The sequence below is a fragment of the Alligator mississippiensis genome, chromosome 1, assembly GCF_030867095.1.
Source record: "Alligator mississippiensis isolate rAllMis1 chromosome 1, rAllMis1, whole genome shotgun sequence".
Lineage (NCBI taxonomy): Eukaryota > Metazoa > Chordata > Crocodylia > Alligatoridae > Alligator > Alligator mississippiensis.
Genome location: NC_081824.1, coordinates 239,022,669 through 239,166,847, shown reverse-complemented (window position 1 = coordinate 239,166,847; position 144,179 = coordinate 239,022,669). Strand labels below are relative to the sequence as shown.

At 48.2% G+C, this 144,179-nt stretch overlaps 1 protein-coding gene across 8 annotated transcripts; it reads left to right on the top strand.

Moving 5' to 3' along the window:
• Nucleotides 1-74,396: 74,396 nt before the first annotated feature.
• On the top strand, nucleotides 74,397-138,735 carry HAO2 (hydroxyacid oxidase 2). Of its 8 annotated transcripts, XM_059720327.1 has the most exons (9): nucleotides 74,400-74,511; nucleotides 76,428-76,608; nucleotides 77,183-77,334; nucleotides 78,061-78,212; nucleotides 81,392-81,675; nucleotides 83,956-84,171; nucleotides 85,001-85,159; nucleotides 94,113-94,182; nucleotides 127,217-127,649. In XM_059720327.1, exons 3-9 carry the CDS (start codon nucleotides 77,204-77,206, stop codon nucleotides 127,396-127,398), a joined length of 1,194 nt encoding a protein of 397 aa, XP_059576310.1. In that variant the 5' UTR covers nucleotides 74,400-74,511; nucleotides 76,428-76,608; nucleotides 77,183-77,203; the 3' UTR covers nucleotides 127,399-127,649. The 8 variants fall into 8 exon arrangements, with proteins under 8 accessions (XP_019335643.1, XP_059576310.1, XP_019335642.1 ...); XM_019480098.2 differs by lacking the exon at nucleotides 76,428-76,608 and having other exon boundaries at nucleotides 74,397-74,511; nucleotides 81,392-81,630; XM_019480097.2 differs by lacking the exon at nucleotides 76,428-76,608 and having other exon boundaries at nucleotides 74,401-74,511.
• Nucleotides 138,736-144,179: the final 5,444 nt, after the last annotated feature.

Sequence of the window (144,179 nt, the reverse complement as noted above, 5' to 3'; positions counted from 1 at the left end):
TAAAGTCATATTGGATTTAGGTAAATATGGTACGTGGAAATCTGTTCAGCACAGGAATTGGGTACAGTTCTCTGAATCCTAGAGTATTTCTGTGCTATTCCCAGACCTTTGCAATGTAGAGCAGCCTCTGGTATGATCCCAAAGGAACCATACACCGGCTGGGGCTAGCTGGAATGTTGGGTACGCTGACCATGTTGGACTTTGTCTGTCACAAAGGGGCAAGTTGAGCTTCCATGCTCTGAGGCTATTCTCAATTGGTCAGAACCTGGCAGCTGCTCTGGCAGGGATGGGATAGAGAAGCCAGTCTGCAACTTGGAAAGCTGCTTTGCTCATTGCACCCTGATTCTCCTCCCTGTCCCTTTCTCTGGCAGAAGGAAGAGATTCCTGATAATCTTTAAAGGGAGTGTATACATATGCCTCCTATACTCTGGACTCCAAAGAAAATGGGAGATCCTGGGGTGACAGTGTGGGGGTTGAGCTACAGTCAGGGCCACACAGGTTCTCCATGTCATCAAAGGTGTATATCTCAAGTGCAGTCTGGCCTAGTTTGGCCCTGATAGGGGCCCTTTGCCAGCTGTTGTTCCTTCACATAGGATGAGACAGTCCTTGACCTGAGGCAATTACAGTATATATAGACAAAGGATGAGAAAAAGAAGTATTGTCATCTCTCAAGAGCTGGAGAACTGAAGCATGGAAGAATTAAAACCAATTTGGTTTAGTATCCATTAATTTTTGAGGATCCAAACTGGGACACCCAGAGGTTGGTTTTTCTGCGTAATTAGCCTTTTTGAACAAACTTGCTATGTTCTCAGGCCAGCTCCTATTGACTTCAGCTGCTAGAGTTTAAAACCTCTGCAAATTGATCCCAGGGACTCAGGCTGTGCCTCCAGAAAAAAAAGAGAAATTTGTATTTTAAACGGGCTATCCTACCATGATCCTAACTTCACCTTCTTTTTAGTATGGAAGCAAGGTAACACTTTTAATGTGGTTTGACCTGGCTGAGATGTATCCTAGTTTAGGAGGCAGCCATCTACACTTGGATCAAGATGAGTTAGCTCATGTGTACTAACCAAAAGGAATAGTTCAGAAAATGAAACTCCACCACAAGAAGCCATGTTAATTAGGGCTGTGCAAAGCTTCAGTAGCTGATTTGATTCAGAGGAGGTTCAGCCCGATTCAGCGGCCAAAACTCTGAATCCAAATCAAATCAGGAGACCCATTAAAAGGTCTGAATCAATTCAATGAATTGATTCAGAAGGCTTGCAGCAAACAGAAACTGAGAAGTGGGAGGCGGGTGGGGTGATCTTTCATATATGGAAAAGTATGAGAAGGGGGGAAAGATTGCTCTGATATTGACATCTGTAGCTGGCCAGTGACTGTGATCTTTCTCTGAGTTCCCTTCTAATCACAGTGCTCTAGGTGAGGGATGTAGAAACAACATATAAAGCTATGTCTGAAGTGATCTGTGCCTTTTGTGAGATGTGTCTGTCTTGGAGCAGCAGTGTCTGAAAGGCTCTGGCTTGCTATCTAGTCTCTTGCTAGTTAGTCTCTCTTCTTGTAAGTTGCATCCAATCCTTTCCTGCTTACCCTTGCCTACAATCCCTATTGTTATACCTGTTAGGGTGACAGTATTTGGATCTTGGGGAGCATTGAATTTGCAGCTGAATACAAGGCAAAACTGCTAACCACAAGGCAGAATGATATATTAAAAGTAATATTGCAAGATACTTAGGCAAGTATTTTTTCTAATCATAGTATTTTTGTAAGATATATAGCCCACTGTGTAAAAGCAACAGGATGCAAACCACTGGCTATCATTAAGAGATAGAGCTGATTTTGCTTATGAATGCTTATGCTAAGTAACCATCTTAACTGTGTCAACCATTTTCAAGTGAGTCTTTGTGAGTCTGTGTGCTGTGAATGAGGTGAAGTCTTAGGAATGTGGAAGATGATACAATTTGGGACTGAAAAAACAGACTGGAATGTGAAAGACAACATGTAACTGGTAACAGAATCTGAAATAAACATATGCGAAAAGTTGAATGGTGATGGGTGAAGAGGCCTCCAGAAGCTTCCAAGTTTTGGTCGAAGTCCGCCCAGTGACCGAAGAAGTGGGGTCAGGGTCTTAGACATGCGCTTATAGAAAAAAGACATGTAAATAAGTGAAATGCACAGGTAATTCTATGCTAATGAAACAAACAGTAAACAGAGGTGGAGCTTAAAATGGGATGAACTAAGGGTAGAACAAAGGAGGGACAAAGGTGGAGTAAATGTTAATGAGCACGAACCAAGGTGTATAAATGTAGAAAGAACTACAGGGCAGCTCCCTGGTTTGTTGGAGCTTTGCTGGAAGCTGTCTCCATTTTGAATAAAGCTGTTGCTAGCAATGTGTGCTGGTGTTTGCTCTCTGAGCAACTGGATTATTGTCTCTCTAGTCATTGGGCGCCGCATGGAGTTGAGCTCTAACAATCCCTATCCATTCCTTTCAACATATTCTTTCCCCAAAATCCTCTTATTTATTCTTGTTAGTCTGTCTTGATTCTTTCCCCCCACAAAAAGAAATCAGTGTTTTCCCTGACAGTGTGTCATCACTGTGCAGGAAAGCACAACATATATTACACACACACACAGTTTGCAGCACACCAAACATTATAAAGTGTGCTGGAAAGGCAGGTGCCAGGTGTTCTGGCAGGGGAGGGAAGGGGGGCAGAGGGAGAGCTGCAAGTTCCCCCCACCCCAAATATACACGCACTCTCTTTCCTGGCAGCCATGAGTCTTCTGCTGCTAGTGCGAGCAAGGAGGTGGTAGCAGTGCCTGCACCTGCATTACCACCACTAACACCACTAACCAGCAGCAGCATGACATTGTCCACCCCAGTTTCAGTCCCCAGCATAAGCCTTCCAGTGTCAGAGAAGGAGCTGGATCTGGAAGCAGAGGAGCTGAGGTCCATAGAAAAGGAAATTTGGGGGAAGGAGGCAGAATCTGAGTTTGTGCTCCACACCCCTCAAGGTTCCCCTAGAGGCAGGTCTCCTTCTCTGGAAAGCACTTCAGAGGACGTTGTGGGGGCAGGTGGCTCAGGTCCCCCTGTTGTTCTGCTTCTGCCTGGTGAGGAGGGAAATAAGGCAGGATCCCCACCTTCAATCCAGAAGTGGGTGGGTAGCATAGTGTGGGATCATTTTGAAGTGGCAGATGATCCCAGGTATGCTACCTCTGAGCACCACCAAAGGCAGATCAGCAGGAGCAAGGGCATGAAACACTGCCACCACAGTGATGCTGCTGCATTTCAGGAGGCAGCACCCCCTTGCCCTTTTTCATCTTCAGCCTGGCACCAGTGGGAGCATGCCCAAAAAGAAGTCCCCTTCTCACTCCAAAGCCCCCATCCCCAAGAAGCAGAGGCAGGTCACCCTGGAACAGTGGGGGAAAGGTGGAGACAAAGCAGGGCACATTCCAAAGGTGAGTGAGGTCACCCAGAGCATTGGAGAGATGCTTCCTCTGGATGGTCAGCCCTTCTTCTTTGTTGCACATCCAGGGTTTATGGCCCCATCCTACCAAGTGCCTGCATGCACCACCTTTAGCAAGACAGTGGTGCTCTCCCTGTATGACGCATGCAGGGAGTACTTGAGGGAGGAGCTGTGCAAGGCAGTCCGCAGGTAGCCTTGCACTTCACCTCAGACATCTGGAGCAGCCAGGGTGGAGATCATGCCTACCTCTCCCTCACAGGTCACTGGTGCAATCAGTCAGGGCATCAGTGTGCTCTCCTTCAAGCAGAGGTAATGGATGAGACCCATACGGCAACAGAAATCTTGGGGGCCATGAACTGCATAGTTCAGGGATGGGCAAGCTCCCTCACGGGTTCATGATCACCAACAACAGGGCCAATATGGTCAAGGCAATGTGTGATGCCAACTTTGTTGGCATCCGCTGTGTGGCACACAAGTTCCACTTCGTAGTCAGGGGCACCTTGGAGGGGGACAGGGCTCCCTGTGACAGTGCCATCACTACCAGCCAGCTCATTTTGAAATTCAGGAAGGTGGTGGGCTACTTCCACTGGAGCATCAAGGGGGGCAAGATGCTGCAGGACAAACAGGAGGAGCTGAGTGTGATGGCCAGAACCGGAAGGGTTAATGAGCAACTTATAGCAAAAAGAAATCTGCTTTTTGAAGATATTTGAAACAGCACTTATGAGACTGTTTCCTGTAGATGTTTCCGGCCTGTTTGAAATATATATAGCTGTTGTACTGATCATGGAATAAGCATGTGTCTTAAAGAGCAGAACTAAAAAGTTAAACTGCAAACCTAGTTGATTTAATAATATTTGCTTAGAGTTAGTAAAATTAATGAACCTAATCACAAGGTATAATTAACATAGTGGGTTGAACTTGGGTAGGGACATGTTAATCTCAGACCCCAAAGTGATGTGGTATGATTTGCTTATTGGGTAAACCCAAGCTTGGGCAGTAACTTATTGTAATGATTTCTAACACCTTTTAACCCCATAGGATAACAGCTATAGAATAAGATTGCAAGTGACTATGTAGCCAACAGATTAGCATAGACAGGATATAAAAGAACACGCATGTTAAGTGACCCACAGGAAGGACGGAACAGAAGGGTCATTGCTGTTCCATTCCTCCAGATCTCTCTTACTCCCTGTATGAGCGAAGACCAGATCCTGACTGAGACCTTCCCCCGGTTCTCCCTCTGACAGCGTGGATTGAGGATGCCTGACTTCACTGAATCAACTTGACGTGTACCTGATGGACTATCAATAAGTTGCTAGCCAAGTGGGAACTCTTGGTTGATTTGTCTGTGTGTTTTTATGATCACTGTCAATTTTAACTTATGTTGTTTATTTATTAGCTTAACCTTTTTACTAACTGTCATATATGCACACTATATCTTTTGTTGCTCTAAGTTAAATTAATTCTTTTTTTATAAGTGAAACTTGTCATTGATTTCCTCCCAACATCACCTCCTCGATTCCGAACCAAAAAGCCCAGTGGCTAATAAAGATGTAGTGCTCAGTCAGTCTGCAACTAAATTGATATACTCACAGTGCCCAGCTGGCCTGTGACAGCTGAGCATCCTGCAGCACAAAATCATGCAGAATGTGGAGACTTGGTGGAACTCCACATACCTGATGCTGGAAAGTCTAATCAAGCAACAGAAGGCCATCCACAAGATGGTCTTGGTCAGGGAAATTGGGATCAGTGGTCCCCTTAACAAAATGAAGTGGGATACCATCTCTCAGATCTTGGTGGTCCTCAAGCCATCCCTCAAGTAGTAGTCTGGCGATGCCCTCCTCAGTGCTGGTGATGCCCTCAGCACTGGCAATGCCCTCATTAGCCAAGTGATCCCTGTAGTGAAGGAGCTTGAGAATGAAATGAAGAAGTTCCAGGGGATCGATGTTCCTGGCTGGGGCAAGCCGCTGTCACCAGAGGTGCAGGCACTGGTGAAGAAGCTGAAGGATGGCATCAAAAAATGGCTGGATCCATTGTGGTCCAGTACAGTCCACATGCTGGTGGGCATGTGCTACCTGAGGGTGAAGGGGAGTTTCTGCAGCAAAACCCTCAATCACTGGATGGAGGTCCTGTGAACAGAGTCAGGGAGGCAGAAGGGTGGAGGTGGGGGGGACATGGAAGAGGGGGATACACTTTCCCATGCCAGCACTCTGACCATGAGACAATCTCCCTCACCACAGCCACTGCCAATGTGGACCAAGAGCATGGCTTCAATATTGGGGTCCAGAGGCACCAGACCCCACTATCAGGCAAGTAGCACAGAGGCTTCGGTGGCTACCTATCTCACTAAGGACATGAAGCCGCTGCATCATGACCCCTTGGCCTATTGGGCAACCCACAGCCAGGTGTAGTAGGATCTGGCCATGGTTGCCAGGGAACACCTGTCCTGTCCACTGACAAGTGTTCCAAACAAGAGGGTGTTTAGCATTGCTGGTGATGCTGTGAAACCCCACCACACCTCCTTGGATCCTCCTTGAAACTTGGCAGGCTTCATGTCCTCATAAGGGGCTACCTTTCCTGCTGTTTTCATCTGAATCTGCAAAAAATGACAAAGTTATAGGTGTTTTAGCAATTCCCCATTATTGTCTATGGCTAAATCTCTGAATCGGTACCAAATCTCCAAATCCCAATTGGCCGAATCGAATCAGGACAGTGATTCGAATCACTGAATCAAATCACTGTCCTTCTGAATTGACTGGATCTGAATCCAAAGTGAATACTTGCTGCTTCACACAGGCTAATGTTAATATATGGATATTCAGGATGGGTCTGGCTTTCACAGTAGCAGCACCAACTTCTCCACTTGAGATGATGGAGTATCTGGGAGCAGCAGCAGCTATACTCTTTTATGTGGACCAGCCACATGGGCTGGATGAGACGCACTGTTTTGGGGGAAGAGAGAGGCCTGGGAGTGGTTTAGTGTTTAAAGGCAACAGAGCTAAGTGCATATCTTTGACAGTCTTCAGAGCCCACAACTTCCCTCATAAATGTATGTGGATACCTTTAAAAGTGCTATGTATAAATTGTTACATTAGCCCAGGGATTGCAGGAGAGAACTGCAGACAGGGTACTGCTGTCTGTATAAACACATTTTATCGTTCTATAAGTTTAACTCCATGGTATTTTGAGAACAACACATGGTACCAGGAGGGGGTGCAAAGAAAGACAGAAAAATGGAGCATCTCAGAATTCCGGAGGAGTTAAAGATGTCTAGCAATACAATGTGCTGGCCCCAGCCTTCAGATCCCCCTGGCTGCAAATCCAGGAGGAGCTAGGCAGAGTCAGTTTGCCCCAAGTGGCAAACTGCCACCAAAGTGCATGTTCAGGCACGTGTGCTGAAGCAAAAATCTCTGGCACAAATTTGTGCCGCTCCTTTTTTGAGCTGCTGCAAGCGCATGTGCCTGCAACTGTAGATGCACCCAAAGGTAATATAGTAAAAATCCAGTTTGTAACAGTCCCAGGAAAGCTAGTGCCAATTATTAGGTTGTGAACATGTAAAACCATAGGTTTGATTAAGAGAATGGGCACCTTTGATGGACTACAAAGCAAGATCATAGAAGAAGAGTTTTATGATGTGTTTCAAGGCATAGGGAAACTGTCAAATGAGTACAAGATAGAATTAAAAGAACCAAATACTCCCACCATACATGCTTGTACTAAGGGAGAAATTGAAAAAGGAATTAAATACATTAATTAACATGGGCATAATAGAAAAAGCAGAGAAATCAATTGCTTGGGTTCATTCACTGGTTATAATAGGGGGAAAAAAAGATGGATCCTTGACATTGTGTCTGGATCCTAAGCAAATGAACAGGTACATCAAAAGGGATCATTTTCCCATTCCCACCAGGGAAGAGGTTTTTAGCAACATGAGCATATGACACAATGAAAAATAACAGAATTCCAGACTCAGACATACTACATGTTAATCTCCTTAAAACAGTGATACCTGTCATGGATAAAATTTGGGCACGAATTGCAGAAGCTACTGCTCAGGACACCACATTACAAAAAGTGCTAACAGCTATTTGTGCTGGTTGGCCTGGAAGGCAGCTACCTAGCCCCTACTTTCAGTTCAAGGAACAGCTGTCAGTACTGGATGGCATTTTGTTCAAAGGCTCACAACTTGTTCCAGCAGTACTAAAGAAAAACATCTTAAAGAGAATACATGAGGGGCATCTAGGCATTGAAAAATGCAAAAGGAGAACAAGGGGTGCTTTATATTGGCTGAACATAAATAATGACATTGTACAAGCCTTTACAGCATCTTCTACGTGCCTAAAGTACAGATCAGTGCAAAGACAAAAGCCTATCATGGTCATGGCAGAGCCCATAGTTTTGTGGTATCAAGTGGGCATTGACTTATTCATGCATGTGGGAAAAAATATGTAGTAGTGCTGGATTATTATTCTCACTATCCTGAAATTGCATTGCTCGAAAGCACAACAGCAAGCTATGTCATAACCAGGGATCTGGGTTTTCTGTTTCCCATTGGAAAATGGAGAATTTGCAGTTTTGCAATGAGAGTTCTAGCCTGCAAGGGCCTGGGATGGAGCAGGAGAAGTGTGGTCAGGCAGGGGACTCCATGTAGACATATATGCACATGGCCACCAGGCAGGCTGGAGAGCAGCTCCCCCAATTAAGTAGGGGTGGGGGATTGAGGCCCCAATAGGGAGGGAGGGAGCTGGGCAGGGCTGGAGCTTGGGCTGCTGCCCAGCTAGGCAGTGCCTGGGGCATTAGGCCTCCACTATGTGCACCCCTAGAGGGTCAGGGGGGACCTGTGCCCCCCAGATCTGTGCACAGTGTGGGGGCAGACTGCCTGCTGTGGGTTTAGGTGGGGGGGGGGAGCTCCTCCCCACCAATGAGTGCACTCCCAAAGGGACAGAGGAGACCCGTGCCCCCCAGATCTGTGCATGGGGTGTGGGCATGGGTGTAGGCTGCCCACTTCAGGCTTGGGCTCCCACCCTGCTGCCCTCCCCCAGGACCTCTGCAGCCTGGTAAGTACAACCTGGCATTGCAGAGAACAGAAGGACCATGCAGGAAAGCTTCTTGCCACTGAGAGTTCTGCGCTGCCCTGGTGAGGTGTCTGCTGTACACAATCCCACGCTGCCACTCCTGCAGCAGCTGCAGACTTAGGGGACACGTCGCCAGGACAGCGTGGAGCCAGGACAGTGGCAAGCAGCTTTCCTGCGCACCCCCACTGTTCTTCGCAGTGCCAGGGCGCACACACTGGGCTGCAGAGGCCCCAGGACAGGGCAGCAGGGTAGAAGCCCACAGTGGGCAGCATGCAGCTCTCACCCTGTGAACAGATCTGGGGTGCACAGGTCCTCCCTGTGCCCCAGGAGTGCATGCAGCATTGGGGAGCTGCTCCCCCCCCCCCCCAACACCCTAGCCCACAGCAAGCAGGCAGCAGGCGGGGAACTGGGATCTGTTTCACTGCAGCAGCCCCTTCCTCCTGCCAGGGGCAGGGGGCTGCAGACCCAGGTCCCTGGCCCTATAGCCCTGGCAGCTGGGGGGGCCCTCCAGCAGGGCTGGGGGAGCAGGAACTGTGAGTGGGAGGCAAGGGGCACCAGCAGGGCTGGGGGTTGTGGGAGGGGGGAGTGAGGAGAACAAGCAGGGCCAGGGGGCTGTGGGGAGGGTCCTTTCATTTTAATTACAGATTTGGGGGACTTTATCAGAGAATTTGCATATTTTTATCAGAAAATTTGCAATTTTTTATCAGGGAAAACTAGGATCCCAGGTTATAACTCACATCAAATCAATTTTTGCTAAACATGGGATTCCACAAATTGTGAGAACAGAGAACAGACTTTAATTGAATTGAACTGTCTTGATTCTAAAGAGTTTGCAAACAAATATGGATTCTGTCACAACACGTCAAGTCCTAAATACCCACAATCCAATGGTTTGGAAAATGGAGTATAAATATAGTGAAGAAATTGTTGAAAAATCTACAGATTCACACACCAATGTTTACCTGTCACTCTTAAATTACAGGGCAATACCCATTAAACATGGACTGTCCCCAGCAGAAATGCTGCTTAACAGGAAATCCAAACCACGCTGCCAAATCTTGTGGATGATGCTCATCAGAATGAAAAGCAAGACATGAAAACATTTTAAAAAATTGACAAACTCAAACAAAAATGGTACTATATTGGGGTTCCAGGTAGTTATCACAACTACACAACAAAGATATGATGCTTATTTCTGATGGATGAATGTGGAAATAAAAAGCACTACTTTCCCATCAAGTTGCTCCCAGGTCCTATAAAATAGTTGCACTGGAAGGACAGATATTAAGAAGGCACAGATGACACTTTCAGCTCATAAAGGGAAGAAAAGAAGCAGCATCACAGGATTCAGCAAACTAACATCTAAGCAACAAGAAACTACAGAGGAGATTGGAAATGACACAGAAGTAGAGACATCTGAACAAGAAAACCAAACAAGAACTGAACCAATTAGGATTGAAAATACAGAGAAACTGAGATCACTTACAGCTAAGAAGCCAACACAAAGAATAATCGAGACCTGTTAAAATGTGTTTTAACTATGGGTTGAACTAAACTGCCAATGTTAGTATTATATGAGGATATGTTACATGGGTGACTGGGGTCTCCTGAGTTTGGGGGAGCACCTGCAGAAGCCACCGGTGGCGTTGGTGGCAGGGGTGGACCTGGCAAGCTCCCACCAACATCTGTGGCAGGGGCAGAGCTGATGAACTCCTGCAGATGCTGCCAGCAACATCCACAGCAGGGGTGGAGCTGGCAAGCATCCACAGACACCGGCGGAGTCAGTGACGGGAACGGCCCTGTCAGGGGGCATGTGCCCCCCACAGGCCTCCCTTACCAATCGCCTATGATATGTTACATGTAAAGGGGGAAGATGTGTGGATACCTGTACGAGTGTTATGTATAAGTTGTTATATTGACCTTGGAATTGCAAGGGGGAATGCAGAACTGCAGGCAGGGTACTGCTGTCTGTATAAACAAGCTTTATCATAAGTTAACTCCTTGGTCTTTTCAGAATAACACAAAATGGTCCCCATCTCCCCTTGCTCTTAGACCCCCTCTACTGCTATCACCTCAGTCTGCTCAAGCCCTTCCTCCCTCAGTATGTGTTTATGCACCCAGTGAAAGGGCAGTGTAGAGACCAGGACAAGCTGGGTAGATGGGGAAGAGGCAACAGGTACCAAGTCAACTTAAAATAAGGTAACTGAAGTCAACTTAAATTAAGCCAGGTTAGAGTATATGTACACACCCATTGCTCTGCACAGGAATCAGTTTGCTTTCTTTTCCTCCTCCTATTCACTTCTTAAAAATTAGTAACTGGAAGCTATGAGAGCACAGGAAAGATGGTCTCTGTGCTCTCTATTCTGGCAGAACCTCAGCCCTGCCATGCTCCTGCAGCCCCAGACTGAAGCATGCTCAGTACAGAAGGAATCTTCAGAGAAATTAAGAGCTGGATTTAACAAGAAGTTATACTGAGTATGTGCAAACTGTGATTTTCAAGTAGTTTGCAACTTTGTTTGACATGGATGGATTTACATAGACAGAAAAAACACCTGCCATATCCCCAGAGCTAACCCCCTGCTAAATGTCAAGATCTGACATCAACTATAGTGCTCTGTGAGCTTCTCAGGAAAACAGCTGTAAGAAAGTTTCAACATGTCACCATGCTTTCTCCTAACCTCATTCTTGGAAATTGCTGACCCATTTTTGCTGATACTTGCACCAAAAATTCAACTCTAAATGTAGACTCCACATGGAAATTTTCAGCCTGAATAATTATAATATGACAAAATTAAAAGCAACTGAAGACTGGATCTTAAAATCAGAAGTGTCAGGCATCCTCAAATACAAGATTTGCTCCAATCTTCACCTATAATAAAAAGGGTGGATATTTAAATATTTAATTTTGGGAGCACTTTTCTTCCTGCATTAATGACAAGGGTGGGGGGGAAAGCTTATTTCTGCAAAACACAGGGCATAAGCCCAAGAAACACATCTGATAAGCAGAATCACTGCTGACTTGCATCGTTGTGCCATCTGGTTTACATTGCTTAGAATTATGCATGCCTTAGCTCTGAGGCAGCCTCTCCAGCAAAACTTTCCAAAGTCCCAAACCTAACCTGCCACTAGCAGATGCTACATTGAGATGACAACCTGAGCCTCAGTTATCTGCCAGCTATAAAATCAGACAAATAGAGCCAACTGAAGCAATCAACATTGGGATCACTGTAGAAATGCACAATTTTATACAGAAAGCTTTTGCTTAGACTCATTTGTCTCTAATTGTGAGTTCACATGAAAATAATCAGCTACAAATCACCACCTGGCAAAAATAATGTAAAAAAACAGGCATGAGCCTAGACAGCTCTACAGTCTATCTGAAATGCTTTTATTTCCCTCACCATCTTAAAAACAGGGTAAACACTACTTAGCATAGACAAGGCACTTGGGGATGTCATAAGAAGCAAAAATAATGAGGAAGTGTACAATACTCAGCCACCTATTGGATAGAATTCAAAATAAAGGGAGACTCTACTTGAAAATCCAAAATATATCAGCTCCAGCTTTTTTAATTGGTTGGTAATGGTAAGAGCTGAGCACTTTCAACCCTATGGTTTTTCATTTACTCACCATGTGCCAGGTGGGAATTATGTGAAAGGGCCCTAATGATGTCAGTTGAAGCACATATTGCCCTAGTTTAGGTTTAAGAAAGTTGTACTGTCACACTGTGTTCTAGTCATCAGTAAGAAGAGAAAGCATAGTACGAAGCTTTCTAAACATATTAGCAGACACTGGTGTGACACCAGCCTCTTCACTTTAAGCCCATGATAGTGTCTGGCAGAGCCTCAAGCACACATTTTTTCTGCAAATACTAGGGTGAGCTGGCATTTGTGATGCAAAGCTGACATCTAGTGGCGGGAAAGCAAACACAGGTGATCCCCTAACTTTCACAAGTGCACTCTGTTGCAGTGGTGTAACTCTATAGTTGAGTAGTCCTAAGTATGGATCTTCAGCTTCCTCCCTTGCTTTTTAAAGCAGGCTCTTCACAATGTATACTCCATATGCTGCCAGTCCAATGCCTTGAGGGTGTTTGGGGCTAGATGTCTTCTGATAAAAATCATACACTTGAGCAAAATCTTAAAATTCCCTGTTCTTGAATTGTGCTCCATTGTCAGGAATTATAGTTCTTGGAATGCCATGAAAATTTTCTTACTCATCACTGCAAGAATCACAACCTGTGTACCCTTCATGAGTACTCCTGAAATCACTGAGTGTTCATTTTTAAATTTAATAGGGCTGTGAGAAACGGCATCATTCCATTTTGACTTCCATTTCAAAATTTCAACAGAACGGTGTTTCATTTCAAGTTTTGTTTTGTTTTGAACCCCCTGTTCCATTTTGTTTCATCAAAACTGTTTTGTTGTTTTCACGTTGTTTTGACATTTCACCCATAGGCTATAATGGGGAAGCACAAAACTGCCTATAACTTTCTCATTTCTTGCCTGATTTGGATTAAACTGGCAGGGGTGGTAGCTCCTTCTGAGGCCATGAAGCCTGCCACATTTCAAGGAGATAAGTGCAGGGGGTTCTGGGAAACTGAACTTCAAGCTGCTGACAAGAAAAACTTGTGACATGTGTGACTTTGTGTTTGTGTTAAGGCACGCCGTCACTGGCACTGGGGCCTCTACACGACACAGTAGTGTGTCCCAATGAGGTCTCCTCCTCCCCTACAGCCTTATCTCAGTCCACCACTTTAAATGGCAATAGCTAATAACTTAGTAAGCAGCACAGTGGCACCAGCAGCATCTCAGGCAGCCAGACTGTCACAGACTAGAGTCTTCTTTTCCTTTCCTGCAGGAGCTTCTTCTCCAGCAACTGCCAGAGAACTCTCCCCAGCCCTGGGACTTAGATGTGTCCAGGGCCCTGCATCCTTCCAGTCAGGTGCTAGGGGTATTGGTCTAAGGACATGGCACTGGCAGACAACGTCCTTTCCTTTGGCTCAATCTAATCTAGTATGTTTTAGCAGACCAACTGAATGATAGTTACAGAAATATATCTTAGCAAGCTTTTGGTTTGAAAAACCCTTTGTCAGGCTGAGGGAGCACCTGCAGTTGGTCTGTGTGTTTGTTGTTCCTGGATGGAAGGAATAGTAAAGAAGTCAAATGCTGGCATGCAATGCAGGCAAGAAAGCCAGTGAAAATGGAAATGGAGGTGTTAGGGGGTGAGGGACAGGCTGGGGTGGGGGGCAAGGAGGGGGATGTAGCAGCGCAGGTAAAAGTGCAGAGGTGCCTGGGGAGTCAGATGTCCAGCAGGTCGCAGTGTGTATAGAATTCCACTTTCTATATTAAGTCCATGAGTTTCTGTACCTACTAGCTAGGAGGCTGAAGAAGAGCAGTTCATAGGCTTGGCTCTGAAAAGTGGTTTGTACATTCAAACAAGCACCTAACCTCATCACTAGAACTGAAGCCAACTTCCTAAAGCTCAAAATACAAAACCTGCCAACTATCTCCAGTACCCCCACAAACTGCATACCAGAATCTATCAAAGACAAGAATACCCAACTATCTGTCGGGATACCTCTTTCACAAAAAAAACACTCTGTATCCAGCCTCTTAGGCCTGATCCTGAAAGGGAATTTACACACTGCTTTTCACAGCTGGGCCTATGAATTTCACTTCATCAGCCTCCTAGGTACAGAAACTCATGGACACAATATAGATTAGACAGTGGAATTCTGGCACACTGCAACCTGCCAGACATCTGATTCTCCTAGTACCTCTGTACTTTTACCTGTGATGCTACATCCCCCTCACCCTCACCCCAGTGTGTCCCTCACCCCCTGCTAAAGAGGCGGTAGTCATGGGGGACCTAAACTACCCGGACATCTGCTGGGAGACGCAGACAGCAAGGTCCCATCTCTCACGCAGGTTTCTAACCTGTGTACAGGACCTCCACCTGACACAGGAGGTGCATGGTCCCACTAGGGGGAATGCCATACTGGATCTGGTATTGGCAACAGGGGATGACATGATAGGGGACCTCCAGATCGGTAGCCATGTGGGAGACAGTGATCATTTAATAATAGAATTCAACATGAGACGTCGAGTGGGTAAGGCAACTAGTAGGGTGAAAGTGCTAGACTTTAGGAAAGCTGATCTCAATGCACTCAGGCGATTAGTCAAGGATGCACTGCAGAGTAGGAGTTTTGAAGGGATGGGAGCCCAAGAAGGGTGGCTGTGCCTTAAGGAAACGATCCTTCGGGCACAAAGCAAGACAATCCCTGAGCGAGGCAAAAGAGGGAAAGGGGCCAGGAGGCTTCCATGGCTGACCAGAGAAATCCAGGGCAGCCTAAGGGCCAAAAGGGGAGCACATAAAAAGTGGAAACAGGGTGAGATCACTAAAGATGAATATACCTCCTCTGCTCGTGCTTGTAGGGAGGCATTTAGACGGGCCAAAGCTACCATGGAGCTGAGGATGGCAACCCAAGTGAAGGACAACAAGAAATTGTTTTTTAGATATATTGGGAGTAAAAGGAAGGCCCAGGGAGGAATAGGACCCCTGCTAAGTGGGCAGAAACAATTGGTGACAGACAGGGGGGACAAGGCTGAACTCCTCAACGAGTTCTTTGCCTCAGTGTTCCTAAGTGAGGGGCACGACAAGTCTCTCACTGGGGTTGTAGAGAGGCAGCAGCAAGGTGCCAGACTTCCATACGTAGATCCTGAGATGGTGCAGAGTCACTTGGAAGAACTGGATGCCTTTAAGTCGGCAGGCCCGGATGGGCTCCATCCGAGGGTGCTGAAGGCACTGGCCGACATCATTGCAGAGCCACTGGCGGGAATATTCGAACGCTCGTGGCGCACGGGCCAAGTCCCAGAGGACTGGAAAAGGGCTAACGTGGTCCCCATTTTCAAAAAGGGGAGGAAGGAGGACCCGGGCAACTATAGGCCAGTCAGTCTCACCTCCATCCTTGGCAAAGTCTTTGAAAAAATTATCAAGGCTCACATTTGTGAGAGCCCGGCAGGGCAAATTATGCTGAGGGGAAACCAGCACAGGTCTGTGGCGGGCAGATCATGCCTGACCAATCTAGTCTCTTTCTATGACCAGGTTACGAAATGCCTGGACACAGGAGGAGGGGTGGATGTTGTATACTTAGACTTCAGGAAGGCCTTCGTTACGGTATCCCACCCCATACTGGTGAACAAGTTAAGAGGCTGTGATGTAGATGACTACACAGTCCGGTGGGTGGCGAATTGGCTAGAGGGTCGCACCCAGAGAGTCGTGGTGCATGGGTCGGTCTCAACCTGGAAGGGTGTGGGCAGTGGGGTCCCGCAGGGCTCGGTCCTTAGACCGATACTCTTTAATGTCTTCATCAGTGACTTGGACGAGGGAGTGAAATGTACTCTGTCCAAGTTTGCAGATGACACAAAGCTATGGGGAGAAGTGGACACGCCGGAGGGCAGGGAACAGCTGCAGGCAGACCTGGATAGGTTGGACAAGTGGGCAGAAAACAACAGAATGCAATTCAACAAGGAGAAATGCAAAGTGCTGCACCTAGGGAGGAAAAATGTCCAGCACACCTACAGCCTAGGGAATGACCTGCTGGGTGGCACAGAGGTGGAAAGGGATCTTGGAGTCCTAGTGGACTCCAAGATGAACATGAGCCGGCAGTGTGACGAAGCCATCAGAAAAGCCAATGGCACTTTATCATGCATCAGCAGATGCATGACGAATAGGTCCAAGGAGGTGATACTTCCCCTCTATAGGGCGCTGGTCAGACCGCAGTTGGAGTACTGCGTGCAATTCTGGGCGCCACACTTCAAGAAGGATGCGGATAACCTGAAGAGGGTCCAGAGAAGGGCAACTCGTAGGGTCAACGGCCTGCAGACCAAGCCTTATGAGGAGAGACTAGAGAAACTGGACCTTTTCAGCCTCCGCAAGAGAAGGTTGAGAGGCGACCTTGTGGCTGCCTTTAAGTTGATCATGGGGGCACAGAAGGGAATTGGTGAGGATTTATTCACCAAGGCGCCCCCGGGGGTTACAAGAAATAATGGCCACAAGCTAGCAGAGAGCAGATTTAGATTGGACATTACAAAGAACTTCTTCACAGTTCGAGTGGCCAAGGTCTAGAATGGGCTCCCAAGGGAGGTGGTGCTCTCCCCTACCCTGGGGGTCTTTAAGAGAAGGTTAGATGAGTATCTAGCTGGGGTCATCTAGACCCAGCACTCTTTCCTGCCTATGCAGGGGGTCGGACTCGATGATCTATTGAGGTCCCTTCCGACCCTAACATCTATGAATCTATGAATCTATGAATCCTTTCCATTTTCACTGACTGGCTTTCTTGCCTGCATTGCATGCCAGCCTCTGGCTTCTTTACTATTCCTTCCATCCAGGACCAGCAGAAACACCAACTGCAGGTGCTTCCTCAGCCTGACAAAGGGTTTTTCATTTCAAAAGCTGGCATCCCAGGCAGGTAAGCTGAGCTCACCTGGAGCCTCACAACTCCACTGCAACCAGCAAGCCTCAGGCCTGTCAAAGACATTACGGGTCTGGGCTTTCCAGAGATAGGACTGTGAGGGTGTGCACAGTAGCTGGAAGTTATGGCACCTCCTTCCTGCCTTTCACCAGGGGGAACCTGGGTCCTGGCATTTCCTGGGGCTGCCACACTGCCAGCAATCCCACCAGGCCTCCCCAACCCTGCAGAGTACAATTTTTGTGGTCATGGCCAGGACCTGGGGCCTTCTCCTTCCCCATAGCCTCAGTCCATACCTCCAAGTTTGTCCTGGCACAGGAGCTTAGCAGGGACATTTCATAGATTTCATAGATTTCATAGACATTAGGGCTGGAAGGGACCTCGGAAGATCATCGAGTCCAGCCCCCCGCCCAAAGGGCAGGAAGTCAGCTGGGGTCATAGGATCCCAGCAAGATAAGCATCCAGTTTCATCTTGAAGGTGTTCAACGAAGGCGCTTGAACGACCTCCGGTGGCAGGCTGTTCCAGACCTTGGGGGCTCGGACAGTAAAGAAATTCTTCCTTATGTCCAGCCTGAAACGATCTTGTAGTAGTTTGTGACCATTTGACCTTGTCATCCCTTAGGGCGCTCTGGTGAACAAACGTTCCCCCAGATACTGGTGGTCACCCCTGATAAACTTGTAGGTGGCCATCAGATCACCCCTGAGCCTGCGCTTTTCCAGGCTAAAGAGCCCCAGGGCTCTCAGCCTGTCATCGTAGGGTCTGCTTCCCTGTCCTCTGATCATGCGCGTGGCTCTTCTCTGGACTCTCTCAAGCTTCTCCACATCCTTTTTGAATTGTGGAGCCCAAAACTGGACGCAGTACTCCAGCTGCGGCCTCACTAAGGCCGAGTACAAGGGGAGAATGACGTCCCGGGATTTGCTTGAGAAGCATCTATGGATGCAAGCCAGCGTTTTGCTCACTTTACTAGCCGCAGCATCGCACTGCAGGCTCATGTTCATCTTGTGGTCAATGATGACCCCCAAGTCTTTCTTCCATAGTGCTAGCCAACATAGCACTGCCAAGCCTATAAGGATGCTGCGGGTTTTTCTTCCCAAGGTGGAGAACCTTGCATTTATCGGCATTGAACACCATCAGATTCTCGTCCGCCCACTTGCTGAGCCTGTCCAGGTCAGCCTGGATCATCCGCCTGTCTTCTGGTGTGGATGTTTTGCCCCAAAGTTTAGTGTCATCTGCGTACTTGGCCAGTCCGCTTCTGACTCCAGTGTCCACATCATTAATGAAGATGTTGAACAGTATGGGTCCAAGGACAGAGCCCTGGGGGACGCCACTGGTCACAGGACACCACGATGAGTGACTTCCATCAATTACTACCCTCTGGGTCCGACCCCGGAGCCAATTTTCCAGCCAGTGGATCGTGGAGGACCCAAGGCCACAATTGGCCAGTTTCTCCAAGAGACGATCATGGGACACCAGATCGAAGGCTTTTTTGAAGTCAAGATATATGACATCAATCTCCTCTCCCTTGTCCAGGTGATAGGTCACCTGGTTGTAGAAGGAAATGAGATTGGTCAAGCAAGACCTACCCGCAACAAACCCGTGGTGGCTATCCCTTAAGATGTTGGCGTCGGCCAGTCCATTAAGGATGGCCTCCTTAATAAACTTTTCTAAGATCTTCCCCGGGATAGAAGTCAGGCTGATGGGCCTATAGTTAGCCGGATCCACTTTCCTCCCTTTCTTGAAGATAGGCACCACATTGGCCTTCTTCCAGTCTTCGGGCACTACACCAGAGCGCCAAGAGTTTTCAAAGATCCGTGCTAGAGGCTGGGCTATGATGCTCGCCAGCTCCTTGAGTACCCTGGGGTGAAGATTGTCAGGGCCGGCTGACTTGAAGGTATCCAGCTTCTCAAGATGTTCCTTCACGAAGTCACCATTAATGGAGGGCAGGGGATCACCCTCACCCGGACTTCCCGGCCCTGTAGCGGGCATGGGCGTCCCATGGGGCTGATGAAAGACTGACGCAAAGTACCTATTTAATACGTTGGCTTTTTCCTGGGTGTTAGTTGTCAGTTGCCCCATCTGGTTCAGCAGGGGTCCAATGTTGCCTCTGCTTTTCCTCCGGCTCCCCACATATCTGAAAAAGGACTTTTTATTGTCCTTGATGCTCAAAGCTAGCTGGAGTTCAGTTGCAGCTTTGGCTTTCCTGGTCAGCTCCCTACAGGACCGGACCAGTGCAGAATAATCCTCCTTGGAGGTGACTCCCATCCTCCATCCTTTGTAGGCCTTTCTTTTTAGCCTCAGGAGGTCTGCTAGGTCCCTGGAGAGCCAGGGGGGCTGCTGTGCCCTCTTGCTGCCTTTCCTCCAAGATGGAATAGACTTAGTTTGTGCATTGAGGATCGCTCCCTTGAGGAGCAACCACTCTTCTTGAACTCCCCTCTCCCTGTGGTCACAGTCCCTTAGGGCCTCACTGACAAGCCTCCTGAGCTTGTCAAAGTCGGCTTTCCTGAAGTCAAGGACTTGTGTGTTGCTGACTGACTTGCCAGCTTTTCAGCAGAAGGTGAAGGTGATCAGCTCGTGGTCGCTGTCACCCAGCTTCCCATCGATCACTAGGTCGCTGTTCTTCTCCTCCTGACTAGTGATGCAGTGAGTGCCCCCTCCAGCTCTGAGATCAGGGCATTAACTGGCTTTTTAAAAAGGAAAAAAGGAAATAGGTGCAGATGGAGTGAGGAGGGTGGCATTCAATCCATCTGCATCTAGAGCTTGGGGAACCCCACCAGCAGGAGGCTTACCTTCAGGAACACCAGCTTGATGGTGGAGTTTGGGTCTTCTGGACAAGCCACAGCCTGATGGTGGGGTCTGGGACCTCTGGACCCCACCATAGAAACCATGCCCTTGGGGCACATTGGCAACACCTGTGATGGAGGAGGAGTCTGCCTGGTGGATGGTGTGCTAGCATGAGACAGTGGATCTCCCTCTTGCATGTCCCCCTACCACCACTGTTCTTGCCTCCCTGACCCTCTTCACCAACACCTCCATCCACTGGCTTTGGCTGCTGCATACACTACCCTTCCCCCTCGGGTCACACATGGCAGCCAGCATGTGGACCATACTGGAATGCAAGGGATCAAGCCATTTCCTGATGCCCTGATTTCCTGATGCCCTCCTTCAGTCACCTCCCCAGTGCCTGCACGTCTGGTGACAGTGGCTTGCCCCAGCCAGGAACATTGATCCCCTGGAAGCTCTCCATTTGGCTTTGAAGTTCCCTCACTACAGGGATCACCTGGATAAGGAGGGCATCACCAGTACTGAGGGTCTCAGTGGCCTCAAGGAAGGGCTTGAGGACCACCAAGATCTGGGAGATGGTATCCCACTCAGCTCTGTTAAGGAGGCTGCTGCTCCCAATATCCCCGAGCTGGGCCATCTCATTGAAATAAATCAATAAATATAATAATAAAATAAAACCATCTAGAAGAAAGCAAAAGGCATTCTGGAATCCCTCTTGCTAGGCTAGGCTAGCAAATAGAAAATCATTCAGATCTGTGATGGTAGTAGCCTTCATTGTCTGATGCTCCTGTGCTGCTAGAAGATAGCTCAGTAACTAGCAGACCCACAAGGCAGAAAGCAGGGCAGTTCAAACAATGCTGCCTTTTTATGCTGTTTTTCCATCCCTGCCCCAGAGCACTGGGATTGGAAGGGACCTCAGGGAAGGACCACAGCCTCAGGGAAGGATCACAGTCACTGGCCAGCACACAGTCAATATGAGAGCAGTCCTTCCCCTGCTTCCCTCCTCTTCCCCCTCCCTCTCTTTACTTTCTGTTTCCCTGAAGGCAAGCCCAGCTTGAGCTTCAAAACTGAAAACATTTCAAAACGTTTGAAATATTTTGACTGCCCTCATTTCGTTTTGAGGCTGTTTTGAAGCCCTTTGTTTTGTTTGATTTCTCTGTTTCAAGCTCGAAATGAGTTGAAACAGTGTCAAAATGAAACAACTGGTGAAATTTTGTACGGTCCTAATATTTAACAATATGCAGGTAAGAAATGGTGATTTTTCTTTCTCCTTTACTTATTTATCATATCACTGCTCACAATATTTCATTTTGGCTTCTTACATCACCAATTCATCCCAAATACCTGGAGATACATTGCATGATGCTTTAATCATGTTCACATGTATGGTTGCAGTTTTTTTCTATATCATCAGGCTGTAGACTGACATCCAGCATGCTCTTGAAAAGTGTCTGCCATCACTAAGTGGCATTCCACAGGGCATTCCTGACACTAGATGCGAGCTGGTTGAAGCTGATCAGCAGGCTCCCCTGCTGTTTGGCAAGGTGCCCTTATAGCGCCACTTTTCTGCTCAGCCAGCTGACTCCAGTCACCACTTTGCAAACCCACTTAACCATGTTCCATATCTCCTTAGCATAGATGCAGAACTAGAGGAGGTGGTTGATCATCTTGGTGGCTCCATAGAAAGTAGTTCTCAGGCAGCTAGGTCTCCCTGGCTGCCCCTCTCTATGCCTCTGAGCCCTCACTGGTAGGGCTCGGTGGGCTATCAACCAGTTCAGGTTCTTATGATCTTTGTGCAGGTCTTTGTGGCAGATGTGCTCCCACACAAACTGGCAAGCATCACCCAGGAGCTGGGCCATGGGCAACATGATGTCCCTCAGCCTCACCATCTCCTGGGTCTTCTTGTGATTGCTCATGGTCATGGGGCCTATACTCTGCAGGCCATACAAACTGCAGAACTTATTCAGGATCTTATAGAAACATGGTGAGCCCATGATCCAGTCTGTGGTTTGTCAGGATGAATGACCCCCAGTGTCTCACCAGGCAGGTGGTTTTGGATTCCATGACCATCACCAGCTTGCAGATTTTGCCTATGTACTTGGCCCACAGAAAAAGGAGGATGTCCGGCATGCCCCTGCCCCTGGCCCTCTTGTCCTTGTATAAGATCTTCCTGGTGACCTTTTCCCACCTGGAGCCCCAGAGGAAAACACACATGGCCCTCTAGATCTTCTGGTGACATGCTCAGAAGGGAGGAAGACCAGCGCTGTGTACAAAAGCACCAGTAATAACACCACCTTCACAAGTTCGACGCACCCCGCCATGGAAAGGGAGCGCATGTGCCATAGTCCCAGTCTCTGCTTTACCTTTGCCTGTCTTCTCCCACACTGGCCTGCCACTCAGCTTGGGGTAAAAAACTATCCCAAGGATCCTGACTCCCTCATGGGGGACAGAGACCCCCATGGACTCCAAGTCTCTGAGCTCACCCACAGCAAGGCATGTGCTCTTGCTCACATTGAGCTTGGCCTCTACCTGCATGTGCCACAGGGCTCTCTCTGCCGACCACTTGTCCCAGCACAAGATGCTCAAGTCATCCATGTAGGCCAGGACCTTGGCCTTTTGGTTACTGCAACCCAGGATGTGGACACCGTGGATCCCTGGGTCCTGCCTCAGGCACTGGGCCAGGGGCTCAATGGCACAGATGAACAGTGTTGGGGAAAACTTGTCCCCGGGTTCATTAGGCAGAGGCTCAGATGAACAACAACATAAGTTTAAAGACTTGATTTATTAAAGAATGCATTCTGAACAGACAACTGCCCCGAGAGGAAACTGTCTGTTGTTCTACTTCACGCGCAGCTTGATTATATAGCAATTATGATATAGGAAGTATGACATCATATGCATAGTAACAGATACATCAATCTATTTAATAGCCACACTCTTTCTATACTAGTATCCTGTTTTTACTAAACTAGAATTGTTCCAGTTTGTGCTTAGCCTAGCAGTTTGGGGTCATGCCCTTTGACTTCCTCATAGCTTAAGCTGTGTACGTGACCTGCTCGCTTACACATAATGGCGATTGACTCCGTTCTGTTCCCCTTCAACAGTATCAGGGAGACTGGGCAGGCCTGCTCGACCCCTGACTCTACTGTGATCTGGGTGCTCAGGAAGCTGTTGATCTGCACTTTGCTACTCACATTCACGTAGATGGTCCTGATCCAGTTGACAAAGGTCAGGGGTACTCCCATCTGCTCCAGCATCTGGAACAAGTACCAGTGGGACACCTGTTGTAGGCCTTCTCCAGGTCCAAATTGAATCTAGCATCCCGGCAGCCCACACAACTGGTCCTCATGAATGATTGCACCTAGAATGAATTTGAATCACTCGGCCAAGACTTTGGCCAGCAGCTTGTAATCAAAGTTCAGGAGGGCGATCAGCCACCAGTTCTTCAACTTCTCCTTCAGACCCTCTTTGTACAGGAGGGTCACAAGGCCCCAATTCATCCCCGCACTGAGCTGGCCCTCATGCAGATGCTCTTGGAAGAGCTCCAGCAGGTCTGGACCCACCAGGTCCCAGAAAGTCAAATAAAACCCCTTGGGAGGGCCATCTGACCAAAGAGTCTTACCATTCTTGAAACTCCAGAGGATCCTCTCGAGCTCCTTCGGCATCAAGCCACTGCTCATCCTCCCTGAGGGTCTAGATGAGGCTTCAGGCACAGCTGCATGGCCTCTTGGTCCACTGGCTTCTCGGCATAGATCTCCCAGTAGAAGGCGGCCGCTGTGGCCAGCATGTCATCCTTCGTCTGGTGCTCCACTCCCCCTCTGTCTCTCAGGCATGTCATAGCTTCCTCCTTGCTCTTCTTCAGCCTGGAGCAGTAAGCAGACCACCCTTCCCCCTCCTCCACCCAGGGGGCCCTGGCCTAGAAGATATTTTTCCTGGCCTCCTCCCAGTATCAGGCACCGAGTTGAGCCTTCACATCTAACATGGCCTCCCTCACATCATAGCTGGCCACTGCCTGCCTGTGCAGGTCCTGTAACTTACGGGTCAGGCACTCATGCCACCTCTGGTGAAAGAGGGCTCACAGCTTGCCTCCTCACTAGAAAAAGCCCCTGGTCCTCTCACGCTGGCTCACCACTCAGTCTGGTTCTGGTACAGGACCCAGAGGGTCTTCCAGCCTGCATGTGCTCTGTGTAGCTGTGCCTAGTCCACTCATCTTCCAGGAGGCTGGTGTTCAGCTTCTACACTCCTCTGCCTCTTTCCAGCTATCCCCCCTGCTCAGCCTAGGATGGTGAGGAGGCAGTATTCTGAGAAACACACGGGTATACAGTGGGCTTTCTCCACCTTCCACCCCATGGGAAGGAAGACAAAGTCAGTTCTGGATTTGGTGCTGCCCACAGGGTCCACTCGGGTGAAGTGTCCCCTGGGTTCCTGAGTGCCTTTGCCTGTGTCCACCAGGCCATTATCACAGACAAGTTGCTTCAGCTGCCTGGAGGATCTGTCTGTGCCCATCCCACTGATTCTACTAACCCTGTCCTCCTCACTGATGACACAGTTGAAGTCCCCTGCAAGCATCACTGGGCGGCTGGTGGGCATTGTGATGGCCACTCTTTCCAGGAATGGGTCCCTGGTCTCTCTATTGGCTGCTGCATACACTGCCAGAAGTTCAAAAACAGTTCCTTGTGTCTCTAGGGTGGCTTGTAGCAGCCTGCCTGCAACAATCTCTCTGTGCTGCAGGGGACTCATGGTGTCTCCTTTCAGCAGGATTATGACATAGCAGTTTTAATGTTCCCTGAACCAGAGAACATGGCCAGGCCATGCTGCCAGCATTTGGAGAGCAAAGTCCTGCTTTTCTGGCTGGAAAGTCCACATTCCTGCAGGCAGATGATATCTGCCTCTATCTGTTCCAGGGTTTGCAGCACCTGGTCCCACTTGCCTCATTCTGCCAGGCTTCTGACATTCATAGATGCAATTTTAATGCTTTCCAAGGTGCTGGCTGCTTGCAGGGAACAGGTAGGGGGTGTGGTAGCTTGTACTTTCAGTTTCCAATTCCCTGATCCAGTCTCCATCCTGGTCCACTTGGGGTCAGAGGCCAGGCTCTTCACCAATTTCTTTACACTGTGTGGACTTCCTCTCCCTGGGGGATGCTTTTTTGGGGGGGGCGGCTAGCCCTCATTCACCCTTGTAGTTTCATAGTTTCATAGTTGGTAGAGCTGGAAGGAACTTGAGCAGATCATCAAATCCAACCGCCTGCCGTAAGCAGGAAAGAATCCTGGGGTCAAAAGACCCCGGCTAGGTAATTATCTAGCCTCCTTTTGAATACCCCCAGGGTAGAAGTGAGCACCACTTCCCTTGGAAGTTGGTTCCAGATCCTAACTGCCCTGACTGTAAAGTAGTGCCTCCTGATATCTAGCTTGAATCTACTCTCAGTCAGCTTATGGCTGTTATTCCTCATTACTCCCAATAGTGCTTAGGGGAACAGGGACTCTCCCATAGCCTGCTGGTCCCCCTTGACCAGTTTATAGATGGCTACCAGATCCCCTCTCAGTCTTCTCTTCTGGAGGCTGAACAGGTTCAGGTCCTGTAGCCTCCGCTCATAGGGCCTGTCTTGCTGCCCCCTGATCATATGAGTGGCCCTCCTCTGGACCCTCTCGAAGCTGTCCACATCCCTCCTGAAGTGCGGCACCCAGAACTGGACACAGTACTCCAACTGTGGCCTGACCAGTGCTGTGTAGAGGGGGAGGATCACCTCCTTGGCCCTGCTTGAAATGCATCTGTGGATGCATGACAAGGTGCAGTTAGCCTTCCTGACCACGTCCCCACATTGGCGGCCCTTGTTCATCTTGGAATCAATAATGACTCCAAAATCCTTTTCTGCCTCCATGCTGACTAGAAGGGAGTTCCCCAGCCTATAGGTATGCTGCTGGTTCTTCCTTCCCAGGTGCAGTACCTTGCACTTGTCAGTATCGAAACCCATCCTTTTCTCATCCACCCACCCCTGTAACCTGTCTAGATCTAGTTGCAGCCTGTCCCTCTCCTCTAGCATGCCCACTTCTCCCCACATCTTAGTGTCATCTGTGAATTTGAACAAGGTGCTTTTCACCCCCTTGTCCAAGTCACTGATGTTGAACAGTGTGGGCCTGAGGACCGAGCCCTGGGGGACCTCACTGCCCACATCCCTCCAGGTCAAAAAAGACTTGTCCATCACCGCTTTCTGGGTGCAGCCCTCCAGCCAATTTGCAACCCATCTGACTGTGTAGGCATCAACGCCACAGTCACCTAATTTTTTGATGAGAATGGGGTGAGAGACAGTGTCGAAGGCCTTCCTAAAGTCCAGAAAAACTACGTCCACTGTGACACCTGCATCCAAGGATTTTGTGACCTGGTCGTAGAAGGCCACCAGGTTGGTCTGACAGGACCTGCCTTGAATGAACCCATGTTGGTTGCCCTTAAGCATGATCTCCCCTGCTGGTACCTCTCAGATATGCTCCTGGATAATTTTCTCAAAGAGCTTCCCCAGGACTGAGGTAAAACTAATGGGTCTGTAGTTTCGTGGGTACTCCTTCCTCCCTTTCTTGAAAAAGGGGACCACATTGGCCCTTTTCCAGTCCTCTGGCACCTCGCCAGAGCACCATGAGTGCTCATAAAGCTGTGCCAGGGGTCCCACAATGACCTCTGCTAATTCCCTCAGCACTCTGGGGTGGAGATCGCCAGGACCTGCTGATTTGAACACATCTAGTCCCACCAGAAGTTCCCTGACTATGTCCTCACTGACCCTAGACCTGGCAGTGCCTCCCCTGGGTCTGTCAGGGATCCCGGTGGGGGGGATGCTCCAGTCTCTGCTCAAAAAGATGGAGGCAAAGAAATTGTTAAAGGGATTAGCTTTGTCATCTGGTGTGATCACCAGATTTCCTAGCGTATCCTGTAGAGGCCCTATGTTACCCGGTACGTTCTTTTTAACCCCCTATATATTTAAAAAAGGACTTCTTGTTATCCTTGATCTGGGTCACTAGTCCCAGTTCCATCTCCGCCTTCGCCTTCCTAACAGCCCCCTACAGTCTTGAGCAATGGAGGTATTATCTGGTTTATCAGTGGCACATTTATAGCACTGAACTCCTCTGCTCAGAGGGAGCATTCCTCTCCATCTCCAGGGTTCCTTCTTTTTCTCCTGGGCTCTTTCTATCTCCCTTGGGATTGACCTCCAGTCCTGGAAGGTCCCACAGTCACCTCCATTGCACTCTCTTCCTCGCTCCCCCCTCCATTTCCTGGCTCCTCTGCTGGGGCTAGGGCTGGGGATGGGATGCAGTTCTTGCTTAGCTGCTCCAGCAGTTTCACAGATTTCACAGACATTAGGGCTGGAAGGGACCTCGGAAGATCATCGAGTCCAGCCCCCTGCCCCAGGGGCAGGAAGTCAGCTGGGGTCACAGGATCCCAGCAAGATAAACATCCAATTTTTTCTTGAAGGCGTTCAGAGTAGGTGCTTGAACCACGTCAGATGGCAGGCTATTCCATCTGACCTTGGGGGCTCGGACAATAAAGAAATTCTTCCTTATGTCCATCCTGAAACAGTCTTGCAGGAGTTTATAACCATTTAACCTTGTCATTCCTTGGGGGGCTCTGGTGAACAATCATTCCCCCAGATCCCAGTGAACACCCCTGATAAACTTATAGGTGGCCATCAGATCGCCCCTGAGCCTGTGCTTTTCCAGGCTGAAGAATCCCATAACTCTCAGCCTATTGTGATAAGGTCTGTTTTCCTGACCTCTGGTCATGCATGTGGCTCTTCTCTGGACTCTCTCAAGCTTCTCCACATCCTTTTTGAATTGTGGAGCCCAAAACTGGATGCAGTACTCCAGCTGCGGCCTCATCAAGGCTGAGTACAATGGGAGAATGATGTCCTGGGATTTGCTTGAGAAGCATCTATGTATGCAAGCCAGTGTTTTGCTTGCTTTACTAGCCAAAGCATCACATTGAAGGCTCATGTTCATCTTGTGGTCAATCATGACCCCCAAATCCCTTTCATCCATAGTTCTAGCCAGCGTAGCACTGCCAAGCCTATAAGGATGATGCAGGTTTTTCCTCCCAAGGTGGAGAACCTTGCATTTTTCGGTGATAAACACCATCAGGTTCTCATCCACCCATTTCCTGAGCCTGTCGAGGTCAGCCTGGATCACCCTCATGTCCTCAGGTGTGGATGCTTTTCCCCAAAGTTTGGTATCATCAGCGAACTTGGCCAGTCCGCTTCTGACTCCAGTATTCACATCATTAATGAAGATGTTAAACAAAGTTTGCAAGTCTCTTTCAGTGCTTGGTCAATGGGGCTGGGGTCTGGCTCTGGGGTGCCCTCTTCCCCTTCTCCCTCCTGACTCTGGACCTTCAGCTCCATTTTGATTTTGCTTTCTGTGCCTGCTGTGTCCAAGCCTCCAAAACTGGGGCCATGGGTGGCACCTCATCTTCCTCTGCTTCTCTGGCTGCATAAGCTTGTGTCCCTGGAAATCTCCTGAAGAGATGCCCCTCATTCCTGCACAGTGCTTCACCTCGGTTTAGCTTTGGAATCCCTGCCCAGCCTGGTTGCAGACTGCACAGTGCTCCATTTTACAGTCCTTTCTGAGATGGCCTTCCTCTCTGCATCAGCGTCAGAGTTTGGGCTGCCCCCAGTAGATCTGTCCCTTGTGGCATCCCATGGTCAGGGTGGCTGGCAGATGGATCATGGCTCCTGCCTTGTCTGGGTCTTGTTTCAGAATGACTCCTGTAAACCATGCCCCAGTCCAAATATCTTCACCCTCCTTTTCCTTCTCTACAGCCCCCACAGATTCCCAGTTCCTGCTGAGCCAGAATCTCAAATTCTGCTTCTCCACCTCTGTTGTGCAGAGCTGAATTCTCACCCGCTTTTGTCTCCCAAGCCTCTTCTGAGCAGTCTGGAGTCCAAAACTGATATCACTCTCCCTGCCGCTGTGGCACAGGAGAAGACAGCATGGATTCTCTGCTTTGTTAAGAACAGACACCCATCTGATAAGAATAGATTGAATTTTATTAAATGTTATGAGTCATGAACTAAAAAGATGACAAAACCAGATGATGATGGTGGTGGCTTGGGAGATTTCCTCCAGCCAGAGGGTTTGCCATGGGGTGGTCATCCTCTGCTGAGGGGTGAGCCTGGCACCTGGAGATCCCGGCTCACTCAGGAGATGGGGGTTGCCAGTGGCTCCAGTTCTCCAGTGGTTCAGAGTCACTGGGTGGCTCTAGGGGTCTGGGGGGGAGGCTGTCTGGTTGGGGTGTTGTGCCCAGTTGGGGGTTCCTGGGCAGAGACCTGCATGGTGGTGTCACTGGGGTGGGTTTATCTGCCAACAGGTCCCTGGAGGTCTGGTCAGGTGGGGTTACTTATGCAGTGGCCAGTCTCATGGACCTTCACACCACAGCCTGGTTCCTACCTCACCTGATGGCCAACCTCACCAATCTGCCAAGTCTACTCTCAGCTCCTTGGCCCTTGCATCCCTTCTGGGGGTTCTTAGGAGCTTCCAGGCCTCAAACACTGTGCTGCAGAGGCCATCAACTTGGCGTTGCTCATCCACCGTCCTGGGAAGACCCTCCACAACCTATAGTCAGTGGTCTGCCCTAGCTGGGGGTCTCCTGGCATGCCTCGAGCATTCTTGTCAGTGGAATAGGGCGTCATTGGGACCTGAGGGTATTTTGTCCACATTCCATCCTCCAAGCACAGACCTAGGGGTAAGACCCCTGGTCTTCCACTACTGGCCCGAGTTGGGGTGTTCATATTTTTGGGTCCAGCAAACCGTAAGACCCCTTGGCTACTCACCTGAGCAACGCAGTCATTTGCAGAACCAGTGCTCTTTTGGACATAGTGGCAGCACCGTCTTCCCTAGCCCGGCAGGACTGACAAGAACTCATGCTGCACCGGTGGGAAAAAAAAGTCATTTCTCTTTCTAGGTCTAGCGTTCTGAGAGTCTGCTGGACTATGTTGGTGCCAGTCCTGGAATCACTGCAATACCAGGCCAGGCACAATTAAAAAAGAAGTGGTTCTCTGTCTTTCCAGCTATTAAACTAATAAGAAAAGATTGAATTTTATTAGTAGATGTTAAGAATCATGAACCAAAAAGATGACAAAGCCAGAAAGGAAATACAGAGTGCACGAGCAAGGGACTAACGTAAGAGGGATTGGGTGAGGGGGAACACAACTAAGTTACAGGAAATACAATGTTAGCCAGGTGGGAGGGTGGGCCTGGGGGAAGGGGAAGGAGGGGAGGGAGGTCGCAATGCTGAGAGAAAAAGGAGATAGATGCACACAAACCCATACAATGGTCCTGAATGGTGGAGAGGGTAGGTTGAAGAAAGTTCCTCAGTTTATAGAGTCTTGTAACAGGGGTCCTCTTCGGGGGAAGTGGAGTAATCTGTCGGTGAAGATTCTTCTTGGAGTTCATCAGGTGCACAGGAGGGTTCAGGTGTTCCCCTCTGGGTCTGGTCCAGCAGTGGTCAGTCTGGCAGGGTCGGTGTGCTGGCAGTGGCCAGTGATGTGCTCGACATAGACATCATGGGACCAGCGGATGGTGTCAGACACCATGAGCCAGTGCATCAGCTTGGTGTAGTGGCGGGAGATGTGGCAGGTACACAAGATGCTCTCGTTGCTGGGGTCCCAGGCTCTGAGCATTCCCATGATCGACTGTTATGTTATAGCCATGGCCCCGCAGGATGTCAGCCAGTAGGACATATTTCTCACGCTTGTGAGCCCGGATGTTGGTGAAGGTTTGATGCTGGTTCCCGAAGGGGAAGGTGATGTCCATGATCATGATGTTCTTTGCCTCCTCATTCATGATGATGATATCGGGGCACATCTGGCTCTCGCAGCCCGGGATAGTGAGGTTCCTGGAGATCTCCCCTGATACAGCTAAGGTGGATGGCCTTCACCAGGCAGTACTGGACAGCATTGTGGCAGAGCTGCCAGGCTCTTGCATGTGGCCTGAAGCTGCACAACATGTTGGGGAGGGTCTCTGCTGCATAGTTGCACTGTCAGCACCTCTTGTCACGGTGGCCGAAGTGAAAGACCCCATTCAGAGGCAGGCAGATGAGGCAGGCGTGGTGGATGAACTGCCAGTCTGCAAAGTGCATGAAGCTCCCACTGGGCATGAAGTGGTTGCTGAAGTCCCACTTCAAGGTGATGTTGAAGACCTTGCTCTGATTAGGTTTGGCCCTCAGGTCACCAGCATACTTGTTATGGATGTTGTCCTTCAGGAACTGCTCCAGGAAGGTCCTCATGCATGGCATCACAGTGACGCAGTCAGCATGCGGGGCTGGTTGCAGACAGACTCCCAGCTCCCGGTGCTTATCAGTCCAGGTCCAGGTGCAGCCAATGTGCTTCCAGAGGCAGCACATGGCATTGCGAGCTTGGCTTCACAATGAGGCAAAGTCCCTGCTGTCTCTGCCAAACTCGCCCTCCAGTGAGCTGCTGAGGAAGGTGGCTAAGTCATGTCTGGTAGGTTGCCTCACAATCCTCTTGTGGGCAGTCTCCTCGAGGGCAACTTACCGTTGGGTCCAGGCAGGTCAGGAGGCAGAAGGCATGGGTGACCACCACAATGTTGCAGAGGTCTCCCATGTGGGGGACATTGGTGCCTCCCTGCTAGGAGGGGACATGCAGGATCTCATTGCTGGCCCTCAGCAGCAGGTGCAGCCACTTCTTCAGCAGCCACTGAATCTTAGCATCTGCCTTCTTGAGAGGGGTCTTTGGGACCCCTGAGCCTCTCTGCATGAACACGATGCAGGGGATAAGGAAGGTGTTCACCGTGTCTATCTTCTGCCAGGGGGCCAGCAGAGATAAGTCTAGCTTGTGATGAGTCTCAGCATCCTGCACGATTCTGTTGATGGTCTCCTCTAGTGTCTGCCTAGCCCAGTAGCCAGCGGGCATCCTGAAGTGGCAATAGGCCTCGCCATCACACAGGTGCCTCATCATCTGGCCCTGGATCATGAGGGTGGAGTCCAGGATGTGGGTCTTCATCAATGTGCAGGGAGGAACACTTGGCAACATTGAAGGAGGGCCACCCGCATGATCCGGGGACTGCAGGGCACACCCTACAACGAGAGGTTATGGGACCTGAACCTGTTCAGCCTTCACAAGAGAAGGCTGAAGGGGGACCTGGTGACCATCTATAAACTCACTAGGGGGGACCAGAAGGGTTTTGGGGAGGCCTTGTTTCCCCTAGCGCCGCCCGGGATAACAAGAATAACGGCCACAAGTTGTTGGAGAGTAGGTTTAGACTGGACATCCGTAAGAACTACTTCACAATTAGGGCGGCTAGGATCTGGAACCAACTTCCAAGGGAAGTGGTGCTGGCTCCTACCCTGGGGGTCTTTAAGAAGCGGCTTGATGCCCACCTGGCTGGGGTCATTTGAGCCCAGTTTTCTTCCTGCCCAGGCAGGGGGTTGGACCTGAAGATCTACAAGGTCCCTTCTGACCCTACTTCTATGATTCTATGATTCTATGAAGCACAGGCCCATCCACCTGGCTGCCTCGGAGGTCACGCCCAACATCTGCTGCAGCTGGGTGGTATCATTGGCAAGGAGGATGAGGTCTTTGGCATAGGCCAGGACTCTCAACTTCTGCCTGTAGAGAATGAGCCTGCCAGGGCTGCCTGTCACAGCCCGAAGGAGTGGCTCCATGGCCAAGGTGAAGATGATGGGGCTGAGGAGGCAGCTCTGTCTCACCCCTGATCGGATGGGGATCTCACCAGTCTCTCCATTGGTGGCACAGACAGTCTCTGGGCATTGTCCAGGGCCATCTGGAGGGCAAAGTTGTGTTCATAGCAGGCCTCCATTGACATGAAGTCCTTCTGCCTCCAGCTGATGGTCCTGCCAGGCAGCTGGCATACAGCACAGGGTGATGGGCCTCCAGTTGCTCCAGTCAGTCAGGTCTCCCTTCTTGTGGATGAGGACTGTCAGGGCCCTCTTCCAGCTGGTGGGCATGTGCCAGAACTCTGCACCTGTTGAAGAGAAGAGAAAGAACAAGGCAGCCTGGATCATGCTTCTTCAAAAGGCTGTACCTGATGACATCCCTGCCATGGGTGGTGTCCCTGGTTGTCTTGAGGCAGGTCTCCTCCTCCTGTGGCATAAAGGCATCCATGAACCCCTCTGTGGGGAAGGATGGGGGTCAGAGCTTCGATGGTCGCAGGGCATGGGGCGGCAGCTTCTGTGGGGGGGTTGAAGACCCTGCTGAAATAGGCAAACAGAATCTCCTGGGGGACTTGGCAGAAAGCTGAGGGGCCCTCCAGGATCTCTTTCACCACTTTGGGATGGTTGGTGTGATACATCTTCTGGATCTGGGAGGCTGTCGCTGGGTTGTAGCGTTGGCACCAGGGTTGTCTCTGCGGCTGTGGTCTGCGGTTTAGTCATGTCACCGGTCTGTTGTTGCCTCCCCACGGCTGGCCGTGCCAGGTGGCCATCGACAACTCCTCTGTGAGCCAGGTCACTGAGGCCTCAAGGGCCTCAAAAGTGGTGGCCTGGGAGAGCTCCTTCAGCCAGAGGGTTTACCATGGGGTGGGCATCCTCTACTGAGGGATGGGCTCCACACCCGGAGACCCCAGCTCACTCAGGAGATGGGGGGCTCATAGCGGCTCTATTTCTCCAGGCAGCTCTGGGATCCCTAGCAGTTTGGGGGCACTGGGTGGCTCCGGGGGTCCAGTGGGGGCCTGTCCGGTCAGGGTGGCAGACATCACCGGTGTGCCAGGTCTCCTCTCAACTCTGTGGCCCTCGCATCCTTTCTGGTGGTTCTTCAGGAGCTTCAGGGCCTCGAACTTGGTGCCACAGAGGATGCAGTAGAGAGGGGTCATGATGCTGATAGAGAAAAAAGATAGATGCAGACAAACCTGTGCAATGGTCCAAAGCGGTGGAGGGAGTAGCTTGGAGAAAGTTTCTCAGTCTATAGAGAGTCTCATCGCGGGGGTCCTCTTTAGGTGGAGAAGGGTGGTTTGTTGTTGAAGGTTCTTCTCAGAGTCCATCAGGTGCAGAGCGGGGTTCAGGCGGTCCCCTCCAGATCTGGTCTAGTGGCAGTCTGTCTGGTGGAGTCAGCGTATTGGCAGTGGCCCATGATGCACTCTACATAGATATCGCAGGACCAGTGGATCGTGTTGGATGTCATGAGGCAGTGCATCAGCTTGGCGTAGCCGTGGGAGAGGTGGCAGGCACACAGGACATTCTCATTTGCTGGGGTCCTGGACTCTGAGTGTTCCCATGATGAGCGTGTCAACTGTCACATAGCCACGGTCCCTCAGAATGTCAGCCAGTGGGGCATACTTCTCCCACTTGTGAGCCTGGGTGTTGGTGAAGGCTTGGCACCAGTTCTCAAAGGGGATGGTGATGGCCACAATCATAATCTTCTTGGCCTCCTCATTTATGATGACAATCTCAGGGTGCATCTGGCTCTCACAGCCCGAGACAGTCTACTACACTTGATCTGAGCCTTCACTAAACCACACCAGAAGAACAGTTATCCCCAGGAGTGCTTAAGGAAAACTGCTTTCATGGACCCAGATACATGGGACCTTCTGGCTTGCTGTGACTGGCCAACCACAGCTTGTTGCAATGAGAGAGAGAATGAAAGAAAAAGAGAGAGTGTGTGAGCCAATTACAGCAAGCAAGGGGTTCACAGCAAGAGAGATACAGAGAGAGGAAGGGAGAGAGAGAAAGGGATAGAAACCAGCCCCCTCTTTCTCTCTCTCTCTCTCTCTCTCTCTCCATTCCTGAAAACCACTTGGTTGCTGTGATTGGTTCATACACACTCTCTGTCTCTGTGCCACATGTATCTCTTCCACGAGGAGTTCACTGTTTTTTCTCCATCCTCGCCCACCAATTTTCGATAATAGGATTGGAGCTCACTCAGAAATATGTTAACACAGTCTGTTTCTTTGAGTTCCATGGGTCTGTACATCAGGAGGCTCCTGCATTTCCACAAGGCACTCCTCACGGAGAACACAAACTGATCCAAGTGGGTTGTTAGGTGCCCCTGATGTATAGACAGGTGTCCGTACAGTGCCACCTCCCTTGTCATCAGCCTGACTCCCATCACCTCTTCACAAAGTCTGTGTACCCTATTCCACACCCTTTGGTGAAGGGGCAAAGACATAGGAGGTATTCCATGGTCTCTGTTGCACGTTGGCAGTTTCCCCTGGGGCAGCTGGTGCTAGTCTCTTGCCCCTCAAGCTGCCTCCAAGCCTTCACTGGAAGTGCACAGTGATCTATTTGCCAGTTCAAGTCTTTGTGGTTCTCAAAAGCTGGAAGCAAAGAAGTGACAGAGAGACAGAGAGTTAGCATGTCAGGCAATCACAGCAAGCCAAGGGATCATGGTGAGAGAAAAGGTATAGGAGGATAAAGAGAGTGTGTGAGCCAATCACAGCAAGCCAGCAGTTCACAGTGAGCTAGAGAAAAAGAGAGAGAGAGAGAGAGAGAGAGAGAGAGACTGACTCTCTCTCCCTCTCTCTATCAATCTCTCTCTCTGACTCTCTCCCTCACACAGTCCACAACCCTCTTGGTTGCTGTGATGAATCAGCGTTTTCTCTCTATCCCTATCTTTCTCACTCCCTCTCTCTCTTTCTTCCCTTCTCCTTCTGGCTGGCTGTGATTGGCCAATCACAGCTGGTTGCAATCTGAGCGAGAGCAAGAAAGAAAGCCATTCACAGCAAGTCAGTGAGTCATGCCAAGTGAGAGTGAGAGAAATAAAATGGAGAATAGGGAGAGTGTGTGAGCCAATCACAGCATGCCAGAGGGTCAGACAGTGAGACAGAGATAGAGAAAAGGGAAGGGAAGGGAGGATAAAGAGAGTGTGTGAGCCAAACACAGCAAACCAGTGAGTGGGTCACAGTGAGTGAAAGACAGGGATAGGGAGAGAGAAGGGATTAGGGAATGGAGGATAGAGAGCGTGTGAGCCAACCACAGGACAGCAAGCCAGAGGGTCACAGAGAGGGAGAAATAGAGAGAGGGAGAGAGAGAGAAGGTATTCTCTACACAGAACCAACCCACAAGATCATAATAAATTCTAATTTACTGTATGGGATGTGAAGTTACTAATAAAATGAGAAATGCAAACTTTGAGTTATGAAGGGTATTGGTCACCTTAGCGCACACACATGCACTCACTCATTTAAAACCATGTCATTTAAACCCATATAGTATAGTGTATAGTAGCGGCTGTAGTGATTGTCAGAGCACTGGTGTCAGTATATCTACCTAGCCAAGGCCCTGGAACCTGCTGTTGCTGGTCAGCTTCCTCCAAGGTGATGTCTTTTCCAGAAGGGAGTCACCTGCTTGTCCTTCTGTCTTGGTAGGTTAGATGATGGAATAGAGGGAATAGTCAATAGGGCGTGTGCTCGGTTTCAGGAATCAGTTCCTTGGCTTGATTAGCCTAAAATGGTTTGCAGATTAGAGTTTTGTAAAGTTCCTCTGGCTAGGTTTTTGTCAATTAACAGCCAGAGGTTCTTGTGTTGTCTTCAGTTATCTACTGATTCATACATAGTCGCATTCACACAGGGGGACCATCCCAATACAGCAATACAATTCCAGTGATTTCAATTCCAATGTATTCTTGTAATAATAATTTTAGTAATAAAAGGAATGACTTACTTTAAAGTAGAAATACATTTGTTCAAAGTTAAAAGGTATAAAATATAAAATACGGAATGCCAGAGCAAAGATGGGACAGGTGAAATACAGAAACACACTGTGAGAAATATATAATAATGCAATGTGAGGTAGTGAGGATCAAAGGCCACTGGGGACAATAAATGAGTTAGATTAGATACGGTAGACTGATTTAGCATAAACTTCAGCAGATATGGGAAGTTTGCTTTGGGAAATAAGTTTTAATCAAAGGGGAAATGTGTTCACCAGGATATATTTACAGTCATGTTTTCAATGTACCTTGACTTTTCTTGTCTCTTACAGGCTTTGATTTAAACTGGATATGCTAGTTCTTTTGTTTTCTTAGTGACACTAAGCTCAGTTGATAAGTAGATGTAGTTTGTAGGTTTCTCCTACAGAAAGCCACTTCTGCTTTCTGACTTGCTCTGAACCTTGCTCCAATCACGCGAGGAGCATGCTAGGTCTCTGCCAATACTCAGAAGGAAAAAGAAATGCACAGAATGGGGGTGCACACAAGAAGGGACTTCTTGTTACAAAGGGAATAGGGAATGTAGGATAGTGTGTGAGAGCCAATCACAGCAAGCAACACAGAGAGAGAGAAAGAGAGAGAGAGAGAAGGGAATGGAGGATAGATAGAGTGTGTGAGCCAATCACAGCACAGGAAGCCAGAGGGTCACAGCAAGCGAGAGACAGAGAAAGAAAGTGATAGAAACTGACCCTCTCTCTCTCTCTGACTCTCTCCCTCACACTGTCCACAACTCTCTTGGTTGCTTAGATTGATCAGCACTCTCTATTCCTTTCTCTCTCTCACTCCCTCTCTTTCTCTCACTTCCCTTCATCTTGTGGCACAGCTTGTAGCAAGGAAAGAGAGAGAGGAAGAGAAGAGAAGAGAAAATAGGCAAGATTGAGAGTGTGTGATGCAATCACAGCAAGCTACATGGTCATGGTAAGCGACAGGGAGAGAGAAAGAGAGCGAAAGGGGTAGAGTGACTCTCTCAAACCCTTGCTCTTACTCTCTCTGTCCTCATAATCCTTTTAGCTGCTGTGGTTGGTTCACATGCTCTCTCTCTCTCTTGCTCTGTCTCTTGCCTGGACCTTGTTAGCTCTGATTTGACCAGTCACCTAGACATGCTCCAGCTGGAGAGGGAGAGAGGGTGGAGCGTCACCGTCATAAACCTGAACCTGGAAAAGGCCTATGACAGTGTCCCACTGGTTCCTGTTTCAGACACTGGAGAGGATGGGAGTCCCCCTGACCTTCATCAGCTGGATTAGGACCCTCTACACAGACATGAGCAGTGAGGTGCAGGTCAACAGGTTCCTAAGCACCCAGATCACTGTGGAGTCAGGGGTCTGGCAGAGATGCCCCCTCTCCCCAATCCTGTTAGTCTGCACCATCAAACCCCTGACCCAGCACCTGAGCCAGGACCCTGGGATTCATGGAGTCCACATCCTGGGCAGCAGCAACCAAGACTGCAAGCTCCTGGCCTACATGGAAAACTTGAACATCCTGTGCCAAAACAAGTGGTCGGTAGAGACAGCCCTGTGGAACACACAGGTAAATGAGGCAGGGGCCAAGCTCAACGTGAGCAAGAGCACCTGCCTTGCCATGGGCAACCTCAGGAATCTTGAGTCCCTGGGGGTCTCTGTCCCCTGTGAGGGGGTCAAGATTCTCAGGATAGAGTTTGACCCCAAGCTGAGCAGCAGGCCAATGTTTGAGAAGACAAAGGCAAAGGTAAAGCAGAGACTGGGGCTGTGGCACGTGAGCTCCCTTTCCATGGGGGGGCACGTTGCACTTGTGAAGGCCATGTTGTTACCATTGCTCCTGTACACCACACTGGTCTTCCTCCCTTCCAAGCACATCGCCCACAGGATCCAGAGGGTTATGTGCATTTTCTTCTGGGGCTCCAGGTGGGAAAAGGCTCACCAGGAAGTCCTTGTACAAGGACAAGAGGGCCAGAGGCACGGGCATGCCAGACATCCTCCTTTTCCTGTGGGCCAAGTATGTGAGCCAGATATGCAAGCTGGCAATGGGCACAGAATCCAAAACTTCCTGCCTGGTGAGATATTTCGCAAGGCACATCTCCCTTTCCATTAGCTCCCCTATCATTCCCTCCCTATCTTCCTCCCTCACCCTTGCTACCAACCCTTCCAGCTTTTCCTACTCCACCCCTTTCCTTTCAAATAGCCCCTCATAATATCTTGTCACTTTCTTTAGCACTCCCCTTGAGTCCTCCACCCATTCTGTCCCCCTTCCTTCCATATCCCTCTCCTCTCCTGCTACTTCTTTTGGACCTGCAAAGAAAATCACTTCCCCTATTCCTCTCCCTCTTCAACCCATACCTCTTTCACCAAGAACATCTGTTCCTTCATCCTCTCCCTAAACCAATTTTCCACCCCCTCCTTCGCCCTTTCCCATTCCCTTCCCACCTTTCCCCCATCCCAGATGTGCAGTCAACATTTGAACCTCCCTTTGCACCTCCCTTTGCACCTACTCCAATTCCCTCTTCTTCTCCTGCGCCTTCCTCCTCCCCACCACATCAAACCATTCGCTCACTCTGACCTTGATTTCCTCCCACCATTCCCACCTCATTGGTTAATAGTGCTGCAAGGTTTCCCACTGCTTATAAGCCCTTTGGAAGGCTTGGCACTCTTTCTCATCCTCCAGCAAGGAGACACTCATCTTCCACACCTCTCTCCCTGTTTTAACACCCTCCCCTATACCCACCTCCACCCACAACATCTGATGATTGGAAAAACCTACATAGATTATCTGCTTCTTCCTGAGCCCCAATCCCTTCAAAACAAAACAAAATATATCTGTGATTGCCCCCTCCCACTTGGGTCCACCCTTGTAAACACCCCTTCCCCTTCCCAAACATCCTTTAACCCTCATCCTTAATCTACCATCCTAACCATTTCCTGGTGCTATCTAACCCTCTTTGTTGCCCCACACTTCTTTACCTGCTTTCCTCAATAAAGCAATTAAAATCCCCAATCAGTATCTGTGGCTTTCCCCCTCCCATAGACATTCCCAGTTGTTTGAAAAACTTCACCCGCTCAGCACTTTCAGCCAGTGCATATACATTAAACCACCACCTCAATGCCCTCCACCTCTACGGGTGCTTTTTGCATCCTATCTTCAACTAATACCTGCACATCCTTAATTAACACCCCATCCCCCTGCCCCAATAACCCTATCACCAGGACATTATTCCCATTAGTCCCTCCCCACCAGGACAGTCCTTCCCCCAACCTCTTCCCCAGGTGGCTATAATGTGCTTCCCAGGGCAACCCACGCTCTTGTAGCCCCACCACCTGTGTATCCAGCCCCTGTAAAGTTTCCCGCATTCTCTCCCACTTCTACCACCAATGCAGACTCCTCATATTCAGAGAGGTGAATGTAGCTGCCATTACAGCTATTAAAAGATAACCACTCCCCATTGTGTATTATCTGTTCCACTGCTCATTTCCCCCCACCCCACTTTCCACATTCCCATAGCCTTTGCTAAATGTTTTATCACCATTGGGCTCAGGAAGCCTTCCCTGACTTCTCTGCCTCTCCCTTCTTCTTCCCCATGACTACTGTCGTGGAAACACACACAGAGTATTTTTGGGTCAGGTCAGCAGAAGCTTTTATTTAAAAGAAACTACAGCTGTAGGGGGAGTTCCAAAGTGACATGGATTTCCCAAGCACTTGGAAGGGGTCCCCCCCCAAGAGCAAAATCAGGAGGCTTATATACTTTTTAACAGTCGCTTATAACTCACGTGATCATATAGTGAAATTAGCATGAAAAGCGGCTATAATATTACTTCATTATTTCTTTGCTGTAATCAGGATGGGAATTATGAGGGAGGTAAGGTTAGTTCACAAACCTCCTTCTTGCACCTGGAAATCTACTTTGTACATACTTTTTTTTTTTACTTTCAAGGCCGCGGTGAGCAAAGCATTTGCAGAAGAGTTACAAAGAACAAACACTTGCCCTTATCTGTTCTACTGTACAGAGCCAGCAATTCTACACAAAGCGGTTATGTCATCTTATAACTAAAATAATCAAAGTTTAAGGCATATATTTTTTCTGATTCCACAGCCCCCCCCCCCCTTTGAGACTATTTAGTCTCACTTTAGCCTTAAATTTCCATTCTCATGAGCCCCTCTATTTCATCATGCAGCCTTTCATGTTTTCTTTTCATCTGCTCACACTTTTGTAACACCATTATTCTAGACTCTGCTGTGGGTTTTCTTGCCTTGCTAAAGCTTCCCCTGCTGGCTTTTACGCAGCAGAGGATCAGTTGTATTAAGACATAGAACATTATCAGAACTATCAAGACAAACAATATTCCATAAAGGATTTTCTTGTCAAGGGTCCCGAAATCTGGGAGCCAGGAGGTTAGCCAAGACCACATTTCTTTTAGACCCCAGTCAGTATTTTCTGAGGCCACTTGATGTAGGACCCTTAACTGATTTCGGATTTTGCGAATGTTAGTTTCGATTCGCATGTCCTGATTGACATAGACACAACAGGTGGAGTTTACTAAGGCACATACTCCTCCCTGGGATACTAATAGGTAATCTAGGGCTATGCGGTGTTGTATAGTTACTTGTGAGATCTGGGAGATCTCTTTTTGCAGAGCCTGAATTGCATCCACAGTGGCATTTCCCATAGCTTCCATTGTGGCTGAAATGTTAATTATGGCTAGTTCCAATTCTCTTACTCTAAGCCACGGTATGAAGGTTCTCACAAATCGATGGAACCCTGTGTTTCTGGTAGCTAAGGGGTTAACTGCCCTTTTCATGTGATGGTTGAAATTTTTTACTTGTTCCAGATATATTGCACTATGCATTTCGAAACCAGGGATAACACGTCCAAGAGTGCATGCCCCCACCCAATTCCAGGGCAAGATTTTATGAGCCCTGTTTCCGCAGAGCCAGTAAAGGCCTGGGGCAGAAAGGGTACTCAAATCTCGACAGTTGTTGTGCCCTATCCGGCACTTTCGACTGATATGCATCGTATAGGACGGTCCACGTTCAGCTGCTATCCTGCTGGACCGAGATATATTACAAGAAGTAAAATTGGAGTGAATGTAAAATTCCGATCTGTTTGCAATGAGAGCAACATGAGGTTCCTTAGAAAAGTTGTAGACCATGAATCCTGTACAATTGAGAGAGGGTACGTTACCCAACAGGATTCCACTGGTGCTACTAGGGCTATAATCTAGAGTAGTTAGGCAATGAGGGTAGTGTTCTACAGGTGTGGCTTTATTATAAGCTCCGGTGTTGTTGGATCTGTAACAGAAAGGCTCCTCTACTCTTGGGGAAATTATCCAGTTAGCAGGGGCGGCCCTCCATTTTTTAGGAGCGGACCGATGGGCAGCTAACGAGTAGTGTTTAACGAAGCCGCCGTTTATTGTTCCCCATTGCTGGAGGGATATTGGTACTCCGATCATTGGGATTCCTTGGTGTAGGTGTGCTGGGCTGTGACAGCATATCCAGCAGTCACTTTTATTTCCAGCTTGAGCCACCGCATGGGAGATCTGCAAATACAAATTTTTCTCCCACCCCCCTTGGGTGATTCTGAGATACCCAAGTGTGATATATAAGGATATCAGTGCCATTTTTAGATACAGGAGGGACAAAGAATCTTAACAACAAACATAACCAGCACCAGTAAGAAAAAGAACACTACCAGCCAAACCCAGGATGGCAGCCAAAGTTTTTCTTCGTTCTCTGGGCTCAAGTTACCTAAAGGACTGATAATGTCGGCTCTTGGTCTTGATCAAGGTGGTGATCTTCCGAATGGGAGCATTTACTTTCTTCGAGGCCGAAGATGATATCTTCATTCTTCAACTGATGAATCCGGCTGGGCTGAGGTGTTGGGTGCAGGGGAGAGGTTACTAGCACTTGCACCCTGATGCTCCTCACTTGCCTGAGTGAGGTCCTGAGGGTCTTTGTTCTTGGCCTCAGGGAAAGATCTCAACCTTGGTTGGAATATAGCTGCTTCGGGGTTCAATGGAGGTGATACCTTCTTGCAGTGCGAGGCGTGAGTCCACGTTTGGTGACCTTGGCAACGAACAGCAGAATTAGTGGTCAGAAGTACCTGGAAAGGTCCTTTCCATCTGGGTTGAAGTGCGTTTTTCTGTTGATAGACCTTTACGTAGATCCAATCCCCTGGTTCGAGGTTGTGACAGGGAACATCCGGTGGTTGAGGTAAGGCTATTTGGACCTGTGAATGAACAGACCTGGGATACTTCATTAATGCCTTGCAATAATTTAGTACAGTTTCATCAGTTAATTGTAGGTCTGTTTGGTGTGGGGCAACAGGTGGTGTAGCTGGCATCCTCATGGGTCATGCCATGAGTATTTTATAAGGGGTTAGGCCATGTTTTCTGTTAACAGTGTTTCTAATGTGCATAAGAGCAATGGGCAGTGCATCAGGCCATTTGAGGCCTGTTTCAGCACAAATCTTCGAAATGCGTGTTTTTAAATCAGAGTTTTTACGTTCTACAGCACCACTTGACTGTGGATGATAACTACAGTGTAGGTGTTGCTGTATGTTGAGTGCTTGGCAGATGTTTTTTATTATCTGTCCTGTGAAATGGGTGCCACGGTCACTATTGTGAGGGGCAATCCAAATCTAGGGATGAATTCTTTGAGCAATTTTTTTGCTACAGTGATGGAATCAGCACGTACGCATGGGTAGGCTTCCACCCATCCAGAGAACACATCAATAATAACAAGAATGTACTCATAAGAACAGCACTTAGGTAGCTGCACAAAATCAATTTGCAGATTTACAAACGGTCCCCATGGAGGGGGATGGGCTGCGGGTGTTGTTTTTACCCGTTGCCCAATGTTGTGAGCTAAGCAGATGGGACAGGAGCTGTTGTGCCATGGAAGGAAAATTTGGGGCAAACCAATTTCTTTGTACTGTAGCAATCATTCCTCCTTTGCTTGTATGGGCCACAGAGTGGGTTAAACGAGCAAGATGTGGCAAAAGCTCTCTAGGCGCCACCAGGCGGCCGTCCGGGGAGCGCCAGAGAGTCGGGGTGCAGTGAACATCCTGCACGCATCCAGTCATTTATTTCCTTTTTTGGGGCCTGATTTTGAAGAAGGGCCAGACTTGAAAGGCTAGCCAAAGGAGACTGGTCTGCTGAAAAACAAACAAAAACAGAGTTAGGAGCCTGTGGGCCAGAAAGGGCCGCATTTCTGGCAGAACGGTCTGCCAGATCATTTCCTCATGTGACATCATCAAAGGGTTTCTCATGAGCTTTACATTTAACAATAGCAATAGCAAGAGGCAATTGAACAGCTTCTAAGAGCGCTTTTACATAACAACCATGACTGATTTGGGTCCCTGATGAAGTGAGGAACCCTCTTTGTTTCCAGATTTGTCCAAAATCATGAACAACACCAAAAGCATACTTAGAGTTAGTATAAATGGTTGTGGTTTGATTTTTTGCAAGAATGTAAACACGTGTTAAAGCAATGAGTTCAGGAACTTGAGCAGAACGAACTTGGGGTAAAGAATAGGCTTCCAAAACAGCATACTGAGTGCATACTGCATATCCCGCAACTAATTTGCCTGCATCATTTCTAAGACAAGAACCATCAACAAACAAAACAAGGTTAAAGTTCGGGGTAGGAATGTCCTTGAGGTCAGTTTGAGGGGTTAACAATTGAGTTGTGATAGACAGGCAATCATGAGGCTCACCATCAGAGGCAATAGGCAGAAGTCACGCAGGATTCAGAATTGAACAGCGATTTAAGGTTACATTTGCAGCTGACAGTAGAAGTTTCTCATATTTAGTAAGACGGGAATTGGAAATGTGCTGAGTTTTGCCCTTGAGCAGAAGGGCCATCACAGCATGTGGAACTGCAACGGTTAAAGAGTGTCCCAAAACTAAAGAATCTGCCTTTTCAACCAACAAGGCAGCAGCTGCAACTGAACGGAGGCAAGGAGGAAGTCCCGCAGCTACGGGATCAAGGGCAGAGCTGTAATATGCAATTGGGCGATGCTTTTCACCATGCAGCTGAGTGAGTACTCCTAAAGCGATTCCTTCCCGTTCATGACAAAACAAGGTAAAGGGTTTCTTATAATTAGGAAGTCCAAGAGCAGGAGCAAGAGTGAGGGCTTGCTTAAGGGCCACAAATGCTTGTTCGGCTTCAGGAGTCCAAGGGAGGGGTTCCGGGGTGGTATCATGAATGAATGCTTGCAAGGGTTTTGCGAAAGCAGCATAACCCAGGATCCACTGTCTACAATAACCCGTTGCACCTAAGAATCCCCTCATCTGTTTTCTAGTTATAGGTTTGGGAATGTTGAGGATAGCTTCAACTCTACTAGGGGAAAGGTGTCGTTCTCCTGCTGAGATATCATGCCCTAAATAATGTACCTTAGACTTGCAGAGCTGCAATTTAGATTTTGAGGCCTTGTGGCCTTTCTGAGCTAAAGCTGTGAGGAGTATCAAAGTATCTTGCTCACAGGCCTCTAAAGTGGGTGAGGCTAACAATAGATCATCAACGTACTGAACAAGGGTGGACCCCCCCTTTGAACGTAATAGGATCCAAATCTTTTTTTAGGATCTGGGAAAACAGGGTTGGGGACTCTGTATATCCCTGAGGGAGTCTTGTCCAGGTATATTGAAATCCCTGATAAGTAAATGCAAACAGATACTGGCTATCCTTATGAACGGGGATAGAGAAAAAAGCAGAACAAAGATCCACTACTGTGAAATATGTAGCATTTGAAGGGATACAGGAAAGAATAGTGGCAGGGTTAGGGACCACGGGGAAAGCGGGTAACACAGCGGCATTTACAGCTCGAAGATCTTGCACAAAGCGATACGTATCTTTACCAGGTTTTTTGACAGGTAGGATAGGTGTGTTGCAAGGGGAGCGTATTGGGACAATAATCCCTTGCTCAAGGAGTGAGGAAACGACAGGCTTGATCCCTTCCTCAGCTTCCTTTGAGATGGGGTACTGCGGGACACGAGGAAGTGGCTTGGCAGGGTTCAGGATGATACGCACTGGTTCAGCACTCAGCATGTGCCCCACTTCATTCGCATGGGTGGACCACAGCTGTGGAGGTACTCGTGCCAACAGTTCCTCTTGCAAGAAGGAAGTGTCGGGATCAGAGTACTCCTGGGTTAGCAAAGCCACAAGCTCGGTTTCCCTATGTTCCAGTACCTCAAGGTAAACACCATCTGGGCTACAATAAATCACGCATCCCAGTTTACACAGCAAATCCTTACCAAGAAGGTTGACAGGTGCACAGGGGCTAAGAAGAAAGGCATGATTTTCAGATAAAGGGCCAATAGAGATGGAGACAGGTTCAGAGACGGGATGTGGGATAGGTTGTCCGCCTATACCGACAGCATTTACAGTTGCAGGAGAATAAGGTAGAAAAGGAAACTCAGCAGCCTTTAGCGTGGAGCGGGATGCTCCGGTGTCGACAAGACAGGAGACAGGTTTACCAGAAATAAGGCATTCAACAAACGGACCAGATTGGTCAGTAGCAAGCAAAGGAGCAATGATGTCACTGTCCCTCAGGCTGTCCTATTCAACACTGGGAAAATTGACAGGAAGTGGAGGTGGGGGCTGGGGTCTGGGTCCTTGGCCGGGGCGGTTGGGGCATTCTGATTTCCAATGTCCTTCTTGCTTGCAATAATGACATTGGTTCCCATAGCCTGGGTTTTGTGGGCTCAAGGATCTATCTCTTCCCCTGAATCTACCCGGGCCTCCCCTTCCCCGTCCTCGTCCCCTTCCTCTACCTGGACCCTGCAACTGAGAAATCTGTAAGGCCATTAACTTAAACTCGGCACTGTCTTTAGACCGTTCCAATTTGTTATGAAAATTGTTAGCCGCAGCAAGGACTTGGGTCAAATCTTTAGTTTCCCAGCCAATAATTACTGTTTGAATTTTCTCAGCAATTTTAGGGTTAAGTCCCTGGACGAATGCTGCCACTATTGCTTGTTTAGCATTTCCGACTGGGTTATCCATTCCTGAGTATCGTTCAAATGCCTGTTTGAGGCGTTCTAAATAGTTACTGGGGTGTTCATTTTTGTTTTGTTTACAGGTATTTATTTTGGTCCAGTCTGCCTTTTTTGGGCAAATTGTGAGAACTGCCTGAACCAAAGCATTTCTCTTGTCAATAAAGTCTTGGCCAATCCCTGGGTTTTGATCTGGCCAAGTACAGGCAGTGTACAGACGTAGCATAGTTTCCTTGGGCAAAATGGATCGCATGAGCTGATTAATGTCAGCCCATGTTGGATTATAACAATTTATAACGCTCTGCAATTCTTTCTGAAATTTTTCTGGGTCTTCCCTGATTTTTGGGAACTTTTGAGTTAAATTGTAGAGATCACCTGGAGTCCAGGGTGCATGCACGGTTACTATATTTTGTCCATCGGTGCCAATGCCTGGCATTTGTCTTAGGGGGTAAACTTGTGCAGTTCGGGATCTCAGATTGATGGGAGATCTTTCCATGCCTATTCCCATTTTTCTAAATACACCTGTGGCGGGTTGTGACCCAGGAGTAAATTGCCACACTGGTGATGATTGAGTGGCAGATATGGTGGATGAGTCCGGACTATTAAGCTCCGTGGATGGATTTACTGAAGGAGCTTCAGCTAATGGGTCACTAGCCTGGGCTGCAGCCTGATGTTGAACCGGTTGTTGCTGATGTGGGAGTCCCAGGAGAGCAGGGTTCGAACAAAGGTCAAGGATATCCTCTGCTGGCTCCGGTGGTGGGGGCGCCCCGGGCAATGCTGGATACATCGGAGCGGTGGCCAGCGTGTAATTTGGAGGAGCAGCCAATTTCTCCCGAACAGCTTTTAACTGCTGTTTTAATTTTTCTTGAGAGTCTTTTAGGCTCCTAGTTTGAGATTCTGTCCTCCTTTTGGACATTTCATCATACCAATAAAAGAACGCGTCCCACTGGTTTTGTGGTGTTTTGGATCCACGGGACTCTAACGCCCCTCTCAAGTGCACTATTTTATCCTGATCAAATGTTCCTTCCTGTGGAAAATGTTTCACAGGATCATCCCTAGTATACCAGTTCCACTTATCCAGGTACTTGCAAGTCTCGGGAGAATAGTGTGTGTACATAAAGTACGCCGGAGTCCCCTTAGGGGGGACAGGAACCTGTTTAGACTGACTTGTTCCCATTTTCAGTCACACAGGGAGACGTAGGAGAGGCTTATTTAGGATGTCCGGGCCGCTCAGTGCCTTGCCCCGCAGTTTTTCACTGCCCAGACAAAAGGCTTCTGATCCGACACCGGCTCATAAAATGGAAATGGGGAGGGAAACACTAGAGGGATCCTTTCACTCCTGCTTTCGGCAGAAGCTACCAGGACAAGGGGTTTGGAAAAGACAAAATCACTCAGACGCCCTGTCCACTGGGTCACGAGTTTCCAATTGGGTCCCCTTGCTTTCAAAACTGCCCTGTCAGGCAGAATTGGGGCGGCTGAACCCAACCGTAGTCTCAGTCCTGGTCAGTGGCTCATATTTTTAAATACACACACACATTCATTCAATAAGCCCTGTCCACTGGGTCACGAGGTTCCAGTTGGGCCCCCTTGCTTTCAAAACTGCCCTGTCAGGCAGAATTGGGTCGGCTGAGCCCAACCGTAGTCTCAGTCCTGGTCAGTGGCTCATATTTTTAAATACACACACACATGCACATTTATTCAGTCAGCCAGACCTCCTACCCCACACCGCTTTAGTTAATTAACTACAAGCCCGATGTGCTGTTGGATGAAGGTGCCTCAAACAGTTTCTCCCTAAAACGTACGTTATCAGACACAAAATGGGATCCTTTACCAGACAGAAAATTTTAGCCGGCAGTAAGGTTCAGACTGACCTGTTTTAACAAGGTTCAGAACCAGTTACCACGGCCAAGTTGGGAGCCTACAGGCAATCCTCCTCCGAAACCCCAATAGAGATTTTGAATTAGGTCTCTTACCTCTCAAGTTTGGCGCCTCAGGGTTCGGGGGGGGCGTAGCCTGCGGTCCTCCTTCCTCAGCCTGTGTTCTGGATCCGAGTCACGGCACCAGGAATTGTCGTGGAAACACACACAGAGTACTTTTGGGTCAGGTCAGCAGAAGCTTTTATTTAAAAGAAACTACAGCTGTAGGGGGAGTTCCAAAGTGACATGGATTTCCCAAGCACTTGGAAGGGGTCCCCCCCAAGAGCAAAATCAGGAGGCTTATATACTTTTTAACAGTCGCTTACAACTCACGTGATCATATAGTGAAATTAGCATGAAAAGCGGCTATAATATTACTTCATTATTTCTTTGCTGTAATCAGGATGGGAATTATGAGGGAGGTAAGGTTAGTTCACAAACCTCCTTCTTGCACCTGGAAATCTACTTTGTACATACTTTTTTTTTTTACTTTCAAGGCCGCGGTGAGCAAAGCATTTGCAGAAGAGTTACAAAGAACAAACACTTGCCCTTATCTGTTCTACTGTACAGAGCCAGCAATTCTACACAAAGCGGTTATGTCATCTTATAACTAAAATAATCAAAGTTTAAGGCATATATTTTTTCTGATTCCACAGCCCCCCCCCCCCTTTGAGACTATTTAGTCTCACTTTAGCCTTAAATTTCCATTCTCATGAGCCCCTCTATTTCATCATGCAGCCTTTCATGTTTTCTTTTCATCTGCTCACACTTTTGTAACACCATTATTCTAGACTCTGCTGTGGGTTTTCTTGCCTTGCTAAAGCTTCCCCTGCTGGCTTTTACGCAGCAGAGGATCAGTTGTATTAAGACATAGAACATTATCAGAACTATCAAGACAAACAATATTCCATAAAGGATTTTCTTGTCAAGGGTCCCGAAATCTGGGAGCCAGGAGGTTAGCCAAGACCACATTTCTTTTAGACCCCAGTCAGTATTTTCTGAGGCCACTTGATGTAGGACCCTTAACTGATTTCGGATTTTGCGAATGTTAGTTTCGATTCGCATGTCCTGATTGACATAGACACAACAGGTGGAGTTTACTAAGGCACATACTCCTCCCTGGGATACTAATAGGTAATCTAGGGCTATGCGGTGTTGTATAGTTACTTGTGAGATCTGGGAGATCTCTTTTTGCAGAGCCTGAATTGCATCCACAGTGGCATTTCCCATAGCTTCCATTGTGGCTGAAATGTTAATTATGGCTAGTTCCAATTCTCTTACTCTAAGCCACGGTATGAAGGTTCTCACAAATCGATGGAACCCTGTGTTTCTGGTAGCTAAGGGGTTAACTGCCCTTTTCATGTGATGGTTGAAATTTTTTACTTGTTCCAGATATATTGCACTATGCATTTCGAAACCAGGGATAACACGTCCAAGAGTGCATGCCCCCACCCAATTCCAGGGCAAGATTTTATGAGCCCTGTTTCCGCAGAGCCAGTAAAGGCCTGGGGCAGAAAGGGTACTCAAATCTCGACAGTTGTTGTGCCCTATCCGGCACTTTCGACTGATATGCATCGTATAGGACGGTCCACGTTCAGCTGCTATCCTGCTGGACCGAGATATATTACAAGAAGTAAAATTGGAGTGAATGTAAAATTCCGATCTGTTTGCAATGAGAGCAACATGAGGTTCCTTAGAAAAGTTGTAGACCATGAATCCTGTACAATTGAGAGAGGGTACGTTACCCAACAGGATTCCACTGGTGCTACTAGGGCTATAATCTAGAGTAGTTAGGCAATGAGGGTAGTGTTCTACAGGTGTGGCTTTATTATAAGCTCCGGTGTTGTTGGATCTGTAACAGAAAGGCTCCTCTACTCTTGGGGAAATTATCCAGTTAGCAGGGGCGGCCCTCCATTTTTTAGGAGCGGACCGATGGGCAGCTAACGAGTAGTGTTTAACGAAGCCGCCGTTTATTGTTCCCCATTGCTGGAGGGATATTGGTACTCCGATCATTGGGATTCCTTGGTGTAGGTGTGCTGGGCTGTGACAGCATATCCAGCAGTCACTTTTATTTCCAGCTTGAGCCACCGCATGGGAGATCTGCAAATACAAATTTTTCTCCCACCCCCCTTGGGTGATTCTGAGATACCCAAGTGTGATATATAAGGATATCAGTGCCATTTTTAGATACAGGAGGGACAAAGAATCTTAACAACAAACATAACCAGCACCAGTAAGAAAAAGAACACTACCAGCCAAACCCAGGATGGCAGCCAAAGTTTTTCTTCGTTCTCTGGGCTCAAGTTACCTAAAGGACTGATAATGTCGGCTCTTGGTCTTGATCAAGGTGGTGATCTTCCGAATGGGAGCATTTACTTTCTTCGAGGCCGAAGATGATATCTTCATTCTTCAACTGATGAATCCGGCTGGGCTGAGGTGTTGGGTGCAGGGGAGAGGTTACTAGCACTTGCACCCTGATGCTCCTCACTTGCCTGAGTGAGGTCCTGAGGGTCTTTGTTCTTGGCCTCAGGGAAAGATCTCAACCTTGGTTGGAATATAGCTGCTTCGGGGTTCAATGGAGGTGATACCTTCTTGCAGTGCGAGGCGTGAGTCCACGTTTGGTGACCTTGGCAACGAACAGCAGAATTAGTGGTCAGAAGTACCTGGAAAGGTCCTTTCCATCTGGGTTGAAGTGCGTTTTTCTGTTGATAGACCTTTACGTAGATCCAATCCCCTGGTTCGAGGTTGTGACAGGGAACATCCGGTGGTTGAGGTAAGGCTATTTGGACCTGTGAATGAACAGACCTGGGATACTTCATTAATGCCTTGCAATAATTTAGTACAGTTTCATCAGTTAATTGTAGGTCTGTTTGGTGTGGGGCAACAGGTGGTGTAGCTGGCATCCTCATGGGTCATGCCATGAGTATTTTATAAGGGGTTAGGCCATGTTTTCTGTTAACAGTGTTTCTAATGTGCATAAGAGCAATGGGCAGTGCATCAGGCCATTTGAGGCCTGTTTCAGCACAAATCTTCGAAATGCGTGTTTTTAAATCAGAGTTTTTACGTTCTACAGCACCACTTGACTGTGGATGATAACTACAGTGTAGGTGTTGCTGTATGTTGAGTGCTTGGCAGATGTTTTTTATTATCTGTCCTGTGAAATGGGTGCCACGGTCACTATTGTGAGGGGCAATCCAAATCTAGGGATGAATTCTTTGAGCAATTTTTTTGCTACAGTGATGGAATCAGCACGTACGCATGGGTAGGCTTCCACCCATCCAGAGAACACATCAATAATAACAAGAATGTACTCATAAGAACAGCACTTAGGTAGCTGCACAAAATCAATTTGCAGATTTACAAACGGTCCCCATGGAGGGGGATGGGCTGCGGGTGTTGTTTTTACCCGTTGCCCAATGTTGTGAGCTAAGCAGATGGGACAGGAGCTGTTGTGCCATGGAAGGAAAATTTGGGGCAAACCAATTTCTTTGTACTGTAGCAATCATTCCTCCTTTGCTTGTATGGGCCACAGAGTGGGTTAAACGAGCAAGATGTGGCAAAAGCTCTCTAGGCGCCACCAGGCGGCCGTCCGGGGAGCGCCAGAGAGTCGGGGTGCAGTGAACATCCTGCACGCATCCAGTCATTTATTTCCTTTTTTGGGGCCTGATTTTGAAGAAGGGCCAGACTTGAAAGGCTAGCCAAAGGAGACTGGTCTGCTGAAAAACAAACAAAAACAGAGTTAGGAGCCTGTGGGCCAGAAAGGGCCGCATTTCTGGCAGAACGGTCTGCCAGATCATTTCCTCATGTGACATCATCAAAGGGTTTCTCATGAGCTTTACATTTAACAATAGCAATAGCAAGAGGCAATTGAACAGCTTCTAAGAGCGCTTTTACATAACAACCATGACTGATTTGGGTCCCTGATGAAGTGAGGAACCCTCTTTGTTTCCAGATTTGTCCAAAATCATGAACAACACCAAAAGCATACTTAGAGTTAGTATAAATGGTTGTGGTTTGATTTTTTGCAAGAATGTAAACACGTGTTAAAGCAATGAGTTCAGGAACTTGAGCAGAACGAACTTGGGGTAAAGAATAGGCTTCCAAAACAGCATACTGAGTGCATACTGCATATCCCGCAACTAATTTGCCTGCATCATTTCTAAGACAAGAACCATCAACAAACAAAACAAGGTTAAAGTTCGGGGTAGGAATGTCCTTGAGGTCAGTTTGAGGGGTTAACAATTGAGTTGTGATAGACAGGCAATCATGAGGCTCACCATCAGAGGCAATAGGCAGAAGTCACGCAGGATTCAGAATTGAACAGCGATTTAAGGTTACATTTGCAGCTGACAGTAGAAGTTTCTCATATTTAGTAAGACGGGAATTGGAAATGTGCTGAGTTTTGCCCTTGAGCAGAAGGGCCATCACAGCATGTGGAACTGCAACGGTTAAAGAGTGTCCCAAAACTAAAGAATCTGCCTTTTCAACCAACAAGGCAGCAGCTGCAACTGAACGGAGGCAAGGAGGAAGTCCCGCAGCTACGGGATCAAGGGCAGAGCTGTAATATGCAATTGGGCGATGCTTTTCACCATGCAGCTGAGTGAGTACTCCTAAAGCGATTCCTTCCCGTTCATGACAAAACAAGGTAAAGGGTTTCTTATAATTAGGAAGTCCAAGAGCAGGAGCAAGAGTGAGGGCTTGCTTAAGGGCCACAAATGCTTGTTCGGCTTCAGGAGTCCAAGGGAGGGGTTCCGGGGTGGTATCATGAATGAATGCTTGCAAGGGTTTTGCGAAAGCAGCATAACCCAGGATCCACTGTCTACAATAACCCGTTGCACCTAAGAATCCCCTCATCTGTTTTCTAGTTATAGGTTTGGGAATGTTGAGGATAGCTTCAACTCTACTAGGGGAAAGGTGTCGTTCTCCTGCTGAGATATCATGCCCTAAATAATGTACCTTAGACTTGCAGAGCTGCAATTTAGATTTTGAGGCCTTGTGGCCTTTCTGAGCTAAAGCTGTGAGGAGTATCAAAGTATCTTGCTCACAGGCCTCTAAAGTGGGTGAGGCTAACAATAGATCATCAACGTACTGAACAAGGGTGGACCCCCCCTTTGAACGTAATAGGATCCAAATCTTTTTTTAGGATCTGGGAAAACAGGGTTGGGGACTCTGTATATCCCTGAGGGAGTCTTGTCCAGGTATATTGAAATCCCTGATAAGTAAATGCAAACAGATACTGGCTATCCTTATGAACGGGGATAGAGAAAAAAGCAGAACAAAGATCCACTACTGTGAAATATGTAGCATTTGAAGGGATACAGGAAAGAATAGTGGCAGGGTTAGGGACCACGGGGAAAGCGGGTAACACAGCGGCATTTACAGCTCGAAGATCTTGCACAAAGCGATACGTATCTTTACCAGGTTTTTTGACAGGTAGGATAGGTGTGTTGCAAGGGGAGCGTATTGGGACAATAATCCCTTGCTCAAGGAGTGAGGAAACGACAGGCTTGATCCCTTCCTCAGCTTCCTTTGAGATGGGGTACTGCGGGACACGAGGAAGTGGCTTGGCAGGGTTCAGGATGATACGCACTGGTTCAGCACTCAGCATGTGCCCCACTTCATTCGCATGGGTGGACCACAGCTGTGGAGGTACTCGTGCCAACAGTTCCTCTTGCAAGAAGGAAGTGTCGGGATCAGAGTACTCCTGGGTTAGCAAAGCCACAAGCTCGGTTTCCCTATGTTCCAGTACCTCAAGGTAAACACCATCTGGGCTACAATAAATCACGCATCCCAGTTTACACAGCAAATCCTTACCAAGAAGGTTGACAGGTGCACAGGGGCTAAGAAGAAAGGCATGATTTTCAGATAAAGGGCCAATAGAGATGGAGACAGGTTCAGAGACGGGATGTGGGATAGGTTGTCCGCCTATACCGACAGCATTTACAGTTGCAGGAGAATAAGGTAGAAAAGGAAACTCAGCAGCCTTTAGCGTGGAGCGGGATGCTCCGGTGTCGACAAGACAGGAGACAGGTTTACCAGAAATAAGGCATTCAACAAACGGACCAGATTGGTCAGTAGCAAGCAAAGGAGCAATGATGTCACTGTCCCTCAGGCTGTCCTATTCAACACTGGGAAAATTGACAGGAAGTGGAGGTGGGGGCTGGGGTCTGGGTCCTTGGCCGGGGCGGTTGGGGCATTCTGATTTCCAATGTCCTTCTTGCTTGCAATAATGACATTGGTTCCCATAGCCTGGGTTTTGTGGGCTCAAGGATCTATCTCTTCCCCTGAATCTACCCGGGCCTCCCCTTCCCCGTCCTCGTCCCCTTCCTCTACCTGGACCCTGCAACTGAGAAATCTGTAAGGCCATTAACTTAAACTCGGCACTGTCTTTAGACCGTTCCAATTTGTTATGAAAATTGTTAGCCGCAGCAAGGACTTGGGTCAAATCTTTAGTTTCCCAGCCAATAATTACTGTTTGAATTTTCTCAGCAATTTTAGGGTTAAGTCCCTGGACGAATGCTGCCACTATTGCTTGTTTAGCATTTCCGACTGGGTTATCCATTCCTGAGTATCGTTCAAATGCCTGTTTGAGGCGTTCTAAATAGTTACTGGGGTGTTCATTTTTGTTTTGTTTACAGGTATTTATTTTGGTCCAGTCTGCCTTTTTTGGGCAAATTGTGAGAACTGCCTGAACCAAAGCATTTCTCTTGTCAATAAAGTCTTGGCCAATCCCTGGGTTTTGATCTGGCCAAGTACAGGCAGTGTACAGACGTAGCATAGTTTCCTTGGGCAAAATGGATCGCATGAGCTGATTAATGTCAGCCCATGTTGGATTATAACAATTTATAACGCTCTGCAATTCTTTCTGAAATTTTTCTGGGTCTTCCCTGATTTTTGGGAACTTTTGAGTTAAATTGTAGAGATCACCTGGAGTCCAGGGTGCATGCACGGTTACTATATTTTGTCCATCGGTGCCAATGCCTGGCATTTGTCTTAGGGGGTAAACTTGTGCAGTTCGGGATCTCAGATTGATGGGAGATCTTTCCATGCCTATTCCCATTTTTCTAAATACACCTGTGGCGGGTTGTGACCCAGGAGTAAATTGCCACACTGGTGATGATTGAGTGGCAGATATGGTGGATGAGTCCGGACTATTAAGCTCCGTGGATGGATTTACTGAAGGAGCTTCAGCTAATGGGTCACTAGCCTGGGCTGCAGCCTGATGTTGAACCGGTTGTTGCTGATGTGGGAGTCCCAGGAGAGCAGGGTTCGAACAAAGGTCAAGGATATCCTCTGCTGGCTCCGGTGGTGGGGGCGCCCCGGGCAATGCTGGATACATCGGAGCGGTGGCCAGCGTGTAATTTGGAGGAGCAGCCAATTTCTCCCGAACAGCTTTTAACTGCTGTTTTAATTTTTCTTGAGAGTCTTTTAGGCTCCTAGTTTGAGATTCTGTCCTCCTTTTGGACATTTCATCATACCAATAAAAGAACGCGTCCCACTGGTTTTGTGGTGTTTTGGATCCACGGGACTCTAACGCCCCTCTCAAGTGCACTATTTTATCCTGATCAAATGTTCCTTCCTGTGGAAAATGTTTCACAGGATCATCCCTAGTATACCAGTTCCACTTATCCAGGTACTTGCAAGTCTCGGGAGAATAGTGTGTGTACATAAAGTACGCCGGAGTCCCCTTAGGGGGGACAGGAACCTGTTTAGACTGACTTGTTCCCATTTTCAGTCACACAGGGAGACGTAGGAGAGGCTTATTTAGGATGTCCGGGCCGCTCAGTGCCTTGCCCCGCAGTTTTTCACTGCCCAGACAAAAGGCTTCTGATCCGACACCGGCTCATAAAATGGAAATGGGGAGGGAAACACTAGAGGGATCCTTTCACTCCTGCTTTCGGCAGAAGCTACCAGGACAAGGGGTTTGGAAAAGACAAAATCACTCAGACGCCCTGTCCACTGGGTCACGAGTTTCCAATTGGGTCCCCTTGCTTTCAAAACTGCCCTGTCAGGCAGAATTGGGGCGGCTGAACCCAACCGTAGTCTCAGTCCTGGTCAGTGGCTCATATTTTTAAATACACACACACATTCATTCAATAAGCCCTGTCCACTGGGTCACGAGGTTCCAGTTGGGCCCCCTTGCTTTCAAAACTGCCCTGTCAGGCAGAATTGGGTCGGCTGAGCCCAACCGTAGTCTCAGTCCTGGTCAGTGGCTCATATTTTTAAATACACACACACATGCACATTTATTCAGTCAGCCAGACCTCCTACCCCACACCGCTTTAGTTAATTAACTACAAGCCCGATGTGCTGTTGGATGAAGGTGCCTCAAACAGTTTCTCCCTAAAACGTACGTTATCAGACACAAAATGGGATCCTTTACCAGACAGAAAATTTTAGCCGGCAGTAAGGTTCAGACTGACCTGTTTTAACAAGGTTCAGAACCAGTTACCACGGCCAAGTTGGGAGCCTACAGGCAATCCTCCTCCGAAACCCCAATAGAGATTTTGAATTAGGTCTCTTACCTCTCAAGTTTGGCGCCTCAGGGTTCGGGGGGGGCGTAGCCTGCGGTCCTCCTTCCTCAGCCTGTGTTCTGGATCCGAGTCACGGCACCAGGAATTGTCGTGGAAACACACACAGAGTACTTTTGGGTCAGGTCAGCAGAAGCTTTTATTTAAAAGAAACTACAGCTGTAGGGGGAGTTCCAAAGTGACATGGATTTCCCAAGCACTTGGAAGGGGTCCCCCCCAAGAGCAAAATCAGGAGGCTTATATACTTTTTAACAGTCGCTTACAACTCACGTGATCATATAGTGAAATTAGCATGAAAAGCGGCTATAATATTACTTCATTATTTCTTTGCTGTAATCAGGATGGGAATTATGAGGGAGGTGAGGTTAGTTCACAAACCTCCTTCTTGCACCTGGAAATCTACTTTGTACATACTTTTTTTTTTTACCTTCAAGGCCGCAGTGAGCGAAGCATTTGCAGAAGAGTTACAAAGAACAAACACTTGCCCTTATCTGTTCTACTGTACAGAGCCAGCAATTCTACACAAAGCGGTTATGTCATCTTATAACTAAAATAATCAAAGTTTAAGGCATATATTTTTTCTGATTCCACACTACTTTCAGCAATCCCCACCAATTCCCAGCCCCCTATCCTTCCCCTCCTCCCCCCTTCCTTAGGCACTCCTTGCTCTTCACCCGCCAGCCCTGCTTTCTTTTGCTTCAGTTTCCTACTCCCTGTCTTCTTCCGGTTCCTCAACCTGTCTTCTTTCCCCAGCTCACCTGCTGAATCCACTTCCATATGCTGTCCCTGCAATTACATTTCGACTCCCCCCCCCCCCCGCCCTCAACTCCTCGTCTTCAATGCTCTGTGAGTCTTCCTGCAGTTGGTCATCCTCTTTCAACTCAGCTAGCAGCTTCGCTGCCTTGATAAGAGTCCTGCCAGCTTTCCTCCTGTGTGTTTCTTCCACAGTAAAAATGTTCATCTCGGACCTGCTGTCCCCAGTCTTCTCCTCCATCTTGCTGCTCCTTCCTTCCTCTTCTGGTTCCCTAGCCTGGTTTGCATATGAGTTTGGACACTGTCTGCAAACATGTCCTGGCCCCCCTCAAAGATTGCACTGCAATTTCTCCTTACACACCAATGCTTGGTGTCCATTTCCACTGCACCTGTGACAAACTGTGAGGCTGCAAAATGCAGCCAAGTGGCCTTCCAGTCTACATTGACTGCAGTGCTTTGGCTGCCCATGGTAAGTTAAGTATCTACAGTGTGACCCAATAATGACCACCAACAGGAGGTGCCGCGCCCCCCCCCCCCCCACCCCGGGGTTTCTGTGGTCCTTTTCAACCAACACTCTCACCCTCCATGCCCCAGTCCATATTTACCACTGGTCTAAGATGCACTCGATAAATATTACCTGCTACACACATGGTTCAAGCCATCACAAAATGTCCTCCAGTTCAAGCATGTCAGTGTACATCTTGAAATATAAGACCCTTTCTCTTGCCTTCTGGCTCACTTTGAGTCTTAGCCCTCAAAGGTTCTCCCAGTCTGCCACTTCCTTGTATCATTTCCAAAAGGCATCGTACACCTCACAGTGCCAAAAGGTCACATTCCAGTGCTTGAAATTATTGAAAGCCACTACACAGCTAAGGTCTCATGGCTTCACTTGTAGATCTTCAAACAATACTTTCCTCAGCAAGTCTGCCAGGGATAGGGTAGTGGACCCCTTAACACCTTCACTCAAAAGGGTAGCTTTCACCTGCAACATCACCATGAGTCTTGGGTCCGGAACCTTCCGCACCTCCTCCAATCTCTCTCCCCAGCTATGCTCATTCTCCACAGAACGGCCTTGTCTTGTACTGCCCCTTTCTGACTCCTCTGCTGCCTTCTTCTTCTGATCAGCTTCCCCTGGCACTAACTTGCCACACCATCCCACCACTTGTCACTGCCCCTCCTCCTCCACTGCTCCTGCTTTATGATCACCAAGAAATGTCTTCATTGTCAGAACACCCAAAGTGCCAGCTCCATCCAGGCTCGCCATCATTCTCATCTCTCTAGACATCTGTTGCCTCCTCACCGCCATCACCCTGGCTCCCTGAGAACCAACCAAGAAAGAGTCAGGCCACTGCCCAGCTGCTACCTGATTGGGGCCCACAAGAGGCTGATAGCAAACACTGCCCTAGGTAGCCCACTGATATGGTCATGAGGATTCCCCTATCAGATCCACCTTAGCAATTATGATATTTCTGCAGCTAGGTAAGCTGGTTGTAGTGAGAGATAATGACAGAGATGGAGCATGTGAGCCAAACACAGCAAGCCAAAGGGTCATGGCAAGTGACAGACAGAAAGAGGGAAAGGGAGAAAAAGGGAGAAAGACTTTCTCTGTCTCTCTTTCCTCCCTTCCCCCCAACCCAGTGCAACCCTTTTGGTTGCTGTGATAGGCTCACATGCTCTCACTGTGTCCCTCTCTCTCTCTCTCTCTCTCTCTCTCTCTACCCCCCCCCCTTCCCAGAACCCTCTTGGTTGCTGTGATTGGTTCTGTGCTCTCTCTCTATCCCTGTCTCTTTCACTCTCGCTCCCTCTCTCTCTAATTTGCCTTGACCATCTGACTAGCTGTGATTGGCCAATCATATCTGGTTGCAGTGAGAGAGCGTAAGCCTATCACAGCAAACCAGGGGGTCATAGTGAATGAGAGAGAGAGAGAGAGAATGGGATAGGGAGCAACCTTCCCTGGACTCATCTTGGTTGGTGTGATTCTCTCACACCCTCTCTCTGTCCCTTTCTCTCTGTCTCTCTCTCTGTTACTTTTTTTAAATTAAAATATATTTTTATATATAGAGAGTTATATATATATTTATATCCTCTATCATAAACTTCCCATCACACATCTTAAAACCGCATTAAGAAACCCATGATTTTCATTACATAAATGCACCTACTCCTCTGCACCCCCAAGCCCCTGCACACCCACCCTCCACCCTCACCTACCCCAATCGCAGTCCTTTAGTCCAAGCCCTGATTTGGGGTTTACATTCTCAGTTCATTTACTGTCCTTGTCGCTGTCAATGTCGCTGTCACTTCCACTGCTGCTGATCCTGTTGTAGTCCTCACTGTCTCCAGGTCCAGTTGCATCTCTGTCCTCTTTGTTCTCCCTGCCCACTTCCCCTGCCAGGAAGTCTTTGAATCACCTGCGCCAGGTGTCACTTTTCCAGATGAAGCTGGTAGTGTCTTCTCCATCCTCACTGATTGATTTCTGGTGGTAGGACTGAAGTTGCTCAGAAACATTTTAACACAGTCTGAACTGCTCAAAACATGTTGTCTGGGACCCCTGCTGCTCAGTCAGGTGTCCATACATCACCACCTCCTTTGCCATCAACCTTGTTGGCTACAAATGTCCAACTCGGGATCCTTAAAATTCTGGTTTATTAGGCAGATTGAAACACTGTAATGAAGTTAACTCATAAACCTTGGGGCTGGTCCACACACACACACACACACACACATGCTCACATACAGTAGCAAGCTACGAGAGTCCGGTATACCTATCCTACAAGCGCTGGAGTCTGCCGTCGATGACCAGTCGAGGCTTCTTTCAGCGTGGTGTTATCCTCCAGAAGGGGGTTGCCGGCTGGTCCTTCTGGCTGGACAGATCTGGTCGAGTTGGAGATCAAGAGGGCGCCACTGAGGGTCACTTTTCACTGCTTTTTATCTGTCCTTGGCAGACTTTGGTGACTCCCCAGTTTTCAGGTTTGCCCAATCCAGGGGTCGTTGACCCTCGTGGTACTTCCCCCCCTCAGTGTCTACTGGATGACATCTGTCAGCCCCAGGGGTCGTCCGCATGTATGTGCAGGTTTGGGAGTCCGTTGATGAATTTTGAATAGGGCTCTGGGAGTGGTCGATCTAGAGATATTCAGCCCAAAAGTTGGTCCCCGGCATTGATTAACTCAGGCCAGGGCTTCGAGCCCTTGATCAGTGACATTTAGAGATTTCCCGGTTGTTACATTGTCTTCTATTGAGTTCTTCCATTGGTTGATCTGCAGTCTCCCAGGTGTTAATTGCTGCCTGCTACTATGTTACACATTCAATCATGTTATACATTCAATCACTGATTCACTCCCTTCTTTCAGGGGCCAGCCTGATACAGGGAAGGGCAGTTTGATTCCTGCCCTTGTTAACATTGTTACAATGTATAACTTACTTATGAAACTAAACACATTTAGTTGAACTTTGAAAGGTGAGGAGTATAAAATATAAGCTACAAATGTAATGCCATGGCACACAAATAGATAAAAATACCAAAATACAAGGGGAGATACAAAATGTACACATACAAATTTCAAAACACAATTCCTTATCTTAAAGTGAAAGAAAGAGGAAGGAAGAAAAGGTAGAAGAAGAAAAACATATCCAAGGAGGAGAGAGCAACTCCAGGCAAGAGGAAAAGGGGGCTTTCTGCTACAACCTGACTCCTGTCACTCTTTCAAGGAGCCAGCTTACTTTTTTCCAAACAAGCTTGGCATACAGGCAGTGCCATAGGAAGTGGTCAATAGCCTCTGCTTCTTCTTGGCACGTTTCTCTGGGGCAATTGGGTTGAATCCTTCATCCCTCCGTGTACCTCCACACCCTCACTGGGAGTACTTGGTATGCTATTAGCCAACTCAAGTCCCTGTGGTCCTTGTGGAGGTCCTTGTGGAAGATCCAGTTCCAGGTGACTTGGCAGTCCTCACTGGGGAGCATCTCCACAGCTGATAGCCTATCTGTCTGACTGCCTTCTGTATCTTTTTGTGGTTGGACGTAGTCACCAGGCTTTTCTTCTGTAACCCATATTCACTCTGGAACTCATTCAGAACCCTGTAGAACCAGGGCTGCTACATGGTCTACGGTTTCGCATTGGTTGGTGCATACCCCCCCCCCCCCCGCCCACCGTCTCAGGAGGTGACCTGCAAAAAACTTTACTAGACAGGCTGTTTTGATCCCTGCACTGGTCACCAGCTTGCAAATCTGGCTCATGTACCATGCCCAGAGGAACAGGTGGATGTCTGGCATTTCCCTGCCCCCAGCTAGTTTCTTTTTGTATAGGATCTTCCTTGCCACTTTATCCATTCAGGATCCCCAGAAGAAGATGCTCATGGCTCTCTGGATTCTGTGGATGATACACTTTACCGGGGGGGGGGAAGCAATGTGGTGTATAGGAGCACTGGTAGCAACACCACCTTTATGAGTGTCATGCACCCACCCACAGACAGGTGATGCACATGCCACATACTCAACCTCTGCTTCGCCTTGGCCTCCTTCTCCCAGGCCCTCCTTCCACTCAGCTCCAGGTCAGATTCCACCCCAAGGATCTTGACCCCTTGTGTGGAACTGAGACCCCACAGGGACTACAGGTCTCCGAGCTCACCTACAGCCAGGCAGGTGCTTTTGCTCACATTCAGCTTGGCCCCCGCTGCCACTTCATAAATCCATGTATGCCACAGGACTCTTGACACTTATTCCTGCACAGGATTTTCAAATCGTCCATGTAGGCTAGGACCTTGGCTTGTTCCTTACTTCCTCCAGGAATCTGGACTCTGTGGATCCCAGGGTCCTGCCTAATGTGCTGAGCCAGAGGCTCAATGGCACAGATTAAAAGGACTGGGGAGAGTGGCCAGCCCTGAGGGACCCCCAATTCTATCATGATCTGCTCACTCAGGAAACTGTTTACCAGCACCTCACTGCTTACATCTGTGTATAGAGTATTTATCCAGCTGGTGAAAGTCAGAGGGACACTCATCCGCTGCAGGGTCTCAAAGAGGAACCAGTGTGACACTGTCATAGGCTTTTTCCAGGTCCAGGTTCAGCACCCCATCTTCTGTCTACCATCTCATTCCAGCTGGATCATGTCTCTCAGTTGCAGCAGGGCTCCATGGATCTGACATCCTGGTACTACACATGACTGGTCCTCATGGATGATGGCACATAGGACCGATTTAAATTGCTTGGCCAAGACCATGGCTAGCAATTTATAGCTGAAGTTCAGGAGCGTAATGGGCCTCCAGTTTTTCAACTCCTTCCTCAGACCCTTCTTGTACAGGAGAGTCATGAAGCCCCTATCCATCCCAGCCCCCAGGCACTCCTCCTGCAGTTGTTCCTGAAAGAGCTCCAGTAAGTCAGGGCCCACCAGGTCCCAGAAGGTCACATAAAACTCCTTGGGCAGGCCATCTTACCCAGGAGTCTTACTGTTCTTAAATCCCCAGAGGGTCTTCTCGACTTCCTCCAGTATCCACTCTTGCTCCATCTGTTGCTGCTCCTCCTCTGTGAGGACCTGGGTGAGCCTCTGTAGGCACTGCTGCCTGGCCCCCAGGTCCTCTGGTAGTTTGGGGTAGAGCTCCTGGTAGAAGGCGGCCACCACATTTGCATGCCCTCCTTCAACCAGTGCTCTGCTCCTGCTCTATCTCTCAGACACCTCATGGGCTTTTCTTTGCTCTTCTTTAGCCTGATGAAGTAAGCAGACTACTCCTTCCCCTACTCCACCCAGGGGGCCCTAGCCTGGAAGATTTTTTCCTGGCCTCCTCTCAGTACCAGGCACCAATGTGGGCCTTTGCCTCTCTCATGTCCTCCCTCACATCCCAGCCTGCCGCTGCCTGCCTATGCGTGGCCTGCAACTTACAGGTCAGGCACTTGTGCTGCCTTCTGTGAAAGAAAGCTCACCATTTGCCGGCCTGCTGGAAGAAGCCTTTGATCCTGTCTTTGACACTGGCCTAGCACTCTGTTTGGTTTGGGTGCAGAGCCCTTAGGGTCCTTCAGCCTGTGTATTGCTCTCTGAACCTATTCTTGGTCTTCTCATCTTCCAACAGACTGGTGTTTAGCTTCCACAACCCTCTGCCCCTTTCCAGCTGTCCTCTCATTTCAGCCTGGATTGTGAGGAGGCAGTGGTCCAAGAAACAGACAGGTGTAAAGCGAGCTTCCTTTGCTCTCCACTCCTTGGGGAGGAAGACAAAGTCTAACTGGGTCTTATTTTTCCCCATGGGTGAACTCTACCCAGGTGAAGTTACCCCCAGGGCCTTGGGCTTCTTTACCAGCATCTACTAGGCTATGGTCCTGGATCAGTTGTTTCAGTTGCCTAGAAGATCTGTCCATGCCTACCTTCTGGGTGCTGCTGACTCTGTCATTCTCGCTGACAATGCAGTTGAAGTCCCCAGCTGGCCGCTCGGCATTGTTTTGGCCATATTTTCTAGAAACTCACACCTTGCCTTGGGGTGGGCTGGTGCATACATGCACAACACTTTAAAAGTTATCCCATCTGCTTCCATGGTGCCTTGTAGCAGTCTGCCTGCAACTATTTCTCTGTGCTGCAAAGGGTGCACAGTGTCTCTTAAGCAGGATTACAATGCCAGTAGCCCTATTGTCAACCCACCCTGACCACATTGCTGCTTCATGTAGTCAGCATTTGGAGAACAAAGAGATGGCTGTTTGATTAGGCAAGCCACATTCCTGCAGGCAGATTATGTCTGCCTCTATTTGTTCCAAGGTCTGGAAAATCTGGTCCCACTTCCCTTGCCCAACAAGGCTTCTAACATTAACTGAGATGATGTGGAGCCTCTTTATTTTGCTGGCTGTTTTGGGGAATGGGAGGGGAGGCTTCCTACTTTTGCTTTCTCCTTTTCAACCAGAGCCTCTAGCTTGCTCCTTTTGTTTTCATATCTCTGGTAACTGTTTTTCCAAACCCTGTTGTGCTCTTTTTCAGGAGAGTGGTGGGTTTTTCCCTGTCTGGCTTTCCTTTGTGCTTTCCTCTGACTATAGATTATTTCCCAATCGCTTATATTCAGATTTCCTGCTCAGCCTCACGGGGTCCAAGGCTTAGAGTTTTTACCTTCCTCTTCCATGTCCTCCTCTCCCTCCTAGGGCTGGCTCCCTGACTCAGGGGCCTCGTTAGTCACCTCCATTGCTCCTTCTTCTGTCTTCCCATCCTCTGCACTTTGCTCCTCTGCCTGGTTTGGCTGGGAGCCTGCCTTTTCAGCTAGCTCCTTAAGCTGCCTGATGGTTTCCCCCACTTCTTGTGATAGCACAGGGGTCTCTGTCTCTGATAAGCCCTCTTCCCCTTCTTCCTTCTCCTTTCTCTCTTGCTCTGCTTCCCCAGAGCGAGCTTCTTTGATGCCTACCTGAAATGTAATGTCAGAGAGCATCGAGGGGACATCATCCTCTTTCTCTCCTTGAAAGCCTACATTGGCTTTTGCCCTGGGACATTTTCTAAACCTGTGTCCCTCCTCCCCATAGAGGTTGCAGTGCCATGTCTTCCCACAGGCTCCCATTTTATGTCCTTTCTCCTGGCACATTGCAGAGATCTCCATTTTACAATCTTTCCTCAGGTGGCCCTCCTCCCCACATCTGCGGCATAGCTTGGATTGCTCCCAATAGTAAATCAGGTCCTTGTGGTATCAGAAAGTCAGGGCTGCTGGCAAATGCTGCAGTACTTCTGGTTTATCTGGGGCACATTTCAGCTGGACCCTTGCTATCCAAGCTCCTGTCCAGATTCCCTCTCCATCTTTTTCCTCCTCAACAGACCTCACTGATTCACAGTGCCTGCTCAGCCAGAAATGAATGTCCTACTCCTCTATTTCTGCAGTGAAAAACTGTGTGTCCACTGTCCTGATTGCAGGCATGGCAGATGCAGCAGGTTTTGTGCCTGGTTTTTGGGGGGGGGGGTTGTTTTGTTTTTTTGTTTTTTGTTTTGTTTTGTTTTGTTTTGTTTTGTTTGGGGGGGGGGACAGAGAGGGTGGCTAGGTGGGAGTTGTATAAGGAGGAAAGGTTGGGGGGATGGGGCTTACCTAACATTGAGACCTTTGTCTACATGCATTTTTTGAAAATGGTAGTGAGGGAGGCAAGAGGAGACATGGGAATAGTGGGGAATTTTTGCAGTTTCTGGGCGGGGTTATGGTTGAGGAGGCTGGGGTTATATGGGATTAGGTGGAAAGGGCTGTGGGCTTGGAAGATGTCACTACAGTACACATGCTTGGGGACTTTTGTGAAAGGACAGGGATTAGAGGGACTGGACCTTGAGGACTTGGGGGATGCAAAAAGGGTTTTAAAGTTTCTGAGGGGGAGGGAGGGAGTGACAGATGTGGAGGAATTAGAAAGGGAACAGGTTAGTAGGGTATGGAAAGGGGTGGTAGGGAGGGAGTGGAAGGGACAACACAAGAAATTAGCATGGGGGGTGGTGTGGAAAATTTTACTGGTGAAGGAGGTACACTACCAATGGGGTCTGGTAAGGTCGCCTAAGTGTCCAAAGGAGCTCTGCAATCAAGCTAAATTGGTCTTCCATGTGTTATGGGAGTACTTCTGTGCCCAAAGGAAGCTGGCTTTGTTCTTGCAGTGGATAGGAAGGGGTACAGGGGTGTCCTTTGAGAATGTGTTATATGGGTTACCTGAGGGTACTGGTGGGACTTGGGAAGTGAGGGTGTTGATAAAGTGTGTCAAGGTAGCGATATAAAAGGTCCGCTGCCTATTAGGCAGACAGGGGCTATGTTTTTCATCAACAGAGTGTTTACAGTTGGGGTTACATGGATAAAAATAGTATAGGGAGAAGGAGGAGAAAAGTGGGCAGGGGAAGGGGAAGGATACAGGGAAAGGAGGTTTCTGGCAAGGAGTTGATTGGAGGATACTGTTTCAACCTAGATTGGGTATGGGATAATTGGGGATAGTGTCCAGTTACGTGGAAGGACAATGTAGGCACTGTCTCTGTTACGGGCTCTGAAGAAGATTTGGGGTTTTATAGTTACTTATGTGTTTAATAGGCAAAGAAAGCTATTTAAGTGACTTTTGTTATGTTCAATTATGCTTTAAATTGTAATCTCACACATGGGGTTTTATTTGTATGTATATAGAAGCTGCCTGTCAGTGTGATGTTTGCTAATGTTTAAGTGTGAAGCCTGTAAAGTTTTTGTTGACATGTTATTTTTGGTACTTTAATTAAAAAAGAAAAAGACTGCCAAGGTGGACCTGGCAGGGGAAGCATCGTGACCACACAGACAGTTTTCCCAGGGCGAGTTCTTACTTACCTAGCAGGCGAAATACCATGTATCTGGGTCCATGAAGGCAATTTTCCTTAAGCGCCTGGGAGATAACTGCTCTTCTGACATGGTTTAGTACCCACCGAGGTGTTGGGGCTTTAAGCCCACTTTATGAAAATGGGGGCTCCTCGCTAGCTTGTTCCTATGGCCATATGGCTGTGGACAAGCAAAACTTGCCAACGGGTTTCAGCCTGCAAGTAGGATGCCTGCCAAAGGTTTTGGAAACATCTGAAACCCCTGGTGGGGGTAAAGAATGTTTGTCAGTTGTAGGGCCACTTATGGTTCTGGACTGACTCATGGATTTGGACTTGATTTGGCTGATTTGGAATGATTTGGCAATTGGGGTACGAGAGGGTGGAGGGTGGGTGCGCAGGTGCTCAGGGGAGTGGGTGTGTTTATTATAATGGGAAGTGCGGTTTTAAGATGTGCGATGGAAAGTTTATGATATAGGATGTATATATATAACTCTCTATATATAGAAATATATTTTAATTAACGAAAAATGGTTGGATAATCACAGCTGGCTGCAAAGAGAGAAAAAGAGAGAAGGAAAGAGAGCAAGTGTGTCAGCTAAGCACAGCAAGACAGAGGGTTGTGGCAAGCAAGAGACAGAGAGAGGGAGAGAGAAGGAAAGGGAGAGAGAGCAACCCTCTCTCTCTCAATCTCTTGCTCGCTCTCTCTTTCCCTCCCTGCAGCCCTCTTGGTTGCTGTGATTGGCTTGCATGCACTCTTGCTGTACCTTTCTCTCTCTCTCTTTCTCTCACTTGCCTTGACCTATGGCTCGCTTGATTTTATTTATTATCAAAACATAAAATCTCGAAGCTTTCTACTTTATACACACCCTACACTTGGGTTTTGCTGAATGTCCAGCTATACATACAACTCAAACAGAGAATTTTACAAATCTTGGTGGGTATCTCGTGGCCACAAATAACACCATTGGCAGCATCACTTGTTTTAGTTGGCTGACTTTCCCTCAGAAAGAAAGCCCCTGTGCCCCCATATCCCTAGAGTCTGTCTCACCCATCCTAATAGATCCTCCCAAGCCACCTCCCCTTTCCCTTTCACATCCATAGGCACCCCCAGCACTTTCACCACCTCTTGCTGCACACGCAGTCCATGGCTCCTTAAGTCCCCCAGCTCCCCTACTGCTAAGAGTGTACTCTTTCCTTTATTCACTCATGTCCCAGCCACTCCCCCATACCTGTCAACATGTCCCAAAACCCATTATAGGGATCCCTCATTTCGAACTACAAATGTCACATCATCCATGTAAAGCAACTACTTCACCTCCCTATCCCCCACCCTTCCCCAGAACCATTACCCCTTTTATTCTGTTATCCTTTCTGATTCATTGCATCAATGGTTCAATCCTGCACATGAATAGTCCAGGCAACAGGGAGCACCCTTGCCATACCCCTGGCTTTATCTCGAATTCTGCGTCCAAAAATCTTCTCACTAGGAATCTTAACCCTCCTATGCAATGCTTTTATCCACCTGACAAATAGCTCTGTGCACACAGAGCTCCATGTCCCCTAGCACATCCTGGAGGATCTCCGCATGGCCTTGCCCATGCCAAATAGGTGGCTGATGTACTGCAGGCTGGGAGGTATGGCCAGTTTGAGCAGGGCAAAGGCTTGCTTGCTTTTTTTTTATATTAAAGTAACAAAAACTTAAAAGTTCTAACCTGAACAGAAACTTCAAACTTGCAACACAAAGGATAACATATCCATATCCAAACTCTATATCCATTTATCATTCAACCACAACCATATAACACAACAAGGTTCAATGTCACCTTACAAACTTGTAAAACATATACCCAACACATTAGAAATTACTTTAACTCGTACACAACAAAAGTATGTACACATATTTGCAACTTATTTATCTTTATACCCACAGCTTTATCTAATAATCTCATGTCATAATCTTCAACCCTCAACACAACTCTTCCCCCACCCCATTCAGCAAAGGCTTGCTTGATTGGCCAATCATAGCTGGTTCCAGCAAGAAAAAAAGTGAAAGACAGAGAGTGTGTGAACCAGTCACAGCAAGCCAGATGGTCGCAGCATGTGAGAAAGAGAGAGGGAGGGAGTGAAAACAGGATAGAGAGCGATGCCCCCTCCCCCCATCTCTCTCCCTGCAAAACTCTTGGTTTCTATGATTGGCTGAAACACTCTCTCTCTATTCCTTGCTCTCTATCTCTTTTTCTCTCCCTGTCTCTAACTTGCCTTGACCTTCTGGCTTGCTGTAATTGGCCAATCACAGCTAGTTGAAATGAGAGAAAGGGAAAAATAGAGAGCATGTGAGCCAATCAAAGCAAGTCAGAGGGTTGCAGCAAGCAAGAAAGAGAGAGCAAGAAGGGGACTTTACTCAGTAAAGTCTCAGAGTCTACAAATGTGGCCCTATTTGGCCATGGTAAGCTAATTAACTCTGCTGTAGGTCAGCACTTGTAAACACAAGTAGTAGCCTATGGTGGCATTATTTAGTGCACCACAGTGCATGTGTAGATGCTGCTTCAGTGCAGGAGCTGCCTACTGTTTAGCCCCACACTAGAAGACCCTTGTGCCCCAGACAGCCCCTCCACAGCACATTAAGCCAGGTTGTAGCAGTCCCAGGCTGGCAGGCTGATCCCCTGCGTCCCCTTCCAGCTGGAGCTGCTCCAACCCAGTTCAAATGTGCTGTGGTCCTGGGTGCACATGTAAATGGGGCACACAGAAGCAATAAACTTTGTTACAAACTGTGCTTACTGATGCCCATAGTCTGGCCTCATAAATAGCAGTTTACCCATCTTGAGGATGCAGCCAGCCAATTTTCCAGGCTGATCACAAGGCCATATGACAGGCAGCCCTTTCAGTCAATCAGCAGTGGGTGGCAGCCATCTTGGGCCAGCAGTTCCCCCTTCCCCCCTGCCCCACAGCAGGCTGTGCAGCTGGGCAGCAGCATCATGAGGACTTCTGGCTCCCTCTATTTTCAGTAAGTTTTCCTTCTTTTTTTCATGGATTTTGCAGGCATTGCCCGCTTTCACAGGCAATTTCAGATTGTGCCTTTTCTCCAAAATCCATGAAATTACGATTTCACTAGGTTCCTACTTATAAATGACTGCATTCAGTGGCCACCAGCAGGGACACCAATGAGGGGCTTCTGGGTGCCATCACTGGGGCCACCATCGCCCTCCTGGGCCTCCAGCCCTGCTGCCTCTGGGCCCACCAGGCCAGCCAAGACTGCTGGTGGCACATCATCCAGCAAGCCTGGGATGATGAGCAGTGGCTGGAGGCCTTCCGCATGACCTGGGACACTTTCTGGGACCTTGTGGAGCAGCTCTGTTCCCACCTGGAGCAGCAGGACACTGACATGCAGCCACCCCTCCCTGCAGACACCCAGCTGGCTTTTGCCCGTCTCAAGATGGCTATACCTCCCAGCCTGCAGGACATCAGCCACCTATTTGGTATGGGCAAGGCCATGGGGAAACCCTCCAGGACATGCTGGGGGACACAGAGCTCTCTGTGCATGACCCCCAGGTGGTGGTGGTGGGGTTCCATGCCCTTGGCTTCTCCCAGAACATTAGGGCCCTGGATGGGACCCACATCCCCATCACCTGCCCGCCCAACAGAAAATGCCCCTATTACAGCTGGGGGGGCTTTCACTCCATGGTGCTCCAGGTCATCGTGGACCACTACAGGGCCTTCATCCATGCAAATGCAGGTTGGGCAGGCAGCACCCATGACACCCACGTGTTTCAGAACGGGCGTCTGGGTCTCATGGAAAGCAGCTGATTCATGCCAGGGATGCCAGACCTGCAGCTGGGCACCACGGCCATCACACCGTTCCTCATCAAGGACCCTGCCTACCTGTTCTTGGTTTGGCTCATGCAGCCCTACACCAGCCACCTGGACCCTCACCATGGCCACTTTAACTGCTGCTTGGCCCAGACCCATGCCCTGGTAGAGTGTGCCTTTGGCTGTCTCAAGGGCTGCTGGGGCTCCTTCACCACCTGCCTCAAGTTTGCTGAGAAACCCCACTGGTCATCATTGCAGCCTACATGCTACATAACGTCTGAGGCCCAGGGGGAGCTGTTCCACAAGGCCTAGGCAAAGGAGGCATGGCAGGCAGAGGAGGCACAGCAGTGGGAGCACCACCTGGGGCAGCAGCAACAGTGCCCCCCCCCCCCCCCCCCGAGCTAGGGCGAGCTGCACACCTGCCAGTGACAGCCAGGTCTCTGGATGTGAGAGACCCTGGCCAACCATCTCCTCCAACACTCCCTGCTCTAGCCCACCTGTATCATCACCCACGGCCACCACCCCTGCCCAATCCTAGCACCATGCTCACTGCAGACACATCTCAGAACAAGTTCTTATTCCCCTCACATCAAAGAGAGTCCCCCTCCTCCCTCTCTCCCTCCCTCCCTTTCCAACAAACAGCCCTCCTCCCCCCTTCCCCCTCAACAGAGTCCTCTACCACCAAGCCCACCCACCACCAATAAAAAACCTTCTTCCCCATGAAAACTATTTATAGTGTCCTTTGTGGGCCATCCCACAAATGGTGGGGACACCTGGGGCAGAGCCAGGGGACAGATGTTCAGCACCCTGGTCTCTGAATGTTCCCCCGTGGGTGTGGACACTGTGGCAAGTGTGGCAGGTGAGGGGTTTGCCCTGGGGTGACTGCAGCTGCTGGTCTCCTGGCATAGGTGGCTCCCCACAGCAGCTGGTGTTCAGGGCCTGCAGGGCCAGTATGCAGTCCTGGTCGCACTGCAGGCAGCTCTAGCTCCATGCCCAGGTGCAGCTGGGGCAAGTAATGGGTCTGGGCCCAGGTGGCACCAGAACCAGGGGGCCCAAGGCAGGGGCTCCTGGCTGCTAAAGATAGTGCTGGACCTCTTCAGGCCCAGATGAGGGCCTGCTGCTGGGTGGCAGGTGGCTGCTAGGTGACAGGTGGGGCTAAGGTCAGGAGCCAGGCAGCAGGTGACACAAGTGCAACCACCAGGGCCAGAACGGTGTCCAGCACCCGGCAGTTACTGTCTGTGGCCTGCACTGCCTGGGCCAGGATGGCATTCTGCTCCTGCAGGAGGTCCAGCCTCTTGTGCTCTAGGGCCAGGAGCTGTGCCCAGAACTCCCAGTCTGTCCCATCCCACATGTCCTCACAGGTACTGTCCTCTATTGGCTGGGCCTGTAAGTCCTCCAGCCAGTCTTCTGATGCCACAACAGCTGCTGTAGGAGGATGGTTCAGTCCTACATCAGCCCCTGGTAGAGCCAGAGCGTCTTCAGGGCCCCTGCTATGGGTGATGTGACCCTGAGGCTGCATCCCAGCTGCCAGGGACAGCCTTTCCCCCACATGCAGTTGCAGGACCTGCAGAGTCATGAGTCATGAGATAGAAGCCGTTTGAGAGAGTTTGCAATATTTCTCGTATAAGATGCTCTGTACCAGGGGCTGTGTGCTGCCTGGCCTCAAATCAGGTCAGATGTGCATGGGTGCCCAGGTACCATTGTAAGTTGGATGGGCAGGCCCAGGAGGCTGCCAGCCAAGGCCCCTGTCCCCACTCACTCCCCTGTGGCTAGCAGGTCCCTAGGTGCTGGCCTCAGGCAGCCTGCTCCAGTCCCAGGCCAGGCTTCTGGCAGCACCTGCTGCAGTGGCTCCAGACCCTACTCCTCCACTCCTTCTGCAAGCCAGCTGCTGTCTTGTACTGCCACCCACCCATGGCACCTGGGCTCAGGGGGAGTGGGGCTCCCAGACAACTGGGATGAGGAACTGCCTGCACCCCTGCCCTCCCCGCAGGGGGCCTCTCTGGGGAGGTGCCCCAGGACCTGCCCCCCAGCGTACCAGTACTGAGCCCCAAACATCCCCCTACTGCACGTGTCCCAGGCAGTGTGCAAGGAGCTGTTTGTGTAGACTGACCAACCCAGTATGCCCTTCTGCTGCTGATGGCCATGGTGCCCTCGGTGCATCTGTACACCTGGTATGGAACCCTGAGCTATGATGGCATGGGGGGCAAGTTCCGGCTGCCTGCAACCTCTGCTGCCACCTTAAGGACTACCTGTGGCTGCAGTACACATCTGTCCCCTGCAGCTGAGGAAGCTATCACTCCTGGCATCAGTGCATTCCTCAGTGTGTGAGAGGCTCATGCCCACCTAGCTGCCAGCCTAGCTGCGGGGGCACAAGCTGCTCAATAAGGTTCAATGCATGCTGTGGGGGTGCGGGAAACACAGGGCCAGGGGAGTGTGGGCAGGTCAGGCAGAAAATGGGGGCAGGGCAGGGTAGGGGCAGAGGTGGAGGTATGGAGGGCCCTCCCCACAATGCAGACCTTACCACATGGACAGGGCTGGTGTGGCTGGTGGGTCTTCTCATTCCTGTATGTCGGTGACAGCATGCAGTTCCAACTGGTGTCCTGAGATGGTGGGGCATGGTGTGCAGGTGCCCGGCTTGGCCCGCCCCCAGGGAGGAGCTGGCACTGCTGGTGGTATCATGTCTGGCCACACCTAGTGGCTGGGCCTGGGGCTGCAGAGCTGGCAAGGCAGGCATTGGCCAGGGCTCCCTGACCTGCTTGTGGAGACCGCAGCTAGGGAGCTTAGCAAAATGGGCCACTGGACACCCAAGGGGCCCTCTTCTGGTGACATCACTGGAGGTGCCAGGCTGGGACAGTGGCTTGGGCAGGCTGCCTATACTGCTGTAGACAGCACACCAGGGTCCTGGATCTTGGGTCCTGAGACGCAAGGATGGCATCTAGTTGCTGCATGAAGAGCATGGACTTACGGTCACTACCAGCCAGTCATGGTGACCCACTGTGCCCACAAAGGCTTGACCTTTATGCAGCATTGCTGTCATGCCCAGTTGTGCCCACACTCCTGTATCCAGCCTGACAGTGCCTCATAGATATGGGCTTTATAGTGCCTGCCCCACTCAAACTGGCGCTGCATCTCCATCTTGCCCCACAGCACAACAATGTTGCCAGTCTCCTCCTTGGACCAGTTGGGGCCCCAAGTGGAGGGTACAGGTATGGGCACGGGTGTGGGCATGGGCCTGGTCAAGGAGGATGCTATCTGGGATCCCACACCAGGCTCTGAGTCCCCACATGGCTGTCCCAGTACTTCCAGGCCTGGGCAGCTTCCTGCAACGCGTAGCACAGGGGCACAGCATGGGACTGTCAGCTGCATAGCAGAGGCAATGGCCCACAGCACCTTCAGGCACAGCACCTTGGCCCCCTAGTGGCAGGGCCGACCCAGGAGCAAGTCTACACATTCATTACAGCTCAGTAACTAATTCCACAGAAATTTGATATCTAGATTTGCAGGTAGCAAATTTATGCACGATTAAGGGATTTTACTGTCCAGTGAGTATGTTCATGTATAGATGCATGCACTTACTGCGCAGTCAACTAAGGTTACTGTGCATTAAGGCATCTTGTGTAAATGCAGCCAGTGATTCTCAGAAGTGCTTGCTAAGTCAGTTTGCATTCTTTAGAAGGACATTTTGCTGATCCACCAGCAAAACAAATTTGTACAAACAGTACAAAGATTACTGGAGGTCTGAACTTTCATCCCCTGCATTACTTATTCACTCCAGAAAACTGTGGCAGTTCTGTTGTATCCTGTTTGCAAGCCACTTTGCAATCTTTTCTGGTGCTATTAATTCTTGGATCCCAAGGTAAGTTGGTTTTGCCAGTGTGTGAGAGAAGAGTGAGGTCTGTGCCTGGATGATACATGCTTCCTGTTTCTTCTGCTAAGAAATAATTTGGTTTGTTATTTATGCTTGATGACTTTGGCCTTGTTCACACTAGAAAAATGAGAAACCTTGATATTTAGTGATGTAGTTCTTGCAGGATCAACAATGCAGTTGGATAGATAAGGTTCAGGACATTTATACTGCTACACTATCTTTATCTATCTATCCCCTTTTGGAAACTGGGTTGAGTGCTTTTGTGTACATCATTTGTGTTTTCCTCTGTGTCTGGATCACATGCAGCCATCAGGTGACTGCATCTGCCCTCCAGTGACCACCCCATGGTGATCTGAGATGCTGGTCCCAATTACACATGCCCATCCTACTACTACATTGATATAAAAGGAACAATGGAAATATTCTGCCCTGAGCATTTTCAGAAAAATTAGATTGCATCCCTCTACCAAGAGTTCTCATTCCGTTTTCCTCTAGACCAATGCAGCTACAACCTGGATACCTGACAGATTGTATGCATGGCATTTGTTCCTAGTTTCAAGAAGTCGTGTTTTCATCTGAACTAAAAAATCTCTGTTTTAACTAGGCCTAACCAAATCATTACTAATAAACATTTTATTAGACATATTTTGCCTCTTTTTGTGCTTTGTGTACTGCATGTGAGCAGACAACTTCTTTCAAGCATATAATCATTATTTGGTAAATCATTTCTGGGCATAACTCTTTGTCCTGCGGTTGCTCAAAAGCCTGTGACTGCATGTACTTAACATTCAGCAGCTTTGCTACTTTGACTTGGCACATGTGGCGTACAGTATTATTTCTGTTTCCTGGCTGGATTAGGATAATTGTTAGAACCAGTATTCAGTGTGAATCCTTGAAGCTAAACAATCAAAATTTGGTCTGTGCCAATGCTTTATGGTTTTTTCCTTTTCTTTGTTTACATTTGCCTCCCAAGTACATTCACTTGCTACAAGGTTCCCAGAGAGCTAAGACCAAATGGCTGGTAACTTTTACAAAACTAAAATAAATATTCCTGGAAAATATATGAGCTTCCTTTGCTCTCAACAAAGAACCTGAACATCCAGAAACTGTACCTAGCTATTCAATGCATTTCTTCTGGACTACAGGGTGTCCAAGTCCAGGGAGTGTACATGCCCCTTTCAGGACTTTCTCAGCCAAATTCAAATGTGGTACATATCAATGAGTGTCATTTGGTGAAGGAGTAGAGGGACATATGGGGAAATGAATGAGCAGCAGCATGTAAGAGAAAGGGATAGGGTTTTTTAAGCCATTGTTCGGGCTCTTGTTGGGTCCTTTTCCTGCCACATCTTCACTCTCTCCCTTTAGCTATAATAACTAATGCCATCTTCTGGTAGTAATGTGTAACATATCCCTGTGTTTATGTTATCTCTGGATAGGCCCATACTTAGTTATTTAATGTTCTTCCAGATGGCTGAGTCCTTGGAGAAAACCAAAAGAACAGTGAAGTTCTGAAGCAGCCTTCCAGTGCAGTAATAGGGGCAGACAAACCTAGCTTAGTGTTTGATTGAGTTTGATCAGTTCATGAATAGGATTGTGTGAGAAGGTTACCTATGATAACAGAGGAGTGCAGCTCATAACCTAGAAAGCTCCTTTTAGCCAGATGTTATTGACGCAGAAAAAAGGCATAAGTGGAGAGACTGTAAAACATAGGCTGCATTCTGACTCCTGGCCACATCAGTAGGTTGTCTGTAGCCCTAGGGCAGAAGATCAATGGCCTGAGGTCAAGTGAAATAATCATTAACACTGAATAATCTCAGCCTGGTAAAGCAGTAGGTAAGGTTAGAAAATATTCTAATTCTATTCATATAATTAGATCACATACCAAATGCTTCCTTCTTTTGCAGTCCTTTAATCTTTAATTAGAGCCGGGAGAAGGGGCTGTATTCAGATAGACCTGAAGACAGAATTAAGCCCTCTGGACTTGATGCTGTGACCAACGTCAAAGAAAGTAGTTCAAGTTGCCTGTGAAATGTTTCCTTTTACATGTGTATGATTGCATGAAAAAATACATTAAAGAACATTAAGGTAACAAATCAAGAATGCCAGATTGAGACTTATCTATGCATTTTAATTTAATAGGAAAACTCAATTCTGGCATTTTCTGACTTTTGATTGCATGATATTAACATTTAAGTGTGGAGATTTTATGTAATTTCCTATTATTTAAAAAAATGGAAATAGGAAAATTGGAAATTTCATTATGTCAGCTTGTGCTGACTGCCAGATGGAACAGCAACAGGGTTGGGACCCTTGGATTCACATCATAGAGGATAGCAGTCAACTTTCTAGGGCAGGCAACTTTCCTTGATCAGTCTCTGTGGAGAAGACTGAGCTGTAACTCCTTTGGAGACAAATAGTACAGCAGCATTCCCTCTAAGCTGTGTGGCATGCACAGCCACACAGATATGCTCAAGCTGTGCTGCCAGGCATGCCTGCATGCCCACACACACCACACAGCTTAGAGGAAACCCTGGAGTACAGTGCTGTTGATCCAAGCCTCACATTAAATTAAACTGAAGTGGATAGAAAAAGGAATGCTGAGAGAGTTCAGGAATATGGTTTCTGTTTTGTGCTTGATGGATTTTCCTTCTCCTCTAAGTCCCTGTAGCTTTCCTCTGAAATGCCAATGGTATGCCTGTCGGACTTTGAAGATTATGCTAAGCAGTACCTACCCAAGACCACTTGGGATTTTTTTGCAGCTGGAGCAGATGAGTGTTGCACCCGAGAAGACAATATCTTGGCATATAAAAGGTATAAGGCAGGCTTCTTCTTTGGGCCAAAACGTTATACTTTTCCAGTACCTAGCAGCACCTGTCCTCTCTAGCATGACCCAAAGCAAATGCACCTTTCCATATAACTGATTGTACCCATCACTGAGATGGCACCCAGCAGGTGAGGGCGGGTAGTGTAGGCTAGAAGTGACACAAAGGAACAGCATGGGAGTGAAACAAGCACCTTGCCATGTGGTGTGAGTATCATGTGGTGTGAGTAGATGTAATAAGGTGCGGGGTGATTGGGAGTATGAGCTGGACAACATGGAGCATGAGTGAGCATTCTGGAATTTGGGGACAGAGTGCATGGGTAATAGCAGTGGGCAGATTGCAGGCTGGTAAGGGGGAACAGAGTAGCTTTAGGCTGGGTTATATGGGGGCAGAAAGGTAGGGTGGAACAGCAAGTAGCAGGAGTGGGGCATCTAAGTGGGATTTAGGGGAAAGATGATGGGTGGTACTAGACCAAGTGGGGTGACGCTTGGAGGTGGGTGGTAGAGGCTGTAAGGATGGTTGGACTGGGCAGTGAAGACAAGCTGCTAGGGAGGGATGAAGTTCTCATATGGAGTTCTCCAAGGACCACTGCCCCTAGATTATTCTTCTTGGGTCAAATGACTGTAACACAACCTTCTTCCAGGTGACATTAGAACCAGTAAAGCCAGGGGGCTGCAACCCTATTGACAGGTATATCACCTTTGCTTTCTGACAGAATCCGTTTTCGGCCACGCATGCTACGTGATATGTCTGTTATAGACACAAAGACAACACTTCTAGGGACTGAAATCAGCTTCCCTGTAGGGATTGCTCCCACCGGCTTCCATCAGCTGGCTTGGCCAGATGGAGAGAAAAGCACAGCCAGAGGTAGGTCACAAATTCATTACTATAAACCAAAGGAAGATGAGTTAAAAACCTAAGGGAAACCTCAATCCACTGTCATGGTATTTTATGCATGGAAGTGTTTATGGGGCAAATTCTTTTCTCACCCTCTGAGCCCATTCCTGAGTGTTCTGGTGGCACAAGCAGCTTGGAAGCCAGAATTGGCCACAGTGTTCCAGTTATTACTGGCAACCAGAATAGCCTTTTGGGGACTTGCAACTAAGCTGCTCTGACTTGTGCCAGGAACCAATTTGATACTCAGCTGTGTGTATGATCTAGAGGAGGGGTAGGGTGTGGAAACACTTACCCTGTCTGGCCTTTGCAGTGAACATGAAGACCAGTGTGCCATCTTTGAAAGTCAATTTCCAAATGCTGTGAGACTGGATCATGGGCAGAGCTAGGATTTTGAAAAGGGGGCTGATAATAGTTTGCATCATTGCATCTAACACAATACTTTTTCCTCCAATTAAAAGAAACTAGAAGCTGTACTAATATACTATGCACCTATAGCTATACTATTCCATTTCAGATGAAAGCAAAAACAAATATAACTCTATTGGAATGTGAACTGATTTTCTATATTATATATTAAGTACAAAAACACAACTAACTAGGAAAATAATAAGTCATTAACGTTAAATGTACATCTGTTATTCAGATCTATAAAACAAAATGTAACTTTCTTGAGCATCTTGACAATGTGTCCAACATTTCACTAACAGTTATTTCCACATCTGAGTTAATGTTCAACATGGCTAGTCCATTAAGATACTCTTCATCCATTGTGAAACAAGCCAGGTTTAAGTCTCTGGTGACCATGGGTGCCAGAGAAGGAGCAAACTGCATGCTCCACCCTTTCACAGCCCCTGTGCTGGCTGCTATGAGCATAGTGGTTTGCTGTGGGTGCACAGACACAAAGCTGACATTTTCAGCCTGGCTTATCCCACTGCTTCTCACATGCACCCAGGGGTAGTGAGGGAAGCTATAGAACCAGGTGGCTCTGGAACCTGGTATGTGAATCCCCAAAGGAAGTGCTGTGGCAGTAAAGGCTGCACTTGGTGCCCCAGGTACAGACAGGGGACTGGGAGAGAGTCCCCCTCCCCCATCTTGAGGGTTGCGAATTGCTACCCTATCCTCTTTAAATCTCTCCACCTGCCCCTCTCCCTGGTTTTCCTTCTACCAGCTCCCTTCTTTCTCACTCCTCTCCTGCTCCAAGGTGATCAAGGCTGCACCACACTGCTGGGGGCTCTGGCTGCAGCGCGCCCTGAGCACCCCATGGCCACTGCTGCTGCAGGGATCAGCTGTGGGCCCTGTGGGGAGGCTGAGACCCAGCAGGGAGTGCATGAGGCCCTGTGGGAGGGGCATGTGGGCCCTGTGGGGGCACGTGTACTATGCAAAGAGGTTTTATGTGCCCTATGGGGGGAGCTGTGACCCTGTGGGAGGAAGCTGTGGGCCCTGTGGGGTGGAGGGTCTGTGTGCTGTGCAGGGGGGCTGCACCCTAGGGGGGGACAGGGGACCCACCCCTCCTGAGCATTGCTACCCACACAGCCCCCACGCACCCACAGTCCCTCCACAATCTATCCACAACAACCACACCCCAAGCCATCCCCACAAACCCCTCACCCACATACCCAGTCACAAACCCCCACACAAGCCCCATACCCCACAAACCTCACCCTCACAAATCCTACAGCCACCCACAAACTCCCCCAATCCCCCCAAATTGCTTTATATTTGTAAATATATCAATAAAACATTGAACAACATTGCCCAAATATATTAATAAAACATTGCCCTCTCTCTATATAGTGGTGTTTCATTTTAATAGCGGAAGGATACTATTTTGGGTATTTTAATGAGAGAATTTGGGTTTCTTATCACAGAATTTGCAATTCATAAACAAGGAACACCAGAATCTCTGCAGGTGAGACAAGTGGTGAGACCTGTGCAGAGGAGCCTGAAGGGCAGACAAGATGGCTGACCTCTTGGCCATTTGGGGCCAAAAGGACACGCTTTGACATTTCAAAGTGGGCCACTGCAAGGAGCACATCTTCTGGGCGATAGCTGCCCAGATGGCAGAGTGGGGGCACCCCAGCCGGGTCTGGCAGGGGTGCAGCACAGGTTTTTTATACTGCTGGGGCCAGCACAGGTGCTGTCCCCAGCCTCTCTCTCCCCCTGGCTGCAGATCTGGGAGGAGCTCGGCAGGGTTATTTTGCCTCAACTGGCACAACTTGCCCCATGCCAAAGTGCATATCCGGGCACATGCCCTGAGGCAAAAATCCCTGGCTCAAATTTGTGCTGCTCCTATTTGAGCTGCTACAAGTGCATGTGCCTGCATGTGTGGATGTGCCCTAGGACTGGAATGCTTTTGCTCTGGCACCAGCACAGCAGCCTGGTCCCTCCTTGCATCAAGCTATTATTTTCACAGCTTGCTTCCTCTTCTTTTTGCTTACTCTTCTGAAAGCTTTTAATGCTCTCAGTGGGACCCTCCTTACCCAAATGTCCCACAGCTGGGCTTTGTTAGCAGGACTGACTCCTCCTCCTCAAAATGACTCATTACAGAACTGTTATTCATCAAGTCCTAGATTATTAGAACTAAGTGGGACCCGCTCAAATTAGCAGGAAACAGGTTTAAAACTAACAAGAGGAAGTGCATAGTTCATTTGTGGAACTTATCACCACAGGAGTCTGTAAGGGTAGATACTACAGCCAAGTTCAAAAATGGACTAGACAAATTCATGGATGATAGATCCATTAATAGATATTAAATACAGCAGTCAAGGATCTAACCTCTGTCACCTCTGAACCAATAATGGTAGATGCCAGGGAGGTATGAAAGAGGACAAATCACTCTAGATATACCCTGTTCATTTACTCTTCCTCTAAAGCATCCACTGTTAGAGACAAGTAACTGGGCTAGATGGACTGTTGGTCTGACCAAGCATGACACTTCTTATGTCTTATGGTTGAATTTTGACATTTATAGTGTTTGATTCATATTAACCAGATGGTAGGATACCTTAGTGTCTTATACTAAAAATACCAATCCATACATACCTTTATAGGAGTATGAAAGATGCTGAGACATTAGCTGGTGTTTTATACTTATACCTGTGTACAGACCCATGGCACATCATGCTGAGTTTTGTAAACATCTTTTATAGCGGCTGCAGCCATGAACACCTGCTATATAACCAGCACGTATTCCACCTGCGCTGTGGAGGAGATAGCTGCGGCTGCACCCAGGGGCTTCCGTTGGTTCCAGCTCTACATCCACCGCAACAGGGCACTCACAGCACAGCTGGTACAACGGGTGGAGGCCCTGGGTTTCCAAGGCCTAGTGCTTACTGCTGATCTGCCCTACACTGGCAAGAGACGAGCTGACATCCACAACAACTTCCAGGTCCCTCCACACATGAAAGTGAAGAACTTTGAAGGAAACTTTGAAGTCTGTAAAGTTACCTGATCGCTTTTAACAGAGATAGAAATATATTATGTGTATGTGAGAAAGAGAGGTTACATATGTAGATACCCCTAGATTACAGAATATAACCACATAGCTAGGGCAGTGGTTGCTACCTTCTGGGGCAGAAGGTAGAACAGGATGACACTTTAGAGACTAACTGGTTCAGGGACTGGTTCAGAGACCATGAGTTTCTGTTGGCAACAGCAAACTTCCTCAAATGCATAGCATATGAAAGTGCATGCCTCTCTGAACCAATTAGTCTCTAAGATGCCCTACTTTGTGCTTGATTTCATATTAATACAGCTAACCACCTAACTTTTTGGGTTAACTCTCACTGTTTATCAAGCTTAGGAATGGCCTAAACTCAGAAATATCATAGTTACATTTGTTTCATTGACAGGCTATGAGATTTTTACTGAAACATTTATGCCAACAAAGCCCTGGCAGAGTTGCCATTATACAGGCAAAAAGGTACCATACAAACTTAATTAAAGGAATGCATTTTTTGTGCATGAATAAGCCTAAAGGCCTCTGTATGTACCAGCCAGTGGTTGCCACCCTCCAGTTCTGTGCTTGCTCCAGTAGTGCTTGGGCTGCTCAGACTTCTGGCCTCACCATCACAAAATGACCATGTTCCACTGGGGGTTTTCTCATTCACAGCTGAATAGCATGAGAATTGTGCTGTCTTTTAAATCATTCTTCTAACAACTATCTTGTAGGAGAGGACTGAAAATTGGCAGGAAGATAGGGTCAAATTCATAAAAATGTTTCAGCATCTCTCATTGATAGTAATGGGGGTTTGGTGCTGAAATGCCTTTGCAAATTTGGCTCAGTTCCTGGGTCAGATATTTCCCTTCCACTGGTCTTCTGGAAAGCTTTTTTTGCTTTGTTTAAAAATCCTACTCTGAATATGAACGATAATAGTTCAGCAAATATCCCCCACTTCCCATTTGTAGCACATTTGCAGCTCTAGCAATGTTACAGGATGTGTCAAGGCACTTTAACCTTGCATCCAGGTAGAAAAACACCTGTTTGGGCTGAAAGGCAGAGGTGACGGTCCATTGTAAGTAAAGAAGACTAAACAAACCAGAGTTGATTCCAGGATGTGTGTAGCAGCCTTCCCTTCCCTCTTTGGTCTCTGTTACAATCACCTTTTGTACTTAAATATAACAAATAGTAAGGTTGCATTTGCTTGACCTCCCTTGACCAGGATAGTCCATAATCCAGTCTAGCAAGGACAAGCAGCCTTGTACAGAGAAAAAATGATGGCTTTGAAAACCTGCTCTACAAAGGACACGCCCTCTTTAGCTCTGTCATATCCTGGCAGCCCCTCCTGCCAGCACTATGGCTGTGAAACCTCAACCTGATTTCCAGAGATTCTTATTTCCAGAACTACTCCCTGTCAGAAGTGTCGCTGCCGTGCACTGCAGCAAGGAGTCGGGACCTTAGAAGCCGTCAGGCGGGTATTTGACGCATGGAGTGGAATTAATTAGGCAGACGCTTATCGGTTGCAAAGCAAGATTATTTACTCACGCCGTCAAGGTGGTGAATAACGGAGGTCAGAGATACTTGGTTAGTTATAGCTTAGGGTTCGTAGGTCGGTCTGCATAAGAGTTCGGTGGTCAGGCAGAAAAGGTCGGGCCGGCAGGTCGTTGATTTACGTCTGAAATTGGGTCGAGACGCGGGAAACTGACAAGTGATCAATTTGTCAGTTACTCTGATGCCTACGTTCAGAGGTCTCCAAGGTGTGTGCGCGGAGGTCTCCCACTTCACGGAAGTGAAAAAAGGTTTTGTTTGTGTAATAGACAATTGGTTTTTGCCACATCATAAATTTAATTAGAATCGCCAATTATCTAGCGGTCTTCGCTAGGGTGTTATGACAGGATTACTCCCTGTTTTCTTTGACCAATTATAGTGATTTCTGTAAAGCACAGAAGGCTAAGTTTCATTTCTAGTTAGTGTCGCAGTTATAAATCTCTTTTTGACATGCGCAGTAAAAAAAACTGTTACTATCATCTTGTTAGTTAACCCTTAGTTAACCTAGTGCAGACTAAAACTGTTTTGAATGGTATTACTTGCTTGTGACATGGGCACTACTTAATTGGGTTGTAACAAGAAGTATTGTTGCTAGTGATATAAACCAGTTAATGGAATAGTTATCAAAGCTTATTAACATCCTCCCTGATAAGAAAAGAATGTGAGGGTGTGTTACATTATTGCAGTCCATAACGTGAGTTCCTTCCTTCTGTCCCATGGCTGCAGGAAAACATATGTACCGAGTATGGACTGCCCCCTAACTTCATAGATCCTTCTATAAACTGGAATGACATCTATTGGCTGAAGAGCTTGACTCGCTTGCCCATCATTGTCAAAGGAATTTTGACCAGAGAAGATGCGGATTTGGCAGCGAGACATGGAGTTCAGGGCATTATTGTGTCAAATCATGGTGGAAGGCAACTAGATGGAGGACCTGCCACTGTAAGTGTCTTATGTATATATATATATGCCTGCATAGGTGACAGAGTGCAGAAATTGATATAGGCAACTGTGGTGTCCTGGCATGTGTGCCTGCAGATGGTGGGTGTGTTTACATGGCAGGAACCGCAGTTTCTGTAGATGTGTCTGAGTTACCTTGGCTCTTCGCATCATGGAGCACAGCACAGCCTAAATGCCTGAATACTTCCTGGGTGGCTGTTGAACCCCAACCTGGGTTCTGTGATCTCACAGCTACTCTGCTACCTGGGATACCTGGATTTACATCAGCTGCTGCCCCATTTTTTACTACTGAATTTTTCACACTGTTTCAATCTTTTAGAATTTTTTATTTGCAAATTAAATGATTTTTCTTTTAAATCTTGAAATTTATTGAAAATATTTCACACCATATGACTGTACATTCATTTGCACTTGAAAATCGGCTTAACTAGGTGCAAGTGGGATCTTCTTTTTAATTTAGAACTTTATTAGTGGCACATTTTGCAGTAGCATAACTATGGGTGTTGACAGGGACACTTGTTTTGAGCGCTGATTTTAAGGGGGTACAAGAATAGTAGAAGCCATGTCAGCAAACCTGACCACCATTTCTCCCACTCCAGCCACCACTGCTGCCCAGGATGTAGAACTTGCTTGCTACACTTCTAACATTTTGTGTTATGAGGTACGCTGATAAATATTGGTTTGACAGTATATTCAGTTACTAAAGTGTTATACATGTTTATCTATCTGTGTAATTCCTCCTTCTCTTCCTCTGTCTTTGTCTTTCTTAATTCAGTTTGAGCTCAATGTGAACATGTTTACTTCTTTGCAGATTGATGCTTTGGTTGAAGTTGTGGACATGGTGCAAGACAAAATGGAAGTTTATTTAGATGGTGGAATACGGACGGGAAGTGATGTATTAAAGGCACTAGCACTAGGAGCAAAATGTGTCTTCATTGGAAGGCCAGTCTTATGGGGTCTGACCTACAAGGTAAATTTGGGAACAGAGAATTTGTACGTGAACGCTCACACACATAGGGCAATATGGTTTGTAGGAACCTTTTCCTACCTTCACCCCACAGTCTAATTCAAATTTTTAAAAAAATATTGAAAAAAATATTGAATTTTTTTTCAAAATTCCTGTTTTTATTTTTAAAAAAAAACCCACATTTCCATTAAAGCAGATATTTTAAGCAGAAATATCTCTTTTGGCAAAAAGCCATTTTTAATCAAAATCATTTCAATGGAAAATTCTTGATCACTCTAGCTACTGACAATGAAGATAGTGCAGGCAACATGTGGTAATGCTGAATAAATGATTCCAGCTTACTGGACAGTTTGTCATTGCCACCAAACTGACTTTATCATGAGTCCAATTACTTATTGACTCCTGGAATCATATGATGATTGAGAATTACAGGTTTCATAATGTTTAAAAGTACATTTCCAGGTTTCCTTCATTATGGAATAATTTCTTGATAATGTGAATCCCCAAGAATCCAAAACTAGAAAACAAATTAAAAAAAAAAAAACACTTAAAAAAACCGCACCAACAACAAAATGTAACATGTTACCTGGTCACATGGGAGGGGGACAGTCCTGGCCCGCAATTTTTGAACAACTGGATTGACAAAACTGGCGATAAAGAAAAAGGATTTCGTCACCCAGATGTGAACCTGAACAGGTCCAGATACATTTAGAAGGCAGGATAGAGAAGCACCTTTTAGACTTACTGAATCAGAGATGAATAAGCTTTCATGAGCAAGAGTTCAATTCAACAGATGCTATGAAAGGATGTGCACAGAACAGGCTATCAAATGGAGTGAGTGACTTGAATACAGAAGATAGGGAAAGGATGGAGGGAAAGAGTGAGCGAGGAGTGGAGTGGGGGCAGAGCTGAGAGAAACAAACTAATAATAAACCCATTGGGACAAAGGATTGACAAAAACTAATCCAGAAAATGGGATAAGAATCCATGGTTCCTGGTTAAACCATATTTAAACACAATCCAGTCTGTGGATGATTTCTTGTTCTGCAAGAAATTGACTTGTATGACCTAATGATAGATTTGTGTCCCCTTATTCTTTCACAAAGGGATTGTCCCTCTGTCCAATACAGAGGTAAACTTAATGGTTTTTAAAATAGCTTAGTAACAGACAATATGCACTTTTGGTAAGGATCCTTTGCAGAGTATGTCCAGGGTCATTTTCTTGGGGAAAAAAATGTGTTTTTGGTCCCCTGCTGAAATATAGAAGGGTAATTTGGACAAGACTTAGAACAATGTGTTTCCTGTAGGTGGGCAGATGTGCAGATATTTCATATTCAGCTTTGGTAACTATAGTCCACTGCTGGATTCAAGTGATTAAAATATATGAGCCAGGCACCCATGATCATGAGATCGACTTAAAAACACAGATTTTTAAAAATATAAATAAGTACACATTATTTTATTTCACTTCTATTTTTAGACTTTTGGCTCATGTTTTTAAGATTTTCTCTATGTCCATGAGATATAGAACCATGTTTAAAATGAAACCTGAGATTCTCCAGCAAATTGATTCCCACAGCCAGGGCACCAAATGTAAGGAAACTCATAACCTCAGAGTTGGCAGAAGTGCTCCTTTAAAAGGCAAAATGTAAACTAAAGAGAAAAAAAACTAATATTTTCTCTAACATCTCTCTGTGACAAAAATAGTATAGAAATGGTATGTTTATACATTTTCCGGTTGGAAATTGGATTTTTCAAGTTATTAGCATCACTTTTACAGAAGAAAGGGCACAGTGAGCTATTTTTCAGGGCCCAAATCTTTTAACTGAAAAAATACTCTACCTTCAAATATTTAAAATGCTTAAAACCACATGAAGCACTAGATGCCTGCAAAGTTGGAATTTTTTAAACAAGCCCATTGGCAGAGGTAATCTGAAAGCTAAAAAAAATCTGAAAGCCTAGCCGGAGTGGGAAGGACTTAGCCCAGCTGCAGGGAGGCAGCTGAGAGGAGCTGAGGAGGGTCATGCCCCACCCCCACCTCCTACTTAGCCCAGCCCCTCAGGGAGCCATGCAACCAGTGCCACCCAGCCCATGAAGCAGGGAAAGGGGGAGGGACCCCCCCCGGAGGGACCCCCCCAGGCCCCACGAGAGTGATGTGGCACCGACAGGCCCTACTGAACATGCGTAGAGTTTAAAAGGGTGCACCAATGGCAGAAGCCATACTAGGCCTGTGGATCCATTGAACCCCAGGAGCCCCGACGACCCCCAGCCTAGCCAGAGGTAATTGAGGACCCATGGTGGGAGGGACTTAGCCCAGCTGCGCGGAGACAGCTGAGAGGAGCTGAGGAGGGTCATGCCCCCCTCTCCCCGGCTCCTACTTCACCCAGCCCCCCAGGGAGCCACACGACTGGAGCCTCATGAACAGAATGCACAAACAGGTGTGATTCTAGGCCCGGGATGCAAGTTAGCGCGGGAGTTTGTGCAGGAGGGTGCACAAAGCCCCAGGCAGGGAGCCTCAAGGGAGCAGTTGGCACAGTGGTAGCCTAACTAGTACTGACACAATGGTGGGTGGGACACATCACACCCCAAGGTTCCCTCCTGTGGCTGAAACTCCACCCCCCGGTACTTCCAAGGCCTCCACCCAGATGAAACCCATGGTTCCAGCCTCCATTCAGATGGAGCCCCTGGCTCTCAGCTGCAGGAGCTGCCTGGCACAACTCCAGGCACATGAGATCTGGAGCATTGCGACCTTCCCTTGTGAGGTTTGCTCCATATTGGAGTCTCTGAAATCCTAGACAGTGGGCTCCAGACCACGGTGCAGAAGCTGCGTGCCATTAGGGATGGCAAACAGGAGATTGACTCCTCCTGCCAGGCCATTCACCCCAGGACAGAAGAGTGACCTAGGTTGCCTTCCAAGACCAGGGAGGCCAAGAGGCACTCCCGTACTGTCCAGCCAAGGGGTTGGGGAAAAGTTGCCTCCAGCCCCAAGGCTCACTGTACCAGGGTCACTGCCCCCCTGGATCTCTGCAACAGGTATGAACCTCTTGCAGTACCAGTAGAGCCTGCAGAGCTGCCAGCTACTACAAGGGACAAAGAAACACAGCCAGCTATCATCCCTAAGATGAAACACGGAGTCGTTGTTGTGGGTGACTCCCTTCTGAGGGGAACAGAGGGAGCAGTCTGTTCCCTGACCCTTTAGCCCAGGAGGTTTGCTGCCTCCCGGGAACCTGTATATGGGATGTGGCTGAGAGGACCCCAAAGCTTATTTGGTCCTCCAACCACTACCCTATACTCCTTATCCATGTGGGCACAAATTACATGACTCAGGAGCAATCTAAGCTCATTGGTGGATGGGCAGAAAGCCACCAGAGCAAGTTCACCAAGCATCAACCACAAAACCATCAGGTTAGGATGCTCAAGGGAACCCACTCCTACCCCAGCCCAGGAACAGAGCTTCTCCATGAGTACAAGGAAGCCTAGGGCTTCCAACAGCACATTTACGTGCCTGTGCACTAATGTTAGGAGTTTAGGGAATAAACAGGAGGAACTGGCCCTTCTGCTAAACAAAAATGACTACAATCCCATAGGGATCACAGAGACCTGGTAGGACAACTCCTATGACTGGAATACCAGTATAAATGGCTATACCTTGTACAGGAGAGATCATGCTGAAAAAAAGGGGCAGGGCTGTAGCTTTCTATGTGAAGGTGAGCTACACCACCCTACAAGCTGAGATTGGCACCCAAGGAGGATGACTGGAGACCCCTTGGGTTAGAATACGAGGGGAACATAGTGAGGGGGATACAATGGTAGGAGTCTACTACAGACCTCTAAACCAGGAACAAGGGCTTGACCATGAATTCACCAGGGAACTGGCCAAGGCTGCATGATCATCGTGGGAGACTTCAATTATCTAGACATCTCATGGAATAAGCACTCGGCCAAATCCGATCAGTCACAAAGCTTCTTTACATGTGTGGATGAGTTCTACTTGTACCAAGGAATTTATGGACCGACAAGAGGCAAGGTGCTGCTGGACCTGATACTGGCCAAAGGGAATGATCTAATCAGTGACCTAAGAATCAAAGGGAAGCTGGATGACAGTGATCATGAGTTGATCACTTTCACTATGCATCGCAAAGCTGACAAGTCAGACAGCAATGCAGGAGTCCTTGACTTTAGGAAATCTGACTTTCATAAGCTCAGGAGGCTTTTTCTCGAGGCCCTGATTTCACAGGGAGGGGAGCTCAGGATGAGTGGTTGCTTCTTAAGGAAGCACAAGTGGAGTCCATCCCTACCCATAGGAAAGTTGGTAAAAGGGCTCAACACCCTCCTTCACTCAACAGGGAACTCATGGACCTCCTACATCTAAAAAGAAAGGCCTAGAATGGATGGAGGACAGGAAACACCACTAAGGAGGAGTATACCGCACTGATCCACACCTGCAGGGAGTGAACTAGAAAAGCCAAGGCTGCAACTGAACTCCATGTGGGTACATGAATCAAGGACAATAAAAAGTCCATCTTCAGATATATGGGGAGTCGAAAGAAAAACAAGGGCAACATTGGACCCCTGCTACACCAGCTGGGGCAGCTGACTGCCAACACCCAGGAAAAAGACAACATGATTAATGATTCATTAATAAGCCAAATCTGAGCAGGCACAAAGCTTTCTTTTGTGCGTGGATGACCTCTATCTGATGCAGGAAGTCTACGGGCTGATGAGAGGTAAAGCGCTGTGCAACCTGGTACTAGCAACTGGGGACAACCTAATCAGTGACCAAATGATTAAAGGGAAGCTGGATGACAGTGACCACGAGCTGATCACCTTCACCATCCACCGTAAAGCTGGCAAGTCAGTCAGTAATACAGAAGTCCTCAACTTCAGGAAAGCTGACTTTGACAAGCCTCCTGAGCTTGTCAGTAAGGCCCTAAAGGGCCACAACCCAAAAAGGGGAGGGGAGCTCAGGATGAGTGGTTGCTCCTCAAGGGAGCAATCCTGGATGCACAAGCAAAGTTTATCCTGCCTCAGAGGCAAGGCAGCAAAAGGGCCCAGCAGCCCCCTTGGCTCTCCAAGGAACTAGCAGACCTCCTGTGTCTTAAAAGGAAGACCTACAAAAGGATGGAGGACTGGAACCACCACCAAGGAGGAATACTCTGCTCTGGTCTGTACCTGTAGAGGCAAGCCAAGGCTGCGATGGAACTCCAGCTAGCTATAAATATCAAGGACAATAAAAAGTCCCTTTTTAGATGCATGGGGAGCCAGAGGAAAAATCAAGGGCAACATTGGACCCCTGCTAAACCAGATGGGACAACTGACAACTGATGCCCAGGAAAAAACAAACTTGCTAAATGGGTACTTTGCATCAGTTTTTCACCAGTCCCATGGAATGCCCCCGCCCACTGCAGGACAGGGAGGCCTGGGTGAGGGAGATTCCTTACCATCCATCAAAGCTGACCTTGTGAAGGAACACCTTGACAGGCTGGATACCTTCAAGTCAGCCAGCCCTGACAGTTTAAACCCAAGGGTACTTAAAGAGCTGGCAGGCATCATAGCTCAGCCCCCTGGCACAGATCTTTGAGAACTCCTGGTGCTCTGGTGAAGTGCCTGATGATTGGAAGAAAGCCAAAGTGGTGCTTATCTTCAAAAAAGGGAGGAAAGTGGATCCAGCAAACTACAGGCCCATCAGCCTGACCTCTATTCTGGGGAAGATCTGGGAAAAGATAATCAAAATCAAAAAGGCCATCCTATACAGGCTAGCTGATGGCAATATCCTGAGGGATACCCAGCACAGGTTTGCTGCTGGTAGGTCTTGCTTGACAAATCTCATTTCCTTTTATGACCAGGTGACCTATCACCTGGACTAGGGAGAAGAGATTGATGTTGTATATCTTGACTTTAAAAAAGCCTTCGATCTGGTATCCCATGATCACCTCTTGGCAAAACTGTCTAACTGTGACCTCGACCTCAGAATCTGCTGGCTGGGGAATTGGCTCCGCAGCAGGACCCAGAGGGTGGTGGTTGATGGAAGTCAATCGTCCTAGTGCCCCGTGACCAATGGGGTCCCTCAAGGCTCTGTCCTAGGGCCTTTACTTTTTAACATCTTCATCAGTGTTGTAGACATTGGTGTCAGAAGCAGGCTGGTCAAGTTCACTGACTACACCAAACTTTGGGGTAAAGCATCCACACCTGAGGACAGGAGGGTGATCCAGGCAGATCTTGACAGGCTCATGAAATGGGTGGATGAGAACCTGATGGTGTTTAACACCAAAAAAATGCAAGGTTCTCCACCTAGGGAGGAAATACCTGCAGCATCCTTATAGGCTCAGTAGTTCTATGCTGGTTAGCACTACAGATGAAAGGGACTTGGGGGTCATGATTGACCACAAGATGAACATGAGCCTTCAGTGCGATGCTGCAGCTAGTAAAGTGAGCAAAATGGTGGCTTGCATCCCTAGATGCTTCTCAAGCAGATCCCGGGACATCATTCTCCCATTGTATTCGGCCTTGGTGAGGCCACAGCTGGAGTACTGCATCCAGTCTTGGGCTCCACAATTCAAAAAGGATGTGGAGAAGCTTGAGAGAGTGCAGAGGAGAGCCACACACATGATCAGAGGTCAGGATAACAGATTTTATGATGAGAGGCTGAGAGCCATGGGACTCTTCAGCCTGGAAAAGTGCAGGCTCAGGGGCAATCTGGTGGCCACCTATAAGCTTGTCAGGGGTGCTCACCAGGATCTGGGGGAACGTCGGTTTACCAGAGCGCCCCAAGGGATGACAAGATCAAATGGTCACAAACTCCTCTGTGACCATTTCAGGCTGGACATAAGAAGAACTTCTTTACTGTCTGAGCCCCCAACGTTTGGAATAGACTGCCGCTGGAGGTGGTTCAAGCACCTACTTTGAATGCCTTCAAGACACTTTTGGATGTTTATCTTGTTGGGATCCTATGATCCCTGCTGACTTCCTGCCCCTGGGCAGGGGGCTGGACTCAATGATCCTCTGGGATCCCTTCCAGCCTGAATGTCTATGAAATAAAAATCTATGAAATATGAAGTTACTTTGTGTCAGTTTTTCACCAGCCCAAAGGGACCACCCTGCCTAACATGATGCGGGATGACCAGGGTGAAGATGAATATATGCCCACCACTGGCATGGATCTTGTGAGGGAGCATCTTGAGAAGCTGGACTCCCATAAATCAGCTGTTCCGGATAGGTTGCAACCAGGAGGGCTAAAGGAACTGGCAGACATCATAGTGCAGCCACTGGCAAGGATATACGAGAACTCATGGTCTTCAGGCAAAGTACCTGAAGATTGGAAGAGGGCCAATGTGGTGCCCATCTTCAAGAAAGGAAGGAAAGACGACTCAGGAAACTGCAGGCCAATCAGTTTGACCTCAATCCCTGGGAAGATTTTGGAAAAAATTATCAAGAAAACTATTCTTGACAGGCTAACAGAAGGCAACATTCTGAGGGATAGCCAGCACAGGTTTGGTGCAAGACCTACCTGCAACAATCTCATTTTTTTCTATGACCAGGTGACATATCACCTGGACAAAAGGAAAGAGGTTGATGTCATATATTTGGACTTTAAAAAAGCCTTTGACCTGGAGTCCCATGATGTCCTCATGGAAAAATTGGGGAACTGTGGCCTTGACTACTCCACAGTCTGACGACTGGGGGACTGACTCCAAGGTTGGACCCAGAGAGTAGTAGTTGACGGGACCAAATCAACATGTCACTTGGTGACTAGTGGTGTCCAAGGCTCCATTCTTGGACCTGTACTCTTTAAGTGTCTTCATAAATGATCTGGACACTGGTGTCAAAAGCAGGCTGGCCAAGTTCACTGAAGACACCAAACTTAGGGGAAGAGTCTCTACACTTGAGGATAGGCTGGTGATCTAGGCCGACCTCGATAGGCTTGCAAGGTGGGTGGATGAAAACCTGATGGCATTCAGTACGGAGAAATGCAAGGTGCTCCACCTTGGGAATAAAAACCCGCATCACACTTATAGGATCAGCAATGCTACACTTGCTAGCACCATGACTGAAAGATACTTGGGGGTCATGATTGACCGCAAGATGAATATAAGCCACCAATGTGATACCGCAGCTGCCAAAGCAAACAAAACTCTGGCTTGCATCTACTGATGTATCTTGAGCAAGACCCAGGATGTACCACTGTACTCAGCCCTGGTGAGGCCACAGCTGGAGTACTGCATCCAATTCTGGGCTCCACAATTCAGGAAGGATGTGCAGAAGCTGGAAAGAGTCCAGAGGAGAGCCACGTGCATGATCAGAGGGCAAGAGAACAGGCCTTATGAAGAGAGGCTGCGAACCATAAGACTCCAGCCTGGAGAAGTGCAGGCTCAGGGGTAACTTGGTGGCAGCCTATAAGTACATAAGGGGTGTGCATCAGGATCTGGGGGAACACCTGTTCACCAGAGCACCTCAGGAGATGACAAGGTCCAATGGTCACAAACTCCTGCAAGACCATTTTAGGCTGGACATAAGGAAAAACTTCTTTACTGTCCGATCCCCCAAGGCCTGGAACAAACTACCCTCAGAGGTGGTGCAAGCACCTGCTCTGGACACTTTCAAAAAACATTTGGACATTTATCTTGCTGGGATCCTTTGACCCTAGCTGACTTCCTGCCCCCTGGGCAGGGGGCTGGACCCTGTGATCTTACAAGGTCCCTTCCAGCTCTAATGTCTATGAAAAAGTATCTAGAGTCTATTTTAGGTGAAAGACAACTTAGGTTTCCTTCTTCATCCCAGAAAATATTGAAATTAACCACCTGTAAACTAAGATAAATAGGATAACATAGTGGTTATCTGAGAGTCTAGAATTGGCACTGCCCAGAAGTGTTATCCCAATTCTCCTAGTACATTCTTTATTCTTTGTTATTCAGTAACTGAATCACTCTTCCCTTCCATCCATGCTCTTTTGAAACAGGGTGAAGAAGGGCTACGAGAAGTTTTGCAGATTTTGCATGATGAACTTCGTTTGTCAATGGCCCTGGCTGGTAAGGTATTTTTCCATGATTGATTAGTATTTGGTGAGGAAAAGTTTTGCCACTTTTGCCTGAGTGAATGCACTAGATACTGTACATGCAAATAATGTAATGAGTTCTGTATCACTGGAAGCAAGGCTCCAGGCTAAAACAACATCCCCCTCACCCACCCCTGCTTCTTTTCATGTCAGCAGCCAGCTCAACAACACAACCAGTACTTTGTAGTCTTCCTCCTGGTCTCACATATCTTCTTCTCAGGCTGCCAGGGATCCAGCTTCAAAGAGTGCCAGAGAACAGACTGTTTCCTATGTAAAGGTGGTTAGTGCATTATACTAGAACAGGGGTGGGGAAAATACAGCCTGCAGGCTGAATTCAGCCTGCCAAGTGACTATCTAGGCTCTAAAGTGGAACTCAATTCCCACCCTCACCCTCCCAACCCAACAGACAAATGTTTGTTGTGTTAGGGCAGGGGTCAGCAACCCACGGCACATATGCCATTTTGCTCGGCACACCACCGCCAGCCCAGGCTCTAAGCAGCTGCTCCCAGCAGGCAGCTGGGAGGCTACAAGCAGACTGGGCCCTATGGGCTGGCTGCATCCGGGAAGCTATAAAACAGCTGCTCTGGGCTCTGGCATGTCAGCACTGGCACCTTCCAACGTAGACATTGTGGGTTTTTTGACACTCCGGCCAAAAAACATTGCCTACCCCTGTGTTAGGGAGTGCTCTAACTCATAGTGCTTTATGTAAAATGGGGGCCTGCGTGTCTCTCAGCGCCCTGTAAGTTTGCAGCACAGTGAGAAACACAACTGGTCTCAGCCTGGCACCTTAACTACAAACCATCCTACACCTCAATAAAGAGTTTCAATCCTGTGGTTTTTTTTTCAGGCTGTCACAATGTCACAGAAATTGGCCGACACCTTGTCCAGTTCTCTAAGCTGTAGAGAGCTTTCTGCATTCCCCAGTGTGCAAACACAGAAGCAATGCTTGTTGACTATCAAGGGCTGGTACATATTCAGAGAGAAAAGGCAGGACAAAGGGAATGCACACATATCAGAAGTCTGCTAAAGCATATAGACAAATGTAGCATCAAGAAAAAACTCTAACACTACGTGGTGGAGACATGGAAGGCACCATATCAGCAAAGATTACTCTAAACCTATCATGTGAAGCAATTAACTTCTTCTGCACTGCAGCAAATTGCTATTTGCTTATGTTCATATGTATTTACCTGTGAATAGTCAGATCCCCAAGTGTTGCCTTTTATTCCCCAACTCCATCCTGCTTGACTGCAAATGCAGGGGGAGCATGTCTAGCCTCACCTCCTCAGTCTGTTCTGTTATTTAGCATCCTTTCATTGGACACAACAGTCAAGACCTCACTTCTTCCCCAAAAACCTGATTTCTCCCATGCACACTTACAGCTGTACAACCATCTCACTGTCCCCCTGAAAGTTATTCTGGCTGTCCTTTCAGCTGTTGATGACCCACTCCCTTACCAAATAGAAACAAAAAACAAACAATCAGCATGGTACACACATAACCAAACTCAGAACACCTGTCATTCAAGCTCTTGCTCCTCCATCCCTTACTCTATGCAGAATCCTCTCATTAGTGGTCAAGCTTGGACTGTAAGCTCTTCTGTGGTCAGGCCCTGCTTTGTGAAGTGTTATGGCACTGTATAAATGACTGCAGTCTCCTCAGTAATGGGCCAGCATAGGCACATGGTCATCCTAGAGTGGCCTGAGCTCAGTTTAATAATAGGAGAACATGCATTTATTGTTGGCAGAGCCTTCAGAGGCAGCTCCCATTCTGCTGCCTGTACTAATAGTTCCCATCTCTCCTTGGAGCAAAGATGATATGCTCAGTTTCCTTCTCAAGTTCCTGCTGCAGACAAGAGAGCTTCATGCTGGGATCAAGCCCCAGGGCTCCGAGCTGTGTCCTCACAGTCCTGTGCACAAGGGATTGGACCACTCCCACCTGGTGCCACATGCTGAGATCAGGCTCCAGTGCCCCACACTACCCCTGCCCAGCCTTGCATCATCCTGCATGCCCAAGCTAGCATGCAGGGCCATGGGTCTATAGGGAGCTCCACGGACCAGATGATGGTGCTGGATGCCTTGGCTTGTGGGCCAGGAGTACAGCACCACTGTTTTAGGCTGTAGGCATGTTCAATGACCAACAGACCACACTGACTGGTACAAACTCCAGACCTAGCAAAAGCATGAGTCATGAATAATATATGCTTAAGCTATATGATCAATAATGTTGCATTTAAGTCACAAGCAGTTGCCTTGTAAAGTGGAATAAGAATCTGTTTAATCAAAGCCACTAATATTAGATTAAGCCAAGAATGGGTAACTGCTTTGTGAAGCACTTAACAGCAGCTAAAAGAAACAACAGATGTTTTGCCTTTTGATAATAGAACTAGGTTGTATGTAGTCTGCTGGAATCCTGCTAAAATATTAATGCATTTTGTTAACCTGTTGTCAGCCATGGCCATTTACAAGTGACTTATGCTAAGCTGCAGAAGTGTGGCTAAGATAGGCCACAAAGCTTGTTTCAGAGTAAACCTGTACAGATGTTACAACTAGCCTACTTAGAAAAGAAAGAAAAATGGACTATAGCAAGTAGCTTTCCCAGCTGGTAAGGAAAAGAAAAAAAAAATCCTCTCCCTCAGGATTGTAATTTTCACAAGAACACAGCCTCAGCTGATTATCATCTTCCAAGTCCACAGAAAAGCTGGTTCAGTAAAGTTCCCAAAGCCTCAGCAAAACAAACAAAAGAACAACACCAATCAGAAAATATTTATTAAAATAAAAACACATAAATATTGGGTGGAGAAAAGGAAGTATTTTGGGAAGACCTCATGTAGCAGGCTTGTGGGTCAGCCCCCAGAACCTGGTGATCCCTGGGTCCCATCTTTGAGCTTCTCTGCCCACACACAATCAGAGAGCAGAGCATAGTCAGTCTTTATGCTCCCTTTGGGAGATGCTTCCCCTTGAGGCCTGAGGTGCCTCAAAAGCACTTGTTGGGGCTTCAGCCATCCTGGCATTGGCATAGGTTTCTCTGGTCAAGCCCACAACCCTGGTCCATTGCCTCAGATCTCAGCTCCTGGGCTTCAGCCCTAGTCCACCTCCCTCAGTAGTCAGGCCTTGGACTTCTTGGCCCTAGCTTGGCTCACTCCCCATGTCCCTTGGCAGGGCTTGACAACCAGAGTGTCCCAGGCACCCTGTTATGTGGATTCCAATCCACCCTTTTGCCACAACTTGGTCCTCTGATTTTAACTCAAATATAGATGTTAGGGTGACAATATTTGGATCTTGGGGAGCACTGGATTAGCAGCTGAATAAAGGCTTTAATCTGTGGCTCAGCAGAGCTGCTGACCACAAGGCAGAATGATATATTAAAAGTAATATTGCAAGATGCTTAGGCAAGCAGTTTCTTAACAATGTGGTAGTGTGTAGGATATATGGTGTAAGGAGAACAGGATGCAGCCCACCAGCTATCGTCAGGAGATAAAGCAGAAGCAAGACCTTGAAATGAAGAAGGAGTCAGCAAGAAACAGCAATTGACCAAAACAAAAAGCCAGGTTCACGGTCTTACACATGACCTCATAGCAAAAAGGCATGTAAATGAATGAAATGCACAGGCAATTCTATGCTAATGAAACAAACAGTAAACAGAGGCAGAGCTTGAGATAAAAGGGAATATGGGAGGGACAAAGGTGGAATAAATGTTAATGAGCATGAACCAAGGTGTATAAGTGTGGAAAAAAAAAAAAAAGTGTTCACTGCAGGTCCCCAGTTTGTTGGATCTTTGCCCGAAGTCGTCTCCATTCTGAATGAAGCTGTTGCAAGCAATGTGTGCTGGTGTTTGCTCTGTTTGCTCCCTGAGCAACTGGATAGTCGTCTCCCTAGTTGTTGGGCACCACATGGAGTCGGGTTCTAACAGTAGAACCCTATGGGTCTCTATTCCTTAAGCCCTCCTGCCTTGGTAGACTTGTCTCTACACCCCCAGCTCACCACATACCATACCTGGGCCAGGCTGGCTCCAAAATGCCATCAGTCCCACTTAGAGCTCCTTGTCATGTGACAGCCAGAGTCAGACTGCCCCTTCTGTGCTCAGAGCCTGGGCTTTTATGCCCCAAGTCTGGTTCCCTTCCAGTCATATGCCCCAGTTCTCTGTTCCCAGGGCCCAGGTACTGCTAATCCTATCAGCAGCAGCTTGACCTCCTGCAACCAATGGCTCAATTCATGCAGGCAGCTCACACCTGCCTCTCCTTGCCATCAGGCTTTCTGCAACCTGCCCTGGCTTTTAGTAACAGGGGTAGGTGATGCTGATGTTACATGTCAGCAAATTCAAAACACCCTGCTGTCAGCTTGCATGCCACCTTTCTCCTCTCTTTTGTCTCCCCCCACAACCAGGACAAATTAGAATCTTTATTGTGCTGTTGCAGGTAGCTAGATAGGCATAAAGACAAATGCTTGTTCTTATGCTTTGGAGTGTAATCAATAAAAGATTGGGTTATAGACTTACCTCTTGTCTCTTTATCTGGCTTGGTTGTTAGTAATACCTTACCTGCTAAGAGGGAATAGAGAATCATTGGGAAGTAAAATTGTATCTTGATTTTTTTTTTTTTTTTGTTTAAAGGATAATCATTAAGGGAATTGTAACTGTCTGTGAATTCTGTGTCTAAACTTGCAAAGAGCTCCTGATCATAGACAGGCCATGGTTTGGTCTCTTGAAACAATGTGGACCCAATGGGCAAGTCCACACGAGCCTGAACATGCCTCCTGCCCCGCCTCAAACCCCTTTGAGGTGGGGCAACAGGCACGTGGGGGAACAAAAAAATGTTCCCCACACTGCAAGTTTGCAGCGCAAGGAGAAAATTAGACCCCTGCTCTAAATAAAGTGAAGTATAAAAAAGTGGGGCAGGGCATGGCCCCTGAATGTGCCCTGAGGCAACCAAAGGCTGATTTCCTCTGGCTGCCAGAGCATTTCTATGGTTGCCCTTTTCCCTGGTGCTGAAACACACGGCTGGCCAGGCCACATGTTTCAGCACCAGGGCTCCAGTGCCGGTGAGTAAGGGGTGGGGGGGCTGGGAGAGGGGGTAAGGGACTGTGGGGGGGGACCCGCAATGGCCCCGCCCACTCCCCCAGCCCCCCAACCCCCGCCAGCCCCCCCGAGCCCCCCTGCCTCCTGCGCAGCTGTCCTCTCCCCTCGCTAGCCCCCCCAAGCCCTGCGACCCCTGCCAGGGCCGGCCCCTCCCCCCGCCAGCCCCCTGAGGCCCCTGATCCCTGCCGGGGCCGGCTCCTCCCAGCACTTACTGGCAGTTGGAACTGCGTCTGCTGACAGGGGCCCGCCTGCACAGTGCAGAGCAGGGTGACAGCCCCAGTGGCCCCAGCCTGAGGCCTCCTGCCCCTGCTCTGTCCTGTGCTGCCCCAGCGGGGCTCTGCCAGGAGGCCCTGGAGCCCCACCATCCCTGCTTCTCACGTAGGCAGAGGCTTTTTTTTCCCCATTTTTTTTCTGTTCTTTTTCTGGGGGGGTTTAAGTGATGGTGCCTGGGGTTGTGGGGGTAGCCTTGGGGGCCTGGGGATGCAAGTTGGGGGGGTGTTGCTGGGTGGGGAAGCCATTGGGGGGGCTACAGCAGCTGGTGGGGGATGGGGCCAGGTGGGGCAGCAATCAGGGGGCTGGGGTGGGGGGGGTGGTAGCCCCTGCAGGAGCCATTTGGCCCCATTGTGGGGCCATACCCCTTGTGTGGGGAATGAACCCCTGTTGGGGGGTCATACCCCTTGTGAGAGTGCCAAACCCCCTGTTGGGGGGTTGAACCCCTTTTGGGAAGCTGAACCCCCTTTTGGGGGGATGAACCCTTTGTGTGGGGGATGAACCCCCTGTTGGGGGGCTGAACCCCTTGTGTAGAGGCTGAACTCCCTGTTGGGGGGCCATAGCCCTTGTGTGGGGGACCAACCCCTTATGTGGGGGCCATCGCCTGTGGGAGGGCAGCAAAATATGTATTCATTAATTCATGAAACCCGTATTTCACTTTATTATTATAAGAGACTTGCTTTAACACTGTAAGATATATCAATAAATCACTGTCCAACTGATCACTGTCTCTGTCTCACTCTCTCTTTATACTGGTCTTTTGTTTTACTTGTGGAGGAACATGGATTTGGGGGTATTTTAGAGAGTGACTTTGGGATTTTTTTTTTATCTATTTTTCAGTTTTCCAATAGGGAACACCAGAATTCCTGCTAGGGAGGCCAGTGGCAGGACCCTGCCTGCTCCGAGCTGGCACCTTGGACCCATCTGGCTGTGGCTGACCTCCTGGCCAAATGGGGCCAGGAGGATGTTTCAACAGTTCAAAGCAGGCCACCACACCCGGAACATCTTCGAGGTGATAGCTGCCCAGAGGGCCGGGCAGGGGGCACAAATGGCAGCAGTGCCACACAAAGGCCAACCCTGCAACCGCAGTCCACTGGAAGCTGGCCCAGAGAGGCAGGTGCCTCTACTGGCTGTGCAGTCCCCATCCGAGTCTGGCAGGTGCACAGCAGGTCACAGCCAGGCAGCAGCCCTCACTTCTGAACTGCTGCAATGGGTAGAGGGCGCAGGGAAGTCTCAGGGCTGCTTCAGCAGTCCAGCTGGCACAAGGGGTAGTGTCCCCAGGTACCAGATGGCTGGGCCCCAGAAGCTCCTGAGAGCTAGTAGCCCTGAGCAAGTTGCCAGGGTGGCTTTTTATACTGCTGGGGCCAGGACAGGCAGCTTTTTATACTGCTGGGGACAGCACAGTTGCTGGCTCCAGGCTCTAGCTCCCCCTGGCTAAAGATCCAGGAGGAGCCAGGCAGGGTTATTTTGCCCCAAGTGGAACAATTTGCTCTACAGCAAAGTGTATGTCCGACCACGTGCACTGAGGCAAAAAGCCCCAGTTCAAATTTGCACCGTTTCTATTTAAGCTGCTGCAAGCGTGCATGCTTGCATGTGTGGACGTGCCCAATGTGGCTTCTGGTAACAATGTGGACCCTGTCAGCAGTGGGTCTGACCCAAATCCAATGATGATTTCCAATCCTTCCTTCCCCACATATGCTGCTTCCTTCTCTATCTCTTTGCTGCTTCCCACTGCTGTACCCAACACCAACTCACTTTGTCTTCTTTTTCCCTATCTTTCTCTTATCCCTACCATCAGTGCATCATAGCCAGGTCTCATGATTCATCCATCATTTGCAGCATTACAGTCAGGGATGGAGTTTGTTATAGACAACAGGTGCTCCACACCTGGGCAAACTGTACCAGGAGGAGGGAGCTACAGCTGATTGGCTGTTAAACCACTTACCCACCTCCTGGTCTAAAGCAGCCAATAGAGCTCTTCCCCTCCTCCTCAAGGATCTGGCTTGTCTCTCACTGGCCAGAAGGAGAGATTAAACACAGTCCAGTAGCTTGGAGTGCATCTGTTCCCCCCTACCCATGCCTTTAATGATTCCTCTATGTCTCCCATCTCTCTACCCAGAAAAAGAAAAGGGGGGTAAGGATCTATAGGACTTGCCCTCCTAAGGGTATGGCAGGGATGTGGGGAGAGGGAAGATAATAGAACCTCAGGCCTGAGAATGTGTTTAGAGTAGCCCTGGAGATGCAAGAGGAGCAGGGATAGGGTGGCAAGTGAAAACTGGTTTGGAGGGAGGGAATCATAAAATGCCAGGTTAAGAGTTCCTGTAGCAAGGGAAAAATTGCCTCTCATATATATATGTTTGGGAGAGTTGGCAGCCTCCAGGGCATGGAGGTGGAATGTAGGCCATTAGAAATGAGTTGTCTTGCCAAATGGAGGAAGCCTAGCTGGACAGCATGGAGTTCACTGCAGGAGTTAACATCCTGTCAAGAAGTAGCATAAATTGGTTCACATAGTACTTTGTGCTGCTGTGGGTAGTTTGCTTTCAGTACCTGTGCTAATGTGCCTATCTTTACACTTCACATACACAAGCATGATTTGGAAAAGTCAGTCAGAGCCTGTCAATCCACATCCTACAAAAAATCTGTGATATTTGGACCCTTAGAAAATTGAGAATAGTAAGAATAAAATATTCTTAATTTTCCAGAGGATAGTGCTTCTTCCCATTTGTTAAGATGGCTCAAAACATTCTAATCCAAATAGGAAGCTGGAAAACATATAGCAACACCAGATTGCTTTTTTGGTCCTGTCTACACACTGGTTAAAGATGTGATTTTTTAACAGACATATCTAAAGTAGTGAAACCCCTTTGTGCTCATTCATTACCATCTCTTTAAATAAACTAGTGAAAATGTTATATTGAAAGAAACGCTGAAACTGCTGCACTTTTAAAGACTGGAAAACTGGAATCCAGATAAACATGAATAAAATGTGAAAGTTATGTAGGCCAGTGCTATAAATTATATACTGTTTCTTTTGGTACGTTATTGTCTTATGACCTTCCTGCATTGCTATCACTTTGACCCACATGCACAACCACAGCAGCCTCAGTTAATCTCTCTTACCACTTAAAAACAATCAACATCCCTGCCATTCCACAGAAAACAGACTTAAAATCCCAGCATAGGGCTATATGCAATGCAAACTTGCCATTCCATACAATAGCTCCCAAACTCTGGATTTTAACTCTGCTCTTTCATATATAAAAATACATTACAATATTCACCGCTACATATATGAAATATTACTTTATTTTAGTCTTACTATATTGAAAGTCAGAGTACAGGTTGTGCCCAGGAGTATGATTGAGGAAAAAATGAATCAGTTGAACATAGTTTTGTGTTAGCCTGAAAGGCACACTATAGTGCAATGGTGGAGCATACAAAGTGACTGAGCATCATGTTTTTTGGGTTCTGAAAGCTCACTCTTGCCTCTGCCCTATAGTGCCACCCATTAATCATCAGATTACAACTCAGGCATTAGAATCTATGTGGTCCCCAATAAATTAAATGGATTTCTAACCACATTAGATTTAAGTTTTAAAGTTGTTTAGGGTGCCTACTTTCTATTCCTATTTCAAAATTCTATATTTATTTTAAGGCAGGATTCTGAGGTTGCTGAGAAGCCAGGCAGTTGAACTGGCAGGAAATAAAGCAGATTTCCATGGGAAACCTGTGTTCCTGCTTACATTCTATTGGAACTTTAACAAAATCAAACTGAGTGCATCAACACAAGATGCTTACTGAAGTTGCCTACTTAGCTTCACAGTAAAGCATCACTGTCTACATGAGCAGTGCTATTAGACAAATGGTAATATGGTGGCCACGCCAGACAAGAAAGCTGATATTTTTAACAGTTTCTTTGCCTCTGTTTTCCTGAACAGGGACCGGGATATCCCACCTACCAGAGGTAGGGACAATCTTGGGAATAGCTCTATCGAGCCTTTAGTCAGTGCAGATGTAGTTCAGGATCTTCTGGAAGGGCTAGACATTTTTAAATCTGCAGGTCCAGATGCCCTCCACCCAAGGGCATTGAGGGAGCTGGCAGGGGTCATCGTGGAGCCTTTGGCCCAGCTGTATGAGCATTCGTGGTCATCTGGCCAGGTGCTGGGGGATTGGAAACTGGCTAATGTGGTCCCTATTTTTAAGAAGGGGAGAAAGGAGGACCCAAGTAATTATAGACCTGTAAGCCTCACCTCGGTACTTGGGAAGCTCTTGGAGAGAATCATCAAGGAGCACATCTGTGGGGGGCCTGCAGGGGAGATCATGCTCAGGGGCAATCAGCATGGCTTCACCAAAGGCAGGTCCTGCCAGACCAACCTGATTGCCTTTTACGATCAGGTAACTAAATCCTTGGATGATGGTGTCACTGCGGACATAGTCTTTCTAGACTTTAAGAAGGCCTTTGACACTGTCTCTCACCCCATCCTCATCAATAAATTAAGTGACTGCAGTATTGATGCCTGCACAGTTGGATGGGTAAAAAATTGGCTGATGGGGCGCACCCAGAGAGTAGTGGTGGATGAGTTGTACTCAACCTAGCGATATGTGAGCAGTGGGGTACCCCAGGGCTCGGTCGTCGGGCCCGCACTGTTTAACATCTTCATCAGCGACTTGGACAAGGGGGTGGAAAGCACGCTGTCCAAGTTTGCTGATGACACTAAGATGTGGGGCGAGGTGGACACACTTGAAGGGAGAGAGAGGCTGCAAATAGATTTAGACAGACTACAAAAGTGGGCATACGAAAATAGGATGGGGTTCAACGTAGACAAATGCAGGGAGCTGCACCTTGGGAGAAGGAGTCCACGGCATACATACAGGCTGGGGAGTTCCCTTCTTGAAAGCACAGAGGCAGAAAGGGATCTTGGAGTCATTATTGACTCCAAGATGAACATGAGCCACCAATGCCAAACCATAGCCAGCAAGGCCAGCCATACCTTGTCATGTATCCAAAGGTGCATCTCAGGCCGGTCCAGAGAGGTGATACTTCCCCTCTATGCAACTTTGGTCAGGCCGCAGATGGAGTACTGCATCCAGTACTGGGCACCGCACTTCAAAAGGGATGTGGCCAGCCTGGAGAGGGTTCAGAGGAGGGCCACCCGCTTGGTGAGAGGGCAGCAGGACAGGCCCTATGAGGAGAGACTGAAGGACCTGAATCTGTTCAGCCTCAGCAAGAGGAGGCTGAGGGGGGACCTGGTAGCTGCCTACAAGCTCATCAAGGGGGATCAACAGCAAATAGGCAGAGCTCTTTTCTCCCCAGCACCACCTGGGGTGACGAGGAACAATGGTCATAAGCTGATGGAGAGTAGGTTTAGGTTGGAGATCAGAAGGCAATATTTTACAGTTAGGGTGGCCAAAATCTGGAACCAACTTCCCAGGGAAGTGGTCTTCGCCCCTACCTTGGGCATATTCAAGAGGAGGTTAGACGATCACCTGTCTGGGGTCTTGTGAACCCAGCATTCATTCCTGCCTGTGGCAGGGGGTCAGGCTAGATGATCTGTTCAGGTCCCTCCTGACCCTAGCTACTATGAAACTATGAAACTATAAAGACTGAACTAAACTAATTAACTGCTGTAGGATAGTATTGCCCAAAAAAAGTACTATTCTATGGCGGAGTTATTTACTCCACTGTAATGCACATATAGACAATTACTGAGGTGGGCTGGGGCACAAGGGTGCTATGGTTCAGGTAGTGTGAGCTAGCCCCACACTATAGTACCCTCATGCCCCAGGTAGCCCCTCCACAGCATGTTGAGCTGAGCAGGAGCAGCCCCGGGCTGGCAGGCTGACTGCCCGGGCCTCCTGCCAGCTCCTGCCAGCTGTGGCTGTACCACCCTGGCTCAACATGCTGTGGTCCTGAGCATGTAAATGCTGTGCTCAGGAGCAATAAACTCTGGTGCAAACTGTGCCAGAGTTTATTGCGTCAAATTAATTTTATTTGTAGACATGTCCACTGTTTCCATGACACCTTTTGTTTTCAACAATTCAGAAAATTCCAACAAAATATTTAGTCAAAGTGTTGCTTCTTTGAAACCTCAGAAATAAATATCTAACTTCAGTTTGGCCCAAAGTAAAAAGGTTTTAAATTATGATCACAGCTCTGGATAAATTACATTAATACCAGTGTCTGGCCAATTTTAGAGAGATCTGCGTGACATTTGATGCGCCAAAGAATGTGTTATTTTTTGCATTTACAAAATACTAAATGATCAGTTGTATCATATATAATACTTCTAGAGGGTTTTTTCTTCTTTTTTTTTTAATAATAAAATGAGTGGAAACATAGCCAGTCAAATGCACTTCAACATTTCCACTTGTTTACTTTAAAATTCTTGTCTAAGGTTCTGAGAACTGGATTGCCATCTTTTGGCACATTCCAGGCTCTGCTTTTTCTTTGTTATATTTTGTTGTAAAATCTAGTTATGTGGCTTACATACATTTGGGGAGAATCAAGTTATTACTTTAAAATAATAAATTAAAAAAATTGTTCAGTAGGTATCAAAATATTTGTGTATGAAAAGGTGTACTTTAATTTTGGTGCCTTTTTTGCCTTCTTCTAAAGCTCCATGTGTTTGACCATGCTTTAAAAACATGGAGCGCCTATATACAAACAGCAAGGCTGTTCTGACGTGCGGTAATTACAGTGTGTTGGAGCAGACTCGATTAATCAATTAATCGAGTCTGCTGGAGGGTAGTAATTATTGTGTACCAGCAGTCTCCAGCATCAGATGTATCAGCATCCCCACACTGAAAAATGGCGGCAGGGGCAGTTTAACTAAAGCTAATTCAAAGACCTTTAGTTAAAGTGCCTCTGCCATCATTTTTCAGCATGGGGACACTGATACACAAGACACTCCCGGCGCTTTTAATTAGAGGGGCTCTTGAAGCCACTCCAATTAAAGTGCTCCCCCCCTCCCCACCTACTCCCAGAGCATGTGTATAAGTGCCCATGGTTGAGATTGGCAGACAAGGTTCTTTGGGTGAATCTGATATCTTTTATTAGACCAATTTAAATAGTTGAAAAACAATTTTTAATCAAGCTTTTGGGTTCAAAAACCTTTCATCAGGCTAAGGAAGTTTCAGCGGTTGGTGTGTGGTCTTCCTGGATGGAATGAAAAGTAAAGAAGCCAGAGCCTCATCACCAAAAGCAAACTTCCTCAGGCCCAGAACACACCAAATGGATCCAGACTGTGCCATGACAAGAAATGCAAAACCAGCCAACACATCTCTACCACCCCCACTATTACTACACCCCACAACAGAGCTATCAGCGTCCCCGGATCTTACAGCTGCACCTCCAGAAATGTGATATATCTCATCCAAAGCACCAAATGCCCTGATGGAAAATACGTAGGCGAGACCAAAAAACAACTGCAAGCCAGAATGAATGCACACTGGAAATCTATCAAAGACAGAAATACCCAATTACCTGTGGGGGCACATTTCTCATAAGAAAACCACTCTCTCTCCAATCTCTCAGTCCTAATCCTCAAAGGAAACTTACACAACACTTCCCAGAGATGAGCCTATGAACTCCACTTCATCAACCTCCTGGATACTAAAAATCATGGACTAAATATTGACATTGGATTTATGACACATTATAACCTGCCTGACATCTGACTCCCCAGGTACTTCTCCACTATTCATCCCCCTTCCCTCCCCCCTACCCAGCCTGCCTCTCACCCATTGACTCCTCAATCTACATCTTCACTGACTGCCTGTCTTGTATGCATACCAGCCCAGCCTCTGGCTTCTTTACTTTTCATTCCATCCAGGAAGAGCACACACCAGCTGCTGAAATTTCCTTAGCCTGACAAAGGGTTTTTGAACCTGAAAGCTTGTTTTAAAATTGTTTTCCAAGTATTTAAGTTGGTCTAATAAAAGATATCAGATTCACCCAAAGAACCTTGTCTGCCTATGTCCTTAGACCAACACGGCTACAACCTACACCCCTGTAACATGGTTGAGATTTATATTTTCTAATTTAAAAGCCTATTTCAGTATGAGATTGTAAGCTTAAAGTGAACCATGAATCATTTGGAAATTTTACCCAAGATTTAAAAACTGGATTATATTGCTGCAATCATCTTCACCTTTATTGCATATACCTCCTGTCTCTTTTTTATCTTCATCAGCTGTCTCTAATGGTTTGCATTAAATAGGCGCATCTACATGTGCAATTAATGTGCATGAATAAACTGATATCGCAGGTATTGAACACATTACAGATGAACCTAGTTAATATAAATCACCATCTTTAATTTATACCAGCTGAAGTTTTTGCAAATGGCAAGACAGACTCTTTTGGAATAATACTAATATTAATACTACTACTACTACTACTGCTACTACTACTAAAAACCTAAATGCCTAGACATCTATAAACAAGGCCTTCCAGAGGGGCCCTCCTTCAGTGACTCCTCCTCAGGGCTGGGCCAGTGGAGGGTCCAGCAGCCCCCATGTGCTTGAGTAAATGTGGCCCCCATGGACTGGCTCCCTGGGAGCCAGGAACCAGTCCAGCTTCCACATGCAGGCAACCCCAGATCATCAATTATGTTTGGTCATGCCAACTCACTGAGCCCACAGGGCCTTCACCTTGATGTGGCACTGCCTCCTGGACAACTCGTGGCAGCACTTCTGCATGTGGGTTGCCATGTTCTCACAAATGTGTACATTTGCCCAGGTGCCCTGGCCAAACTGTCTCAGAACCTCAGCCTTACTCCAAACCACAATGAAGTCAACAGTCTCCCCTGCCACCCAGTTTGGGTCCCAGGCTGCTCTCTCCAGGGTCAGGGATGCTGCCATCAGTGTTGCTGCCTCTGCCAGGGACTCCAGGTGCCATTGGGTCCAGGCACATAGCCATAGGTGTGCAGCATGGTGCCCAGGGGGCAGGCAGCTGCAGACACAGGCCCTGGGAGGCAGGCCAGGGACCTACAGGACTGATGGAGTCCTGTAAGCCCCAGGTCCTTTTCTACAAAACTGCTGTTTAATCAACCAGTCCCCTGGCTATAGCAATGCATGGAATTCTTCATTCCTAAGTGCAGGACTTAGCACTTGCCCTTCTTGAACCTCATAAGATTTCTTTGGCCCAATCCTCCAATTTGCCTAGGTCACTCTGAACCCTAGCCCCAACCTCCGGTGTATTTACTACTCCCCACATCTTGGTGCCATCTGTGAACCTGTTGAGGGTGCTATCCATCCCATCTTTCAAATTGTTAATGAAGATATTGAACAAAGCCCCAGGACCAACCCCTGGGGTACTCCACTTGAAACTGGCTGCCAGCTAGACACTGGGCCATTTATTACTACCCACTAAACACAACAATCTAGCAGTTTTCTGTCCACTTTACAGTCCATTCATCCAAACCATTCTTCCTCAGCTTGCTTGCAAGAACACCATGGGAGATGGTCCACTGCTTTCCCCACGTCCACAGAGCCAGTTATCTCATCATAGAAAACTATTGGGTTGGTCAGACATGACTTGCCCTTGGTGAATCCACGCTGACTGTTCCAAGTCATCTTCTTGTCCTCCAAGTGCTTAGAAATGGAGTCTTTGAGGACCTGCTCCATGATTTTTCCAGGGACTGAGGTGAGGCTGACCAGTCTATAGTTCCCCAGATCCTCCTTCTTCCCTTTCTTAAAGATGGATTGCCCATTTCCAATCCTCTGGGACCTCCCCCAGGTCATAAGTTTTCAAAGATAATGGCCAGTGGCTCTGTAATCACATCAGCCACCCTGTAATCCCTTAGCACCCTCAGATGCATTGCATCCAGCCCCATGCACTTGTACACATCCAGATTTTCTAAATACAGGCAACCCCCACTTAATGCTGTTTAGCTTAGCACTATTTCGCTATAGCGTTCATTTCACTTTGATACCCATTTTCACTTAGCGGTCCAGGTTTCACTATGACAGTCATGGGTATTGGGCAGGGGGCATCGGCAGTGCACAGCTTTATCACCATCTTGCTTCATCAAAAACTTTTGTGCTCTGTGTTTTTTCATGCTCTTTTGTGCTTGTGTCACCATCTTGCTTCATTTTTTGAGTTACACCATGAGTCAGAAACATGCAACTGACTCTGAGAGTGCAAGTGCTGAGGAAAAACAGCACAAAAGCATAGCTTAAATTGGATGTTCTGAAGTGAACTGAAGCAGGGGAACACCAGAATGAGGTCTGTAGAGCATTGAATTTGGCTAGGTCAACTGTTTGGACCATATTGAAAAATAAAGACAAAGTGTGGTAGAATTGTAACTCCTTTGAATGCTTTGAAACTGAGTAGGAGTAGGGCTCCAGTTATGTTAGAAATGGAGAGGCTGTTAAGTGTGTGGATTGAGGATACAACTCAACACCTTGAGTATGCTGTTTATTCAGAAGAAGGGTTTCTGCATGATGATTACAGAAAAATTTGCCTGAGGGGTCTGCTTCAGAACTTTTTTATGCAAGTAAGGGGTAGTTCAAAAGATTTAAGAGGCGGAGCCACTGGCATAATGTTGCTATTCAGGGGAGGCTACCAGTGCTGACACCCAAGCAGCTTCCAGTTATAGAAATAAATTTATGGAAATTATTGAGGGGGGTTATAGAAGTCTCCAGTGCTGATGAGACAGGCCTCTTCTGGAAGAGGATTCCTTCTAGGACCTACATTTCTAGGGAGGAGAAGTCAATGCCAGGTTTCAAGGTATCCAAGGATCAACTTACTTTATTGCTTGGTGGTAATGCTGCAGGGGATTTTAAATTGAAACCATTGCTTGTATACCACTCACAAAACTCCAGGGCTTTCACAGGGTATCTTAAAAGCAATCTGGCAGTCATTTGGAAGTCTAACAAGAAGGCCTGGGTGAGGATATCAGTCTTTCAGAGTTGGTTCAGGGATTATTTTTGTTCTACTTTTGAGAAATATTGTGCTGAGAACAATCTGTCCCACAAGGCACTTCTCATTTTAGACAATGCACCAGGGCATGCTACCACACTTGATGACCTGAGTGATAATGTAAAAGTTGTTTTCCTGCCCCCAAATACCACCTCCATCATACAGCCAATGTCATTGCTGCCTTTAAGTCTTATTACATAAGGAAAACATTTGTCCAGGCAGTCAGGGCTACAGAAGGAGAGGGTGCTCCGACCCTAAAAGAATTTTGGAAGGGCTATAATATCCACAAGACAATATATATCATTTCAAGTGCCTGGGATGAAGTTGCCTCCAAAACAATGAATGGTGCCTGGCAAAAGCTTTAGGCAGACTGTGTCCAGGATTCCCAAGCGGTTGAGGAACCAGTGGTGACAATTTAGGAGAATATCATTGAGCTTGGCAGGAAAATTGGATTTGATTAACTTGAACCTGGGGACATTCAGGAGTTGATCAATTCCAACAGGGAGGAACCTCACTCAAATAGAACAGCAGAGAAGCCATGAAGAGGAGGAAGATACTGAGGAAGATGTTCAACCAGCAAGTGCCTTAACCAGCAAAGGCATAGCTTAAGCTTTCAAACATCCTGAAGATTTTCTTTCCTGCTTTGATGAGAATGACCCTGACATGCAGCGCAGTTCTGCATTTGCAAGAGGAATTAACAGTGAAGTCAATTGTTACAGGCTGCTTTAGGATGAAAAGAAGCCGAAAGTGCAATTATCAATGGGTTCCTTCTTCAGGAAGTGCACGCCTCCTGCTTCAACCCGTGCAGCCAGCCCTCAAAAAAATCCTCAGCCAAGTGCTTCAAAATCTCCTGAAACTGACACTAACCCTGACAGCTCTGATTCTGAGTTCTGAAAGAAGCCCAAAGAGCAAAAAGTGAAAGTGTATCTGTGCATACAGTTCATTACTTTATTTTGTAATTTTATACATCATTTCAAAGTTCAAAGTGTTAAATAAAGTATTTATATACAGTTACATGTCTGAATTGATTTTATAGTACTAGTGGGGGATTTCAGTGATTTTATAGTATGAGTGGGGAACTTCGGGAATGAATTATCTCTATTTAGATTCATTCCTATGGGAAAATTGGTTTCACTTAACAACGTTTTGCTTAGCGCTCGGTTTTTCCAGAACCAATTAAGAGCGCTAAGTGGGGGTTGCCTGTAGTCCCTAACCTGTTCTTTCACCACTGAAGGCTGCTCACCTTCTCCCCCAACTGTACTGCTAGGTGCAGTAGTCTGGGAGCTGACCTTGCTTGTGAAGACTGAGATAAAAAAGGCACTTCAGCCTTTTCCTCCTCATCTGCAACTAAGTTGCCTCCCCCTTTCAGTAAGGGACCCACACTTTCCCTGACCTTCCTCTTGTTGCTAACATACTTGTAGAAACATTTCTTGTTAACCTTTGTGTCCCTTGCTAGCTGCATCTCCAATTGCACTTTGGCCTTCCTGACTTTATCTCTGCATGCCCCAGCAATACTCTTATATTTCTAGTTGTTTGTCCAAGCTTCCACTTCTTGTAAATTCCTTTTTGTGTTTAATCTCACTGAGGAGTTCTCTGCTGAGACAAGCTGGTCACTTGCCACAATTACTATTTTTCCTGCACATTGGGATGGCTTGATCCTGCACCCTCAATAAGGTTTCTTTAAAATACAACCAGTTTTCCTTGACTCCTCTCCACATCAGACTGGCCTCCCAGGTGATCCTGCCCATCAGTGCCCTGAGTCAGTCAAAGTATGTTTTCCTGAAGTCCAGGGTCCATACTCTGCTGCTCTCCTTTCTTCCTTTTGTCAGGATTGTGAACTCGATCATCTCATGGTCACTGCTGCCCAACTTGCCATCCACTTCTCATCCCCCACCAATTCTTCCTTGTTTGTGAGCTGTAGGCCAAGAAGAGCACAGCCCCTAGTTGGTCTCTCCACCAGTTGAACCAAGAAGTTGTCTCCAACACTCTCCAAAACCTTCCTGGATAGCTTCTGCACTGCTTCCCTCCTCCAGGAGATGTTAGAGTGATTGAAGTCCCCCATGAGAACCAAGGCCTGTGATCTGGAAACTTCTGCTAGTTGTCTGAAGAAAACCTCATCTACCTCATCCTCCTGGTCTGGGGGTCTATAACAAACGCCCATCACAACATCACCCTTGTTGCTCTCCCCTCTAACATTAACCCAGAGACTTTCAACAGCAACTCCTCCTCCTCTTCTCCCCTGCCTGTCCTTCCTGAATAGTTTGTACCCATCCATAACAGTGCTCCAGTCATGTGAGCTATCCCACCAAGTGTCTGTTATTCTAATCGCATCATCCTTCATTGACTGTGTGAGGACTTCCAATTTTTCCTGTTTGTTTCCCAGGCTCTGTGCATTTGTGTACAGGCATCTGAGGTGACTAAATGATTGCCCTACTTTCTCAGGAAGAATGAGGCCTCCCCAGTTGCCCCCTCCTGCTTGTGCTTCCTCCGGGTCCCTTGTTTCTCTGCTTCCCTCAGGGCTTTGTTCTCCAACCCCCAATGAACCTAGTTGAAAGCCCTCCTCACTCGGTTCAGGAGCCTGTCTGTGAAAAAGTTCTCTCCTTTCTTTGTCAGGTGTATCATGTCTCTCCCCAGCAATTATTCTTAGAACAACATCCCATGTTCAAAGAAACTGAATGCTTGCTGGCAACACCACCTGTGAGCCATACATTGATCTGGAGGATGTGTCCACTCCTGCCATGGCCCTTCCCCTTGACCAGAATAAGAACATGACCCATGTCTCTGTCCTCTTCACCCTTGCACCCAGAGCCCTGTAGTCACTCTTCATCTGCTCAGGGTCACCCCTGGCAGTATCATTGGTGCCCACATGGATGAGCAGCATGGGGTAGTAGTCAGGGGGTCAGGTGAGTCTCGGTAATCCTTCGAGAGAACTTGGATCCAGGGTCCAGGTAAGCAGCAGACTTCCCAGGACAACAGGTCAGGCTGGCAGATGGATCCCTCCATCCCTCACAGAAGGGAGTCTCCAACCACCACCACCCATTGCTTCCTCTTTTTGGTCTCCATCCTCCCCACCTTGGGGTTTCCTGGCCTGGCCTCTTCCACCAATGGATTGCACTCCTCCTCCTCTGTTGCTAGCACTCCATATCTGTTCTCCAGGCAAACCACTGAACATGGGGATATGACTTCTTGCTGATAGAAGATACAAGCTTCCAGCTCCACCTTCCTGGGAGTCCATGCCTTCTTCCTTTTCTAGCACCACCCCTGGCAGTCCTTCCTCCACAGTCCTGGAGGTTTCGTCCTGCACAGAATCAATGAAGTCCTCATGGCGAAAGATACTTCAGAGCCTTGCCTACCTCCTCCTGTAGCTCTCTTGCCTTCTCCATGAGGGACACCACCAAAAGGCACCACTCAAATTGCAGGCACTCCCCCACCTGGCTGACACTGGAAGGAATCTGGAAATTGCAGTCTGCACAGCACCAAACCAGGACCTGGGTGGAAGCCTCAACAGTGTGTGGTCCTGCCTGGACAGACATCTCATAGGTGGAAGCAAAGGAAGTGCTGGAAGTGGCAGTGGCTCTAGGAATTCAGTATCCTCCAGTCATGTCTCTGGGTTTTTTAATCTGTTGCCTCTCACTTCTTGCCTCTGTTTCCAAGCAGACCTTCCCTAGCAAACTCCTCTGTAGCTGGCCTGTTTGCTGTTCCTTGATCTGAAGGGTTCCCTTTTCCCTGCAACCTCTTTCCTCTCAGCAAGCTTTCAGTGAAGAAATGAGAGAGTTTCCAAGCAAACTCCCTAGCAAGCTCTCCCTTGCGCTGGACTCTAATTGAACAAGGGACTTAAGTCTTGGTCTAACAGCTGCCTTTTAGCTGCTAAAATAAAACTTTGTAGGTTAGTCAGTCCTAATTACATATACAAAAAATAATTTTACCTTTCAGGCTCCCGTTTAAAGAGGCGGGTGGCAAACTGACCTGCAAACTGACTAGCAATCTGCTTGCAAACTGTCCTGTTTGCTTCTTCCTGTTTGCTGCTTCCATGGTTGCTTTGACTGTGTCCTTATACACTAGAAAAGAACTCACTTTAATTCAGACAGACAAAAAGATTTACCATTTAGAAACAACTCATCAAACTCAGCAAACCGGGCATTAAAATTATTGAAACTTAATGAAATATAGATCAACACCTATTTGGTAGTCATACTGTAGACCTGTGTCTGCTATCCTCCCCCTCTTTCCTCAGGACTTGCCTGCCATGACTAAGGAGATGGAAATAGACTTGATATTAATCCCTGAGGGGAGGGGTGGGAAACACCAGACCACCCAGTGAATTGTTTCAACAAGTGCCTATTTTATCTAAGTGGTTACAAGGTGTAAGACCATGCTAATTGCCTCAATAGTGTGGGGGCGGCTGGATCACCACTTGGTTGATTTTAGCCTCTCTGCTGCTCCGATGCCAGTCATGGAGGGCTCTCCGCGGCTCCAGCCGAGCCGGTTGTCTCTGAAGCCTGTTCTCCGGGGTCGTGCTCCTCAATCTTCCCCTCCTGGCATCTGGCCTGCCAGCTGCTAGCCCTGGTGGAGCTTCTTCACCACTCCGCCCCCAGTCATGGCTGTCTTCCCACTGCTTCGGACACCAACCAACAGTCCCAGGGAATTGACCTTTGAGAGATCACATTCCCCATCTCCCCAAGGTCTTGCTGGCCAGTATCCAGCCACTGGCTCTTCAGTAAGTGTTCCACCCCCCCGCCTCATCGGTCTAGGGTTGTTTCCTCATGTTCCCATTTGTGGCATCCCTTGCACTCCAAGTGGCTCCACTGTAACAGCTTCTTCTTCTCTCCAGTGCCCCGAGGGCACTGTCTTATATCTCACCCCACCTTTTATGTATGGTGATAGTCATTATCCCCTCATCTTCTCCTGGTGTGCCAATCTCCCCCTCGCTGTGTCCCAGCTGCCCTATTTACCCTTGCCTAGGCTTTACCCTTAGTAACGGGGGTTCCACCCAAGACCCCTGTTACACATATAGTCAAGCAAGCACTGCACTTAAAACTTGGCACAACTGGCTTAGTTCCAGGGGTGACTGGTGCCACCTTTGTTGGGGGGGCATGTACCGCCCTTGCAACCAGTCCCACTGACCAAAGGGGGAGTCCCCCACAGGCAATCCTGCAGTCCAGGAGATGGGGGGTCTCCTGGGCAATCTCATGACAGCCGATCACTGTGGACAATCACTGCGCTCACTGCAGCCGCTTCCAGGAGTGGCTGCAGCCGCTTCTGGGAGCAAGCACAGGCCGATCACTGCAGCCACTCCCAGAAGTGGCCACAGCCACTCCCAAAAGCAGGTGCAATGATTGTGGCTGTCAGCTAGCACTTGCTGGGGGGGCACCGGTGCTCATCCCTGCCCCCCCTGCCCCTATCCTAAGTGGCAAGTGCACCCATCAGGGGGTGCACCGGAACTCAGAGGGTGCATGACTCAGTGGTGCACATAGGGAGTGCACCCCCATTGCACTCCCTACGTGTCACCACTGCTTAGTTCCAACATTTTAGTACATAATGGGCACATCTACAAGAGTTGCTTTACTGCACAGTAGACTAATCGACTGTGCAGTAAAGCATCACTATGTAACTGTATGCTGAGCTACTGCATAATAAAATAGGCTAATGAGCAGTAAACCTACTACCTTTATTTACAGTTAGTAGATTTACTGTGCATTAGCTAATGTGCAGTAGTGCATGTGTAGATACTGACTGGGAGAAAATTTGCTCCCAATCAGCCAGACCAGCAAGGGCCCAGCCTCCTGCAGATAGAAGAGCAACATGGCTGGGAGTCCCTCCAACCACAGAACAGGGACAGATCTTTAGCATTCTTGAGCTGGCCTTTAGGCTCCTGGCTTGACCCCTGGGGCTAAGTCAGCTGATGCCTGCCCCTGGCCACTGTGTGTTGGTTTGGTGAGTATGTGCTGGCTGCAGCAATACTGCGGAGCCCCAGACTGACCTCCAGGCTGCTGCTCCCTAGCCTCTGAGCACCATGATCCTGTGCTACAGGCATGTGCCAGCTCCTAGGTCTTGCAGGCCACTGGCCTGACCCTCAAGACCTGTGCCTGCAGCTGCCTGGAGTCTGGGCACCATGCCCCTCTGCTCTGGGTATGTGTCCAGACCCAATGGCACCTGGAGACCCTGCCAGAAGCAGCAAAGGTAATGGAAGTGTCCCTGACCCTGGGGAGAGCACCCCAAGGCCCAAACTAGGTGGCAGAGGAGACCACCAACCTCACTGAAGTTGGGGGGGGGGGGGGGCAAGGTACAGAGACAGTTTGGCCAAGGCACCCAGCCAAACATCCACATTTATGAGAAGATGGCAGCCCGCATGTGGGAGCATGGCCACAATTGTTCCGGGCAGCAGTGCCACATCAAGATGAAGGCCTCGCAGGCTCAGTGTGTCTGTGTGACAGACCATAATCACTGGCCCAGGGTTGCCCTCAGGGCCATGCCCTGCAGGAGTCCCATGGACCCAGGCCACAAGAAACACATATACTTGAGCACAGACAGGCTGCCAGACCCCCCGCTGTGGACTAGTCATGAGAAGGACTCACTGAAGGAGGGCCCCTCAGGCCAGAAGCAAAAGCAATCGACATACTCCTCACCCTTGGCCTCATCCTCCAGTATGGGTAGTCTGGCCCAGCACCTGCCTCAGCAATATGGATGTGCACCTGCAGGGGGAGGACAGTCAAGAGATGGCCCCACTCACAGCCAGCTCCAGATCTTTCCCAGAGGAGGATCTTTCCCAATACATGTGTGGCCAGGCACTGGGCCTCCACACCCTGGCACCCCACAGGCACCTGGACCACCTTCCCACTGCCAGGCTCAGAGCTTGACTGCCAGGACTTCCTGCTACACCCAGCCAGTAAACCCCACATAGAGAGGAGGATTCGAGAGGGAGGGGAGCTTCTAAGGAGCAGGTCAGAACAGGGGTGCAGAACCTGGGGTGTGGTGCTGGGCTGCAGTAGGCCCCTCCTTGACAGAGCAGCAGCGTGCAGCGGAGGGCCCCCCCCCCCCCATGGGTGGGGAGGGCAGCAATAGCAGCAGCAGCCCAAGGCAGGAAGGGGTGTGGCCAACTTACCCCCAAAAGCTCCAAGAACAAGCCAGCAGCTAACAGTAGCCAGAGGCAGGAAGGGGTCTGGCCATCTTCTCCCCAAAAGCTCCTGAGACCAAGCTTCCAGCAGCAGCAGCAGCAGCAACAGCAACAGCAGCAGCCTGGGACAGGAAGGCCATGTCCAGCTTCCTCCCAGAGGCTCCTCCCTCAGAAGCTCCTGTCTATTTGTATCTTCCAGAGATCATGGGCCTTAAGGCCCACCTAGTTAAACAGCAGCCCCCCACTGTGTGGGGCCAAAGTTTGAAAGATACAACTGATTTTATTTTTTTTTTGGTGGGACAACTAAGGAAGAAAAGAGTAGGAGTGATGTGGGGGTCAAAGGTTCAAAACGTGAAAAGAAGCTCTCTGGAGGGGGACACAAAGCAGAGCCCCCCAGGCCGCACTCACCGGTCCTCAAAGGCAACCAAGGAGCCAGAGGGTGCTGCGTACTGGTGCTCTGCCCAGAAACGTGCACAGACAAGGGAGAGGAAAGTGGCCCCACAGACTCCTGGCACCTTCCCGGTGAGAGCCTTCTTCCTGGTCATGTACAGGGCCCACTTGGCGAGGGCCAGGAGGAGGTTGACCAGAAGGTCCTGGGACTTGGTGGGGCTGTGGATAGGGTGACCACAAACAAAAAGGTGGGGAGTGAAATTCAACCAGAACCTCAGGAGGAAGTTCTGGAGGTGGAGATGGAGAGGCTGCAGCCTGGTGCGCTCTAGGGTCATGTGCGCCAGGGTCTCCCTCAGCCCACAGAAGAGGCAGGAGACTGGGGTGTCTGTGAAGCTCACCACAAACACGGCCTGGTGATGGTTCCATGGAGGAGCTACCAGCTGAGGTCCCCAGTGGCTCGTGGGATGAGCGTGGAGTACAGACTCAGCCACTGGGGTGCCCCAGGCATGCCCTTGCCAAGCAGCTCCTGCCACTAGGTGTCTGGGTGGGATGTGAGGGCAGCATGATGAATCGTGTGGCACATGAACATGTAGAGGTGATGGCAATGGATGATGGAAAAGTGAACCAGTCTGGTGTCCTCCCATCGGCTCAGGTGGTGGAATGGGGAGCACCGCACGGCCATGCAAGGTGCTGGCCACATGACAAACTCTGTTGGGCTGGAGGACATGTGGGTGCAGGGGCCGCCACTGCACAGGAGCTGGTCGACAAGGGCAAGGGCGTTGGGAGGTAGGGCAGATTTCATCTCCTGGACCAGACAACAGGTCACACGTGTTGTGAGTATACCCATGCACCAGGCCAGCACAGCGGGGTTCACCCACTTCTGCCTATCATAGTCCAAGAGGGCTCCAATACGGGTGGCACAAGCCAGGATCAACCTCTGTCACAACCGGGGCACCTCTACTGTGGGCACCTCCAGCTGAAGGTTCCAGAGGAGGGGCTCAACGAGCAGGTTGGCGCCCTGGGCGACTGTTTCGGGGGACCTGGAGGGGGAGACCAGTCTCCAGATCTGGAGGAGGTCCCGGTAGAACTCCAGTAGCCCTCACAGGTCCTGGAGGGAGAAACGCCACAGGCCAAGGAGCTGCCAGTCATATCAGAGCCCCCAGAAGTAACGGAGGAAGGTGCACCCTAGGTGGCCCCATGCCGCATGGCTGCTGACACCAGATAGCAGTCACGTCAGGGCCTGAAGGTGGAATGTCAGGACCCGGCTGTGGAGGCAAACCAGGCTCTGGCCACCCTCCTGCAATGGGAGGCTCAGGACCTCTGTAGCAACTCAGTGCCATCCTGGCCAGAAAAACTCCAGCGCTCATCTCTGGAGCCCTGCCAGTACCTCAGAGGGCACAGGCAGGTTGTGTCAGCAGCGCCAGACCATGGACAGGACGAACTGGTTCAGCACCAGCACTCTCCCACACAGGGAGAGACACCTCAGGAGCCCTACCCATGCCCAGAGCCGTTTCACCACCCTTACCTCCAGCTGGTGCCAGCTCTCCAGTGAGGAGGGGTCTGTGGGGGACAGGCAGACCCCCAAGTAGACCAGTGAGCCTGCACTCCAGTGGATCTCGTGGAGTATGGGTGGGAGTGAGCCCACCTTCAACCCGTCACCCACCACCTGGCCAAAGCTCTTGACCCAATTGACCTGGGCAGAGGAGGCCACCGAGTACAATGCCTGGCAGGCCTCCACCTGCACCTGGTCTCCTGAGTCCTGGATCATGAGGATTACATCGTCAGCAAATGCTGACAGGACCAGGACCCACCCCTCCTCATCAGGGGCCCTACCTACCCACTTCTGCCCTGGCTCATGAAGCCCTACACCCACCACCTGGACCCCCACTAGGCCTACTTAAATTGCTGCCTGGGCCAGAGCAGTGCCCTGGCAGATTTTGTCTTCAGCTGCTCAAGGGCCGCTGGTGCATTGCCCACCTCAAGTTCACCAAGGACAACCTCCCCCAGGTCATCATTACAGTTTGTATGCTGCATAAAATCTGCAAAGTCTGGGGGAGGGAGCTCTTCCATGAGGCATGTGTAGAGGAGGCACAGGGCATGGAGCACAAGTGGCAGTGGGAGCACCACCTGCGAGCAGCCGCAGCAATGCCTCCCCCACCAAAAAGAGAGAGAGCCATGCACCTGCCAGAAGAGGCCAGGGCAACAGATGTGGGAGGCACTGGCAAACCACCTCCTCCAGCACTCCCTGCTCTAGCCCACCTGCACCGCACTCACGGACCACCCCTCCCCCCCTCACTGCCTATCCCCAGCACCACACTTACTGCAAACATACAAGAACAAGTTTTTATTCCTCTCACATCACACTGGTCCTATGGGTTCAATGCAATCAGATGAGGTTCAATAGGGACAAGTGTCAGGTCCTTCATCTGGGTAGGAAGAACCCTCATCATAACTATACAATGAGTGATGATCCACTGGCTGACACTGCATCTAAAAAGGACCTGGGGTTGACCTTTGACAAGAGAATGAATATGAGCCATCAGTGTGATGAAGTCGCAAGAAGGGCAAATAGAACCCTGGCATGCATCAGCCGATGCATTGCCAGTAGATTCAGAGAGGTGCTCCTCCCCCTCTATTCAGCGTTGGTGAAACCGCTGGAAACAGCTGGAGTACTGTGCCCAGTTCTGGGCACCGCACTTCAAGAAGGATGTGAATAAGCTTGAAGTGGTACAGAGAAGGACCACCCATATGATCAGGGGCCTGGAGGATAGCCACCTACAAATATGTCAGGGGTGAACATCAAGATCTAAGGGAGCAACTCTTCAGAAAGGCACCCCTTGGGAGGACAAGGTCCAATGGGCACAAGTTAGTTGAGGAAAAATTTAGGCTGGACATAAGGCAAAAACTTCTTTTCCATAAGGATATCTAGAATCTGGAACACACTCCCAGCAGAGGTGGTGCAGTCGCCATCCCTGGAGGTGTTCAAGAGGATGCTGGACAAGCACCTTGTTCAGCTCACTTGAGCCCAACTACTTCCTGCCCATAGCAGAGGACTGGACTTGGATGATCTTACAGGTCCCTTCTGCTCCTACTATTCTAAGATTCTATGAAACAGACTCCCACCTCCCCCATCCCTCCCCAACAAACAGCTCTTCCACAACTCATCCCACCCACCAACAATAACACACCTTCTTCCTTGTGTAAACTTTGTTCAATCTACTTTGAGTGCCGTCCTGGCAAGGGAGGCTGTGGAATGCGGGTGACTAGTGGCCAGAGCCCAGGGACAGGCAGCCAGCACTCCAGCCTCTGGCAACTCCCCCATGGGTGCGCACTCCACGATGAGTGCAGCAGGTGGGGAGCTCACCCAGGAGCAACAGAGGCCAGCACTTCCCCAGCGCAGGCAGCTCCCCTTTTGGCAGGTGGTATACCCATGCAGTCCTGGCCCTACAGGCAGCTCCAGCTCTGTGCCTGCCTAGAGCCAAGGCAAGTGGCAGGGCTGGGCCCAGGTGGGGGGCCTGGGTGGTACCATACCCAGGGCAAGTGCTGGGCCAGGGGCTTCTGGCTGCTGGAGGTAGTACAGGACTTCCTCCCAGGCCCAGGCAGAGGCCTGCTGCTGGGCAGTGTGTGGCTGCCAGGAGGCAGGTGGAACTAGGGTTGGAGGCTGGGCAGCGGTCAGCATGAAGGCTACCTCCAGGGCCAGAATGGTGTCCATCACCCGGCAGTCATCATCCATGGCCTGCACTGTCCAAGCCAGGTTGCTGTTCTGTTTTCACGGGGCCTCCACCCACTCATGCTCCAGGGCCAGGAGCTGCACCCAGAACTCCTGGTCCACACGGTCCTGCACTTCCTCACACCAGTCCCACACATCCTTGTGGGCAATGTCCTCCACCCACCACCTATCCTGGTAGGCCCCATTCTCCACTCACCATCTGTGTTGATGGGTCATGTCCTCCAGCCACCAGGCCCAAGTGTCCCCCAGCTGGTCCTCTGATGCCATGACCAGGCAGTCTCAGAGGAGGATTCTGTCTAGGGTCCTCTGGTGCATCCACAGGGCCCCAGCTGTGGGCAGCAGTGACCCTAAGACCACATCCTGGCTGCCAAAGGCAGCTTCTCCCCATCATGAAGCTGCAGGCCCTGTAGACCCATGAGACAGAAACTGTTTGTGAGAGTTTACAACATTTCAGTGATAAGACGTTCTGTACCAGGGGCTGTGCACCGCCTGGCCTCAGATCAGGGGACAGGCATGCACAAGTGGCCAGAGACCATGGTAAGTCAGTCTGGCAAGCCTGGGCCCAGGCAGCTGCTGGCCAAGCCCCTGTCCCCTCTTGCCCCCCTGGGGCTGGTGGGCCACTGGGTGCTGGCCACTGGCAGCCTGCCTTCCCTGCCCCATACCCAGGGTAGAACAGGCCAGGCTCCTGCTACAACCTGCTGCTGTGGTTCCAGACCCTGCTCCCCATCTCCTCCTGCAGGGCAACCACCCTGCTGTGCTGCCTCACAGCCCGCAGCACCTGGGCTCAGGGGAAGTGGGGCTCCCGGACAACTGGGGTGAGGAGCTGCCTGTGCCTCTGCCTTCTCCACAGGGGTCTTCTTTGGGAGGCATCCTGAGGCCAACCCCTCCCCACCCTGCCACATCCTTCCACTGAGCCCTGAGTATGCCCCTGATGTGTGTGACCTGGGTGGTGCACAAGGAGATGTTTGCATGGATCAAGGGGTGCCCGACCCACTATGCCCTGCTGCTGCTGATGGCCATGGTGCCCCAGGTGCACGTGCATACCTGGTATGGGACCCTGAACTACAACCGCACAGAGGGCAAGCCAGGCTGCCCCACAACCTCTGCTGCCACCTGGAGAGCTATCTGTAGCTGCACTACACATCTCTGCCTCTTGCTTCTGAGGAGGACATCACTGCTAGCATTGATGCATTCCTCAGTGTGTGAGAGGCCCATGCCCACCTTGCTGTGGGGACACAGGCTGCTCAATAAAGTTTGGCACTGTCTCCCACCTCCCTGCATGCTGTGAGGGGAGAACCCAGGGTCAGGGGTGCACAGGTGGGCTAGGCAGGGAGTGGGGGCAGGGGCCAGGAGCCTGGCTGCCCCCCACCCCTCCTCCAGGGAGGACATGGCACTGCTGGCAATTAATGGCATCACGGCCAGCTGTGCCTCGTGGTGGGGGCTAGGGCTGTGGAGCTGGAGCAGCAGGCTCTGGTCCAGGCTCCCCAAGCTACTGGTGGAGGGTGCAGCTAGGGAACTCAGCAGGATGGGCTTCTGGATGCCTGAGGGACCGTCCCCCTGTGACATGTCACCATGGGTGCCAGCCTGGGGCAGGGGCTCAGGCAGGCCACCCATGCTGCTATAGACAGCACAGCTGGGTCCCGGGGCATGAGTATGTCCGTCAATTGTTGCATAAAGGGAATGGACTTACAGGCATTCCCCAACTGACGATTGTGCTTGGTGATGGCAACCCACCCTGCCTACAAGGCCTTGACCTTTATGCAGCAGTGCTGCACTAACCAGTCATGCCCATGCTCCCCCATTTGGACGCTTCCTGGATGGAATTCATTTGGCTCTTCCTGGATAGAATTCATTCCATCCGGGAAGAGCACACACCAAGTGCAGATGTTTCCTCAGCCTGATAAAGGGTATTTATACTTGCAAGCTTGCAAAGAAAAAAATTTCCAACTATTTGAATTGGTCTAATAAAAGATATCAGATTTACCCAAATAATCCTGCCTCTTTCCACTCAACACACTATCCAACAGCACTCCTCCTCACCTTGCTCAGGCACACTACATGCATCCTTGTCTTTCTTCTGCCTTCTCTGCCATTCTGTAGTGTGTCTCCCTGATATAAACACAGAGCTGCAGTCCAATCCATCTCCATTTTTCACTATGCTATAAGACCCCTGAGGAAACTCCCATTCCTTGCTTGTATATGGCCTGCCTTTTGGTTGCTGGCTGCTATTGCTTCTGCTAGCTTTTCCATTCAATTACTTTTTACATATAGCCTCAGTCCACTATCTATTTTTGCCTCAGCTGGCAGGCTATACACGTTATACATGTTTATGGCACCATTCATAAGTATGCTTGTTCTGCTGTGTGACTAACTAGTTCGCTTAATTTATTATCCCCATGCAGTCATCAGTGTCTTGCTTCATACACTGCTGCTAGCAATCTGCATGCATTTTTGCCAAACACTTAGTCCTCTTCTTAAAAGGATACAGGCACCCAGAAAATCCCAGGACACACTGATGCGAACTGGTATGCAGTATGGGAGATGCAGACTTCTAAATTCAATGGACAGATAGCTGAATCAAGAAAGAAGGTGCAAAAACAACCTTTCCCCTGTGTCTGCAGGAGCCAGGTGACATGCTCAGAAGCACTTTTACTTGTAACATGTTTGGGATATATCGCTCTTTGGGTGCTGACAGATGTGACAGTTTGTGTTGTGATTGGCCACTGAAAGTGCTCTACAGCCATGTACTGACAGAAGTGCACAGCTGCAGAGCACTTTAAAAATGACCAATTTCATGGCAATCTGAACCCTCATTGATGAAGATGCTCCAAAGCAGAGCACCTTCATTAATGTCTGTCAGTGCATCCAGGAGTGGCCTTCTTGCACTATCTTTAGAATGGGAGTGGGGGAAGGGAGTGGAGGGAGCAGCTGAAGGGGGAGGGGCTCCAATCCACCTGCCACACCCTCCAGCACTGGCTGGGCAAACCCCAGAATGAGCTCTCTCCACTCCCTTCCCCACTTCCCATTCTAAAAACAGCACAGGGGCTGGGAGGGGAGAGGGGCATTGCTAGGGAAGAGCAGCTGCTAAAATGAAACCACTTTAACCTGCAGCTTATCTCCTCACACCCAGGACCCAACAGCAAACTTCTGTTGGGTCTTGAGGATAGCTATAACTCATGGCACTTCCTGCAAAGCACCATGAATTACAGCAGGGAACTGCACTTCTGTCTACACCCTTTATTTTCCTCTTCATCTTTTGGCAGTGAAGTGAATTTGAGCAATAAACAATGGGGAGCAGTCAACACAACCCCATTCCCACTGGAATTTATTATTAAGTCTGCTTAATTGCAATAAATAATACCTTTTTAGATTTCACACCTCTGGTTTTATGGTTCTTTTTTGTAGGCTGCTTGGATTTGTCAACTTTTTTCTGCTCTGTAAATACATTAGAGCCCTGACTTCATCCTAATGCCTCTAATCACTACAAATAACACTAAGGTTATTTATCATGGAAGGTTCTCAGCAACTTCTATGGACCTATAACTGCATCCAAGGTCAAGAAGCAATCTCACAGGATTTTACCTTGCAGCCAAGTATTTATCTAGAAACAAGGAGAAGGTAATACTCAGAATAATTCTGCCACAAATAAATCTTGGCTCTCTGCCACTGCCTCTGGACTCATTCCATAAAACCAACCAGTACCAGACCTCTGGCTGGATCTAGCTAACAAGGATCCACACAGGGGTGGACTTAACATCCCTGTCTTAGACTGTAAGCTTTAAAAAAAAAATTTTTTAGAAAACAGGGGTGTAGGTTGTAGCCGTGTTGGTCTAAGGACATAGGCAGACAAGGTTCTTTGGGTGAATCTGATATCTTTTATTAGACCAACTTAAATACTTGGAAAAAAACATTTTAAGCAAGCTTTTGGGTTCAAAAACCCTTTGTCAGGCTGAGGAAGTTTCAGCAGTTGGTGTGTGCTCTTCCTGGATGGAATGAAAAGTAAAGAAGCTAGGGGCTGGGCTGGTATGCATACAAGATAGGCAGTCAGTGAAGAAGTAACTTGAGGAGTCAGTGGGTGAGAGACAGGCTGGGTGGGGGAGAGAAGGGGGATGAATAATGGAGAGGTACTTGGGGAGTCAGATGTCAGGCAGCTTATAATGTGTCATAAATCCAATGTCTATGTTTAGTCCATGATTTTTAGTATCCAGGAGGTTGATGAAGTGGAGCTCATAGGCTCATCTCTGGGAAGTGTTTTGTAAGTTTCCTTTGAGGATTAGAACTGAGAGATTGAAGAGAGAGTGGTTTTATTGTGAGAAATGTGCCCCCATGGGTAATTGGGTATTCCTGTCTTTGATAGATTAACGGTGTGCATTCATTCTGGTGCGCAGTTGTTGTTTGGTGTCTCCTACGTATTTTCCATCAGGGCATTTGGTGCATTGGATGAGGTATATTACATTTCTGGAGGTGCAGCTGTAAGATCCAGGGATGCTGATGGCTCTGTTGTGGGGTGTAGTAATAGTGGGGGTGGTGGAGATGTGTTGGCAGGTTTTGCATTTCTTGTCCTGACACGGTCTGGATCCTTTTGGTGTGTTCTGGGCTTGAGGAAGTTTGCTTCTGGTGATGAGGTTAGCGAGATTCGGTGCTTGTTTGAAGGCTAGGATGGGTGGCTCTGGGAAGATCTCTTTAAGAATAGGGTTTCTTTCTAGTATGGGTTGCAATTGTTTGAGGATTTTCTTTAATGGGTTCGAAGGAGGGGTGATATGTCAAAACCAGCAGTGTGCCATTTGTGGGGGTTTTCTTCTGTACTGCAGCAATTCTTCACACAGTATCCAGGTGGCTCTTTCAAACGTGCGATCTATCTCTCTAGAGGAGTGTCCTTGTTGAGTGAAAACCTTTTTAAGATTGGTGAGGTGGCAATCCCAGGTGTTCTCTTCAGTACAAATGCGGTGGTATCTGAGGGCCGAGCTGTATATCACAGCTTTTTTGGTGTGTTTAGGGTGATTGCTGGTTCTGTGCAGATATGTATGTTGGTCTGTGGGTTTCTTGTATAACATGGTCTATATTTTATCATTCTGGATACTGATCATCGTGTCTAAAAAGGAGATGTTGGTGCTGGAGTATTCTAGAAAAAGTCAGATGGAGGGATAGTGATTTTTGAATTTCTGATGGAACTCAATCAGAGATTGTAGGTTTTCAGTCCAAATGATGAAAGTGTCATCGATATATCTTAAGTATAGCAAGGGTTTGATGGTGCAGTCTGTTAGGGTAACAATATGAATTTTGGGGAATACTGGGTGTGCAGCTGAATGAAGGCTTTTTCCTGTGTCTCAGCAAAAGCTGCTGGTCACAAGGCTGGATAATATATTAAAAGTAACCTCAGCAAAAGCTGCTAGTCACAAGGCTGGATGATATATTAAAAGCAACTAACTTTGCTAATGCTCAAGTAAGCGGATTTTTAACAAAAGGACAGGGTGCAAAGTGCATGATGTGTTGTTTAAAAATAGGATGCAGCCCACCAGTTATCATTAGGGGACATAGCAGAAATACGGCCTTGGAGATGGCGCTGAAGTCAGCAAGAAAACCAGAAACAACCAACAAGAAACCGCAGGTGACCGAAAGAAGCAGAGGTCAAAGTCTTATGCATTCACTCTTAGCAGAGAGGTATGTAAATGAACGAAATGCATAGGCTATATATACCATGCTAAGGAAGCGAACAGTGAACAGAGGTGGAGCTTGAGATGGGAGATAAAAGCACCCATTTCTCCCAAAGGAGGAACCAAAGGAGGAACATAGGTGGAGTGAATGTTAATATGTATGAACCAAGGTGTATAAAATGTGAAAAGAACTAATGTTCAGGGTAGGTCTCCAGTTCGTTGTTTTTTTGGGACCTGGCCCAAAGCTGTCTGCTTTCTGAATAAAGCTGCTGCAAGCAATGTGTGCTGGTGTTTGCTCCCTGCTTTCTCTGGCTAATGAGTAACAGGATCCATGGGCAATTGGATCGTCATCTCCCTAATCATTAGGCACCGCATGGAGTCCTTGAGGAAGTCTTCTTCCAGGTGGCTCATAAAAATGTTTGCATACTGTGGGGCCATTTTTGGTACCCATAGCAGTTCCCATCATCTGAAGGAAGTGTTGGTTATTAAAAATGAAGTTGTGTGTGAGGATGAAGTGTATAAGATCAGTAATATCTTTGATTCTGTACTCTAAGTTGTAATCTTGCTCCTGTAGATATGTAAGGCAGGCTTGGATGCCATCCTGGTGTAGGACGTTGGTATATAGGCTGGTAACGTCCATGGTGATTCTTTTAGAAAATGCACTTAAAAAACTGTCATATTTGAAAATCTCTCCAATAAGAAGAGGCACACAGTCACTTCAGTATGCAAAGTGGCACATGGAATTTTGTCATATAGCTGCCATGATTTTAATGAGAGTCACATGGTTAAAACCCTGCACAGTGTTTTGAAAAGTCAGGGGGATCATATTGTTCCCAAAGACACCAAAAGCTTAAGAACACCTCTATTGCATAAAATTAATACCAGCCATCCACAGGAAAACTGCAACACAGTCCTTTGAGTTTAAACAAGAAAATAAAGTTATTTCTTTATGAGAAGTGATATAATTGACAGGAAAATCCATGTGGACAGTAACAACCAAAGAGCTGATCTGAGACCAGTGTGATGCTAACATTGCCTAGACGCAATTGTGTTCCAATAGCTCCATACTTTGTTTTCAACAGGAATTGGATGCAACTGCCAACATTTGCAGCATAGAGAGAGGAGTTTTGTTAGTATGAGATGAAAGGGGTGAAATGAAGCAGCCTACCTTTGCTCTTCTGCAAAGGCTTAAAGGACCATGAAATTCCTTGACATTTGTGTACAATTATGTGGCCATTACCTGAAAGCACAAGCAATAGTAAAGAATTGTGAGTTTCTCACTAGTTTTTGCCAGGTGTAACAGGACTGGGGCCCCAGGGGTAGCTCTGATGCCTTCTGGTGGCCTTGCCACTGTTGCCTTGCTCTGGTGCTTTAGGTACCCTCCCATTTACTTTCTCTCCTGCCACACCTTGCTGGTAATATTTGACTGGGAGAAAGGGAGGCTGCTTTAGGGTCCCAAAGTGAGTCTTTGTCTTCTCCTAGTCTATGGGTTTCTTTCAAACTGTACCAATCTCCGGTCCTGTCTTCAGACACTAAGTATGACCCTTCCAGCCTGAGGCACCGATCACCTTAAGGCAGGGGCAGGCAATTATTTGGGCCCACAGGCCACATAGGCAGTTCTGAGGAGCTACCATGGGCTGCTCAGTACCCATACCCCTGCAACATCCCAGAACCTGCATGGCCCTGCAGCTCCTCCCAGCCACTGCCAACAGCGCACAGCCCCAGCCCCACCCCTGGTCTCTCTGCACCCACTCTGGACTCACCCCAGCTGGAGTGGACCAGGAAGAACCTGCAACCACAGTTCCCACCCCACCCCACATCTGCTCCAGATCACCCACCCATGCTGAGCAGCGGTAGCAGCGGGGCAGAAGCTGTTGCTTGGTGTGGGGGAAATGGGCCCTCACCACTGCTGGGCCCTTCTTGTTGCAGCTGCCTGGAGCCCATGCCTGGGCTGCCCTGCAGCTCCTCTCCACTATCATGACTGCTGCAGGGCAGCAGTGGCAGTGCAGAAGAGCAAGAAGGGCCAAGCAGTGGTGAGGAGGAGAGGCTGCTTTTCTCCTGCGCCAAGCAGCAGTTTCTTCCCAGCTGCCACTACTGCTGCCACTGCTTAGCGTGGGGGAGGTGAGTCCAGAGCAAGCATGGAGTAGGCCAGGGTTGGGGCTGTACAACCCAGAGCCGGACAGCTCCTGGGCCTGGACAGCTCCTGGGCTCCTGGGACTGAGGGACTCACCATGGGCTGGACAAAGTTCCTCCATGGGCCAGATCCAGCCCACAAACTGTATTTTGCCCACCCCTGTCTTAACAGCTAATTTCATGGCTTCTGACCTCCACTACAGCCATGCCCATGCCTCACAGATAGTACTGGTCATCACTTAGGTGGGGCACTCTGCCTCCAAAACAATACCAGGCCACCTCAGGCCTCTACTCCCTTGTTGGAACCTCAGTCTTACTGGCTTCTCCCCTTCTACTCTAGCTATTCACTTTTCCTAGGCCCACTGCACTGGACCTGGTTTCTGGGTTACAGCCCTAGTCTTACCTTCTTGGGATCTGATTCCACCCTTCTTGGGCTTTGGGCCCCTGGCCTTGGTTCCCAGCCCTCTTGGACCAAGGCCCTTCTGGCATCAGGCTTCCTCCTATCTCCAGGCTCTGGCCCACTCAGCCATTGTCTTCCTGCTTTGTGAACCTAGCCCCAAGCAGGGCTCAAAATAACCACATGCCCCTTGGGTACCAGTGGGCATCCACCCCTGATAGTCCCAACACAGACCATTGGTATAAATAACAAACCAAAATAAAAATGTAGCAAAACTTTAAGTCTGCAAAAAGCTAAAGCTGTATAATGGAATCTTCCTCATCCTGGCTCCCAGCTCCCTGCAAGCTTTACTTGCAGCTCCCAGGTGTAGGAGGATCTCAGCCATTAGCTCAGACATCTTGCTGAAGAGCTTTTCCCTTTGTGGCTTGCAGGATCAGACTGACTGCCCTGGCCCAGGCCCAGGCCCTGGCTTATATGTCTTATAAGCTCTGCTCCTTCCAGTCAGATGGTTTGCTAGCCCTGGCACAGCTACCTCGCTTTCATGCTAATGGTCTGCTGGTCTAATTGCTGTAGCAGTGCTCCTGGTACACAAGCAGGGCTCTGCCCTATTTTAGTATTGCAAGGCCACTAGCTCTGCAGTAGTCATTCTACTGCCCCAGTAGGCTCTGCCCTATCATATTATTGCAGATCAGCTAGCTCTGCAATAGCTATTCATGTCCTATAAATCCCTAGCAGCCTATTCTCCTGCTGCACATAACAAATAACCTTCTCCACCTGGGGATCTTCCTGATGCCATTTCTCCCTTAAAGTAACTGAGAGTCCCTGGCTCCCTGTTACACCAGGGTAGTTGAAAGTTTTGCTACATTCCTCTCCTGGAATCCTCTTCTCTTTCCCTACACTATTCTGGTTTAGTTAGGCTACTGCAGATGTTAAAAACAAAACAAAACAAAACAAAACACTGCTTTAATGTGAACTCGGCGCATTCCCACACTGAGCCCCATGAATGCCCAGGAAAGGCAACGCTTTAGTTGGACCTGGCTCACTCGATGTCTGTACAGATTGGGCACTTTAGTGGAGCTTTTTTGTGCTTTTATCTAATAGCTGATTGAATCAGCTTTAGCTAAAGCACCAAAAAGCTCCGCTGAAATGCCCAATCTATTTAGATGGTACAGAGCCGAGTTGAAGTAATGCTCTGCTTCTTCTGGTAAATAGCAGGCTTTATTTTTTTAAAGTCTGCAAGCAGCCTTAGTTCACATTGTGTTGCTGATTATAGAAATATTTAGGTATGATCTCTGGAATTCATTAACAAATTTCTGTATTTTACTTAGTTCTGTCATGTATATTTGCTGGTGGGCACAATATCCAGTCTGATTTCATGACAAACCTCAGTGAATCACAAGCAACAGATCAGAATTGTCTTTTTTTTAACCTCAGTTGATAACACTTTGAAGTATTATCCCTCAGTGTCATGACTGTATCTCAAACTTCACTTTTTTCATTGTATCTAAACTGTTGTCTCTCTCCCAAGCAAATTTTTTTTTGCAAAAGGAACCTCACATTATTTATTGAAAGCTTTCTGCAATCACATAGAATCATCAAAAATTAGGGTTGGAAGGGACCTCAGGAGGTTATTTAGTCCAACCCCCATTTAATTGTGATTCTCCTTTTTTGTGTCATACATGGAGTTTAGGAGAAGGAGATATGTGGCTTTGATAGTGTTCTGAATTACTGTGTGTAAAAATGCATTTATTCTTGAAACATCTTTATATATCATCATCATAAACTGTTTTAACACACATGATTTCCCACCTCAGCAATACTAAGCTAGTCTCTGTCGTTCTTATTACAAAGATTGTTTGTGAATTTGCACCTGGAGTAGTGAACCAAACCAAGGAGACCATTATCCTTTGTAATGCTAATGTATTTTCATTCTGTTTTACATCTTCAGAAATTCTGCTCTGTCACAGGGAGAGGCATACAGACACCACCAATACATGACAATGCCTTATACATTGCATAGCGAATTTCACCAAGGCCAGAACTGGAAAGAGCATCTTTGGGCATCATTTGGCCAACCTAATAAGGACAGTTTTAAACTAGGTTCCACGGGGGATGGTGATCAAAATCCTCCAGCAGCAGAGCAAATAATCCAGATGGGAAAGGACCAAAAGAAGCAGATCAACTTTGAGAAAGGCCTAAGGAGCCACAGAACAGCAACAAATGATACAAAAGGGAAGCAAGAAGATCAAAATGCAAACTACACCTGATAGCTATACAAATGACAGAAGTATAGGGAATAAAAAATAGGAGCTGGAAATTGCAGCTTGTGAAAAGGATTATGATCTGATTGATTTTGCAGAGCTCGCTTTTATGACAGGAGATTTTATGACTGGAATGTCAACACGAAGGGCTATACTTTGTTTTGGAAGGATAAGTTTGAGAGAATAGGTGGTAGTGTCACCTTGTATCTCAAAAACACATACACTTGTTCCCTGGTTCAGAAAGAAGAAGAGAGCAGAGCAGAATGCTTTAGGGTGAAGATGAACCTAATAAAATGATAGGGATTTATTATAGGCCACCAAATGAGGAAGAAGAGATGTATGAGGCTTTCTTCAAGAAATTGACAAAAATATCCAAAAACTATGGAGTGGTACTGATGGGAGACTTTAGTTTTCTGGATATCTGGTGGAAGAACAAAACAACCAAACATAAAATGTTGAGTGACTTCCCAACTTTTATGGAGGACAACTTTGCAGTCTAGAAGTTTGAGGATACAACTAGGGAATAATCTATTTTAGATTTTGTCCTGATTAATAAGACCATGTGGAGGATGTGAAGGTGATGGGCAACTTGGGAGGAAGAGATGGTGAAACCATGGGAGCAACAAAAAATTAGGTTAGATTTTAAAAAGGTAGATTTCACCCAGCTTAAGAAGTTGATAGGCATGATTTCATGGGAAGATACAGAGAAGGATAAAAACACCCTGGAGGGCTGGGAGCTTCTAAAGGGAGCCCTAGGTAGAGTAGGAGGACCACAGCAGCTAATATCCTGCTTGTGTAGAACAATGAGGCAGTGGAAGATGGATGAGGGAAGCTGTGAACTCTCCATTACTGGAGGCAGGGATGGATTAACCCTTTAGTGAGCCCTAGGCAAACAAATATGTGGGCCCCGGGCAAGTTGAGACCCCCCCGCCTTCCCACCCTAGTGCTGCCGCCTGCAGGGAGCAGGGCTTGGAGCCACTGCTAGGAAGCGGCCGCAATTGCAGTGAGACCAACAGAGGGGAAGGGAAGGGAAGGGAAGGAAAGGGAAGGGAGACAGACGGGGCCATTTGCACTGCCACTGCTGAGGGAGGGACTGGAGCCCCCTACAGCTCAGAGCCCTAGGCATGTGCCTAGTTTCCCTATGCATTAATCTGGCCCTGACTGGAGGTGTTTAAGAACAGCTTGGACAGCCACTGGTCAAGGATGATAGAAGCATAGCTATGCCTATGTTGTATTACGGGTATTTCCCATGCTTCTGGGCTTTGCTGGTTGTCCCATTGGGCTGGGGGGGGGACGAGGAATTCTGTTCGAACCCCCCCTCCCCACAACCCTTTCTGCCGTGTGTCAGGGGAGGGGTTTTTTTAGCCATCTTCAGAGGCATTGGGTATTGGCTGCAGCCAAAGCTGGAGATGTTGACTAGGGTATTTCAGTACTTCTGCTGGGACTTAAACTCAGAGGTTCCTGGCTAGAGGGTCTTGCCCTTCTACTCAGAGTCAAACCAACTGCCATATTTGGGGTCAGAAAGGAATTTTACCCCATGGTCAGACTGGTACAGACTGTGGGGGGGGGGGGGGGGTTGTCTTCCTCTCAAGCAGCAGGGGTGGCCCTCTACCTGGGATCTCTTGAGCATATATTAACAACCTTTCACTGAAACAGGACATTGGCTGCTGTGGACTCTGGTCACCCTGCTTTTCCTGTGGCAGGTTAGGTTGCTATGTCTTGTGTTGTGTCAGGATTAGCACTCGATTTACTAAGAGGTTCGATCATTGATTGTACAGGGTAGTTTGGATAGGGATGATGCTGCCTCAGGCAGGGGGTTCCACTACATGATCTATGGAGTCTTACTTCTGTATGATTCTTTGTATAAAATCTAATTATTGGAAGGTCTTCTTAAATCAGTAGCTCCCAACCTTTTTTTGCTTCAACCCTAAATCCGGATTGCAACCCCCACCCCCGCCACCAGCTCACTTATGCCCGGCCGTGCCAGTAGAGCCCAGGCCGGGCTGGGATCATGGGGGGCAGTGGTGGTGAGAGCCATGCAGACCATGCAGTGGGAGAACCCCACAGGCAGGAGGAGGAGAGCAAGGGGCAGACCGCCTGCGACCCTGATTTGGGTCGCACCCTGAGGTTGGGAGCTACTGTTTTAAATTCATGTCCGTACAGCTGCAGCATGGAAAGCAGTGGAAGACAAACAGGCAGCTGGGGTGCAGCAGATGGCTCCCTTGCCCTCTGCCCCACTGGCCACTTCTTCCCCCTGTTGCCTACCCCACTTGTGCCTGCACCCCCCAGCATCTGCCCCATCACCTCTGCCCCATGCCTGCTGCCTGCAGCCTCTGCCTTCTGCAGCCTATGCCCCTCACTGCTTTGCACAGCCTCTTGCCCTTCCCCCCACCATTATTATCAGATGCAGCTCCAGCCCCATTCCCTCCCAGGCATGGAGCACATGAAAGTGTGGCCCATGCCCAGGTATGCAGCAGCATCCTGGGGGTTGGGGCTGCCACTGTTGCTGACTGACCAAGGAAAGGACATAGTTTCTCTGTGCTCTGGGCCCCAGGAAGGAATGGAGCCAGAGCCAAACCCACATCTTAGAGTAAGAAGTAAGGGAAGGGGCAGAGGCTGAGGGTTGGGGGGAGAGGTGGGGGGGCAGGCTCAGGGCTGAAATCAGAGCCACAGCAGCCACCTGCCACCACCCCCCTCCCTCCACTTTGTACTCAAATCCAGGACAAGGGGCTTTTTCCGTCATGCTGGATGAGGAGAAAAAAACTAATCTTGGATGATTTGTGTAAACATGGTCCTTTTTTAGCACATGTCTATTTCTATTTGAACCTAGGGGCAAAGGTGAATCCATAGTGGGTGCAGTGGGTGGATCTATACCCCTTTTGGATTGGACTCTACCACAGGAACTTCTGCAGGCTTTAGTCCCCTCCCCTTCCCTTTCCCTCTCCTCCCCCTCCAGCCAGGCTGTGGGAGCTGGGCTCTGCTGGGAACAGTGACAGTGGCAGTGGTGGGCAATGGGTGGGAAGGACTGTCCCTCTTGCACCTGCTCATGGGGGCCAGGCAGAGAGGGGGAACCAACCCCCTGCCCATCTCTGTTGCTATCACTGTGGCTGAGCCCAGGCCACTGGCTGGAGTGGTGAGGAGTGGCTTTGAAGCTTCTCCTGCTCCCAGGACAATGAGGAAAGCAGCAATGGCAGGCAGAGAAGCAGGGGAAGGGGTGGGAAATGCTTATCTGCTTTGGGAACTGAAAAATTTTGAAGAGGCTCTCACAGTTCATTCTGTGTGCACCAGTATGTGGAGGAGACTGGGAGCAGGGGTACAGCCACTCCTACAGCATGTGGGGTTGGTCCCGCACCCTCATTTGCCAAATCCTGGATCTGTCCCTGCCTATAGGTAAGTCTAAGTAACACGAAGGAGTATAGCTTTTGCTTGAAATAAGCAGGCCTATAAAAAGTAGGCCCTCCTTGAGGTGGGGCAAGGGAGGACTCTGCCTGCTCCATAACTCAATAAATAGGGAAGACACCATTTTGGGAGAAGGCACTCAGCCAAGCTAGGTTGGAATTCATTGAGTGTTTCCTATTGCCCACAAACTTTCCACAGTGCTAGCAATCCCATCACCTGAGAAAAAGCCATGAAAGCTAGCAACACTGTTAAACCTCAAAGCTACCATTGGGTTTCAGAGCAGCTACATAAGAGGAGATTTAAAGACTAAACTACCCTGGGGCGCCCTGGAATTCTTGCTAAGCAGCTTTTTCCATCAGGTGTAAAGAGAAAGAGAGTAGAGGGGGAAGAGGAGAGTGGTGGGTAAAGAGATAATTATAGACTGACCAAGGCCTAATGTAAGAAGTTCCTGATTCATGATGACTCAGACCTCTGTCAGTACCTGCTGACAAGGGACTGTATGTGAAGCTATGAGATGTCAGCACAGTCTAAAGCAGTGGTGGGCAAAATGTGGCCCAGGGGCCGGATGTGACCTGCCAGGCCATTCTCTCCAGCCCGTGGGAACCCTAAAAAATTTAGAAAATTAATATTTATCTGCCCTGGGCTGCCTGTCACGCAGCCCTCGATGGCTTGCCAAAACTCAGTAAGCAGCCCTCTGCCCAAATTAATTGCCCACCTCTGGTCTAAAGGAAGCAGCCTGGATGGACCCCATGATGTCTTAGCTGAGGTTTTCGCACAATGGTTTTACCAGTATGCTATCTCTGACAACCCAGTTTAAGGAAATAGGGCTTGGGTACTTTTTATGAACAAACCAATTTCACTAGGAAATAGCACAGGTCCATGTCATAGATTTATTCTCCACCTGGAACCTGACCTGAAAGGCATCAAAATCTGCTGTTGTCTGGCAAAGGTGCAGCAATATTAGCTTGCTTCTAAGACAATGTTTAAAAAGTGATTTGGTTACAGTCATTCCCCAGCTCTATTAGCAGCAGCCCACTTCCTTACAGCAGAGAGCTACCACCTCCCCAACCGCTCCTGTCTCAATTCCCAACTTTCCGTCTATCTACTAGGGACACAAGGTTAGAGGAGAGAGTGGTCTCAGGAAAAGAGTAAAGAGGAAACAAATCCACTACACTGCAGAGGGGCAGCTCCAAACTCTTCATTTTCTGTCCCCAGGAGCTCTGCCTTTATTAGGACTGAATTTGCCTTCTGGTCCTGCTCACAGCACCTTGAGATCTCTAGGGGTCTTGGGGTCTGCCTTTGCCCACCCAGTGTGCCTACGACTATTTCATGTTTGGATTCATGAAAGCCTTGTAGATTTCTGGACTGACAATAATGACTTTAAAAACTTGTAGAACTCTATTAGAAGTGTTAAAGCCAGGTGCCTGGCTCATTTTTTTTTTAAAGAAATATAGTCTTTATTCCTGTCACAGTGTCCAGGAAATAGGAGATAAATAGCTACTGCAGAGTTGTCCTCACAAGGTTATCAGTATGATACATTATTGTTTGTAGGGGAACATCCTTGAAATCTATCAAAATGCTTATTTTGCTGTAATTCCTGAGCTTTATCTGTGTGGTTGCAAGTCTCTGTCAAGGTTTGTTATCACTGGAACACAGAGAAGGGCCCTGAGTGAAGGACTGTGAAGTATCAGTGGAGACACATGTATCTCAGACAACTTAAGTTCTAAATAGGATAAGCTTACTGAAAGCCTTTTACACCTGTTAAACTCCCATTAAAAAAAGACAGCACCCAAAAGGCCACTTTTTAACATCATGGCTCTTCTCACCATCCAAATAAAATTTGGGAATATGCCAACTACAGTAAAGAAACAACAATAATAGAAAAATAGAGAGACCTCACTCTCTCTAGATGGGCATCCATTGCTCAAGATGTCATACAAAAATAAAGCAGAAAATGTTAGAGTCTAAATAGTCCAGGCAAACCTTTGTAGAAAGAGGACATACAAGCAATCTAGTAAAAGATAAAATGAGTAATGACTTTTTGTTGTTTGTTTACTAATTTCTGCAAATCGAACCCTCCATACAGGTCCCCAGTCCACTGTCCTGCTGTTGCTGACTCAGGGAGCATTCCCCTTCAGCCTGATTCTCCATGAGAAATAATACTCTTGCATACATAAAATATGCAGGGAACTCCTGATGTGAAGAAGAAATTGGAAAAGTATTCATTCAAAGGAAGCTGGATGTCCCCTACCTCTCTGTACTGCTTTTGCCACTCTTTCCAGCAGCCACATGAGGAGGAAGCAAAGCAAAAACCTTCACAAAACACTTGTTCACTCTAAGATGCCTTTCAAGCTAACTGCTGCTAGAGGCAAGTAACAAGTCAGAGAATGTAACTGAGTTCATGTGTCCATAGCCTCAGCGCTTAAAATCAAGTGGCCAAAATTACCATCAAAACAAAGCTTTCAGGGCTGATTAAGTATCTCAGACTATACAGGAAATTCTTGCCCTTCAGCCCAGCAGAGTACCCAGTAATGGATGGTCACTACTTATTTTTTCATTCTCCATTCCTCCTCAGTTCTCATCTCAATGTTTGTTAAATATCCCAGGATGAAGTCCTTCATAACTGCATCACACCCACTTCAGGCATGGGCTCTGGGTTGTTTCGTAACAGGGTAGCACACCCCATCACATGCATTTAGTATGGTGTTTCTGCTCCTGCAGTTCTTGCTTCATTCCCATTTGCTGTTTTAAGAGCTGAACCCATAGCTCCTAAAACCCGGTCCAGCAACTTGTGTATAAGATTGGCCTCTCTTCCTAACTTTGTCTTTAAACATTTTAATATATTTTTAACATCATACCCAAAGTGTGGTTCACTCTTTTTATGTAGGGATTTTATATAGGGTAGTTTGGTGATCTATGAATCAGCATCTGTTCAACACATGGTACACTGACTCACCCATGGCATTATGCTAGAAATCTACATTTATACTGAATTATGCCCACTCCATCCTATACATATTAGTACTTAAGAAAACTTTTCTCCCTGTAGATATTTGCCCCCACTTTCACACATTAATGTTTCTTCCTTTCATACATTAATCATCCATTATATAATTAATAATCACTTTAATAAGTTGTCATAACATCATTGTGGTTAATACAAGTACTTTCTAAAAATATCCATAACTTGTGTTTGTGATTTCTTGCTTCATACAAGTCAGGTGCTTGTCTGTTAATTATACTTTCTTCTTATCACTTAAGGTCACTCACCTCTTATCTGCTTATGTCAAGGCATGCAGGTCTTTCACCTTTTCACTCAAGTTAAGTTTATGGGTCTATAAAGACTCACAGATTTTTAGGAGTCCTCTGCTGTTCATGGTTTCTCCTCTGAAGGCCAGCATTTCCTCCCTGCTCTAAGCTGGCCTTGACTGGTGCTATGTTTAAATAGGACCCCTACTACTAAGACATGCACCTCTCTCCTCCTCTATTCTGAGGGCCCCTCACATGTATATGCCATCTGATTGCTTTGCTCTGCTCCTATGTATTTTCCACTCTCTATATTCCTCCTTCTTGCAAAACAACCTAAAAGACATCATACTATATCAGCCCACAGATCCCCCTAGCCCAGTGCACTGTATCTCTCAGTGGCAGAAAATGGATGGTAACAGGAACAGCATGTAAACAGGGCCTATCCAGACTAATCCATCCCTTGCTCTTCTCACAACTTTCAGCATTCAAAGGCCTAGGATGGTCAGAGTTTGAAGTAAGCTTGTTCTCCTAGCTTCAGCCAAACTACTGTCTGAAAATGTTTTCACCTGAATACTGAGTAATCTTTACAGTTTAAAAATTAACAGTGTTTGTGGAGCAGCAGATATATGATGCAGGACTGGCAGGGCATGACATAATCCACGTACACGAAGGCCTTCTGTGACAGAAGTTTCCTGACCTATGCCAGAAGTCACAAGATGTGTAGAAAAAAGTTCCTCAAATCCTTGCAGCAGAGGAAAAGTCAAACAATGAGGGTTTGCCCTTCCTTCTCCTCCTACTATTGTTGGCATAACTCCTTGTGGTCCTTGGAAAAGGGAAGCAGAACTACTGGGCACTTTGGAGGAGGTAAGAGGAAGGCTGTAGTCACCAGGATAAGGGTATAAGAAGAAGGTAATACAGGCTAGTATAGATATTTTCTGTGAATGATGGAAGAGGTATTTGCAGTATTGGCTGATGGGGCTTGTAGAGTTTGCATTCTGGGCCCAGCTGAATATTTTTGACCCCTTGTTAGTAGATCCTGGGCAATATCTTGGGCAATATCCTAAGCTGATATAATTATAGATGGCCCCACCACTTGGCATTCCCACCATTCTTCACACCTACTCTCTGGCACATGACAGCATCTCTGCCCAGAGTACCAAAATTGTCAGTTACATTTCCGGTTCTTAATCACAAGCTGCAGCTCTGCCAATCTACAGAGCCTGCCTATTTCATGCTCCTGGATGCCAATCAAGAGGACAACACTAAAGCCAGTGTCATATACTCCATGTTTTTAAAGGAAGCACATTTAACAATAATTAATACAAGCCCTATCCCTATTTACTTGGAACCTAGCATCCCAAGATAGCATTCCAAATACTTGGAACCCAGCATTCTAAATTTCAGAACACTTGGGATTAACATTCACAAATTTAAATTCACAGACAAACAATATATGTACATCAACCCACACACACGAGTGGAAGAGATACTTTTGGGTGAAAAACACCAGAGGCTTAAGTTCTTGACTGCACTGTAAAGTGAAAGAGGTCCTTGTTAAAAATGGCAATGCATCAGCACTGTTAAAAGACCTTCTCATTTTATGTTATGTTCTCTGAGTGGTATTGTTACCTTGTCTGCCTATTGTTACCAAGGCCTCTGTAAGCAAATCCAGTTTTGAATTTTGAAAGGTTGTTATTGCAGCTCAGGGTCAGAAGTGTTCTTGACTGCATCACAAGCATGAACTGAGCTGTAAATAAGTTCCTCAGTACAAGTTTTGAGTGTTCAGTGCAGATGAGATGAATAGAGCACTCCAACACTACTCAGTAGTTTGAGCCAAGAAGTGAGAGGAGCTGCATCTCCCACAGCAACTGCTAGAGACATTGAAATGGTCAGAATGCACATCTACTGTAGACTTGACACTGCTGTCTTTATGATATTTTAAGTCCACAAGAACTGAAATGAGGGTTCATGCCTCACTTATAAGTTAGCTTCTGCGGCTGTAGAGCATTTCATAACACCAAGCAGGACATCTGTCTTGGCAGTTCCTTAAGGCGGGGAAATATATAAGTAGCATTCTTCTGAAAGCACATAGGTGTTCACTGGATGTTTCACATCCAGGTACTGATCCTTAATGAACCTGTGAGATCTGGTATGTAAGTTAGCTGTATGTAAGTACGGTATCTTAAAGGGGGGAAAGGTGTGTTGTTTGTTTGAAGTCATTCCGAAGGTAACAGGCTTGAGAGCTTATGATGTCAAGTTTTTTTTTTTCCCCCTGAATAAATCATTCACATTGCACAGCAGAAACATCTTGCATCAGCTTCTGATAGGAAATTATAATTCCCCCTGGGTCATTGTCACAGCCTGTGTGCTACATAACATCTGCAAAGCACAGGGGAAGCTGTTCTGTGAGGCATGGGCAGAGGAGGTGTGGCAGGTGGAAGAAGCCTAGCAGCAGGGATGTTAGCTGCGGTGGCAGCAACAGCAATGGGCCTTCCCCACTGAGCAAGCCTCATCCCCAAAAGAGGGGGCCAGGGCACCATATGTGGGAGGTGCTGGTGTACCACCTCCTCCTGCATCCCCCACTGTAGGCCACCCCAGGCTCACTGCACACTCCTAGCACCACACTCACTGTGGACACTTTTCAGCCAAAGTCTTTATTTCTCTCCATAAACACAGATCCCATACAACCCTCCCTCCCAAACAGAGACTCCCTTCCATCGTCCCTCCCCAACAACAGACCCTGCCACCAACCCCAATACCCACCCCCAATAAAGCACCCTCTTCCCTGTGCAAACTATGTATATTGCGCTCTATGTGCCCTTCTGGGGTGGGGAACAGTACCCATGGAGCAGATCCCATGGACAGGAATCCAGCACCCTGGCCTCTGGCAGCACCACCATGGGTGCAGACCTTGTGGTGAGCCCAGTGGATTGGGGGGGGGGGGCGCGGTCCCCTGGGGGCAAAGGTAACCACTGATCTGTCTGCATGGCTGCCCCCCCCCACCCCCAACATGGGGCCAGGGCCAGCAGGGCCTGCATGTGGTGCTGGCCCTGCTGTGAGCAGGTCCTGTGCAGGGGCTTCAAGGAGCCTGGATGAGCAGTGGGAGGGAGGGGTCAGGCAGGGTGCCTGGCTGCTGGGGGACCTGGGGCAGGTGCAGGGGCAGGGAGACCTGGCCACTGGATGCACCACTGCACCTCAACCCAAGCCCATGGCGGGGCTTGCTGCTGGGTGGCAGGCAGCTGCTGGGGGCAGGTGAGGTCAGGGCCAGGGACTGGGCAGTGGGTGGCACAAAGGAGACTGCCAGAGCCAGAATGGTGTCCAGAACCTGGCAGTTCTCCTCTGTGACCTCCACTGCCATGGCTACCATGTTCCTGTTCTGGTTGGGAGTTAGTGGGATGGACCTGGCAAGCACCAGCCACCTGCAACAATATGTGCTGAACCCCCCATGGCCCTGTCACAGATGGAGGGGGGAGCTTAGGGAGGACCCCAGCTTTCCTCCATAGTCCTCCATGGTCTCATCCTGGCCTTGGAGAGTAAGTGAAGCTCAGACAGCTGGCTCCCCACCAGCTGCCTGCAAAGAACCCTGCCAAATCTGACCTTAAGCTCCCTGCCCCATCTCAGTCCCCTTCCCCTCACCACCAGGGCTTGTTCTGGGCTGCCTGCACCTTTAAGACAGGCACAAGATGTGGGAAAATTTCAATTAAGCTCACTTTACCTGAGGTTAATTTAAATTTTCACACATCCTCCTGGCCCCTTTCCCCTGTTCTCCCATGGCCAGGCAAACCCCTCCAAGTCTGGTCCCAGGTGAGGGGAGCTATGGAAGACTGCTGGGGGAAGGGACAGAGGGATGGGTGGGCCCAGGAATGCATGCATCCCTGTCCCAGCCAATAACCCCCAATGGTGGGTAGTGGAGCTGCCAGGTGGTGACACCATGGAACTGTGGGAAGCATGCTTCCAAAACTCACTGCACTTGCACAGCTATTCTCAGTGTGGATGTGCAGGGGGGAGAGGGGAGACCAGTAGAGTTTTGGAGGATGGATAGGGGTACAGGAACTGGAAACTGTGTACCCTGGGCTTCTGCAGGAATGCAAAATGATTGTTTTATCTTCAGGGAGCTAACTAGCAACACTTTATCTCAACTCGGGTAGTGTGGCTACAAGACTGCCTTCACCCTGAGTGGCTTAACTTTAAAACATTTAGAGGGTATCTAGCACAGTTTAACACCCTTTGGCCATGTCTATGAGACACTGACTGCACAGTAGCTCATTACTACTGCGCAGTAGCATCATGTCGCATGAAGTATGATGCAATGTTACTGCTCAATAATAATGAGTTACTGCGCAGTACTATGCAAGTACTAAATGACTGTGTAGTAACAACTGTGCAGTCAGCATCTTGTGTAGACATGGCCTTTAATGGGTGAATGGTCCTACTTATATATCTTCATGACTTTTCAAAGGTAACCTGTAGCACCACCCTACTTCAGAGCACATCTTCAGGTGGGCTCATGAGCCCTTTAACTTGTCATTGGCTGCTCAGCTAGGTCAATCCTTCGTCTCCCTGTCAAGAGTTTTGAAACTGTTTTCTCTCTCTGCCCTGTGCCACAGGGAATACACTTTTGAAATTTTCAGTTCAGCATTGAAAGAAGCCTGACTGCATTGAAAGAAAGCTGAGTAGGCTGACAGTTGTCAGTCTTCTCAGAAGCTGCAAAAGAACTTGCCTTCCACTGGTGTCTGACACCACGTGTTGCATGTGTCTGCACATTCCCATGCCCCACCTTAAAGGTGCAGAGATGTCACCAGATCTGCTAGGTCCCTTCTGATGTTGTTTTGAAGGCTAAGGGATCTCTCAGCGAGAACACAGGCTGGCCTAAGTCATTGCCACTAATCCAATGCATTGGTAGTGTCATTGTGTCTCCTGTTGTCTTTCTGATGCATACTACCATTGCTTATGCAACCCAACTCTTTTAGACCCTAATCTACCCAAGCAGAGACTCAGAGATTTCAGTTCTTTTAGGAAATAATAGATAACAATGCTCAACCTGAACCCACTATTGACAAGGATGGATTAAGGATTCTTAGGGCCCTAGACTCAAGAGCAGAGGTCCCAAAGAAGACTATACTGACCACCACCTCCATTATAACATTGCCAGTATGAGCACTCTCTGTGGGGTTAGGATGGCCTTGTATCCCTCTTTTTATGGCCATGATGGCACAGGTTCTCCAGGAGCCAACATGATACCACTGGTGCTATATGTTGTGATTCAGCTGAGCCTACAGAAAAATAGCAGCCATAGGAGCTCCCAAAATGGGTGGGGGCCTTCTGTTTCAGGGGGCTCTAAGCCTAGATCTTGTGGGCCTGTTAATTAATCCAT

Bases quoted from the DNA above. Each gene is read 5' to 3' on its own strand.
- HAO2 (XM_059720327.1), top strand. From the start codon at position 77,204: ATGCCAATGGTATGCCTGTCGGACTTTGAAGATTATGCTAAGCAGTAC. The intron at 78,213-81,391 runs GTAGGTCACAAA...CATCTTTTATAG, and splicing joins AGAGAAAAGCACAGCCAGAG to CGGCTGCAGCCATGAACACC. The intron at 94,183-127,216 runs GTAAGGTATTTT...GTTTAAAAATAG, and splicing joins TTTGTCAATGGCCCTGGCTG to GATGCAGCCCACCAGTTATC.